This window comes from Dermochelys coriacea, chromosome 1, assembly GCF_009764565.3.
Source record: "Dermochelys coriacea isolate rDerCor1 chromosome 1, rDerCor1.pri.v4, whole genome shotgun sequence".
Classification (NCBI taxonomy): domain Eukaryota; kingdom Metazoa; phylum Chordata; order Testudines; family Dermochelyidae; genus Dermochelys; species Dermochelys coriacea.
This window is the reverse complement of record NC_050068.2, coordinates 290745299-290872200: the sequence shown is the minus strand read 5'-3', so window position 1 is coordinate 290872200 and position 126902 is coordinate 290745299. Positions and strand designations below refer to the sequence as shown.

The 126902-nt window shown below is 43.0% G+C and overlaps 1 protein-coding gene across 1 annotated transcript; it reads right to left on the bottom strand.

Annotated features, from left to right (window-relative positions):
* Positions 1-60001: 60001 nt before the first annotated feature.
* Positions 60002-115310, bottom strand: WIF1 (WNT inhibitory factor 1). The gene is made up of 10 exons (XM_038418171.2): positions 114938-115310; positions 114116-114255; positions 85014-85122; positions 77600-77740; positions 72898-72993; positions 71472-71567; positions 68679-68774; positions 64816-64911; positions 64113-64208; positions 60002-60803 (listed from the first exon to the last, which is right to left on the bottom strand). Exons 1-10 carry the CDS (start codon positions 115077-115079, stop codon positions 60682-60684), a joined length of 1134 nt encoding a protein of 377 aa, XP_038274099.1. The 5' UTR covers positions 115080-115310; the 3' UTR covers positions 60002-60681.
* Between the last annotated feature and the right edge of the window lie 11592 nt (positions 115311-126902).

Sequence of the window (126902 nt, the reverse complement as noted above, 5' to 3'; positions counted from 1 at the left end):
TTCGTGAGCTACAGCTCACTTCATTGGATGCATTTGATGGATAATACAGTGGGGAGATTTATATACACACACAGAGAACATGAAACAATGGGTTTTATCATACACACTGTAAGGAGAGTGATCACTTAAGATGAGCCATCACCAGCAGCGGGGGGGGGGGGGGAAAGGAGGAAAACCTTTCATGGTGACAAGCAAAGAAGTTTCTTTTGGTAACTTTCAGTGGGAAGAAGGATTCTGGGTGGACTCCTCCTGAAGGTCGAAACAGCAGACTGGACTTCTACATAGAGTGCTTCCGCCGACATGCACGGGCTGAAATTGTGGAAAAGCAGCATCACTTACCCCGTAACCTCACCCGTGCAGAACACAATGCCATCCACAGCCTCAGAAACAACTCTGACATCATAATCAAAAAGGCTGACAAAGGAGGTGCTGTCATCATCATGAATAGGTCGGAATATGAACAAGAGGCTACTAGGCAGCTCTCCAGCACCGCTTTCTACAAGCCATTACCTTCTGATCCCACTGAGAGTTACCAAAAGAAACTACAGCATTTGCTCAAGAAACTCCCTGAAAAAGCATAAGAACAAATCCGCACAGACACACCCCTAGAACCCCGACCTGGGGTATTTTATCTGCTACCCAAGATCCATAAACCTGGAAATCCTGGACGCCCCATCATCTCAGGCATTGGCAGCCTGACAGCAGGATTGTCTGGCTATGTAAACTCCCTCCTCAGGCCCTACGTTACCAGCATTCCCAGCTATCTTCGAGACACCACTGACTTCCTGAGGAAACTACAATCCATTGGTGATCTTCCTAAAAACACCATCCTAGCCACTATGGATGTAGAAGCCCTCTACACCAACATTCCACACAAAGATGGGCTACAAGCCGTCAGGAACAGTATCCCCGATAATGTCACGGCTAACCTGGTGGCTGAACTTTGTGACTTTGTCCTCACCCATAACTATTTCACATTTGGGGACAATGTATACCTTCAAATCAGCGGCACTGTGATGGGTACCCGCATGGCCCCACAGTATGCCAACATTTTTATGGCTGACTTAGAACAACGCTTCCTCAGCTCTCGTCCCCTAATGCCCCTACTCTACTTGCGCTACATTGATGACATCTTCATCATCTGGACCCATGGAAAAGAAGCCCTTGAAGAATTCCACCAGGATTTCAACAATTTCCATCCCACCATCAACCTCAGCCTGGACCAGTCCACACAAGAGATCCACTTCCTGGACGCTATGGTGCTAATACGCGATGGTCACATAAACACCCCCCTATATCAGAAACCTACTGACCGCTATTCCTACCTACATGCCTCTAGCTTTCATCCAGATCATACCACACGATCCATTGTCTACAGCCAAGCTCTACGATATAACCGCATTTGCTCCAACCCCTCAGACAGAGACAAACACCTACAAGATCTCTATCATTCATTCTTACAACTACAATACCCACCTGCTGAAGTGAAGAAACAGATTGACAGAGCCAGAAGAGTACCCAGAAGTCACCTACTACAGGACAGGCCCAACAAAGAAAATAACAGAACGCCACTAGCCATCACCTTCAGCCCCCAACTAAAACCTCTCCAACGCATCATCAAGGATCTACAACCTATCCTGAAGGACGACCCATCACTCTCTCACAGATCTTGGGAGACAGGCCAGTCCTTGCTTACAGACAGCTCCCCAACCTGAAGCAAATACTCACCAGCCACCACACATCGCACAACAGAACCACTAACCCAGGAACCTATCCTTGCAACAAAGCCCATTGCCAACTCTGTCCACATATCTATTCAGGGGACACCATCATAGGGCCTAATCACATCAGCCACACTATCAGAGGCTCGTTTACCTGCGCATCTACCAATGTGATATATGCCATCATGTGCCAGAAATGCCCCTCTGCCATGTACATTGGTCAAACTGGACAGTCTCTACGTAAAAGAATAAATGGACACAAATCAGACGTCAAGAATTATAACATTCAAAAACCAGTCGGAGAACACTTCAATCTCTCCGGTCACTCGATTACAGACCTGAGGGTGGCTATCCTTCAACAAAAAAACTTCAAAAACAGACTCCAAGGAGAGACTGCTGAATTGGAATTAATTTGCAAACTGGATACAATTAACTTAGGCTTGAATAGAGACTGGGAATGGATGAGTCATTACACAAACTAAAACTATTTCCCCATGTTATTTCTCCCCCCCCACCCCACCCCCCACTGTTCCTCAGATGTTTTTGTTAATTGCTGGAAATGGCCTACCTTGCTTGTCACCATGAAAGGTTTTCCTCCTTTCCCCCTCCTGCTGCTGGTGATGGCTCCTCTTAAGTGATCACTCTACTTACAGTGTGTATGATAAAACCCATTGTTTCATGTTCTCTGTGTGTGTATATAAATCTCCCCACTGTATTTTCCACCAAATGCATCCGATGAAGTGAGCTGTAGCTCACGAAAGCTTATGCTCAAATAAATTTGTTAGTCTCTAAGATGCCACAAGTACTCCTTTTCTTTTTGCGAATACAGACTAACACGGCTGCTACTCTGAAACCTGTAGAGGAATAAAGAATCAGCTCCAAAGTAATTGACCCAGGTGGCATCTGATCTAAAAATATAATGAAGAAACAGACAAAAGCTGGGGAAAAGGAACATACCATACAAAACTAGCTCATGCTCTTGTTGCTGTATATCAGTGGTTCTCAAACTTTTTTTTTTTTTTGCAGACCACTTGAAAATTGCTGAGGGTCTCGGTGAACCACTTAATGATCTTTCCAAATGTTGTTTGACAGTTAGCTAGCTATTGTAAGACGCTTTGGATAAAAGCGCTATGTAAAAAAACCTTAATAAAAGCTTTTTGTTCTACAATAAAAGCACACAACTCATATTTTAATATCAGTAGTCTCACCTTTCTAATGTGATGGATGTGCTCTCTCTCCCCTGTCATGGAAGCCCCCAAGCTGGGGCTGGGAAGCAGGCGGGTCTCTCCCTCACTGCAGCAGCCCCCAAGCTGGGGAAAGTCACCTCTTTCTCTGGCCGTCGCAGCCCTACACATCCCAAATTCCCCCACCCCCTCTGCTCTCTTCACTGCTCCCTCCAACCTACCCCCTATTCCGTCCAAAGCCACCACCTCGCCTTACATGTGCATCTTCTCCAGGGTCTAGGCACCTAATTAGGGGAGCCATGCCTGTGTGGCTCCACAAATTAGTTGGGTGGCCCTCCATTCTCTTGTGTGTGGCCGCCCAGGTGCACACCTTAGAGGGAACAATCCGCAGAGCACCTGAATGGAGCTCACGGACCACAGTTTGAGAACCTCTACTGTACATGAAAGAGCAGGCAACAAATTAATTGTATTTAAATTGTGTAATAGTTATATGCAATGTATGTGTTGGGAGGGAGGGGGAGTGGATCTTGTGTTTTTCCTAGCTTCACATACCTGAGATTTCCTATCACAAATATAGTACATTCTGTAGTAACTCATCATCAGTTTATTGCTTCTATAGTTAAGGGCTTAGGATCTGAGTGAAACTACTGCACAGAGCTCCGTTGACCTCAGTAGGCTTTGTGGACTCGAGGCTCTGTCTGCACTCACCTTATTGAAGGATCAGGGGCTTTTTCCACCTCAGTTTATTCTCTGCTAGCCCCAAACATTCTCCAGGTTTGCTTTAACTGTAGTTTTTTACTTATTTTTATGGTACTGTTTTTATATCACATCTTCTGGTAGTAGGGAATGGAGAATCTGGTAAAGAACCTATTCAGGGTAGACCTTTGTTTCTAATTAGTTTATCAGTTAATTAAAAGGAAATGCCTTGCATCATGCAGGGCTAATTTCTAATCTGCTGGGTGAATTCCATTGGTTAACAACATTTCTGTTAAAATTTGAAAATAATAATGTTGTAGGGCAGATGGGATTTTAAGGCTACAAGTCTTGCATGAGTGCGCTTCTTACTTTAAAGGAAGTAAACATATGTGTGTCTTCTAGTGAAAAGTCCATCTAGATTTACAGTATGTTCTTTAAAAGCATTTTAGGGACTTGTGTGGCCAGTACAGACTTTCAGGGTTTGCATACCTGAGATTGTTACTTCCTATGCTGAGAGAGATTGCCAAGATCATGTAGGCTATCATGGTTTTTATTATGATAGAAGTGTGTGTTGAAGTCTGTTTTAGAGAAATTAACATTTGCAGAGCTAATAAAATGAAGGGATTTTTTCCTTTTTAATTTTTTTCACCAGTTCCAAAGTTTGATCGCCATTCAAGACACACCATCACAGGGAAATATTTTCTAATGCCATGTGCAAACACCAGTCCTTAATTTTATTTATTTTTTTATTTCAGCATGTTGACATAAAGAGAACTGCTACCCCAGGTTCTGGGCACCTCACCAGATATCTAAAAATGCTATCAAAGGTAGACAATGATGAAACAGTGGCCTTTCTTAGCTAATCTTCAAAAACTACTTAAACTCCCCTACCTATCCCAAAAATCTGCAATTCTCTTCCCCCTTATAAAAACCTCACCCTTGTTGCATAGGTTATTCCAAGTACAGAGTATTAGCTGCTTTCATAAATATAGTCCTCTGGAAACAAATACATCTCAGAAATGAATGTTGGTGAACATCAATTGAACGTAAGGATAGAACAAAAACAATTGTCTGAACTTGTTAAGTATGTTTCCTACGCAAAAGGTCCTGTGGTTTTCTTGTCAGCCTTGTTTTAATATTATTGACCAGTGAGAAAAAGCAATGGTATTGGAGTTCAGCATTCCTTGTCAGTATGCAAATGTTGCTATGACTTTATTGAACTCCTCAGATCCTCTACTTGCAGTTTTGACTTTGACTGCCAAAGATGTGTGTGTATTTTCTTTACATTGCCAATCCTGTTCATTCTATCGGAGCTGCAGACATGATGTCAAGAGCTCAAATAGCAAACAAGTCAACAACTCCTTTACTTATTGTCAAAGAAAGTCTCTTTTTTAAAAAAAAACAAAGAAAAGCCAAACAAATCACCAATTTCAGATTCTCCTAAATTTGTTCTGCTTCTCTTAAAGCAAGATGTAGCACAAATTAAAGTATGTTAAGAAACAAGGGGAAAATAGGGAGTCATCTACTCAAGAGCTCCTTAAACAAAAGCTGCAACCTTTAGTGTTTGTATCTGGGCTTCCTTAAAATCTGTGTCTGACCTAGCCCCTCAGAAAAATAAACCTTCTCTCAGTGTCCATCTGAACTTCTTCCAACTTGAAAAGAGAGGGAAACAAGAAATTGCACATAAAATTAGAGTGCATCTTGTATTTGTGATTGACTGACAGCTCTGAGGAATTCCAGATGGTTTAATGCATCCTTTTGAACCTATCTTTTGATCTCCTTTACATTTCCTTCTTGTTTCACCTGTTGTATGTTTGTCTGGAGAATAAGTAGGTGGACATACTAACCCTGCCATGGGGCACAACTCGGCTACAGGAAATTTATGTTCAGGGAAAATCATGACAAACTATAATAGTTAAGATTTATGTACAAGGGAAGCAAAGTGGGATTTTATTCTGTGATTTATTATGCAAAAACCTCAGTATACTTAGCAACAGACAAAGCAAACAAACAGGCTCTGAGGCTCAGTGCCATGGATTTTTTATTCCTGTGAAGATGTGCCCACAGAGTCTAAATGACTTACTCACAGAGGAAGTCTGTGGTAGAATTGAACCCAAGTCTCACCAGTCCCAAGGGCGAGGGCTGAATGAGGACTAGCAGAGGAGCCAGCTGTAGTTGACACTGGGTATAGTCAAACCTCCTTGTGTTGCAGAGCAACTGCAGAAAAGATGGTGACTAATTCAGGTGAGCCTGCACAGTATGCACTTAGCAGTGGGAATGGGAACACAAGGTCCATGTGATGAAGAGCTAGTGACCTTGGGTTAGGGATTTCCTAGCACAAGCAGAGAGGCACAGACAGTTTGCTGAAAGCAAAGGGACAGAAACCAAAGATGAGAGCAAAAACTGTTTCTTGGCAACAGGGCTTGACTAACCATGTATTACAATAGTTGTAATTTCACAATCACGTACTGTTTTTTTCCCACAGGCTTCAGTGAATGAGACTGATATCCATAGAGCCTATGCCTCATTCACTGTAGAAGTTGGAAGATGTGTAGTGAGGGGAATACAAGTAGAAAAAAATGGGCATGTGGTTAAAGGAATGACAGCCAGGAAAATTGAATTCAATCCTGGCTGTGCCCCATACTTAGACCAAGATTTTCAGAAATAGCTACTAATTATGTGCTCCCCAAATTCTTTATGCCTAGCTTGATACTGATTTTTCAGAAGTCCTTAATTCCCCTGATCTTGAGCCAAGCCAGGAGCCAATGCAGTCCATCGCATGACTCTGAGAAGCCTGAAGGCTGCTCTAACTTATACTTTTAAGCAGGGTCTGCATGAGCTTTCCCCTGACATCTCATGATAAGATGGGGAAGAAGACTTCATGAACTGACCTTGTTTGCATAGACAGCTGCCCATCTAGCAATGGGCGTGATTAAGACTCAATTGAGTCTTTTGTTGCAGACCAATAGCACTGAAATCACCAATAATCATGTCTAAGCATTAGACCTGCTTTGGGACAGTGTCCCTGAAAGAAAGACTGCCCAGCCTGCACTAGCAGTGAGGCTCCCTACTAACAGCTGAAATCACTGAGAGCTGTGTTAAGTAGTGGGACCTCAAGACATCTTCAAGTGCAGAGTAGCAAGTGGCCAGCAGAGTGGCATGTGGCCAGCAAAGAAACTGACACCAGAGCAAATGCCCAGACAGTAGAGAGAGCAAGGGTGCCTTCCCCAGGGTGGGAGGTGAACTTATGCAGATGTACCTCTGAACTCTGTTGTTCTTGGTCAGTGAAGCCCCAGCTGAGTGGGGTGCACTGGAGGGAGAAGGAAGGGGCACGTTAAAAGAACTCCTGGTTACTGGACATAAGAACCTGAGGCAAAAAAAGACACTGCACAATGTACTCTGGGGTGCAGGTTTTGCTCAAGATTTTATGCTCATGAATCCTGCTTGTGGTGGTTTCCCAAGTTAATGCCGGGTTATTTTCCTCCTTTTTATTAAAAAAAATTCTTTTCTACACTCAGACTATGTGTTTGTGCGGGGAAGTGTTATCTCTTAGGCTATGTCTACATTACAAAATTAGAAATTTTTTTAGAAATCTATTTTATACAGTCGATTGTGTGTCTCCCCACTTAAGACCATTAAGTCAGCGGAGTGCGTCCACAGTACTGAGGCTAGCATTGACTTCTGGAGTGTTGCACTATGGGTAGCTATTCCACAGTTCCCGCAGTCTCTGCTGCCCATTGGAATTCTGGGTTGAGATCCAATGCCTGATGGGGCAAAAACATTGTCACAGGTGGTTCTGGGTACATGTCATCAGGCCCTCCATGAAAGCAACGGCAGATAATCATTTCACGCCTTTTTTCCTGGGTTACCCATGCACACGCCATATCATGGCAAGCATGGAGTCCGCTCAGATCACTGTGGCAGTTATGACCATTCTAAACACCATGCGCATTATCCAGCAGCATATGCAGAACCAGAACTTGCAAAATCAGGCCAGTAGGCAACAGCAGCATGGTGAGAAGAGTGAGGACATGGACACAGACTTCTCTCAAAGTACAGGCCCCGGCAATGTGGACATCATTATGGTAATGGGGCAGGTTCATGCCGTGGAATGCTGATTCTGGGCCCGGGAAACAAGCACAGACAGCTGGGACAACATGGTGTTACAGATCTGGGATGATTCCCAATTGCTGCAAAACTTTCTTATGCATAAGGGCACTTTCATGGAACTTTGACTTGCTTTCCCCTGCCCTAAAGCACTAGAATACCAATATGAAAGCAGCCCTCAGAGTTCACAAGTGAGTGGCGATAGCCCTGTGGAAGCTTGCAATGCCAGACAGCTACCGGTCAGTTGGGAATCAATTTGGAGTGGGAAAATCTACTCTGGGGGCTGCTGTGATCCAAGTAGCCAACGCAATCACTCAACTGCTGCTACCAAGTGTCGTGACTCTGGAAAATCTGCAGTCATAGTGGATGGCTTTGCTGCAATGGAATTCCCTAACTGTGGTGAGGCTATAGACAGAACCCATATCCTTATCTTGGCACCAGAGCACCCAGGCAGTGAGTACATAAACCGCAAGGGGTACTTTTCAATAGTGCTGCAAGCACTGGTGGACCACAAGGGACGTTTCACCAACATCAGTGTGGGATGGCCGGGAAAGGTACATGACGCTCGCATCTTCAGGAACTCTGGTCTGTTTCAACAGCTGCAGCAAGGGACTTTCTTCCCAGACCAGAAAATAACTATTGGGGATGTTGAAATGCCTATAGTTATCTTTGGGGACCCAGCCTACCCCTTAATGCCATGGCTTATACACAGGCAGCCTGGACAGTAGTCAGGAGCTGTTCAACTACAGGTTGAGCAAGTGCAGAATGGTTGTAGAATGTACATTTGGAGATTTAAAAGTGCACTTGTCTCAGAGAAACCAATATTCCCATTGTTATTACTGCTTGCTTCGTGATCCACAATATCTGTGAGAGTAAGTGGGAGACGTTTGTGGCGGGATGGGAGGTTGAGGCAAATTGCCTGGCCGCTGGTTACGCGCAGCCAGACACCAGGGTGGTTAGAAGAGCACAGGAGGGTGTGGTGTACATCAGAGAAGCCTTGAAAACCAGTTTCATGACAGGCCAGACTACGGTGTGAAAGTTCTGTTTGTTTCTCCTTGATGAAAACCTCCACCCCTTGGTTCACTCTACTTCCCTGTAAGCTATCCCCTGTCCCCTCCCCCCTTCGATCACCGCTTGCAGAGGCAATAAAGTCATTGTTGCTTCAAATTCATGCATTCTTTATTAATTCATCACACAACTATGGGGATAACTGCCAAGGTAGCCCAGGATGGGTGAGGGAGGAAGGAAGGACAAGGCCACACTGCACTTTAAAACTTATTGAATGCTAGCTTTCTGTTGCTTGGGCAGTCCTCTGGGATGGAGCGGTTGGGTGCCCGGAGGCCCCCCCACCTCATTCTTGGGCATCTGGGTGAGGAGGCTATGGAACTTGGGGAGGAGGGCGGTTGGTTACACGGGGGTTGTAGCGGGGGGCTGAGCTCATGCTGCCTTTCCTGCACCTCAACCATATGCCGGAGCATATCAGTTTCATCTTCCAGTAGCCTCAGCATTGACTCCTGCCTTCTGTCAGCAAGCTGATGCCACCTATCATCTTCAACTCACCACATATTATCTTCAACCCGCCACCTGTCTTCACGGTCATATTGTGCTTTCCTGGACGTTAACATTGTCTTCCTCCACGCATTCTGCTGGGCTCTTTCGGTGCGGGAGGACAGCATGAGCTCAGAACATTTCAGCGAGTACGTTTTTTTTCGCCTTCTAATCTTCACTAGCTTCTGGGATGCAGCTGTGGGAGGAAAAAAAAGGGAGAGTGGTAGTTAAAAAGACACATTTTAGAGAACAATGGGTAGACTCTTTCAGGGTGAACCTCGCTGTTAACATTACATAGCACATGTGCATTCGGTACAAAGTCTCATTTTGCCTCTTATATTGAGGGTCTGCTGGTTTGGTGTGAGAGATCATACACACAGGGCCGGCAGGCAGCAGAATTCGGCTTGCAGGCAGCCATGGTAAGCCTCAGCCTTTTGGCTTCTTTAACCTTCATAACATGTGGGAATGGCTTCAAACAGCAGTGCCCTCATTTCCCATCCCAAACAGCCATTGGGTTGGCCATTTAAAATGGGTTGGCCATTTAAAAGGAGGGGCTGCGGTTTTCGGGTTAATGTGCAGCACAAACCCAACTCACCACCCCCCCCCACACACACGCAATTCTCTGGGATGATCGCTTCACCCCTCCCTGCACCATGTGGCTAACAGCAGGGATGATTTCTGTTCAGCCACAGGCAAACAGCCCAGCAGGAAGGGCCACCTCTGAATGTCCCCTTAATAAAATTACCCTGTTTCAACCAGGTGACCATGAATGATATCACTCGCCTGAGGATAACAGATAAAGAATGGATGTTGCTTGAATGCCAGCAAACACCGGGACCATACGCTGCCATGCTTTGTTATGCAATGACTCCAGACTAAGTGCTACTGGCCTGAAATGGTAAAGTGTCCTACGGAATAAGGCTGCCCTCCCCAGAAACCTTTTGCAAAGGCTTTGGGAGTACATCCAGGAGAGCTTCATGGAGATGTCCCTGGAGGATTTCTGCTCCATCCCCAGACACGTTAACAGAGTTTTCCAGTAGCTGTACTGGCCACAAATTAATCATTGAACATGCTTGCTTTTAAACCATGTATTATATTTACAAAGGTACACTAACCAGAGGTCCCTTCTCTGCCTGGCGGGTCCGGGAGCCCGCCTTGGGTGGGTTCGGGGGGTACTGGCTCCAGGTCCAGGGTGAGAAACAGTTCCTGGCTCTTGGGGAAAATGGTTTCTCCGCTTGCTTGCTGCGCGCTATCTTCAATCTCCTCCTCCTCATCTTCCTCGTCCCCAAAATGTGTATCCCTGTTGCGTGATAATCCATTGATGGAGTCAAAGCACAGGGGTGTGGTAGTGGTGGCTGCACCCCCTAGAATGGCATGCAGCTCATCATAGAAGTGGCATGTCTGAGGCTCTGATCGAGAGCGGCTGTTTGCCTCTCTGGTTTTTTGGTAGGCTTGTCTGAGCTCTTTAAGTTACATGTGGCACTGCTGCGGGCCCTGTTATAGCCTCTGTCCTTCATGCCCTTGGAGATTTTTTCTAATGTTTGGGTATTTAGTTTTTTGGAACGGAGTTCTGATAGCATGGATTCGTCTCCCCATACAGTGATCAGATCCCATACCTCCCATTCGGTCCATGCTGGAGTTCTTTTGCGATTCTGGGACTCCATCCTGGTCACCTCTGCTGATGAGATCTGGGACTCACCTGCAGCTTGCCATGCTGGCCAAACAGGAAATGAGATTCAAAAGTTTGTGGGCCTTTTCCTGTCTACCTGGCCAGTGCATCTGAGTTGAGAGCACTGTCCAGAGCAGTCATAATGGAGCACTCTGGGATAGCTCCCAGAGGCCAATACTGTCGAATTGCGACCACGCTACCCCAAATTCGACCCAGCAAAGTTGATTTCAGCACTAATCCCCTCACCGGGGGAGAAGTACAGAAATCGATTTTAAGAGCCCTTTAAGTCGAAGTAAATGGCTTCATCGTGTGAACAGGTGCAGGGTTAAATCGATCTAACGCTGCTAAATTCGACCTAAACTCATGGTATAGACCAGGGCTTAGAGGTGCCCAGAGAGTAGTGTGTAATTTTCCCAGGTTACTGGGTGGGGTCTCAAGCCGGTTCTGTGTTTGTATTGAACCCAGCTCTGGTTGCTGCCAACTCCACCTGGCAAAAGGGTTACACACCCAACTGCCAATGGCCCTCAGGCCATTCCAGTGGCTAAGGATGCTGTAACCATACTCTGTTCCCCAGGAATGTCCTTTGCTTAAATCTATGGTACTAATACAAGATTGATACTGATTCCATTTAATTTGCATATTTTTGTTTTAGTTTCATAATGGTTTTTCCAATTTATTTTTGTTGGGTGTATGGCTGGGAAGGCATTTTTAGAAGGTTTGTTAGCCACATCTGGAAACTGTTAACATAGCTATAAAGAAAAAAGGGGGACAAACTGCCCCAGAAGGCATACTGTAAAAATTTGCCTTAGACTGTTTCTGAAGTCTATCTGATAAAATTTGAGACTTATTTCTCTACTGTATTCTATTGTTTCCCATATACGTCAGTGAAACCTGTGGCTAGGTTTTCAGAAGTGCTGGACACCCACAGCTGCTGTTGACGTTAGTGGGAATTGCAGATACTCAGTCCCTCATAAAATCAGACTGGTATTGTCTGGATGTTTATAAACAATGATAAGTATCAAGCACATTTGTTTTGCTGGATCAGTCACATTTTACCTTTGAGAAGAGCATGGCCTCAAAAATCTATCTGAACTGGCACTGAGTATCCGCTAGGGAGGAGAAATTAGCAGGAATGTCCAGGGGATAAGACCAATGTTTTCAAAGCTGCCTGTGTTTTTCTCTTGTTACTCTGAATCGGATACTCTTCTGATGTGGTGAGAAGCTAAAATGGAAGTTATTAATACATGCAAAAATGTTTTATGTGGGGGGGGATGTTCTGAAAATAAATTCAGATTTTTGTTTAGGAACAAATGCAAAACAAATCCTGATGAAAGGCTCTGCCTTTGTATGGACTAAATGCCACTTGAGGACCAAGGGGTTTATTTATTTAACACAAGGAAACTGGTATATCCTCCTTTTTCCAAAAGGATGTGTTGGTGGCAGTGATACTATTTAATTACTGTTATATAGTTTCTTTTTTTAAGGGAGTGGCGGATGGAATAGCACGTCCCCCTCATTTATTTTGTCCACCAATTAGGCCTAAGATCTGACAACAATTTTGGTTCATTCTTTTCAGGTTCCACATGTTCTGTTTTTTACCAACCATGATTTTAACATAGTCCTTGAATTATATCTGTGTGGCCTTTTTTGTTTGAATTAATTCAGTCAGTCTGCCTAGTTCTCTTGCACCTGTTTTACATTCATTACTGAAAACAACTTGACCTACTTTCCAGCAACATTTGTTACGATAGATTATTATAACATCTGAACTTCCATATATATATTTTTTTACAATTGAGCTTACAATTAGGGTAAATTTGTAGTCCCAAATATTATAACATCTCCCTCTCTTGCATCATACCCCATCTGCCCTCATGTCCTATCTCCTCATCCAATCAGCCCCAGGATTTGCTTCCTGTTTTCCTAGCCCCTCCTCTTTCCCCCATATCCTCATTCCCTCACCATATCCTGAACTCCACCCCACTTATCCCCTGTGTTCTGGTCTCTTCCCAGATCCTGGCCCCCCTCATCACCCAATGTCCAGTCTCCAGTTCTCCTGTATTGTTGTCCTCATTGTTCCACCCATATATTGCATGGAGCCACCTCCCCCTCCAGCCTCATGTCATGGACACCACACACACAACCTGGTGCAGCCAGGGTTGTAGCCAGGTTTGGCAACATAGTTTATTCCAGTCTGTGTGGACCAGACTTTCTCTGGTGCTCTTATTTTCAAAATTTTCTCCTACGTGGAGGGCTTCACACACAGACCCCCAGGCCTCAAAGTATAGGGGCTCTCCACCTTGCTGGGACCTTCACCCCCTGACTCCTGGTGCCTATGTTAATGCATGCAGGGTGCAGTGTTGTAGAAGGGGGTGGCATACTGCGTTCTGCCTAGGGTGGCAGATTGTTTTGAGCAACCTTTGAAAACTGGGCCTTGGGATCCTTCTGAGTGTCAGGGAAGCTGAGGAAAACTCATTGACACTCAGGCATAGGCACCCACTTCTGCTGGCATTAGTGGGTGCTCAACCCCCATCTGCCCCTGGCTCCGCCCTGATTCCGTCCCTGCCCTGCCCCTATTCCAACCTCTTCCCCAAGTCCCCACCTCTTCTCTGCCTTCTCTTCCCCGGTCCGTCCCAAGCTTGTTATGCCACGAAACAGCTGTTTTGTGGCGCAAGCGCTGGGAGGTAGGAGGAGAAGCGGGGACGTGGTACGCTCAGGGGAGGAGGCGGGGGTGAAGTGGGGCTGGGGGGAGCTTGGCACCCACCAATTTTTCCCCATGGGTGCTCCAGCCCCAGAGCACCCACAGAGTCTGCACTTATACACTCAGCACACCCCTGGGCGCTAGCACCCCCTTTGTGGAGGGAAGCAGAAGTTCTATTGCCCCCCTCATGGTGCCTTGCTTCTGCTCTGCTGAAGCTTCTCTCTCCTCTCCTCTACTCACCTGGCACAGCCCCACCTTTTTGTGCCCAGACTGCTCTGCTTCAGGGAAGGCAAGGAGGAGCCAGCTGCCTTGACTGCATGGCCCTCTCTCCCTGCTGTGTGAAAGCAGAACTTGGTGTAGGCAAGAAGCAGCAGCCCCTCCATTCTGAGCCCTTGCCCAGCTGTACCCTATGTCCTCAATTAGGCCCCCACCCCAGTCATCCCTTAGCTTGCACTGCCACAAATGCCACAGAGTTTGAGAACCTCTGCTGTTGAATAATGTCTTTTAGGGGTGGGGCCGGGGAAGAGAACCCACAGGCTCTCTGCCAGAAATCTTTGGGCCCCTACTTCTGGGAAAACACTCCCAATTTAGTTATCTGAACTCTGAGTTTTCACTCACTCCCCTCTCCCTTGACACTGTAATTATGAAGACTGCTCAGTGCTGGTGTTCACCAAACCCTTGAGGTGCCAGTAATGTGCCAGGTGTACCACGACAAGGGTTGCCAATTTTGGTTGGATGTATTCCTGGAGATTTAATCACATGACATAATCTTTAATTCCTGGAGACTCTAGGCCAGTCGGAGGGTTAGCAACCCTAACATGACTCAGACAAGCATGGTAGGTGCTTCAGCAGATAAGCCTTATAGGTGCTGCCCCTGGGGGTCCCAATAACCACTCGGACACAGGGCTGAGTGAAAAGGGATTTTACTACTGCTGGCAGGAAAGAGGAAGGCTGCAAATACCCGTGGTCCCTTAAATACCCTTAAACAGCTACAGTTCAAAGTAAGCCATAGTGGCTCCTGGCTGGTCTTCTCAGGGCAGTGCAATCAAGAGTCAGAGCTGTTGAGGGCCAGTGCTTGGGGTGCTCACTCCAGTCTTTATGCAAGCAAGAGCGTGCAGGTTTCCAGGCCAGGGACACTTAGTGGTGTGTCTCCTTGAGGCCCTGCTGCCTGGGCACCTTGCCCCATTACTGCTGCTCCGCCATATGTCCCACACAGGCCTGCACCTGGCTGCAGGGTTGCCAACTCTCCAGGATTGTCCTGGCGTCTCCAGGAATAAGATTAATCTTTAATTAAAGCTTATGTCATGTGATGGAACCTCCAGGAATACATCCAACCAAAATTGGTAACCCTACCTGGCTGTGATGTCTGGCAGTTGCAGCCTGTTCCACATGTGGCTCTGCCTACAGTTCCCGGGGGCTGCTCTCTGCATCTGGCTTCTAGGGGGCTCAGTGTTAGCCCTGCTGTGGTTGCTTCCCAAAAGTGCCTCATCTCTTCCTGAATCAGGTTCCTTCCTCCTAACTAGTCAAGGGAAAGGGAAGTGCAGTGGAAAGGAGGGCTGATGGGAAACGAGGGCCTGGTTATTTCCTGCATCAGGTCCTTTCTCCTTCCTGACCAGGAAGAAGTGGATGTGCAGTGGGGTGGGGTTTGACACTCGTAGTCTTTTGCTTAGCAGGTTCATCACAGCACATTTCCATATCTCTTCTCCCAGTGCATTCCTCCTCCTTGACAAACTGGCACATGCTCTGTGCTCTCTCTGTGGGGAACAAGCCAGAGCGGGCCTCACTTCCTCCTTATTCTGATTCAGAGCTGAGGTCAAGCTCCTTCTGACTCACAGCGTTCAGATTCCAAGGGATCTGCCCGCAACCATCCCTGTGGCTAAGGACTAGAAAGATCTCTCTCTTCAGCAGCTCTTTAATCAGCCACTGGAATCACTGGTAAGTAATGCGAGGCACTTCCTCTTCCCATGAGGACTGAACATGTTGCTTTTGAAACGGTCCCAGCTCTTGCTGATTCAGAGAATTGACAGACTGGTGTTGGGAATTGAGTGCAGGCTTCCTCCCTGACAGCACAGAGTGTTAGCACTACTCCACCAACAGACTGAATGTGGTTAGGAAATATTTCCGATGACTGATTTGCCAAAAATTCTGGTTTGTTTTAAAGCTGTGCTTATACCACACAACTTGCCCCAAACCAAAGAACTTGGGAGTCCCTCAGCCGAATAACACTTGCACCCAAAGTAAAGCCCTTTTATTTGGCTTTTGATTAATCTACCAAGATTCCGTGGGACTAATTACAGGACTACGAGCTGCATGTTGGGCTCATGTCCCTTACGGGGGAGACAAAGTACATTAGGAAATATGGACATTTATTCTTCCAATTATAAATGCCTTTCACCCATTACAAATCTCCTGCCACAACCTCTTCTGGCAATTTTTTGGGGAAGGGGGAGGGAAGGGAAAAAAGGGAGGGGAGGGTTGTATTGGCTGCAACCAATTTTTAAAAATCCTTGTTCAATCCAAAGTGGTTCATCAGGTTTGAAAGTGAATTTTCAACTTGCCAGGCGTGGGTTTGGAAAAAGTGAATGTCTGCTGAATGTCATTTTTCCACAGTAGACGGTAGTCCAAAAGTTACATGGAATTTGGTATGGTTTAAATAGGCTTTTGAAATGTGAACACGGAAATGAAGTTTTATTTATCTTTGCTGTGGGTGGCCTCTATGTTCTGGGGTACATTATTAGTAGTAAAACAATCTGAAGGTTGCTGTGCAACCCCCATAAAATATATACACATGGAATTTATGTAACCCTTCTGCCAAGCGATGTCAGCAGCAACAAGGGTTAGGTTCAATATCTGGGATCCTCTTAACGTTACAAAAGGGAACCAGATTGAGACACCACCCAGAAGTCCATGAAAACTAAATATCATCCAAGCACCTCTCAGAGGCAATGATTCCCCACTGGCAAGCACGGAGTCTGTTTATAACAACAAACATTTTATTAAAAGGGAGAGGGGAACTCAATATTAATTTGGGAAAACACTGCAATAGTGATTCAAAACTATGCAAACCATAAGTAAACTCCAGCCCCACAGTATCTTTGGCAGTGACCTGCGTCTCAGTTTCACACTTTGCAGAGTGAAAGTCCAATGGATGAATATCCCTTGAACACACTACTCCCCTTTCCCTTTACTGCACCCCAGGTTGTCTGAATTCAGCAAAGTCCCAGAATTCAGGGGTGCATTCACATGGGTTCAGCTCCCACTCCTGAAGGGGAGGAGGGGCACTGAAGAATGCTGCTAACCCCTTTGCTACCACTTCTGCTTCTAGCTGTGATTATGTATTGTGAGGTTCCACCCCATCCCCATTCTTAGTGATTTCACCAGAAAGCAGGTAACCTCATTGCTACATCCTCTGCACTGCTATCCCCACACTGCAGGTAAGGGTCAGCCCTCTAGACATACTGATCAATGATTTCAGCTCTTAAAATCACTGATTAGCAGAAACAAGGACACTAACTTGAATCTGGTTAGCTGTAGCTTTAAACACTTAAATAGAAGTATTAAATAGTATCTAGAACTTTTAAAATAGCCTCTAAACCAAAGTCTAGATCTTTACCTCTGAGTTCCAGTTGAAGTTGGCATCACTACCCCCTGCTTAGCAAATGAGGTGCGAGTTAGGGTGACCTCCCTTAATTAGGGCCTGCTAAGTACAGTCCTTTTGCACCCAAAATAATATTTCCTTGCCCCTGCATTCAAGAATAAAGTGAATTTTAACTCAAAACAGCCAAAATTGGTCACTTTGGCAAAACAGGTTTGTCTGCTGATCACCTACACAAAATAGGTGTGTCTATGCAAATATGGTCTGCTCTTGAGATCTTTCCCCAGTTCATCATAGGGGAGAGCTCATCTAGACCTTGGCTTTCAGTTTTACATTCATGGAAGTTCCACATGGAATAGGGGTTCTTTCATTAGTCAACTTTCAAAGGAACTTTTTAAAGAAAAGGAAAAATATATAGCTTAAGAATAAACAGATACTTGCTGTTAAACTTTAGGATGTTGTGCAATCAAGTTTACGTTAACTTCTTTTAGGTATAAACTAAGTTGTGACCAATGGTTTCCAAGGTACCATGAAGTCTTCATCTTCTTGTTTTTTACAAGTGAACACCCATATGGAGTATTTTACAGTTTTAAAGCATAAAAAATGGTCTCATTCATCAGAGGCTACTTTGGTTTTCATTTTACAGTAAATCAGTATGCACATAGCTTTTTGCTGCCCTCATTCACAACTGAGAAACCTTTCATCAGGTTGACTGCTCTGATCTCATTACACTAAATACACTCAGGAGTAGCTAACAATTGTGAGATATATAATTTTATTATTTTAACTATAGTTTTTTTCCCCTCTGGACTGAGCAGATTGGCTTCAGCAGCCAGAAAAGCCCCCTCTATCTCCTGAAAGTCCTACAGTACAAAAACCCACAAAAACAACTTGTAATGAGCAATCTTAACAAATAAAGCCAACAAAGTGGGTGCAAGTCATTTTCAGTGCCACTGTGCCAAATATGCTTGCTTACTGTGTGAAGCCAGCAACAGTGGCTATAAACCCCTTCTCCCCCACCCCCTCCCCCCAAAAAAGGTAGACAGTGGAAAGAAACAATGCTAACTGACAAAAAGAAGTAGCGCTCCCACCCTTCCAAAAAAGGAGAATTATTTTTGGTAGAAAGTAGTCACCTGCATTAACAGCATTTGTTTTTACATCATTGTTCAGCATCACTCTACACAAGGAAAACGGCTTCTGGATCTGTGACAGACAAACAGCAACAGAGAAAGACCTTCCTCTGCCCTTCAGCAATAAGAATGTCCTGATCACACAGAATCTGATCACAATAAAAAAAATCTGATCACCAAAAAGGATTTTTAAGGTAACGGGAATGATTTGATTTTGACATAGCTGTGCAAGTGTCAAAATGTGGGATGTGCATTTGCCTAGTTTGAAATAGAATTGAGCCTATTAAAGTTTGATTAATCTCTAGTTAGCTCATAATTCTCTCATATTCTGAATCCTCCTGATGTCTCTGTTGCTCTTATAAACCCCTATTCCCTAGCCCTGATTCTGCAAAGACTTAAGCATAAGACTAAACTGGGACACGTGTTTCATTAGCTACAAAGTGAAAAAAGTCTGCAGGATCTCTGTAGGATTGGAACCCACATATTTCCTCCCATTCCAAAAAGTACACACTCTCCCAAACCAAAAATTCAAGCAAAGGTTGAGGTTTATTACTCTACTCTTTTCACTGAAGAATGATGTTGGTTTCAGGATAACTCATTTTAACTAAGCAGGACAGAAACCCGGTTCATAAATCACTGCCTACAGTGCCAGCATTTGGCTAACTGCACAGTGGTTTGAGGAACACTCAGTGGCTTCTGTTGTCTCATTTTCAGGATGAGGCCACTTGAGCAATATTTTCACTTCCCACTAAACTTAATTTTTTTATGCTAAAGAGCACCTTTTGCTGGCTGCCAGACATGTTGTAAAGCGATGACTCAAAGTGAGAGCAAAGGAAAAAGGTACAAAATAGAGAAACAACAATGTGTAAGTACCAACATGTCAAGTACTTCCAGACTCAGGGGAACAATTTTTCTCCTTGCTTGAACCTGTGCAATCACCCAAGGGCAGAATTTGACCCACTTTAGCTCCTGGGATTTTTACGGTTGCATTATGCCAAAACTGCCTGCCTTATTGGAATAGGGTCTTGCTGGGTCTGCTGTTCAACAAAATACCCATGAACGAAGTACTGACACCTCTATCTTATTTCTGCTGATTGATTATTAGTCATTAGATCAGCCACCGTTGGACCTTATGGAAGATAAGTTGTTAGGAAGTAGCTGACAGTGCCTGTGTCAGGCTGGGAAGAGGAAACAACTGGTATTTACTATTAAGTAAGAGCTGGCTTTCACTCATTCCAAGTACTGATTATTATCCTGTAGTGAGAGAAAGAAAGGAAAAAGCCTGCTACACTCTGGACTTTCTCCTTCTAATAGGAAACACTAAAATCTGTTTTCCTAAACTTCAGCTATGCTGTAGCCATATGCCATTTAACTAGTCTGCTTGCTGTTGTAAATAGGAAATAAAAATAACCTCCTCTCTGTTTAGGGAAAAGTTGGCAAGACAGGGATTTGGGAAAAAGGAGAGCTAACTGCTTTCCTTCCCCATCCATATGTTGTTCACATGCACATGTGCACTATGAAAGAAACACTTCCCACTCCAGTGAAGGAGCTGAAGTTAATTAGAAATCACCATGGACTTCTTACTTGTAGAGGGGAAGAACTGGAGCTCAGAGTCCTAACTTTTCTCTACATCCTCAGGATTTCTAAACATCCAAGCAAAGGATGGCAAGAAACCCCATTCTCTGCTATTAATTCTCCACAGGTCCCAAATCACTTCAAAGAAAGCAAAAAATTACAGTTTCTGGATATCTCCTGGTCACAGATTGACTTTAGCATCTAACCTAACTGCATTATAACCTCAGGAACATTCAGTCCTGGGCCATAGACTGTGGCAACCTGTATTTATCATTGTCCTAAGCACTGTACGTGTGTTGCCCCCAAGTAACTTACAATCTAAAGCCCTGACTAGGGTTGCCAACTTTCTAATCACACAAAACCAAACACGCTTGCCCCGCCCCCCACTCCCTCTATCCTCCTTCCTCCCTCAGTCACTTGCTCTCTCCCACCCTCACTCACTTTCATCTGACTGGGGCAAAGAGATGGGATGCGAGAGGGTGTCAGGGCTCCAGCTAGGGGTATGGGTTCCAGGGTGGGCAAGAAATGAGGGGGGCTGGGGCAGGTGGTTGGGGTATGGGGGGGACTCTGGCTGGAGGTTTGGGCTCTGCGGTGGAGCTGGGGATGAGAGGTTTGGGGTGCAGGAGGTGGTGTGGGCTCTGGGAAGGAGTTGAGTGTGAGGGGACTTGGGGCTGGGGCAGGGCAATGGGATGTGGGAGGGCATGTGGAGTGCAGGCTCCAGGAGGGGGCTCAAGGCTGGGGTAGGGGTTTGAGGTAAGGGAGGGAGTGAGGAGTGTGGGCTCTGGGAGGGAGTTCTGACCTGGGACAGGGGGTTGGGGTGTGGGCTCCAGTCAGGCAGCATTTAACTCAAGCAGCTACCAGTCGGTGGCACAACAGGGCTAAGGCAGGCTCCCTGCCTGCCCTGGCTCCACATGGCTCCCGGAAGCGGCCGGCATGTCTGGCTCCTAGGTGAAGGAGCCCGGAGGCTCTGCGTGCTGCGGGCACCCACAGGCGCCATCTCCGCAGCTCTCATTGGTCACTGTTCTCAGCCAATGGGAGATGCGGAGCTAGCACTCAGGGTAGGGACAGCATCCAGAGCCCCTGTGGCCACCCCTGCCCTTAAGAGCCGGCCATGCCGGCACCTCTGGGAACCACAGGGAGCCTGCCTTAGCCCCGCTGTGTCACCAACTGGACTTTTAGTGGCCCAGTAAGCGCTGCTGACCGGAACTGCCAAGGTCTTTTTTTGCCACTGCCAAGGTCGAAAACCAGACGCCTGGCAATCCTAGCCCTGATCATGCAACCATTTGGTCACAAAGGGACTACTCACATGTGTAAAATTACATGTCTATCACTTTTTGCAGTGTCAGAGCCTAATAGAAAAGGAGTACTTGTGGCACCTTAGAGACTAACAAGTACTCCTTTTCTTTTTGCGAATACAGACTAACACGGCTGCTACTCTGAAACAGAGCCTAATAGGTAAGTCAGAGAATGTGAGAAAAGAAGTAATATTATCTCCTTATGCCTGGAGAACTACAGATTAAGTTCCTTGTCCAAAGTCACACGAGAAGGCTGTGACAGAGCCAGGAATCGCACTGAGCGTTTCTGAGTCCAGTGCCTTAACCACAAAGTCCGGTCTCCGTCTCCAGCAGGAATTGTGGCAGCATTTAATTTCCTGAAGAACTTAGTTCTTTTTAGCACACTTTCTCTTTTATAGCTTCTTCTCCATTCTCTGAGCAGATTAAATGTACTGTTCGGCCAACCTTTGGCAAGATTTTTGTGGTTCCTTCTTTTCATATTAATGTAAAATTTATGTTGCGTAGCAAAGTCATCTTGGATATTTTCTTGTTGTGCTGCAAGGAAACTCGCTCATTGTAACCTCTTAGCTCATATGATGATTTTTCTTTAGTTTTGGGGAAACGGCAAATCAGAAGTTTGTACCACTTTGTTATCAAGTATTTTAGAATACTAAGGTGTTTGGGATTTGGGACTTGCCATTGATAAGGAAAGAGTCACAAGGTTACAACCTAATATTCAAATTCTACAAGCTTAATTTTGTGATCTGTAAGTAGTCTCACTGAAGCCAATCAGACTACCTGCAGTATGTAAATTTAGGCATATACATAAGCCTTTGCAAGATTGGGGCCTAAAGCTGTAAAGGAGGCCTTAAATAGTATGATTTTAAAAAGTATACAACTTTTCTGCTCTTGCAAAATCTGCACAAAACCATAAAAGGAAACCTTTGACTTTACAAACACAAATTCATGTGTTTCAGCATTAAGGTAGTCGTGTTTTATGCTACACACAAACTCTAAGTTATTGTGTAGACAGGGTCCTTTCCTGGGGTTTGGATTTATCGATACATCTCAAACAATAACACAACATCGATGTCAGCCTAAGAAGCTTCCCGTAGGGTTTCTTTCAAAGACCTCTGGCTCAGAAAGCCACCACCTACTTTTCAAATGTGTTAGAACAAATTAGGCCCACATCCAACATGACTCCGCCATAAGTAATTGTCTTCAATTTTTTTTATGCAGAATTCTAGTAGATGAACTGAGGGTGACTCAGCAGACATTCAGGCATAATTTTAGGCATGTCTATGCTACAGCCACACAGTGATGGCGTAGCTGGTGCGCTGCCGTAGCATCATAGTGTAGATGCTTCTTACTTTGATGGAAGGGGTTTTTCTGTTGATGGAGTTAATCCACCTCTCAGAGGCAGTAGCTAGTTTGAAGAATTCTTCCATCAACCTAGCCGTGTCTACACCAGGGGTTAGGGCAACCTAACTACAGCTCTTGGGGCATGATATTTTTCATAGCCCTGAGTGGTATAGCTTGGTCGATCTAATTTTTAAGTGGAGATCAGGTCTGAATCAGCTACTCCTGTTAAAGGGATCACTTGGATACCACTGAAGACTGGCTTTTAAATTCTATTCTTCCTGTAATTCACTGGTTCTTTTATATCTGTATTATTACCCTTTATTGTTTTTAGGCATGTAAATGTTTGAATGATTTTTCTTAAAACTGAATTTTTAGTCCCCATCTATAGTGATTTGTGGACTGTATTTTGTGTTGGTATGTTTCACTATTAATGTAAAATTATGGAAAACCAGAAAAAAAAAGTTAACAAATTAATCTAACAAATAAGGTCTGCTTGGCAACACCTTCCATGTCATTATAGAATAAATATAGCTGTCTCTTAGGACCCTTATCGTCCTCATATACTGTCAAGAAAAATGTTGTTAGATCTATTCATGTCTTTTAGTAGACCGTTTGCGCTCTCTCTTAGTGAGTAAAGGGATCAGCCCATAAACTTTGTCAGTATTTTCTTTTACTTCATTATTAACTGCTGACACTGCTGTCTCCTCTGTGCTCTTGGGTATCTTGAGGAAATATTTGTGATTTCTTTAAAAAACTGTCTGCCTTCTTTGATCTGTTGCTGTCCTGTGTATTTCACAACTCACTAACATGGATTTCATGTGCCTGATCAGTTGAAGCTATGATAGTTTAAAGCTTCCTGAAAACTGGTTATAGTCCGTGGTGAGAGCAGGTGACCCTGTCTTCCCAAGGCTAATGAGTCAATTCTAAGCATATATGGAAATACAGGCTGTTTCCTTCTAATGCATATCTTGATCCTTCTTTTTCTCCATTTTCTTTGTCCATTTCCCTGAATCTTTCTTTCCCTGCATTGTGCTGTTCCAATCTCTGTCTTTCCTTCCTTGTCTTCCCAGATCACTCATCTCTTCCCACCATCTTATTCTTCTCTCTTGTAACCTAATCAGCACTCTCTCCCTTCTTTCTTTCTACTCATCTACCCTAAAACTTTCTTTTTCTCTTCTCCCACCTCTGTTCCCTTTTTCCTGGGTAATGAACCCAGCAGCAAATCCCCAATTGCCAGGCATCCCACTAGGGGCAGTAACATCAGTTAAAGATGAGGCTTGTTTTAAAACGGCTGGACTAATCATTGCAATGGGCCACACATTCTTAGCTGGAATCATTTGTGAGTAAATCTCAGTAACTCATAATCTGGCACTGAAATAAGCACTTTGTTTAGTCTAGAGCACTAAGCAAATTGGGCCCAACATCATTTGCTTTCAAGCAGCAGTTGAGCCTTGTTGTATAACTGCAGTTTGCATGCCAGAGGGATTGCATAGAGGTGCTACATAGATCAAAGTTGCATTCATTAGGGCTTGGCTGTATTAGCTTTAATTAGAAATGTAATTTTAGAAGACAATACCTCATTTGTAAAATGGAGTGAAACTAGAGCAGCACCGCAGCCAAAAGCAACGTAGCTGAAGTATATTTCCTCCCTTAATAGCAGTAACTAACCACACTTTTTACAAAGGAAGAAGAATGTAATTCTAAGTTAGCACAACATACTAAGTTATTTAGGCGAAGGTAAAGACAAAGAGAGACCATTCAAGGCTGATACTCTCTGTTTTTGTGTGCTCTGGGGGAGAAACGAGGCAACAATGGCCAGTAGTCTCAGTGAAAGATGGAATATTCACTTGTATTTTGAATTTCCTGGCTGTCCTCTGGCTCCTTTGCTTCCAAATACAATCAAGCTTGGGTTCCCACTCAAAAAATGTACCTTGACCCAACCTGCCTGCCTCATCTCACTCTAGCCTTCTGTCGTAAATACAAAGGGAAGGGTAACCACCTTTCTGTATACAGTGCTATAAAATCCCTCCTGGCAAGAGGCAAAACCCTTTCACCTGTAAAGGGTTAAGAAGCTAAGATAACCTCGCTGGCACCTGGCCCAAAATGACCAATGAGGGGAGAAGATACTTTCAAATCTGGAGTGGGGGGGGAGACAAAGGGTTCTGTCTGTCTATGTGATGCTTTTGCCGGGAACAGATCAGAAATGCAAGCCTTCCAACCCATTAAGTTAGTAAGTAATCTAGCTAGAAAATGCGTTAGATTTTCTTTTGTTTAATGGCTGGTAAAATAAGCTGTGCTGGAGGGAATGTATATTCCTGTTTTTGTGTCTTTTTATAACTTAAGGTTTTGTGTAGAGGGATTCTCTATGATTTGAATCTGATTACCCTGTAAGGTATTTACCATCCTATTTTTACACAGGTGATTCTTGTCCCTTTTCTTTAATTAAAATTCTTCTTTTAAGAACCTGATTGATTTTTCATTGTTCTTAAGATCCAAGGGTTTGGGTCTGTGTTCACCTGTACCAATTGGTGAGAATTATTATCAAGCCTTCCCCAGGAAAGGGGGTGTAGGGCTTGGGGGGATATTTTGGGGAAAGACGTCTCCAAGTGGTCTCTTTCCCTGTTCTTTGTTTAAAACACTTGGTGGTGGCAGCATACTGTTCAAGGACAAGGCAAAGTTTGTACCTTGGGGAAGTTTTTAACCTAAGTTGGTAAGAATAAGCTTAAGGGGTCTTTCATGCAGTTCCCCACATCTGAACCCTAGAGTTCAGAGTGGGGAAGGAACCTTGACACCTTCATCTCCAAACAAATTGAATGTGCCATCTACAATAGTTGTCTCGAGTTCCTGTTCTACCATTCCAGCCTGGCTGGATCCCCTCCCATCTGGCTTCCTCCCTCTCCACTTGGCTGCAACTGTTCTCATTAAGGTTTCCAGGAACCTGTTCCTGGGCATCCAGCTGAAGTCAGTGAGAGCTGTGGCTGTTCAGAACTTCTGAAAATCAGGCCCTACGTCTCCATGGGCTTGCCTACATCGCACAATGTTACTGTGTTTGGATGCATCTGTGAACCATAGAATTAGATGACATGATTCTGACAATGAACACTGTAAAACTTGACGGATCATGTTCAGCATTGTGGCAGCTGGTTGTGTGTTAATGCTAAAGTTGAGCACCAAAAAGGGAGGTACCCAGAACTAGAGGCTATTCTCTTCCATGAGAGATGAACCAATACAGTCCAAGAGCAAAACTTTAGCTCAAGTCTACAAAAAAGAGTGAGTCCTCTTAAATTCCAGACATTTTTTAGGTGCATGTACTGAGAAAGGTTGGATGATTTGGGTGGTAGAGATAGTAATTATGTATCCCAAGGTCTGAATCAACGCATGTTGTCATTTAAAAAAAAAATTGTACTTCACAGTAATGAGACCACAAGTCAAATTTTTACAGTATAGATACATATATTCTAGACTAAAATAGCAGTCACCACAAACCACATGTTGACATTTTGCATATAACAGTGTGGTGTACTGTAGCTTTTACATTTTACTCCTTTTTGTCATCTTAAAGATACAGGTTCTCCACAAGTTATTTAAAAGGGACCGAGGAATGAGAGATAAATACAGAGAGAAAAAGAGGAACAACCTTGCACAATGGCAACTAGCACACTAAATCATTTGGCAACAGTAACCTTGAAGGAAAGCTGTGTGCTGCATAAGGGTCAAGGAAATTCTAGACCTTCTCTGCTGTGGTTATAAAGGATCCACATTAGTCATTTTCATTTGGAGGAAGAAAAATGTCCAGTCTCAGGCCTGGTGTACATATAAACGTATACTGGTTTCATTAAGGTTGCATTTTTAAACTGATTTAGTTGAACCAGTGTAAAAAGTTGTGTGGACACATACATATTTGGTTTAAACTTGATATATATCCCTTTAGCTTACATTGGGAGATAAACTGGTTGATAAATTTATCAAAACAAGCTAAAGGGATATATATCAAGTTTAAATTGACAAGTGCAAATCAGAAAATTTGTCAACAGTTTTCAGTTGTAAAACACTGTTTGATTAAATTGATTTTTTTTCTCTAAGCATAAATCCTCATTCATTAATCTTTTCATACACATTGATGGATAATTTGCTGCACTAATGTGTGTCTAATTTGACCAAATTAAAAGGTGTTGTCATTTGCTTATATTTTGGAACATAAATTTTCAAATTTAAATTTCCAATCCAAGGCGTTTTGATATGATACTGCCTCATCTCTCTCTAGCCTTCTGTCGTAAATACAAAGGGAAGGGTAACCACCTTTCTGTATACAGTGCTATAAAATTTTCAGTATCATATCACATAGAGTCTCTTAGTGGGTTTACTGTTCAATTAAAAGTGTTTTCTTTTTGCAAATGGTTTATTTTGTGGGCTAGAGATATTTGTGTAACTCGGGCAATTCAGAACTGAATTTGGTCTGAAGTAAAACGCTCAGCCTAATAGTTTTGATAGTAAAATGAAACTTTCTAAAGGGTAGATCACAATGGGTGCTGGAAAAAGCTTTTTCTCCCCTCAGTAACACTCATATCCAGGCAGACTAAATCCTTTCACAGCATTCTTTACTCAGCTGTTTGATGTAGTTCCAGCAACTTCAAACACAGGAGCCATCCAAACTGCTTAAAGTCAAAATGGCTGAGATTCCACTTTCACGGGAACCCGGAATAGCAACAGTGCAGCCTGACGATCATTTTGTAGAACTGGGAGGAAACTGCTGGCTAACGAACTAGACAAGGACCTCCTTCACAAGGCCCCTCTCAGACAACAGTACTTGAAGCATCTTTCATAGATCTTTTGTAAATCTGCTTCAAACAAACAAGAGAACTCCTGACCAATGTATGCCACTGTTGTGCCAAAAGGAAAATAATGAAAACAGGAGCACGGTGGAAAAGATGCCCAGGAAAATTTGCAGATGATACAAAACTACTCAAGATAGTTAAGTTCCAGGCAGACTGCGAAGAGCTACAAAAGGATCTCACAAAACTGGGTGACTGGGCAACAAATGGCAGATGAAATTTAATGTTGATAAATGCGAAGTAATGCACATTAGAAAATATAATCCTAACTATACATATACAATGATGGGGTATAATTAGCTGTTTCCACTCAAGAAAGAGATCTTGGAGTCATTGTGGATAGTTCTCTGAAAGCATCCCCTCAATGTGCAGCAGCAGTCAAAAAAGCGAACAGAATGTTGGGAATCATCAAGAAAAGGATAGATAATAAGACAGAAAATATCACGTTGCCTCTATATAAATCCATGGTATGTCCACATCTTGAATACTGCGTGCAGATGTGGTCACCCCAACTCAAAAAAGATATATTGAAATTGGAAATGGTTCAGAAAAGGGCAACAAAAATTATTAGAGGTATAGAATGGCTTCTGTGAGAGATTAATAAGACTGGGACTTTTCAGCCTGGAAAAGAGGTGACTAAGGGGGGATATGATAGAGGTCTATAAAATCATGAGCAGTATAGAGAAAGTAAATAAGGAAGTGTTATCTACTCCTTCTCATAATACAAGATCAAGGGGCCACCAAATGAAATTAATAGGTAGCAGGTTTAAAACAAATAAAAGGAAGTATTTTTTCACACAACGCATTGTCAACCTCTGGAACTCCTTGTGAAGGCCAATATTATAACGGGGTTCAAAAGGGAGCTAGATAGATTCATGGAGGATAGGTCCATCAATGGATATTAGCCAGGATGGGCAGGAATGGTGTTCCTAGCCTCTGTTTGCCAAAAGCTGGGATTGGGTGACAGGGCATGGATCACTTGATGATAACCTGTCTGTTCATTCCCTTTGGTGCACCTGCCATTGGCCACTGTCAGAGGACAGGATACTGGGCTTGATGGACCTTTGGTCTGACCCAGTATGGCCATTCTTATGTAAAACTCCACAATTCAGACCTCCTTGTAAAGAACCAACATAGTTATGTCGGAATACTCAAGATTTTGCTAAGGCAGTATTTATTTTCCTAGCAGTCCTAACACTTGCTGGACTATGTGACTGTTCATAAGCCAGCAAGGATAGCTGAGCACTAGTATAACAGGGGTTGTGTACTATGGTCCCCTGACTGTGCACATATGACTACAGTACTAGCAGGACCAATAGAATCAGGCCCTCTGCCCATCCTTCCATGTTAATTAACTCAGCTGGATGAGCAGGATTAGTAATGGCTGCATGGCAGAGAGTTCCAGAGTCTAGGTTCTGTCTGTGGGTCAACAGTGTCTCCATGGAATGCAGTTACTGTGGGGAGGTTATGGTTTCAGCGAGAATGTTAGTTGCTCAGGTAGTGAGGTCCAGCCTATGGAAGGCTTTGAATATCAGAACTGAGGCCTTGAATTGCACTCTGTATTCAGTTGGGAGCCAGTGCTGAGAACTGAACAAAGAGATGGCGTGTGCCTGGCCACTGGGGTTGCTAAGGAGACAGGCTTTTCTGTTTCGTACCAGCTGGAGCTTTTACAGGGTGCATGGCTTCTTTCACCACAGCCAGGTCTGAGCACAAAAGATGGAGCATGGCCTCCAGGCCAATCATAGATAAAAGTAGGCTTTTTGTGTGTGTGTGTGTGTGTGTGTGTGTGTGTGTGTGTGTGTGTGTGTGCAGCTGTGGCTCTGAGTATCCAGTGACAGCGAGGAGGGCAAAAGGCTGGGGTCTGACTGAATGAGCTGAAAGCAGATGCCCTCAAAAGAGGGGGATGTTATGGAGAAGATGAGCTCTTCAAAGCACTCTCCTCTACCCATCTGCATTGCCTCCATTCTTCCTGGGTTCAGTTTCATCCAGGTGCTGATTGCAGCCAGGCATTGAGAAAGCTGAAAGATGGTGTTGTTCACCTTCTGTTGTCTGCCTGAGGAGGGGAGACATTCTGTAACTTTTTCATCACCCAAGAAGCTCTAGGTGTGGCATGAACACTGTCATCGGCTCGGCTGCAGGGTATCTTTGTGAGTCTCCTGTAGATAGCTGGCCATGTGCTCTGTGATCCACAGCTATAGGTGCTGGAACTAGGAGTGCTGGGAGTGCTGCAGCACCCCCTGGGTTGAAGTGGTTTCTATCATGTACAGGTTTTATGGTTTGGTTCAATGATTCTCAGCACCCTTATATACAAATTGTTCCAGCGCCGCTGCCCAAAGCCTCAGGAACAAGCCCTTAGGCGCCCAAAGCACTGAGCTCTATCCTATGGTATCTAATGCATAGTGTATTCCAATGAGCACTTGCCCACTATGAAGAATGGAGGATCCTTTACTAGGGCTGCCAGAAGTTCAGAGGTGTGATTACCCTCATACAGTGCCTTTCATAGTGACAACAAAAGATTAACCCAGGAGTTCCTCACTCTTCCCCCCCAGGTAGTCCAGTGCAAGGGTAAAATGCTAGCTCTTCATTGGGCCTCTCCCCACAGCACTCCTGATTCAAGCTGCAACTACAGCTGGCCCCTGCCGGCAATGCCATGTGTACTCAGCCTTCCAACTCCAGCTCCTTGGATGCCTCCTGCCCAACCTTCCTGTCCTAGCTAGCTACCAGGCTACTGCCTCCAGCCTTCTATGCTTGCTTTCCTGCAGCCTCTGGCCCTTTCCAGAGGCTGTTACTGGTCTTCTCTGACCTCAGGATATCCTTTCCTTTTCCTGTATGTTAATGATTCCTTAATTGTCCTTTAGTGGCTGGCTGTTGAACTAGGTAACTGCCCTCCACTGGCTAGATTGTTTGTTAATATCCAGCTCAGCTGGTGTGGAGGGAAAGCACCCAGTAATAAACCAGTAGTCCCCTTACAATACATTTTCACAAATCTGTTTAGCCACTAACTTTTCCCTATCATTTGTAATATTATTTTCTGCCAATTCTTATTCCATTTGCATTTATGTCATGACAGTATCTTTGTCAATACCTTCCCACTGCCTTCCAAAATCCCCTGCCTTTTTTTGGAGATGTAGTGCTCAGCTGCTGTTGGAGTTGGCAGTCTTTTCAATGGGATTAGCGTTTGAGGTAGCTTTGGACCAGTTTACATATGATTTTAGGACACTACAACTCATTTCAGTTCATACAGCCCAAGAACGAAGAATGATGGTCTTTCAGAAACACTTCATACTGTGTTGATTTGTCCTGTATTTTTTTTCTGAATAGTTTCATTTTATCCTCATTTAATGCATTTATCACTGATCGGTTTTGTGGTGTGCGCATATTCCAGGTCTACATCTGGGGCTTGTTGCTTTTTAGTACCATACATACTACTCTAATACCCTGGCATGACTCTCTCGAAGATGTAGTTAATGCTACGTAGCTATCTAGCAGGACAAGATATGTTCACTAAGATTGCTGGCTCTTTACACTGATACAAAGTCTTAGGGTTTAGTTGTGGCTTAAAGCAATGTCAGTGGGGTGCTGCCTAAGCTAGAGCTGCTGGAGCCATTTTGTGCCGCATGCATGCTACTTCCAGGAGAGGAAGGGGTGTGAAGTCATTGTGTTTTCTTGTGTGCTGCTTGCCTCTTACCCCCTCCACTTCTCAGCCCTTTGGTTAGGACAGCTATCATGGAACAGCCCTGGAGCTTGAGGGAGTGTCATTGTACCTTCTCCTGCCCCACTCCCCAGGGTTGCATCAGGTGTCCAGGGGTTAGGGTGGGATGCTTTCTGCACTCTTTCTCCTTGCATTATCAATCAGTATCTTAGGGCTAGACACATTCATCATAAACCTTGAGTGCATTGCTTCCAGGCTCACAATAGTCTAGCAATATTTTCAGTGTTATGACTTGAGTTAATAAATTATAATAAAATTGTGTTCTTTGCTTCTTTATGTGATGACATCTGCAATAAAGACTACTGTTAATAGGCAGTTTCCTGTTTTGAGTAGCTAATTTAAAGTCATTCCCTTGTGCTTTCCATTACAATTGTAATTGACCTTTAGGTAAATGTCCCCTTTACAAGGTGGCCAATTTTTCCTGGTCCCCTAGGTAGTCACCAGAAGCAGGCTTCACTACCGTGAGACACACATCCAATAACCATGGAAAATTTAGCTCATGGGAATGGTAATAGAACATCAAGCCTTTTAATGAGCTCTTGGTTGTTAATTACATTCAGGACTAATCCAATTTCTGGTGGACAGAAACAACCACCATAGCTGGCACCAGAGTTTGCAATCACAAGAGAATCCAAAACTTCATGGACACAAACAGAACTACCCCCTTAGTGCCTCTAGAGCAGGACTATGGTTGAGGGTAGGAGAAGATGAGGCAGCTTGCATTGCAACTGCTTGTGCTGAATGCTGTTGTGTGGAGAGAGGACTTCAGTCTCTGGAGCTAGCATTTGGCACCTTGCAAGAGAAAACAATTCCCTTTTAAAAGAAAAAGCCCAAATGCGAATTACACAAAACCACCACTGAGTTACACAATATCCAGTTTAAGATCTTGTACATTGCGTGTGGTTAAATTGGACTCATTAACGTTAAAATTGTTCAAAACAGTGCATTAATTTTGCTGCTCTTCTGTCAGAGTTTGTGGTTTAACACTCTCACTTTCCAGGCTCCAGTGAAATGATTTATGTATAATTTAATGCCTTTCCGCTGCCACGTGGATGAGAGACCCCTTGAACAATTTGCAAAAAAATAAAGGCAGCGCTTGTCTAGAGTAGAATTGAGCTAGGACTGAGATACCCAATTTGCCAAAATACACAGACACAATTATGTAGCCCACTCTGACTCAGTCTTGGTACCCAGAAGAATGGTTACATGTTTGTGATCTTCATACCCGCAAACATTTCACTTAGCACAAATTCAGCCACTCATTCTGAAATAAGCCCCTGAAAGGGTGCTCTGAATCAGAGCAATAAGGAGAGGCAGAGGCAATCTAGAGGCCAAATGATGTTTTATAGAGTAGAAATCAATTAAGTGGGGCATATTCACACACAAATCAGAATTAGTAGTTTTAGCACTGCTTAGACATACACTGTAAATTACTGTAGATTGCTACTGTTATTGACTGTATATTTACTACTATTATCTTAAACTCACTCTGTAGGTAACAATTTAGATTTATGAAATAACAGAATTTGGAATTAGATAATACAGTGCAGTAGAACATAAACCCGACCACTACATGTTCCCTTTTCAGTTTCTCAGTTTTCAACACCTGTAAGCCCAAAGTTTGAAGGAAAAGTTCTTGGGATGTTTAGTTATATCTTGAGCAATCCTCTTGTGCAATCTTTGTTTCCTGTTTTGAGTTCCAGATTAAATAAAGGCATGTATTCCTTGATATGTTGGTTTCTTGACTGAACAGTTATCCCTGCACTCCTTTCTGGCTTCCAGTCCCTTTGCTCTCTGACTGTTTCTCTATTGCTGTTACTTCACTTCAGATACTAGAAGATGCTGTCTCACTTTTGCTACAGCTCACTTCCTAGTTTCTTAAGTCTGTTCCTTTGTACGGTTTCTCTTTTTATTTCCTTCACTTTTCATTCTTGCTTTACTTTTCTCACAATTTTCTAACAATGTTTTTCTACCACTTTCTTAGACCACTTAGAGACTCTTTAGTTATTTAAACTTTTGTTTAACTGTTCTTCCTTTAACGTCTCCTCTCTTTACCTTATACAATGTCTTTCTTCTTTCTCGGTACTGTCCCTTTTGTGGCCATCCCTACTGTTCATACCACCAGTCTTTCCTGTCCTCCTTGAACTAGACTGTTACCAGGAACAGAGCTGAAAGCGTGTCTCTCTCATGATGCAGCTCAGCCACCAAGGTCCCTATCCACTGGCTCCCCACTTACTGTGTCTCTTCTTTTCTGGTGCTGATTGCTGCTCTGCTTGCTATTGGCCTCTCCATCTCTCCTCCAGTGCTAAGCAGCCTCCCTCCAGACTCCACCAGCCGTTTCTGCAGCTGCCTGTTTGGCCTGCTTGCAGCTGCGCTTTTGGGGGGAAAATTGCCATCAGCTCTCCCTGCCTGCTGGTTTGTTTTCTTTTTCCTCAAAAAAACAGCCTGGGCTCAAACTTACCCCACTTCAAATGCCCCAGAGCCCTTTGAGTTCTCCAGACCAATCCCCCAGAGCAGCTTTCGTGGGCTCCCCTTTTAAAATTAAAAATAAATATTCTCAACATCATGAGGCTTCTTCTAAGCAGCAACTTGTGCTGGTTCCATTGCTTCTCAGACCCAACAGTCTCCAATACAAGTGGGGCATTTCAGCTGGGAAGAATTTGTGAGTGAAAGTGAGTTATTGGCTTCTAAATGGCTCTCAGTTCACACCTCCTCTTCTTAACCCTTTTTTATATTTTTCTCCTATGCTGGTCTTTAAACTGAAACAGATGCTGATGTTACAAATATTGCAAACCCTTGTGATTTTATTGTGATTCTCTCAGTAGCTGACATTTCTCTTAAACCTCCAATTCCTAAAGTCAGATTATGTGAGAATCTCAGCTAAAAAGTACCTTTCTAGCACTTATTGTTGCAGAGAAACGCTTGAAAACTTAAGGGCTCAAAGAATGGAAGGGAGGGGCGGGGGAGAAAGGAAACCAAAGCTAATTTAAAAATCTTATGATTTTTTTGAGTGTTGTGACACTGGGTGTTTGATCCCAGGCCCACCAGTTCTCTAGGTGACATCCTTTGCTGCTGCATTGAACTGTTGTCCCTGACCAACAGCCTTAGTGCTAAAAGATTAGACTCATAGCAGCCACATCCAAGGCCCCTAATTGGAGGGACATACAGCACGCTCATTGGGTACTGGGACTATATAAAACCCCCAACAGGGAGAGGAAGCTGTCTGAGCAACACACCAGTGCCTGCTGATTGCTGCCTCCAGACTGCCCTGCTTTGTTGCCTCGCCCAATCTCACCTCCCTGAGCCGTCCCCTTGGATTGGATCTTTCAGCTACTGACCCCTCTGAGAACTCTGCCCATTGCCCAACACTGCCTCTGATACTGATTTACCTCCCAGCTACTTGATCAGCTGCATACACTTGACTACTGCTCTGGACTGCCCCCAGCCCACCTCGGCCACCAAGCATTACATTGGCACTGTCAGTATTGTTTGCCTTTTATCCCACAGCAGACTGGTTAACAAATGGACTGGTATATAAAAAACACACTAGGATAATGTCAGCCACTAATGAATTGCATCCACCTCTGCAGTGAACTATGACAGTGGTTTAACAATGCACAGCGCTACCACCCAACACTACATGAAAGCATAGAAGGGGAATAATACTGAAATCATACAGGTAATTTAGGTAATTTGAATGTAATTACCTTGGTTGGAATTTGGACAAAGATACTGGAGTTATTCATAGGGTGTTTTTTTTTTAAAGGCCAGGAGGGACCGTTCTGATCATCTAGTCTGACCTCCTTTGTACACAGGCCATAGAACCTCCCCAGTAACTTCTGCATCACACACAACCTCTGTTTGAGTTATAGCATATCTTCTAGAAAGATATCCAGTCTTGGTATAAAGACATAAGTGACAGAGAATCCATCACATCCCTGGGTATGTTGTTCTAACGGTTAATTACCCTCAACATGTGCCTTAATTCTAATCTGAATTTGTCTAGATTCAGTTTCCAACCATTGGATCTCATTATGCCTTTTTCTAATGAGCCATCTACTACCAGAAATCTCTTTTTGTAGGTACAGGAAAACCATGATCAAGTCACCTCTTAAATTTCTCTTGAACAAAGTAAATAGAGTGAGACCATTTCTCACTGTTGTTCAGATTTTTCCAAACCTCACTTTGTTCTTGCTTCTCTTCTCTGAACCCTTTCTGATTAATTTTTTTTGACCTCCAACATTGGATGCCAGAACTGGACCTCTTCCTGGAAATACTACACATCTTTAACTACTTGTGTTTGGGATCTTTATTCTGTAAGCCATCAAAAAACTATCTACATCATCACAATATCATCTTCAGCACCGTACTTGGGGGAAACGAGGAGGGATCAGTGCTAACTGAAAAGGAAGAGTGCCACCTATTGAATCATCACCACCACCACTTCTTCTTGCAGCCGCTTCAGGTATGTCTACACTCAGAGCTGGGATGTGAGTCCCAGCTTGAGGAGACATACCCATGCTAACTCTCATCGAGCTACATTCTAGAAATAGAATGGATCAACGGCAGTATCAGGGCTGGATGTATTAGCTGCCCTGAGTACATGCCCATCAGAGTCACTACATGAATACGCAGGGTGACTAGCCTCTCCTGTTGCTTATACTTCCACAGCTACACTCTATTTTTAGCACACTAGTTCAATGACAAGCTAGCACAGGTATGTCTCCTCAAGCTGGGAATCCTCAAAGTATTGACATACCCCAAGTGTACCAGCACGATTCCATTAACCTGGTGAGATGTGGCAGGATCACAGTTCAATTCTAAGGTGTGACTAACAGAAGTTGAAAAGTAGCATGAAGTTTGAATGAAGATGCGGGGGCTCAGCAGAGATCCCTCCCAGTCTGCAAAAAAGGTCTTGTAAAGGAGAATGTTTGGGACCCGAAAACATAAGTGTGTGGAGCAATAGTACGCTAGCGCTATAGCTGTAATTAATTCAAACTGCAATGCTCCACAGCATTTTTCAATACTGTGCACTTAAGTATTTGTTTATAATAACTTTATAGAAATGAAATAGCATTTACCTATTATTATCCTGCATAGGGAGAAGAAGCCTGAAGGGAAAATTTAATAAAGGATGAGGAGGTGGCATAACTAGGGTGCTTGAGGCAATACATATGGTAGACAGCTTGCAAGGCTTTTAGTAGTTAGTGGATCCCTCGTCACCTGCTACCTCCATTCATTTCAATGGGGTATTTGCTGGCTTTAGTTTCAGAACATATTCCAAGCTATCTGACTTGCCCAGAATCTTGCATTTAGTGTGTGAGGCAGAATAAACATATTTTCTGATTACAACCAGTCTCTCTGCTTTTAATTATTTACTTCTGCCTTCTCTAATTAAAGAACCCGAGAGGCCACATGAGGAAGAAATAACATTCATTATGAAAGCAAGCACATTTAAAAACAAATGTTGTGATGAAAGGTTATGGTTAAAGTTTCAGTGAAGCCAGTGTGTCTAGCATTATCTTTTTCCCCTATTTTTAAACTCTTCCATGAAACATTGGCAATGAATATGCAACTACTATTTATTATACACTTAGCCTCCACGTAATGTTAAATTCAGCTGTTGTAAATCCACTTACAAAGTGAATACGTGTCTAAACATTTAATCAACCATATGCTCTTTTCAGGTATTTTCTACGCCTAATGGAGAACTGCCTTTGAATTAGCTGTTTGCCTTGTTCATTTGCTACAAAGGAGATTGCTCCCTCTCAAGCAGAACAGACCCATGTGAGTGATCAAAAGCTATTTCAATCAAAATACAAACCAACAAATTGTTTTCGTATTGTTCCTAAAATCCCTAAGGAAACATCACATTCAAGACATTCTTCAGGCCACGGTTGCTGTTCCTGTTGTCTGTGTGTGGTCTCAAGGTATTCAAACCAGTTGTGGTGCAGTGCACCAGCAGAGAGAAACATAGAGCTGTGTACACTGTTACTCCAGTCTGCAAAGGTTTCCCATAATATACAATCAATGGGGAACTTGGATTGAAGTAGTTTTCATTCATGCACATAAGAGATTTTTTCATGTGATTTGTTTTTTAAATGAACTACAGAAAAGGCGCAAATGGGCTCTTTACCATTCACCTTCAGCAGTGTGCCCTTGTTGCCAAGAAGGCCAATGGCATTTTGGGATGTATAAGTAGGGGCATAGCGAGCAGATCGAGGGACGTGATCGTTCCCCTCTATTCGACACTGGTGAGGCCTCATCTGGAGTACTGTGTCCAGTTTTGGGCCCCACACTACAAGAAGGATGTGGATAAATTGGAAAGAGTACAGCGAAGGGCAACAAAAATGATTAGGGGTCTAGAGCACATGACTTATGAGGAGAGGCTGAGGGAGCTGGGATTGTTTAGTCTGCAGAAGAGAAGAATGAGGGGGGATTTGATAGCTGCTTTCAACTACCTGAAAGGGGGTTTCAAAGAGGATGGCTCTAGACTGTTCTCAATGGTAGCAGATGACAGAACGAGGAGTAATGGTCTCAAGTTGCAATGGGGGAGGTTTAGATTGGATATTAGGAAAAACTTTTTCACTAAGAGGGTGGTGAAACACTGGAATGCGTTACCTAGGGAGGTGGTAGAATCTCCTTCCTTAGAGGTTTTTAAGGTCAGGCTTGACAAAGCCCTGGCTAGGATGATTTAACTGGGACTTGGTCCTGCTTTGAGCAGGGGGTTGGACTAGATGACCTTCTGGGGTCCCTTCCAACCCTGATATTCTATGATTCTATGATTCTATGATTCTACCTTAAAGGTATCATTTTAATTTCAAAGCAAGAGAAATCAGGATTAAGGTTGAAATGCAGTTTGAACTCTATATCCTTGATACATTAAGCCCTGATTCTGCAAACACTTATTCACATGATAGAACGCAATGGGACTGTTCCATGCAAAAGTGTTTGCAGGACCAAGGCCTTAGTGGCAATGACTGGGGGAAAGAGGGTGCTTACAGGAAAATCGTATCGAATTTTAATAAGGATAATAAAACCAAGAGGAGTCTCTATAAATTTAATAGTTTTTCTATAGAAATTACTCATAAAGACCATAGAATTTAATAGGTGATATTCTTTCTATAATGGTTTTATTTTCTTAAACCATTCTCTATCGGGGATTTAAATCAATCACACTTTATATAAGATTCCATTGATAAAGGATACATAAATTTATTATATTTTTATAATAAATGTTTAATCAATTATTTAAAAAATCCAACAGGTCTACAGATTGCTTTGTAATCAGGACTGTGCATACTCTGAGGTACAAGGGACTAAATTCTGCCACAAACATTCCTAAATTCCAGGGCAATGTTAACTTATTGTATCTCCATGATATACCCTTCATTTCCACCCCCAAATACCCAAACAGGGCTATGGCTCCTAGTTGCAAATACTCGCTGATGAACGATTGGTCCATGATTATTATCAACGGTGATTATTTTCGATGGTGGATGCTTTTGCTGTGTTCACCAAACAGCCCAGCAATATGGGCTTCAGCAGTTATGACAATGTGTGGGGGTCCAGCTCAAAATCTCTTTCCCTTGCCATGTGTGCCAGGGAAGAACGACACATGTAGTCAGCTTCAGGGGTTCATTTTCTCAACTCAGCAGGCTTTGGCTGCTACTCTATTCTCTAGCCAGCCTGCGTGCCCAGCCTACAGTTCTGGCTCCCCTCTATCCCTGACTCCAGCTTTATCATCATCCCTTTCCCCCTGCTTGCTCAGTTCTATAGAAAATGGAGGGAGCATGGACTTGTACTCTAATTCACTCACTCCTGTGGGGAAAGGTGCAGAGCAAGAGTTAGCTGCAGCTTGCAGCAAAATAATACATTCTGCAGCAAAAAAGCTGAATTCTGCCACAGCACCCCACAGTCCATGGGGCCGAATGAGTTGAACTGGGCAGGTCACACCTCTCCAGCCATTGCTTCAGGGGCTGTGCAGATGCAGATGGGCATCACTCACTCAGTATATATTTTCAAGATGATTTTTGCAACCATAAGTGCTAATTTTTTTTAAAAGAAAATCTGAGATTCTGTAGCACAGTTCTGCAGCTGGGGTGAATTTTGTGGGAAATTTCACAGCTGCAGAATACATGTGGCCCTGTTTACAACCATCTGTAGCACACACTACTGCAATCTCTTTACAACATCTATTAATCATTTATTAACCCTTATAGTAATCATCGCTAAATGGTTTATAAAGTGTGACCTGTAAATCTTGATTTTGGAGGATCAATAGTGACTCCATAGTTATCAGGTCCATTGGAAATTTAGTCAGAAGCATTACTTTGACCCTGCGTCTATCTTAGGCCCACCCACAGGCTCCAGTCTCTAAGGTGTCACAAGTACTCCTTTTCTATTTGTGGATACAGACTAGCACAGCTGCTACTCTGAAACCTGTCAGAGCAAACAGTTTCTCTATATGCACAACTAAAATTGAATGTAAGTTAGTCAGTTAAGTTTGGTGGATACTCTGAAGAGTCATCATACCATCCCTTCCCAGAATCCATCATTATCATACCACCGTCCACGGAGATGGCCTATGTATTTTTGTGACTGGGTTAGTGAGCTTGATCCAGCTCCTCCTGATGGCAAAGGCAAAAAAGACCAAACTGAAAAGAGAATCAGCCCAAAGTGATTAGTACTGAAGTAGCAGCCTGTGAATGTTGAAACATAGCAGAGGTCTGATAATTTTTAGGTCTAACTAGGTCAACATTTCAGCTGTATTTCAAACCCAATTAATTCCTTTTGAATTGATCAGCCATGGGGCACCTTAGCAAACATGTCAAATAAAAACCAAAACAATAGACTGACCTGGTAGCAAAATCCTGGTCCAGAAAATTCTCATCTTAAATATGTAAATAAAAAGAGAGAGAGAACATTGCTCCTTTGCATCATAGGCTGGTGCAAAGGCAAATCGCAATCAGGCTGAATCATGAGGAGCTTTAATATAACCTGTCTTAAAATTGGCATCTTTGTGGGGAGGAAATGGTTGGGGCCCCATTCTCAAGGTGGTCTAGGAGTACCAGAAAGGAATAACTCTCTCTGAAGTAATGGTGGAGACTAACTCCTTGCAATACAACAGCTGCTGGATTTTGCAGTCTTGAATGGAATTGAGAAATGGAGGATCAGTACATCCATAGCCATAAATATATTTCATAACTTTAATGTTTGAAGCCATAGCGATGGAATATTTGCCTTTTGTTATCTGTTAATTCACGTGGCTGAAGACTAAACTTGGCAGATCATCAGTTACAAAAGGGAATAAGACATTAAGATAAACAGAAAAGGAGCAGCTGGAGAAGCCTGACAGAGAACAATCCAGAGCATAGGATACAAGGTGCTCATGCAGTAGCCAAGTTTGTCCTGTAATATCTGGTAATCAGTTGTATGAGAACTGTAGGAAATGCCAGTCCAGTGCTTTGTCAGTGCCATGTGTTAAGTTGCCATGTGGGAGAGTTCATTTTGGAAACAAGACTTGGGCAAATTTTCTGACTTATGTGGATGATAAAGAACACTGAGCGCACTGGATGTGATGGTGCACTAGGTGTAAGCAGCATGGGGCTGCCTCTCAGAATGCCCCTTGCTGGTGGATTAATGGAACCACAGTGGCAACGGCTGTGTGTGGTGATTGTTTGGTTCACTGCACAGGCATTCAGTAATACAAATGGAATGTAAAAGCTAAATAGGGTACATCAACACATGATGGGCCTAGCAATAATGGACAAAATATTTAATGTGTAATGAACACTTTTTGGACTTATTGCAATTGCTGGTGGGAAGACTTGGCAAGAATATAAATGAAATGGAAACTTCAGAGTTTAGAGTGACAGAAATACATTCAATGGTGTATTGTGGACAGGAACAAAAAGTGTAATGAAACCATCAACTTCTTTGTTAGACCTGATTTGTTATCTTAATGAGGCCCCTTGACACCTTTCACGTCTCACTGAAAAAGCTTTGGGGTTTAACTTAAACATTTGGTGAATTTGATCTGACAATGTTTACTTCATAGTGTAAACATCCCTGTGTTGTGATGCTAGCCCATTAGTGCCTTGGGTCTGGAGAAGGAGTTCTACCACCAGAGTGCAGGTGGTAAGAGAGAGTCCAGTGTCATGATGGAATGTCATGTCTTCTGTCCATATTCCAGAGATAAATTTCAGGACTCTAGGGTGATGCAATAAAGCAAACCTCAGCACACCATGATGCTTACGTTTGGTAAACTTATAGAACCATAGAAGTGTAGGACCAGAAGGGACCTCAATAGGTCACCTAGTCCTGTCCCCCATAATCAAGGCAGGACTAAGTAATAACTAGACCATTCCTGACAGGTGTTTGTCTAACCTGTTCTTATACGTTTCTGATGACGGAGATTCCACAGCCTCCCTAGGCAATTTGTTCCAGTGCTTAATTACCCTGACAGTTAGGAAGTTTTTCCCAGTGTCCAACCTAAACTGCCCTTACTGCAATTTAAGCCCATTGCTTCTTGTCCTATCCTCAGAGGTTAAGGAGAACAAATCCCGCCCCCTTCCTTGTAACAACCTTTTCTGTACTTGAAAAATGTTATAATGTCCCCCCCCCGCTTCTCTTCTCCAGACTAAACAAACCCAATTTTTTCAATCTTTCCTTTTAGGCCATGTTTTCTGGACCTTTAATCATTTCTCTTGTTCTCTTCTGGACTTTCTCCAATTTGTCCCCATCTTTCCTGAAATGTAGTACCCAGAACTGGACAGAGTATTCCAGTTGAGGCCTTATCAGCGCGGAATAGAGTGGAAGAATTACTACTGTCTTGCTTACAACACTCCTGCTGATATATCCTGGAATAATGTTTGCTTTTTTTGCAACAGTATTACACTTTTGACTCATATTTAGCTTGTGATCCATTATAATCCCCAGATCCCTTTCCTCCGTACTCCTTCCTAGACTACCTGGAAAATTCAACTGGTACACAATCTTTGTCACCACTTATCTTATGGTGCTTTCTGCAGACAATACATTGAATCCTGTGCTCCAGAAGCTTCACTGGCTTTCAGTGTGAGTTCAGTTAATCAAGAAAGCCCTTCATGGTTTGGCTTTCATGAATCTAGAAACTGTTTCTCCTTGTGTTTTACCTATGTAGTTGAGATCAGCTGGGAGGCTTATGGTTACCATACCTCAGTGTTTCCTTCTGGGAGTTGGGAAAAGGCATTTTCAGGGGAGAATTTTTGATTCTGCAATTTGTTCCTCCACTCTTGCTTTAATAACAACATCTATCTCTTCCATAGCCTTTTTCATCAGTAGATCTCAAAGCACTTTACCAAGGAGGGAAGCACTAATTGGGAAACTGAGGCACAGAGTGGGGCAGTTACTTGGCCAAAATCACTCAACAGGCCAGTGGCTTTGACAGAACTGGGGTCTGTTGATCTTCAAGATACTCTGCAGAGCCTGTGTTTTTCAGGCTTCTTTGAGGGGGAAGGGAGAACTAGTTTTAGAGTGTTTTAAAAGTTGACCTTGGGTCACACTGAACTTTTCTATGTGTATTTTTAAATGATGTAAATGACTCCATCCAGAGGAGTAGGATAGGTGCATACTATAAATGGAGCAGAGTAATATATTCATAACAAGTCACTTTTAACCAAAACGTCATCTTTTAGTGATTGGGCACAAATTGTTTACAAGTTAGAAATTTCATTCCAAAATAATTGTGTGAAAAAATTCTTGCACTTTTCTTAGTATTTTGAACCAGGTTGACTGGTTGAGATTGGTCACATGGTATGAAGTATGGTTTCCAGGTTGTTTTAGTCAGCCCCCTGTGGCCAGGTGAGATAGTGGGAGCCATTTTTTATTCCATTAACTGGAGGAAGAGGCAGCAGTGGAAGATGTGGAGAGCTGTTTTTTGTCCCTTAAAAGACCTTTCAACATCAGCCCTACTTTTGGGTCATCCTGAAGACACCATTTAGGAGGGTGATCTGTGGGAGGACTGAAGGAAGGTTGTTTGGGGACAGAGGGCACATGGCCCGGTAGGCTCCTGCATAGTTTCATTTTAGAGCTAGTTAAATAATTTTCAAATTTTGAAATGCGAAAGAAGCATCCACATTCTGAACTTTATAAGAACAAGTAAAGTACACTGATGAAGTTGTAGCTGACAAATATTGCTGACCTACGGACCATATTGTACCATTCTATGACTATTATTTTTTTAAAAAAAGCATAAGAAACAACAGCCATGTATTTTTGCTGACTTCTGCAGTCACATATCCTGAGATGTTAGGGAAGCAGAAGCTGTGTGATTCTATTCACATATTATTTTAAGGCTTCCCTCTATAAGTTCCTCTTTTCAGTTGCTTACAACTTTGCCAAACTTTAACCATTTGGGCTGAAATTCTCCATGCTGGATGTGTACCTCAGGCTGAAAATTTCAGTCAAAATGATTCAGCCATTTCTAAGAATAAGGCAAGGAAAAAAATGTTGTTTTGTTCAAGTTAAAAAATTCTGGTGACCTTTTCTTTGAGAAGTTCTAGCATCCCCTTGGAGCAGGGACATGAAATTTGGCAGGAAACGGCCTTTGTGTCAGTGATGTGCCTTTTGCTGTCCCCGTGAAGATCTGCCCAAATTTGGCCAAGGTCTAAGCCTTTGAAAAAAATGCAGTTTGTACATATTCAGTAGAGACTTAGATTTTAACAGTTAAATTTCCCAAAAATTTGGTCTGCACTGAGCGGGACTTTCCCTGCAATTGCATCTCTGAGCTGCTGTGGGCTGTCCCAGGTCTGGGTCTGGGCACCTAAACTGAGGGCAGGGAGTCTGTGCCTCCTGTCCTCTCACTGATCACCTGCTGGACGCAGGTACCATGGAGGAGAAAGCTGCCAGATTGTAATACAGAGGGAACTGGAGGGCAATGGAAGGGGAAGGGACTGACAACTAGTGGGAGCAGGAGAGGCTGTAGGAGGAGACATATCTGATGAGGAGCTGGAGTGCAGACTCTTTATTGACTGAGGGAGGGGTCATGTGGAAAAAATAGTGTGTGATCATGTAATACTGTATCATAATGAATATGAACAAGGGAAGCGAATTAAGGTTGCACTTTGGTCTGCAATTCTGTTATTTCCTAACTTGTGAGTACTTGACTTTGCAACATTAATAATCTTTTAATGTAGCTTTTTAGTGTGTATGTAATCCTTCTGCTAGGTGGAGTAAGCAGTGACAAGAGCCGGGTTCAAAACTAGGGGTTCATTTTCAACAATACAACACAGAAACAGCTTGAGCCCCCACCCAGTAACCAGGGATAATTGCACACCACCCCCTGGATGCCTGTAAGAAGCAATACTTCCTTTTTCTGAGTGTAGAAAAGAAACTTTTAATAAAAAGGTGGAAAGTAACCCAGCATTAACTTGGGAAAGCACCACAAGCAGGATTCATGAGCATAAAACAATGAGCAAAACCCACACCCCAAAATACGTTGGGCAGTGTCTTTTGCACCAGATTCTTAAGTCCAGCAACCAAAAGTTCCTCCAGTGTGCTCCTCCCATCACTACGCCTTACTCACAGTGATTGTCCTTGCTCAGTGAAGACCCAGAGTTCAGAGGTGCATCTGCGTGAATTCACCTGCCACCCTGGGCTAGGGGAAAAGCCCCTTGCTTGCTCTGGCATCGCCTGCTCTGCCGAGCGCTCCACACCCTCTGGGATGTCTTGAGGTCCCACCATTTAACACAGCTCTCAGTGATTTTGTTGGTGGGGAAGCCTCACTGCTAATGCAGACTGGACCGTCTCTTTAATCAGAAATACTGTCGCACAGCAAGTCTGATGCTTACTCCTGGTTATGAGTGAATTGCAGCTTGATTGGTGTGAAACAAACAATTCTCAATTGAGCCTTAATCACTCTGTAATTACATAGTGGAGAAGTCAAGTGGTGTCTGGGGCCCTTAGGCAGGGCCCATCCTCAACTCCACTGAGTGTTGGCTACCTATCCCCTCCCTAGCAACTGCAGTTCAGTTGAGAGTGAGTCTCTCAATCAGGTCATGCCAAGTACAGTTCTGCTGCCCTTGAGTCACACAACAAGGATAACAACCCTTTATTCCTCCTGCCCCAATAACTAAGTGATTTGTGATCCAACACCAGCAAAAAGTGAGCTTTTGGGCAAAACAGTCCCATGATGCTGCGCACATAGGCAGAGTCAACAGAACCGTATCTGGTGGGAGACGGGGCCATGTCCCCAACTTTTTAACATGAATGTACTCTGGGGAGCAGAGGTGGTGTTGTCCCCCCCTCCCCCTGCAAACTGCAAGCCCCAGGCAGGCATGGAATAACGCCGACAGGGACTGTGCTTTGTAGCGAGGGATCTGATCACCTTCCCCACTGCAAATGCAGCCTTGCCAGCGCTGCTTCAGTGTTTCTCAAGAGGGGGTCACAACAGGAGGTCACAGGATGGGTTTTGGGGGGTCACAAGTGCAGGGCTGGCATTAGGGGGTGGCAAGCAGGGCAACTGTCTGACGCACACACCCATAAGCACTGACTTTTATTTTTCGTCAGGGGTACTCGACCCTGGCTCCACCTGAGGTCCTGACCCCACTCTGCTCCTTCCCCTGAGCTCCCTCTCTTTCTTAACCTCTTCCCACACCCACTCTGCCCCCTCCCCTGAGGTCCCCATCGCTCGCTGCTCTCTACCCTCCCGCAAGCATCTCCCCCAGCCTCTGAACAGCTGATTGGTACTGCCGCAGATCAGCTGTAGCTGGTGGGTGTTGAATTTCTGTGGGTGCTTCAGCCCCAGAGCACCCATGGAATTGGTGCCTCTGCCCACTCTACAGGGGGTCCCATGAAGCTAAGTTACATGCTTCATCCCCAAGCAGCAGGGTTCAGACTTCAGACCCTTGAAAGGTACAGTAGTGGGGAAAAGGTTGAGAACCACTGCTCTAGTGCAAGTAAACTTTATGCTGCAGTCCCTTTCTGTCTCCATGAGCTGTGGGATTAAGGGCAGCAGAGACGGTGAGGCTTTTAGAGCTGAAAGAACAATTACAGCTAGCGAAAAATCTGTTTCTTTGCTGAATCGCTGTAAGCTGATGTGAACTCAATCAGCATTGTTGAGCCTGTGATATGGCATTTTGTACCTTACTTTCCTATAGTACTATGCTCTCTTGTGTGCATTCTCTCTCGTGCTCATGGGCTGAACTGAATCCAAATGCCTCATTGTGAAATACAGAGTCAAATCCGATTCCAGCTCCAAATTTCATGACTCTGCTCCATCTCTAGGCTGTACATATGGGTGTCTTATTACAATTCAAGTGCCCGTTTGTGTTCATTGCTGCCCAGACACCCAAGACACAGTGTCTGCCCCATGGAACTAACAATCTAGTGCAGACATAAACACAGCATCTAAGGCACTGTATAGGAATGTGCGTACCTTGGTATGTATGCTAGAAATCACTGAAAAATCAAATCCCAAGAGATGGATTTGTGTGACTCCACCATGATCCTGGCCTCTGAAGACATATCTGGAGAAGGATTAAAGCACACTCTTTTATATCTATTATTTATATACACAGTAAATGTTGATCCAAGCCAAAAATGTACAATACTCTTTTTAAACTGAAGATTGTGATGTTTTATTTAAAAAAAATATAGCCTGGGCTTTCTGAACTTTGGAAAGTCACAGAGGTAAGTAATAAATCTGCTCAAAACTGCACTCAAGTGCCTTTTGAAAACACACAGTACTCTTAAACAACCCATTTGTTTTATGCATAATTTAGCTTTGCATAAGAAAATAGTTCTAAGGCACTGCAGGCATTTCACTTCTGACTGCACACGTTTAAACTCTGCGCACAAATTCAGCAGCACGTGGCTTGTTAAAAGCCTCTTGTATCCGATGATACAGTTAATTGGGATGGTCATAGCATTGCATACATTTTCAATTAGCATTCCATTTTCGTTTCTGTCTGAATATTTTGGTTGTGTTCTAAAGTTTGCATAAAGGTGTCTGGCACCCATGCCTATCCCCAGACAATAAGGAATGTATGATTAGCAGAGCTTGAACAAAATCTTACTGCTGAAAGCCACACGCAAATCTCTGGGCCGATAGATTAGCAGCCACTCTGACAGCAAAGGCTGCAATTAAAAAAAAAAAAAAAAAAAAGACCTGTGACTCATTTCATTTTAAAACTTGTTCTTTTAACTCGTTGCCTTTTCATAATGGCAATAAAACTTTTTTTAAAAAATATCTTGCTGGGACAATTCCATTGCTTAAGAGGTTGTTGATGTTCTAACAATGTTCTTGAGGTTTGGCATTAGCCCAGCACAGCATGGCACATACCCTTTGGTGTCTCTTTGCCTAGCCAAATATGAAATTATACTAGCAGCATAACACCTTGGGGGTTTAACTCACAGCGCAGATCAAAGTTCTTCTAGCTGATGGAGCTGGGTTGAAATTTTTGCAAGAGTTGTGAAGAATAAAATCTGAGACAACACAGTCAATTCAAGCAGAGCCTTGGAAATAAATGATACATTGACCCGGGGGTGAAATTTCTCTCTGCTATAGCTCCATTAAAATTAAAGGAGTTACACTGGGAATGGATGTGATCCTAGCTTTATAAATAGAGCCTGTACGTAAGAATTTCTTCAGTACTGGACAAACACTACAGACTAGGGTAGCTAGAGAGGTGAAAGAGATGGGAGAAAACAAATCTATGCAGGAGAGACAAAGTAGCAGCAAATGACTAAATAAGAATAGCCGGAGTTACATTTCAGCTTGAATCCTGCAAGCACAGGATCAGCTGGAACAGTTTTGGAGGTTTTATTACCTTCTTCATAGCTCAGAATCCTTTATTCCTTGAAATGCAGCCGAAGCTTGAAAGAAAACAATGGGAAAACACACACACAATATGAACAAAATATACCAGGTTCTGGCAGACGGTCTCCTAATACCAGAAACAGCCTGAGCAACACCTGTTGTAGATTGAGGTGCAGTCCCATTCTTTGCTATGATTGAAAGCTTAAGAAGGTTGCTTTGTGAGAGGAAATCAAATTATAGTGATAATTCACTTTTCTGACATAAACATTCTGCTCTGAGAGTGAGAGAAGGCCCAGTTTATCCTTGGTTTAACCGCATTGGCTTCAAAGGAGTCACACCCGGATGAATTCAACCCAATAAATTTAAAATAGACCAGAGGGAACAGAAAAAGATGAGACCATTAATAGAGGTTTAAAATTGCTAAACAAAATAACTACAATAGAGCCTCAGAGTTGCGAACATTTTGGGATTGGAGGTTGGGCATACCTCTGAAATGTTTGTAACTCTGAATATGTTATGGTTGTTCTTTCAAAAGTTTACAACTAAACATTGACTTAATGCAGCTTCGAAACTTTACTATGCAGAAGAAAAATGCTACTTTTAACCACCTTAATTTAAATGAAATAAGCACAGAAACTGTTTCCTTACCTTATCAAATCTTTTCCTTTATTTTTTAGTTGTTTATGTTTAACACAGTACTGCACTGTATCTGCTTGCTTTTTTGTCTCTGCTGCTGCCTGATTGGTACTTCTAGTTAAAAATGAGGAGCGTGATTGACTGGTCAATTCATAACTCTGGTGTTTGTAACTCTGAGGTTCTACTGTAATCACAAACTTTATTTAAAGTACAAATAAGCACATAGTCTTTGTTGTGAGTGGAATTCACCTTGTGCAAAGGGCCAGCACATGCCCTGTGCACCTCTTAATCCCTATTTTAAGGGTTTAAGTGAATCTTAAGAGGTGCTATCTATCGACAATTGAGTTAGGACAGGAAAAGCAATTTTCGGAAAGTTGGGGGGGGGGGATTCTGTATCTTATTGAAAAAGACAGTCAATCAAAACTCACAAGTTTTGTTGAGATCACTTTGTATAGAATGTAGACCATGTTAGGGCAACAGTATTAAATTTGTCACTTAGCTAACACCATAACATAGAAACAGGCAAGTGAGAATATTTTTTTAAAAAGGTACTAAAACAAAAGTTACAATATTAGTTCATCCCAGACTAAAGCATCAGTATTTTGGTTCCCCAGGGACGGTGATGCTAGCCTGTTATCTCATCTTTGCTTTGGGACTCCACAGAATGCTAATGCCAATGATCTATTTTTCTGCTTTGTCTCCTACTATAGGAGTTGAATGTTTTCACTGCTCTGATTTTATCTTCCCTGATGCTACCAAGGAGATATTAGGTTGCCCACTGTGAATAGGATAGTCTTTTTCAAAAGCGGGTATCTCAACCACCATTCCCGAGTTATAAACTACACAGTACTGGAGAGAGCATCAAATAATCATTCATGCAACTCATACCACAAAGACAGAGAGCTGTGGGTGTCTGAGAGCCATTCAAACTCCTCCCAAATATCTTGTTTCTATTTTGTTTCAAACTCTGAACAGCCAATATGAGTGTAATAAGAGGAAGGGTGGCCCTGTGGGCAGGGGCGGCGAGTTGTATGGGCCCACGGTACCCGGGCTTCAGCAATATTCAGGGCCCGGGGGCCCGGCTCCACCAATGTTTGGGGCCGGGTATCTCCCCCCCGCCCTGCCTGTCGCCTCCCCCCACACCTCCCCCGAGTGTCCCCCAGCCCCACTTGCTGCCCCCGCGCGCCTCCCCCGGGTCCTGGAGCGTCCCTGCCTCTCCCCTGCAGCTCCACGCTGGCTCTGCTCTGCTGGCTCCCGGCATGAACTGCCGCCGCAGGGTCCTAGTGCCCACACAGCCAGCCAGCCTGCCCTGCCCTGCCCCTGCCCCTGCCCTTCTGCCTCTGACCGTTCCTTTTTCCAGCGGGACCCTCCACCGGCACAGCTCCCCCCCACAGTCACTACTCCTGCCCCACACTGCGCAAGGGGCAGCCCCATCTCCAACCCCCAGTGAGGCTACAGTGAGGGGCAGCAGCAGGGGAGGAGGCGCACATGTGGTGGCAGCCCCACCCCAGCACCCACCATGGGGGGGCAAGGAGGCTTCCTGGGCCTGAGAGGGGCCCTAGGAGCACGTGCAGTGACAATGGTGTGGGTGAGTGTGCTGCCGGGGATAGGGGGGCCCCTCCCCCAGAGCTCACTGCTGCCGGCGGGGAGAGGTCAGAGGGGAGTCCTCCTCTCTAGCCCCAGCCCCCTGGGGCAGCCTGCCTGCACCCCAAACTCATCCCCAGCCCTGCCCCACCCCAGAGCCCGCACCCTCAGCCAGAGCTCTCATCCCCCCCGCACCCCAACCCTCTGCTCCAGCCCTGAGCCTCTCCAACACCCCAAACCCCTCATCCCCAGCTGCAGACAGAGCCCTCACCCCCCTGCACCCCTACCCTCTGCCCCAGCCCTGAGCCCCCTCCTGCATCATGAACCCCTAATCCTCAGCCTCACTCCACAGCCCTCACCCCAAACCCCGCATCCCCAGCCCCACTGCACAACCCTCACCCCTGCACTCCCCTCCCTCCCAATCCCAAACTCCATCCCAGAGCCTGCACCCCTCACCCCCTCCTGTACACCCACCCCTTGCCCCAGCCCAGAGCCTACACCTAAACTCCATCCCAGAGCCTGTACCCCTCACCCCCATCCGCTGCCCCAGCCCGGAGCCTGCACCTAGTAACCAAACTCCATCCCAGAACCTGCACCCCAGACCCCCTCACCCACCCAAACTCCCTCCCAGAGCCTGCACCCTGCACCCCTCCTGCACCCCAATCCCCTGCCCCAGTCCAGAGCCTGCAGCCCAGACCTCTTCCCCCAACCCAAACTCCGTCCCAGAGCCTTAGGCAGGGGGGCGGAGTTTGCAGGGGGTGGTGGGTTCTGGGCACCACCAAAATTTCTACAAACCTGCCACCCCTGCCTGTGGGTAGGGTGTTGACTGGAGACTTGGGTTTGAATCTCTACTTTGCCACAGACTTTGTGTTACCTTAGTTTGTCTGGGCCTTAATTCCCCATCTCTAAAATAGGGATAGAAGTACTTCCTCCTGTGACATACCCTAGCACCCCCATATTTACCATGGTGATATGATTATGATATGGTTTGTGCACAGTATGCCTTGTAAGGTATCATTCTAAAAGTCTTCATCTGTTAAACATTAATATCCTGTTGGATTGTATGTGCTGCTGTTGTATCTGAAGTTATGAATATTGACTATGTACCATGATATAAATGTGTTTGCTCCTGGAGTGACACCCACACGGCAGTTTACATTCAGTCTAGCCAGCACATTGTGGATGAACCATTCAAAGTAATGGCCCATTAAGAAACACAATAGGCCATAGAAGAAGCTTATCCTCGCCAGATGGGCTTTCCTGTGGACACTTTAGCCAGTATGTGAATAATGGCTGCTAAGACTTCTTGAAGCATGCAAGGATATGTGACTAGATCATGTGATATTGGACACTATCTTGTGCCTGTATTTTTCCACAAACTCTGCTGGGGACTTTGCTTGGAACAATGAAGTTTTCTCCACATAGAAGAAGCTATAAAAGCAACATCATCACAGGGCTTCACTCTCCCTACAACACAACATCTGGAAACACCTTAGGAACAAAGACTTTACTGGAGAAGGGGGTCTGAGGCAGGAAAGAAGGAATTCCAGCCTGTGTTTGGAAGAGTAGTGGACTGTTTCTACCATCAGCGTGAGATGCTCCTTGATTCAAATCCTGTCTAGTTCATAGAATTTACATGGCAGTTTTGTTTTGTTTTTTAGGTAATCTACTTTCATCTGTACATTTATTACTTATAATCTCTTAAAATCTATCTTTCTGTAGTTAATACATCTGTTTTATATTTTTTACCTAAAAAAGTGTGTTGTTTGAAGTACAAAAAGGAAATCTGTTCAGGAACAGGGGCTGGTGCATTGTCCTCTCCACATCGGGGAAGGGATGGACTGGTTGATAAACGTATACTTGTCAGGCTGTTGACCAGGACAAAATGGTATAGTTCTGGGGTCCTAGGCTGGGGCACTGTGTGGGACTGGCTGGAGCCTCTCTATTGTTGGTTCATGAATAGCTAGTGAAAGCATTCATGTAACTGCAGCTGGGTGTGTCCCTGTTTGTGTAGGGCTGTGTAAGTGCAAGTCCTGGAGAGGACTGCAGCTTGTCACAGTCTCACAGTGTGAGGGGGACCCAGACTGGTATGCCAGAGGGCTCAGCGGTACCCCAATTCCAGGTTGCACCCCAGGGAAGTCCGTCACACCTCCCTGCTCATAGGGGTGTTGTGAAGGTGGATATATTAAAGATATATATGACAGTACTGGGGATCTATTAGTCCCTTAGATAGATGTGCTTTGCATTGTTCATTTTTTGCCAGAAATCTAATCTTACTATCGCTAATTTCTTTATCATTATGAGCTCCCCAATCTCTACCCTTACCAAGGCTGCTGGAATACAAATAAGGGAGGGCCAGCAACATCCTCAAGAAAAGATTCTGAACCATCAAAAACTGGTGTCTGTACTTTGGATTGGAAAACTCTAATTGCTGGGAAGAGGTCAACACTCACAGCTTCTGGGAAACCTAAGGGCTCCCTGCACTAAGATTTTGGATTCAAATGGGCCTGCCTCTTGTCCCAGACTAATAGTTAATCAGACACATTTGGCTATGAGATGACTTGTTTTAAATCATGACTGTTAATTTTCCATATTCTCTCTTGAGGGTGATATCACTTTCGTTTTCATTCCCGTTATTATTAATTAGGGATTCTTTCTGGCAATGGAGTGGCCTAGGAAACACATAGGTTTATCTGAGTTTGAAAAAAATAATGTACAGGATGTGATCATTAGTGTATAGTAGAACAGCAATAGGACATCCCTTCATCCTAGGTAGAAAGAGTTCACTTTCATCGTTTCTACTGCATTGGTGTTATAACAGGTACATTGAAAGGAGATGAGCAAACATCCCCTGTCTCACTTTTCTGAAAAGTGTGAAGACTCTGGTGTAGTCTCATTTCTCCCAAGCCATACTCTAGGTTTTGTTATACAGATGTCCAGAGGTACAGTGTCTCAGAACCAGCCTCTGTCTGTTACCTCTTATCCCAGAATTTTTGCATTTAAAAGATTCAAGATCCATGAAAGCTGCTTAAAGCTTCCTAGTGTGGAGCTGTTGATTTGAAAATGATATGGTTGAAAGTGTTCAGTTCTCTACAGTAGCTCAGCCCTCTCTAAACTTTCCCTGTTCCTCAAGAAATAAGATTTCTTGGTCTGCCCAGAAGGCTGGCTAAGATTTGTAAAGCTACCTGTGCCTTTTGGACACCTCATTGTTATTCATTTTAATGGCAGTTGTGTCTGAATATCTTAGGAAAATGCAGCCATCTCTTGTAATTTTTTTGAATGCTAAATCAATCCAGATTAGGTATCTATAGAACTTGGATCATTTCTCTTCCACACTTTAAAGGTGGGGGCTATGGCAGCTAGAACACAAATACCTGGGTTAACTAGCTGTGTCTATGACAGAGGAAAATAATTATTCATGGTCAGGCATGCACCAGTCTGGTTAAAAATGGAAATAATTGTACAGGAGTAAGAGCCTCATCTGCTGCTTTGCAGTTAATTTACAATCAGTTTGTGTAGGGTTTCCTTGAAGGCAACAGTGCAAAAAGGCACTGTACTTATAAGGATGAAAATGTTTTTACAACCCAGTGGCCATCTCTGGCCAAATGGACACATCTGTCTCTTAGCTCAGTATATTCTTGGATAGAGAAGATCAGACTCTTGATGAACAGCAGGGCATAACGGGATGATAATGCAGATGTCTTAAATATGAAGCAATTTACTGGAAACACTTTTTAGTGAATATCTCCCATTTTTCAATTTCCTAAACTGTATTGCAGGCCGAGATTTTGGAGTGGAGACATAAAGGTATAAAGTTCTAAGAAAGTAGTAGCTTGAATCCCACATCGCTGTTGTAAATGCACTAGCTTACATTTTTTGGCAATGCTACCCAACTACAAATCTTTCCCAAATGTTATTACAACATTGGTCCCTTTTTGTGAATTTATGTCTTAATTCAGTTCTTTGGGGTTTTTTAATTGATTTTCTCATACATGCACTTTCTACCCCCCAAAGATAATAGAAGAGATTTTTAATAATTTCTTGTCTACTGACAAAATTGTTTCCATTGCCCCAATAGAATCTTCTATAGGCGTTCCAGGTGGTTTAGTGGAACTACTGGTGACAGACAAGCTGATAAGCTGCAGACTGCCTGTTGCTAAATTCAGCCAACAAATGTCAGATATCTTTAAAAAAAAACATTACTTGTGGCACCTTAGAGACTAACAAATTTATTTGAGCATAAGTTTTCGTGGGCTACAGCCCACTTCATCAGATGCATAGAATGGAACCTATAGTAAGAAGATATATATACATACAGAGAACATGAAAAGGTGGAAGTTGCCATACCAACTCTAAGAGGCTAATTAATTAAGATGAGCTATTATCAGCAAGAGATAAACCGGACAGTCTCTACGCAAAAGAATAAATGGACACAAATCTGACATCAGGAATCATAACATTCAAAAACCAGTAGGAGAACACTTCAACCTCTCTGGTCACTTAGTAACAGACTTAAAGGTGGCAATTTTGCAACAGAAAAGCTTCAAGAACAGACTCCAACAAAAACTGCTGAACTAGAATTAATTTGCAAACTAGATACCATTAACTTGGGCTTGAATAGAGACTGGGAGTGGCTGAAATGGGCTGTAGCCCATGAAAGCTTATGCTCTAATAAATTTGTTAGTCTCTAAGGTGCCACAAGTACTCCTGTTCTTTTTGCGGATACAGACTAACACGGCTGCTACTCTGAAAGATACCTTTAATTTTGCTTTGGGTTCCCAAAATCTCATAATTTTGATACACGGAAATGTTTTTGGATATGCACCATAGAAATCCTTCTAAAAAAACATTGTAGCCTCAGGTCTTAACTTTAAGAGGAAGTTTGTTATGGGCTGTATGAAATAGAATATGTCAGAGGCTGGCTTTGTGTTAATGTTGTTGTCAAAGGTTGTGCTTACATATTTGCATGTGGGTGATTTCTTTTAGTTAGGAGCTATATTGTGTTAATGTACACGCACTAGACGACGTTGAGAACGTTTCTTGGGTAACAATCATGCTCCATTTATGGTGAATGACTTTTCCACTACCACAAGGCTCCAAAGGCACTGGTGAAATTCAAAAAAGGAGCACTTAATGCTTTGGGAGCAACAGCAAAAGTGTTTCAGTCTGAAATAATAAATGTTCATCATTTTTATGAACATAATTTATAGGAGCTCTTTAGCAATTGCACTGAAAATGCCCATGGCTGAAATGCCAGGAGGGTTCTTTTGGTTAGTAGTAATTCAACACTTTTAAAATTCTCCTTTTCAAAAGCTGCACATCTGGAGTGGGGGGGTGGGGAGGAGGGGCATGGCCATGGCCATGTAATGAACAGCAGACTCACGTGTTCTTTGCATTTACAGTTTCTTGCCCATTTCACCTGGGAATGCGTTTATCATTCCAACCCTCTGGGCAGTTTTCAGATCACCACTTCTATATGAAAAATGGGCCTGTCACTAAAATGTTCCCTTCATTCTCACAGACCTCACATTCCTACCACCCCCTTGCCCATAGATACATACATACCCCTAGCATCCGCCACCCACCCTCAGCTAAAGAGCAGGACAGTCAATATTCAGTTTTAGACCTCTGAACATTTTAGGAGCCAGTGTCTTACAAACCAGCTGGGCTGGAACTGATTGCATTAGTATCAATCTTTTAACTTTATTTTTAGGGTTCTTACTTAAGTGGCACCCGTGCTTTGTACTGTGCAAGATGCAGATAAAGACACGGGGCCACATTTGTAAAGGTGTTTCAGGTACCTAAAGATGCAGTAGCTGCCCAGTTGATTTTTTCCAAAAGCGCCCAGTTGGAATCAATAGGAGTTTGCCCTGGCCTCTTTTTAAATGCCTACCAGGCACCAATCTGCATCTTTAGGCAGCTAAGTAAATACCTTTGCAAATCTGGCCCATAATCCTTGCCTCAATGAGATTACAACCTAAAACAGAGAAAAATACCCTGGGAGACTCAACTGGCTTAGCATGCATGTCTGTATGAGGAGGTGATGGGGGTGACGTTGACGTGAGGTTACAGTTGTGATCCCCACAGGACAAATGGATTTCTGCAGGGATCTGAGTCAAGCGTCGGAGGCAGCTAGACACACTGGGTGATAGGTTATTCCACGCATAAAAGGTGGCATGGACTAAAGTACTAGGACATGAGTGGGAGACTGGCATCACAGAAGTTAGGATGTGATGAGAGAAGCAGAGACGTAGGCAGGGGTTTGACTGGGCTGAGCCTTCAAGACATGGATGACATACTCAGCTGTGATTTGGTAGGCAAGGGGGGGAGCTAGGGGAGGGGGCTGAGGAGGGGGAGTAGTGTGTTTGCTACCACTCATTTCTAATGCTGTGGTGCTTATTTGGGTTAGCCCTGGTACGTCACAAGATACTGGACTTTGAAACTGCATTAGCATTATCTATAGAAAGCAATTTTACATACTTTTTAGCTGTTTCTTTTATTTAGTAGTTTCTCTTCCTCTCAGGGCTGTGCAGCTGGACTTGTGGTGCAATGAAATCTGAATGTATAGGTAGCAGGCTATGACAGATAGAATCACTGGTTTGTTTTTTATTAAGTCTCTCTCAACTATTTCTAAAATAGGTTTTCTGTCAAATGTATGGCGTATACCACATGCACAATGGTGTGATGTGGAATGAAGGGTCTTATTTGTAATTGCTGGGGATGACCTGGTGAAATGTAGGAGTTGGAACTCGTTCCATCAATAGCTTTTTACCGTGTTATACCCTAACACAGTCTATGTACCTTAGACGCTGTGTAGACACGTGCAAAACCTCATAAAACCTTAAATCTGGATTTAAATTTTTAATTAAACCTGCACAGAATAATTTTTTCACTATAGACTACTTAAATGAAGAGGAAAAAACATTTTAATTGTCTAGGTACTTTTCATGTTCCTTTAATCTGTACTTTACAATTTCCATGGCAAGTTCATGAGTCAGGTATGATACTAAACTGTCTCCTCTAAAACCTTATTTTTAGGCCCTGATGACCTTGCAGCAGCAACATCTATGATATGCCCTTGGGTTACGAGGCTGTCAGCCATCTGTTGCAGCTTGTTCAGAATACAGCAGCAGGGTTTAACCAATCGTGGTGTCCTCTCCCTCTGCCTTCCCACAAGTTGTCTAGTACGTGAGAGACTAGCTTTAAACTGGTAGTGCTGATTGTTAAAGCGCTGCTTATAAGTCCAGCTATAGGACCTCCTCCTTGAGCTTTGATCTGGTAGGAATTCGTGTTTGGACACCACTTGCCACTCAGTCTTTCTTCACTTTGTTAAAAAAAGCCTCAACTCATTTCCCCAAAACATTCCCTCCCCCCGGGCAATGACCATTGTTGTGCCTGACATTATCACTTTTCTCTCCCATTCTACTTCCCATCTTTTGGTCTGTTTTGAATTTTAAGAGGGTGGCTTATAAAAAGCCCAGGACTGAATGGCAGCAGAGCCTGCACTCTCCTCTCACCCCCACAGCTGGGCTCTCTAGCTCTGGCTGAGGCTAACACAGACTGGCAGGGCAATAGGGGAATTTTGTAGTGTCTGTACCTCTTTCGTACAGTGGCCAGCTTTTTAAAAAGAACATTTATGTCACCACAATCAGTAGCCTCCGGGAAGCGGGGAGGTCTTCCAGCTGCTCCGGAGCCCAGGCTGTAGGCCATGGGGAGAGTTTGCCTTGCAGAGGAGTTTACAGATACATCCCTGTTCATAGCAGGATTACAGTCTAAGGGACTAGCCAGCAAGGGATTCTGTCTGTGTTGCTGCAGCTAGAGGGTGGGTTGAGGTGTGCACACATGGCCATGGGCCTTGAGAGGCTCGCTGCTGCTGTTGAGAGCTCTGGCATCACATCAGCATGGTGAGGAAGTTCTTCTGCAGTGGGAAATGGAGTACTGCATCTTTTCCTATGCCCAGCTGCTCTGCTCTTTACCTTTAAGCACATGAGGACAGCCATACTGGGTCAGACCAAAGGTCCATCTAGCCCAGTATCCTGTCTTCCAACAGTGGCCAGCGCCAGAGGCTTCAGAGGGAATGAACAGAACAGGGCAGTTAGTGAGTCATCCATCCCCTGTTGTCCAGTCCCAGCTTCTACTAATCAGAAGTTTAGGGACACCCAGAGCATGGGGTTGCTTTGTTGACCATGGGGGCTAGTAGCCATTGATGGATCTGTTCTCCATGAACTTATCTAATTCTTTTTTTTAACACAGTTATACTTTTGGCCTTCACAACATCCCCTGGCAATGAGTTTCACAGGTTGACTGTGTGTTGTGTGAAGCAGTACTTCCTTATGTTTGTGTGAAACCTGCTGCCTGGTTATTTCTTTGGGTGACCCCTGGTTCTTGTGTTATGTGAAGAGTAAATCACACTTCCTTATTCACTTTCTCAACACTGTTCATGATTTTATACACCACCGTCATAGCCCCCCCCCCTTAGTTGTCTCTTTTCTAATGTGAACAGTCCCAGTCTCGGTTCATAGGGAAGCTGTTTTATACCCCTAATTATTTTTGTTGCCCTTTCTGCACTGGTACTGTTGTACATGTTTTTTCTGTTCTCCATCTCCAGCTGGCTACACTGTGTCAAGAAGTGTGAAACTGATTTTTGGAGCCCTATATATTACTGGGCAGGAGGAGTTAACTCATGAAGACGGACAATAAATGGGCCTGATCCTACAGTCCTTACTCATCTGTCTACAGGAGTGTTGCCTAAGTAAGAGCTGCTATAGTTCTTCCATCATGAATCAATCCCTCCTGTCCGTTAATCTTAGCCTCTAATGTACCGACATTTTTTGCAGATGTTCAGGTGCGCAGAACAAAGGCAGTACAGAGAGGTACTGTGTCTATGTTTCATACGATTCTGTACATACACAGCCCAAATGGCATCATTTTGTAACTATCTCACATTGCAAGCTCTCTGATGAGCAAGGGGCATATAACGAGGCACCCATGTCTTGCTCACTTTTTGAGCACAACAGAATATGTGGGCCTAGTCTCTCAACAAAGAGGTGTCATCAGGGACGAACCATTTACTTATAGTCACCCTTCCTAAAGGAAACTGAAGCGCAAATTAAAGCTGCCCAAGTGTTTATATCCAGACTCTGTGCTTGCAAGGTAGAGCACTAATTATGATCCCAACAAGCTAAATCTGTACTGGTATTTCTATTCTACTGGGCCAGATCCCCATTCACACTAAGGCCCCTTTACACTGCGTGTAACAAAGGGACCTTAATGTTAATGAGATTCAGGCCCTATTGTTTTTATTAACGCATGGATCTTTGGGACATGATCTCGGCCTATGCGGTTAAGCTCTGTATACCATGCATGTGTGTGATGTAGAAAGGAAGGGAGAGAATAGGTATCTGTTCATTTGTTTCCAATTTAAAACAAAAACACTGTCCCGTAACCATAAACAAGGAGAGAAGCATATGGCAAACATAGTGATCTTAAACCCACTTCCGTGAGCAGTGTTTATACTTAGTTCCTGAAAATCCATGTTGTGTAGTAATAGCATTGACCAGTGTGCATAGTTTGCAGTGCAGGGGGATAACATGAACATTCTCTTGAGAGATCCTGTGAAATTATTGTGGAATCTGCCATTTGTTGCCATCTCCTTCTTTCCAAATGCAAAAATGTGCTCTTTTGAAGTATTTTTTATAAGCCCCAGGGTAAAATACTATCTGTCAGGGATGATGTACCAATATCTGGGGAGGGGGAAATCAGAGAAAAAAGAAGAGTTGGAGTGATTTACCTATTTTTTAGAAGTGGCATTCAACAGCCCTAGAGCCCACATCCCTTCAACATATTACTAGTGAAATTATAAGAGACCACACCCTCAAAAAACTAAAGCAGCATCTTTATTTTGTACATAACAATCAGTATAAAAAGTTTATTACATAAGAGCTGTTTTGTTTACAATATATTATATTGCTTCAAGCCAATGCAAAAAGTTCATACATTATAGTTCTACTTTGTGTACAATATATTATATTGTTCAAATGCCATAGTGTATATTTAATACAGAGCACTGCAAAATTGTTATGACCTATGATATTGTTGTATTGAGTTTTTTTTTTAAATTAGGAAACTTTTTTGTAATTGTTCTAAGTACATGATAGTAGCAATGCAAAAACAACCCTGACTGTTGCTTAGGCAAACTCTCTAATCATCAGACCAACCCAGGGCAGCTTCTACAAAATGCTTCACTTGGATAGTGTTTCATTTTTGGAAAATATTTGCAACTACATAATCAAAAAGGAAAGTTTAAACATTACTGAAATATAGTACAAAACACTGTCCAAAGCACTGAAACAAGAAGCCTATATAATCGTGCTAAAGAAGGATTTATAAAACTTAAAAGGAATAGTAAATATCAGCTCAGTGGTTTATAATGAAGCTAATAAAATTCAGGCCAGTAATCTTAACTGTAATGAACAGCATTTTAACATTCAACACATGAAAGGTTAATGAAGGCTATGAACTTTGTGTAACATAAAACGTTTCAGATGTTTGAGTTCACCAGATATAATTGGATTCGGGTGGAACATGCCTCTCTTCAGCCTTTTTAGGTGAAGGCGTGTGCTGTCTGTGCTTGGGGTCTGTTGGCCTCAGGGCACTCATAATGCTGGCTCCATACCCTGAAAAATTGAGAAAGAAACTACAAAAGCAGACTCTTGGTTCATTGTTAACATTTCAAACTAAAAAAGGTTTTCCCATGGGAATGTAGGGAATTTTAATACACATCACACAGGTCCCCATAGGAAAAAATGGGTGCCATAAGACAAAAAGTTAATCACGACAGGATGCCGGCTCTCTGGCTTTTACCGTAAGGCTTTCTTATCACAGAATCACTGCACTACAAGTATACTTAGGGCTATGATACTGCACTGGATTCACACATGAACAACTCATGTTTGATGGACAGAGAGTCAAAGACTGTCATTAGAGGTGAGCTTTAAAATGGTATTATTGGTTTGCTGGGCATAAAAATCTTGGTGAAGAATGTGTTAATTATGTGCACTTTACTTTGTTTTAAAGCCAAATACGAAGAAAATGAGAATGGCAGCAACAAACACCCAGAAAAATAAATTAAGGATTTGAGATTCTTTGTTACTTTTTATCCCATTTTCAGTTTCAATATCAGTGTTGTAACTGCAAAAAGAAAAGGAGTACTTGTGGCACCTTATAGATTATCACATTTATTAGAGTTGTAACTATTTGTTTACAGTTTCATTTACAAATCTAATTACAAAACCTCAAGAGGACATGACTTAAAAACTGAATTTCAGGTTTGCTTTATTTTTTTACCACTTCTCTTTAAGAATACTGTTGTACTGAGAAGCCATTTGTTCCAGCTGCGCATGTAACTTTTAAATCAGTGGTGCAAAAACTTTACTTGTTGTGACCCGCCCCCCCTTACCAGTAATGGAATCTGTCCATGCCCCCTCCTCCATTACAGCACAGTTGGCTCAGCAGAGGAGCTTGGGCTGAAGGCATAGCTTGGGGCTGAACTGGGGCTGAACTGTGAAACTACAGGAGGAGCTGGCCTGGGGGCAGAACAGGGCTGGGTGGTGCTCCCTCCCCGCCCTCTGTGGAGGCTGGCCCAGGCCCTGCTGTGAACCCCTCTGAACCTTCCTCAGCACTCCCTAGGGGGTGTGCCCCACAGTTTGGGGACCACAGGTTTAAATTGTGGGGGTTATTTTAATCTTTGTTTTATAGCCATTGACCTTCATTGCCAATGAAGTCACTCCTGAAGTAGCTACATTTTTTTTTCTTTCTTTGAAATTAAACGCGAGTCTGACTGAGAGATAATTGGTTTTATTTGCAGAGTAAAATGAACTCAGGCACAAAGGGCCCTATGCACAGGGCCACCCAGAGGATTCAGGGGGCCTGGGGTCCTTGGTGGCGGGGGTCCTTCCGCTCCAGGACTTCGGGGCAATTTGGCAGCCCCCCGCCGCCAAATTGCCGTTGAAGACCCGGAGCGGAAGAAGCGGCGGCGGGTCCTTCACTCCGGGTGTGTTCGGCAGCACTGAAGGACCTGCCGCCAAAAACTCTCATGGGGGCCCCTGCGGGGCCTGGGGCAAATTGCCCCACTTGTCCCCCCCCCGGTGGCCCTGCCTATGCATAGCTTCAGTAAGTTCTACTTAGGCTCTTAATACAGAGGTGAATTCTACCCAGCTTTTGATGACTGCAAAAGGTGTTTTGCCTAACTAAGAACTGCAGGACTACAGCCAGTCTTTAAACCAACATATTTATTAATGAGGGCTTCAAAGCCCTTGGAGCAGACACTAATATGCGAATACAGAATCCTTGTACCATGCATGCACGGTACACATTTTGTGCTTCTCTGAGAGCAGTAAAATGTATGTGTATTGACAATGAAAAAATGCTCACTTGCTAGCATTGTAGGTTAACTTTACAGATGTGTTACAAAAAGATGGCATTAAAATTTATATTGATTTCCAGATACTTGATTTTTAGCTATACTGGGTCTGTTGTATGTGTTAAAGAATTTATTATTTTGTCGGTGAATGGCATAGTTAGGCAAACAAATATACAATCCAACATCTTCTAAACTGATTCCCAAAGCCTTAATTTTAAACAATAACTCATTTCTGTCAGAGTATGTTTTTGCTTTATAAAAACACTCATAGTATTCTCTGATACATTTTAACATGCACACTTTTCTCTACCCAATGGATCACAGATATCAACATCATTTACAATTATTTTAGTTCAATTTGTACTATCATGTACAATGTCTGATGGATTTATTAAGCATATGGCATTAAAAATAAATTGTTCTGAAATTTTCATTTTTACTATATAATAATAAGGAGCAGCTTAGATCTGTAACAAATATGCTAATTTTTTCACTGCCAGTAGTTTTCAAATTAACTACTAATAGCAAACTAATAATGTTTACAGCAAACATATATCTTATGAATGGTTGTATCAAAAAGCTTTCACTACTTCAATTTGTTACTGTTATAGTACTGTGTTTTATGACATGTAAGGCTGAATTGGAATTTGTCACCTGGATCTAAATTGCTATTTCAAGTCATTTTATAACTTCTTGTTATTGGGAATAGAGCGTATATTAAATATGGAGATCTTGAGGATAAATTCATTCCTGGTTTAACTCCACTCAAATCATCAGTTGCCTACACGTTGCACTAGGTGTCAAATGGATCAGCAAGTGGAAAACAATTAAATTATCATTTTCAACAAATGTAACATTGAGATCAACACATTTTGGAACCGTTAAGTCTGGTGTAAAAAAAAAAAAGTCAATTACACACCTAAAACACTTAACACACACCTAAATTTCAACCTGCTTTAAAGTTGCTGAAAATTGGATGGAAGATTTTGCCAAAACTTTGTCTATTTCTCTGAAATTTTGAAAAAATCCAATCAGCTCTAAACCCCTATGTAATATATATATATTTTTATAGAAATGTCTATCCAATGTTCTGAAAGCCTGATCCAAAGCCCCACTGATGTCAATGGGAATCATGTTGTTAGAGTATAGTGTGTGCACAGCAGATACAGTAGGGCGCACTTTCCAAGATTCTCATTGACTTCAGTGGGGTTCGCATCAGTCTCACCACATGGGCAGAACATAAATTAGGTCACCTAGAAATTTTCTCTGTACCAAATTTTAGAATTCCCAATAGGCAAAAAAAGTGAGGTTAATCACTGTAGAGTAGTTTTGAATTGTTTTATTCCTTTTTGTAATTAATATACAGTTCAACAAAAAGTAAGTATTGAAAATGTTTGGGATAATTATTTTTATGCATACATTTAAAAAAAATTAAAGGATTATTAACTAAGGAGAGTGTTTTGTTTCTAGTGATTGTATAGTAGCTTTGAGCCAGCCATTTATAGATGGAAGATGATCTGTGAAAAGCTCCGGTATGGATTCTCAGAGCTTTGTTCTCACTTACTTTTGTTGCAATGTCTTCCATGCCAGCCTTCTTTGCATTGACATTTGTTAGGTTCCACACAGGTTCCATATGATCCACAACTAGGTTCACAGACAGCTGTAATCAAGTGAGAACATGAATTCAACGTCCTTACATTTCAATCTGAGATAAAGTTACATAGTTGCTTTCCCTGCTATTCGTTAGAATGTTAGTTTTGGCATGGCCAAGGGCGCTAGCAGTAAATCTATAATTTTAAATTGACTGTGCAGAATTCTGAAAATAACTTGCCCCACTACTGAAATAAGGCATTATTTAACTCCCTTATGTTCGTGCAAATCAGGAGTAACTCTATTGAAGTCAATGAAGACAGTAAGGGAGAGAAGAATCAGGCCCATAATATTTACATTCATAAAAAGGTAGATTTCCAGTGGTATTTTGAAATACCATAGTATTGAAATATTATTATCCAGAAACACTTGCTTATTATACTGATGTGTTACTGCTTTAAAGAAACTCATACTATTGAAAATTTTGGTGGTTGTTTTTTACAAGTTTTGTTTTACAACCTCCCCCATAACTTCAATAAATGAAGCATGTCCACAAAGTAAATTAACCTGAGCTACCCTGGCAACACATAGTTAGTGCTGATGTTGAGTAATAAGATACATTATTGCTATCACAGTGATCTTATAACAAGGATTGATTGAGTAGAGTTAGTACTTACGCTTTGAACACAGATCTCCTTGGTAACCTTTGGAGCACTTACATTTATTTTTACCAGTACATTTACCTCCATTTCTACATGGCTGTTGGCATTTGCCTAGAAATAGGAAACATGAAAACAATGGCCTTAGTACTTCACTTATACAAAAATAATTACAGGGAGAGGGAGGAAGATAACTGTTTTAAAAACACACTTTGTGTTTGAAATATTCATTGGATCATATTGTTAAAAAGTCTTGTGTGTATGCAGTAGATCCTGTAGGGGGGCACTCTCTTATAGGCATGGAAAGTCTAGTTTTCCAAAGATTTATATGCTTGCTTAAGCAGCTTGAAAATTGGACGAGAACTGGGCATGGCCTCTGAGTGTCTATACGGACTTTGGCTACACTCATAGCACTGGGATTTTGAAGAGGGAATTCAGTGTGCCCTCTATGAGTACTGCCCACTTCTCCGTACATCCTAGGGCAGCTTCAGCACAGTGTTACTGTCATCATTTTTCAGCTAGCTCAAGGAACATGAGCTCAGGGCCCAGGTGGCTGAGCACAAATGGAAGAAAGAGGGGAGGGATATTAGGGCTTTTCTTAACAACAAGATACTCAAGAACTGAACAAATGTTGCAAGTATTTGCAGGAAATAAATTGGTTGGCTGGGCCTGTCACCTTACAGTCAGAACCCTGTGTGCTCTGTAGATGCTGTAGAATTTGCTGCAGGATTCATTCCATGCTGCAATTTACTGCTCCAGAAACCAAGCTTTCATTTAAAAAAATGTTTCTAGCTTTCATGGTTGTGAAGAAAAGCTTGAAAATGTGAACTGAATGTAACCAAGGTAGTGATGTCTACCTGAGTCTGCAGACAGCCTGAAACTTGAGTTAAAATAGCCGTGAAGACATGGCACCCTGACTTTTAACTTAGGCTTTAACACAAGCTGCTAACCCGGGCAGCCTGGGTTGCACTTGAGTTGTTAACCTAAGTTAAAAGCTGAGTTGCCATGTTGTCATTGCTATTTTAACCTAAATTAGCCAGCACGGGTTAGCTAATCCAAGTTAAGAACACACCCTTTTTTGCAGTGTAGACATACCCGCAGATTAACTGTGGGCTAAAATGTCTTCTTGGAATGGAACAAAAGCTGAATGCTATGTGCTGTGCTATGCACATATCTGTAAGTGGAACAGAAAGTAAGATTGGGAAATGGAAAAAGAACAGCTCAGCTGGTGCAAGGAGGGAAGAAATAAAAAAGAAAATTACTACTCACAGTCTCAAAGTGAAACAGTAATTAGAGACAATGTATAACTACAGTAAGAAGAAACCCGAAGGACTTGGAGAATGCTTGTTAGTATTGCAAATTACGGTTAGTACATTTCCCACAAGTTTTAGAGAGGGACTCAGCTATTAAAGGCTCTCTCAAAATGTTTAAACAACATAAAGGGGGGGAACGCTCTTTGCAATCCTCTGAAGATGGCTTTCTGCCTAATGCAAAGGTTTTCTTCCCCTGTTTATTCTGAAACCTCCATGACTGAATGTAGCTGGCTCTGGATCTAAGGAAATGGAATGAGATTTGTTTCTCCTCTGATGTTATAAGCCTGGTCTAGCATTTTTTTTTGTCTCCCACTGTTGCGCTAGTACTGGTGCAGTGCAGCCAGCCTGGCAGCAGCCATCGGCATTAAAAGGACTGTGGCCCTGATCCCAGAAAGACCTAGGCATGTCTTGCTCCTAACTGAAGTGAATGAATTTTCAAGTTAGTTCTTAACATGTTTTGATCCTTTTTTCTTTATATAGGAATTGATTTACTACCTGGATTTCCATCTAAGTCAATGGGACTACTCATGTGAGTAAACCTGCATGTGTACTAAGTCTCTGCAGGATTAGGGCCCATCTCACTTACACCTGCCCTGGGTAAGTTTAAATGACACTATGGTTAAAAATTCCAGAGGCTGGTCTACACTAGAGTTGCTGTTGCTGCTACCAGTGGTCCAGATGCACTAGTGATAGTGCACCAGAAGGAGATTAAGAGAAGTGCTAGTTTTGTCACAACGTTAAAGGAGCAAGCAAGATACACTTTTAAAAGAAAAAAGGGAATAAAGACTGAGGAGAGTCCTACTTGTGATTCGTCTTTCAGGTAGATCCGGATCTGGCAGGCGCCTTGCTATATAACTTGAATATTGTGCTTTTAGAAAGACCTATTTTTTTAAGATGTTGCTACAGCAATGACAGATTACATGAGATCTGATTTCCAGCCTACAAGCAGGAGTGTATTTTAGAATACAGAGGAATTTAGTTTCTTATACCCATGTTAGTGTTGGTTTAAATGGAATGGCCTTATTTACACGTTCTATACTACGGCTCAGTATATGAATTACAAAATAAAACATAAGCCACTGACAAAAAGTATGAACTGCTCACACTTTGGGTCAAGCTTGGATCATATTCATGTGATAAATTCCATCAAGGTCAATCTTTTCTCAAATGAGGGAAGGAAGGAGAGTGCGCCAAGGTGTCACATTCAGACTTGATGTAAGCAGACACAAATGCAGTGGAAATCAATGGAGTTGTACCTGCTTACACAGCTCTGAGTTTGGCCCATAGAATTAGAATGAGAGGAAATTATACCATAACACTTATACCATAACAATGTTGAAAGACCACTTGTTCATTTGGGTCACAGTAATAAAACCTTGATGCTTCCCACTGACTTTGATTTTAATGAGATAAAAAGCTGCTAGAAAACAATCTGTACAGCATATAAAGATAGAAGAATGTTTTGTAGATTACCCCTGCCTATCTACATGCGAATATTGTGCCAAATTTAAGTTTTAACACATTCTGATTCTTTTTTCATTGTATAGTAATTGGCTTATTACCATCTTCTGTTACTGCACTGTTTGGGGACCTTATTTCCATCTGTATATTGAGATGGTGAGTTAAGTTTCATGTCTGATATACTAATTTGCTTGTCTGTTTATACTGATGTTAAGCATTCAAAGAAAAAAAAATCTTACAAATATAAGGCCAAACTCTGTTCGCCTAACTCATGTGCATAGTTCCAATGAAGTCATTGAATTACCTGCGTGAGTAAGGCAAGAAAGATGCAGCACTGAATGTTGTTAAAGGGATACAACGCAAACAGTATAAGCTGTGCGTATGTTTTCAAAACCAAAACACTGGCACTCCATCCCAGCATGGGTCGCTACTAAATTAATCTAATTTAACAGAACTGTGAGAAAACTCTTATCTTAGGCTAAGCTAATGTTTGACAGCTGGTATCCCAGTTTTGTCCCAGGCTAGCTGCTCTCCACCTGCACCTTTACATAGAACGGTTAAATTGACTATAGACTGAAATATTTTAAATGTCTTTGATGCTAAACATCTGAAAACAGCAAGTCTATTGATGTTTGTGACAAGAAGTTTTCAAGCTGCCATGTGAATGTAACTTAATACTTTCAACTGAAGCTGTCACCCCGTACAGTCCTATGTCCCTTTCCCCCAATACCAATTAATATTTCAAGCTCCATACTCTGCTTTTAGAATCTAGAGACTCAGTTCTAATCTCACATGCAAGAGTGTAAATTGCTGCAGACCTGGCACATGCATATGGTGTTGACTGAGCGCTCATGTAGCAAGGGTTGCTTCTAAACCCATGGATTTGTTTAAAAAAACAAAAACAGAAAACGAGATGATCAAACAATGAATTGATACTCATCAGCTGTGAAGATCACAAACACAGGCCTGGCTCACTTTCAGAGGGTCCCAACCTGCCATTTGAGAACCCCAACTGCCAGTCAGCACAGAAATGTGTCACTTGATCTTCCAGCTACCGTAACTGGAATAACCCTGGTTTAAGGGAAACAATGTAAAGCTGAGACTCACTAATTTCACAATGGTTTCCCTCGAGTCCTGAAGGACAAATGCATTTTCCTAGATAGAAGCAGGTTCCTCCATTAAAACAGGTTGTTGTGCAGTTAGCTGAAGGACATAAAACAAAAATTAAATTATATGTCTAATGTAAAATTATTTCTACTCTAACCACTTTTTACTGATTAAGCACTCACCTGAGAGGTTGGAGACCCCTGTTCAAATCCCTTATCATCATCAGGCAGAGTGGGAATTGAACCAGGGTGTCTCACATCAGAAGTGAGTATCCTAAACACAAGGCTAAGAATTATAACTGAGGTCATCTCTGTTTTGTGTAGAGGTAGATGTGCTCAGATCATGCCTGCCTGACAGGGTCCTGCAGGTGAGATAGGTGGGGAATGCTTAGGTAGTGCTTGGCATGAGAGAGGCATTTGGATGCCTGCCCAAGGCAGCAGTGTGTGCACTCAGTCACAGATACCTAGACCCCTAGGGAATGTTTACAGCAAATGTTTAGATGTCTGATGAGTTGGGGTGTCTACAGGGCTAAGAGGCAGATGAGTAGCAGTTTGTGGATCACAGTGGTACCTAAATCTAGGGTTTAGGCGGCTAAGAACCTTTGGGGATCTAGGCCAAACTCCTTTACTAAGGACTAAATACATACCAAGCCAAATGGATTCTGTAAGCACAAGGGACTGTATAATGGCATATCTATCTGCAGAATGTGGGTCTAAAACACTTCCTTTAAAACATGACTTTGTTACAAAGCTCATTGAAGACTAATGAATTTACTAACTGAACATTTTGTATAGTTTTGTGTTCTTACACCTTCTGTGTAATGGACTATTCAGATATATTTCAGTAGGAAACTTTGTATTTTTTAAATATCCAGCATTTCTGGGACTGTGAACGTCATACTTCCTTTACTGTTTTTTATTGATACACTAACGTCATTATAACAAAAAATATTAAATGGAGTAAGTTACTTATTTTTTAATCTGTCCGGATGCAACAAGTTAATGCATCAACCTTTCATCTAAGGAAACCAAGATCCAAATCCTTACTCCCCTTTCCCCAAGTCACAAATGGAAATGAATTTGCTGGCCACTCCCACCGTCCCTCAGTGAGCCAACTAAGGAGGTAATGGTTGTGTACATTATATATTATTCATTTTGTGTACATGAGTGTTCAAAAGTCAATGTAAATTGCAGCTACCATATGCTGGCTTATACATGTGTAATTTGTCCAACAATGAAAGTCACCTCTGAGTTTTGGCCATGTTTGTTTGTATCTTAACATTAGCACGATCATGTGAAGAGGACCAGGAATGAAGTAGCAGAGATGTACTAGGCTGGATATAAAATGCTGTAGTCATAAAATTCTGTTAATATTGTGATGTGGAGGATGTAGATAGACACAGAAAATATCATAGGTGTACATATAAGGTCAGACAACATAAACAAATGTCTGAGGGGACACTATCATACATAGTTCTCTTGTCAGGATCTCTGCAGCACTGTACCATACAGCCAAGAATACCTTATGACTAGGGCCCTACCAAATTTGCGGCCATGAAAAATTCATCACAGACCATGAAATCTGGTCTCCCCCCATGAAAATTGGTCTTCTGTGTGCTTTTACCTATGGGGGGTGGGTATAATAGACCAGGGGAGGCTCTGCCTCTCCTGGCATTGCCGTGGCTGCCGGACCACTGGTTGCAGGGTTTTGGGGGGAAGTTTTTTAATTTATTATGCCCCAAGCAAGTTCCGGGTGGCTAAAGAGGTGGTATGTGCTATTCAGCTTCTCAGTTTCATCAGTAATCTCCCTGGACTCCAGAGAGATTACTGATGAACCCAGCAAGCTGAGTAGCAACTACTGCCTCCTTAGCCACCCCAGAACCTGCACGGGGCATATCAAAAGCTTCTTCTGGACCAGAGATGCCTTTCCTCAGGTGGCTTGGAGCCTGGGAGAGGAGCCTGCAGCTGGCCCAAGACTCCTCTGGGCAGATGGAAGGGGGGCTCGGGGCTTTGGGTGGTTCAGGGCTCTGGCTGTGTGGGGTGTCTCAGGGCTCCAGCCGCAGGAGGGAGGTGTTTGTGGGTGGAAGGGGCCGAGCCGGGATTAGGCTCCTCAAAGGAGGTCTCCACATGCCACCCATGCTTTTACCCTATACTATACAGATTTTATGGGGCAGACCACTGTTTCTCAAATTGGGGGTCCTGACCCAAAAGGGAGTTGTGAGGGGGCAGTCACAAGGTTATTTTACGGGGGTTGTGGTATTGCTACCCTTATCTGCGCTGCCTTCAGAGCTGGGCGGCTGGAGAGCAGCAGCTGATGGCCGGGCACCCAACTCTGAAGGCAGTGCCCTGCCAGCAGCAGCACAGAAGTAAAGATAGCAATACCATACCATGTCACCCTTACTTCTGCACTGCTGCCTTCTGAGCTGGGTGGCCAGAGAGTGGCAGCTGCTGACTTAGGGCCCAGCTCTGCAGTCAGCAGCACAGAAGTAAGGGTAACAATACCATACCATGCCATCCTTACTTCTGCACTGCTGCTGGAAGTAGCTCTGTAGCAGCACCACAACCCTGCTACAAATAACCTTGTGACACCACCGCCCCCAACTCCTTTTGGGTCAGGATCCCTAGAATTACAATACCATGACATTTCAGATTTAAATAGCTGAAATCTTGACATTTATGATTTTTAAAATCCTATGGCCGTGAAACTGACCAAAATGGACCATGGGATAGGGAGCATAAAGGTAGCAGCAGCTGGTGGATTACAATTCAACTGCTTTTTATTCTATACTGTTACCTTTATCACAGTTGACACCAGAGAATCCAGGAGGGCAGATGCACAAATCAGGTGTGACACAGAGACCACCATTCATGCAGCGGGATGCACACAGAGCTAATTTGACGAGAGTGAAAGAACAAAATGTTGGCATGAAGGAGAGATGACCACGCCAAAATTTGTGACAGGATTTTATATAACAAACATTCAAAAAAATCAGTAATAAGCATGAATAGTAGTTTTCAGACACTTCTCCTCCTTCTGCTGAGTATAACAAGTCAGCTTTGCAACATAAACTAGCTACTGCGGAAAGATGTTTCATAATTATGCTTATAGATTATAGTGGTTGAAATAACACTATAAGAAATTGAAGATTGACTTTAGTGATTGTCCTACTTAATCTGAACACTGAGAGCAAAAATTGTCCCTTACCCAGATTATTCCCAAACTGAGGACTGAAAATAGCCAATTTGGACTCATTGAAATATTTCAGTTGTGTGGGTATGGAATTGGTCAGGGGTTCAGTCCTTTGTACCTATGGATCTTGGGACATCTGTCAAGGCCAGGGCCATCGGTACAGCAGTCCTGTGCCTCCACATTGCCTTGAAGCTCCCACAGCAGCATGGCTTTTTCAGGTGGTGTGCTCTCGTCCAGCCTCCCCAGCTACTGTTGCTACCCCACCCAGCCCTTGAGGAGGAATGTCAGGGAGCAGAGTTTTACTTCATGGTTGGCCAGTATTAACTTACCCAGGGAATGCCTGCAAGGCTGAGTGAGAGATGTCTTGTGACTGGCTTCTGCCCTCTACTGAGACTCTACAAAGCACCCATGCAAGGGCCTTCCCCAGGTTGGGAAGAAGGAGGAAGCATGTACAAGAGCTAGTGTACTCATCATCTAATCCACAATCCCATCCCTCTCACCGCCCAAATGCGCTATTATTGGCTCCCCTTCACTTATGGAAAGAGAAGGGAGAATCTACCCAAAACATTTTCCCTCTCCATTGTCAGTCTGCTTGAGACACAGCTGTGGCATCCTAATTAGATACTAACTTCAGATAACAAATGCAAAACAACAAGAACACTATACTTGATTTTCCAGTTAGTCTTCATTAGCAGAAGAATTCCATTTAATCTCTTGCCAGATGGATTGTTTCTGTTTAAGAGTCTCTTAATTGTTGGTCAATTTCACGTTTAATATATCCTTTAGAGAGCAGATATTTTTCTTTAGAAGTTGGCATTTTCATTAAGCACTTCATGTTTTCATTAGCTCTGGGGTCATAAATGATAATTTTCTTGTGTTTGGATTTAATATTTACAAATATCTAGCAACATGAGAGAGCCTCCAGGAAAGGCCATTTACTCTATTGAGAGAGAGAGATTTCAGTGCAGTGACTGCTCTTTTTCAGAATGACTATAGTAAAGAAAACAACTGAAGGTATTTTTAAAGTTACCTTTCTCACAATGAGGCCCATAAAATCCATCTGGACATTCACAGACATGCCTTTCATTGCAAAAACCTCCATTTCTGCACCCTCCTGGACATTCAGCTTCATGAAAAACAAGAACATTGTTAATCAGATATTACATACTTCAGTTAGCACTCCACTTTCAACAGCATCTATACAGTCTATTGACAGAAGAGCAAAAATAACTGGATAGCAACTTTTGTTGAGGTGAGTATCAAGTTTAACAACCAGAGCCGTAAATGCTGACTGAGATGGAAGCTCAGCTAAAAATCAATCTCTTTGTTAATCTACAAATACAGGTTGCATCATATGATCGATTGCATTCTTGAAAGAACCTGTGATAGCGTTCTGCCACTCTGTGCTAGTCAATAGACTAATGAATAATGTGGCCTGTCTGCAAAACCCACCATCTTAAACTGCCTGGAAATGAATAGGTAGCCAATACATATCTTGGAGCACTGGTGTCGTGCTCCTAGTTAGATATACTGTTTACCTAGCAGGCTCGTCTTCAGTTTTTTGGCTTGATTTAAGGTGTGACCTGAGGCAGAGTGCATTACATTACTCTACTATTGGATGTGTACGAAATGAAAGACTCAATCTCCACACTGCGCGAAGATGAAGGGGAGGGCGCATTCCTGCCCACTGATCCCATATCATCATTCAACCGTTAGTCACATCCCAAATCTCTACCCAACAGTGACTAAGGCATTTGACAACAGTGGAAGAGAAACATATCTGGGCATCATCAGCATTCTAAAAAACATGACAGCCCATGCCTCTTCACTATCAACTGCCCCATATCCACACTGAACAAGAGGTGGGAGAAACTGGAACCCTATGGAACCCCTCCCCCGAAATGAACCCTCAGGGCAAAAGAGCAATTGGTCCAAAATACCTGCTGAGATCTCTCAGACAAAACAAAAGGTACTGAGTGGCAGCCATGTCTACTTCCACTGGAGCAAGCCAATAGCACCTCATGAGCAGTGGTACCAAAATCAGCATCTAGCTCTAACAGTATCCGTCTGGTCATCTGCTATTTATCCATCACCAGGAGGGAATCATCTACCAAACTCTTTGCCAAACCTTGTTCTGTAACCAAAATGGCAAAGTTCAAAGAGCTCTGAGGTAGACAGATAATCTGAGAATCGCCTCGCCACAATATTTTAAATCAAAATTAGAAGATGAACTTCTTGATGGTAATTGGCTAGATTGTTCATATCAAGTGAATTGTTTGTGTGTAATGATCATAAAACAGCTTCTTTAATTGACAATATCTGTCAACAATGGCCCCAATTCTTCTCTATTTTTGTCTTTACCAGAAAGTGGTACAATGCATCAGGCTGATGCTGGAAAGATGTACCACCAACCACTGACGCAATCCAATTCCTGCATGGAATTAAGTTGAGTCCAAAGTTTAAATATTTGCAGTGTTTACAGATGATATTTTTCTTTTGATGCAAACTGTAGAATGTTTGTAAATTTAGATGCGCCAGCTTGCATGGGGCACTTCTGCAGGCCACAGATATTACAAACTGTAATTCACACTAATTCTCCCACCCACAATTTTAGTCAGTTGGTATGTGTAATCATCTGAAAGTATACAGATTAACTCTTAAACAAATTTCTCTACAGAAATCATAAGAGATGGCTAAACAGAACTTCAAGCAAATATGGCAAGCTGTCATGATTATTAATCATTTTCTGCCTTGGGTTACATCTCTACAATCCCTTTGAAGTCAATAGGGTACCATGGGTAAACCTGAGAATAGAGACAATGGAACAAATTCTGCTTTAAAAGGCTCTGTATGTTGTGCAGAAGTGAAGCTCTGGACCACCAGACAAAAGCGAGTGAACTGGAACTGGAGAAGAAGAAAACGTAAAGACTGAGAGTCACTTATATAAGCTGCAAATATAGGAAGCAAAATGTATTGCTATAAACGTAAAGCTATCTGAAATAGTAGTAATAAACATAAAGACATTCTGTTTTATTTTGTTCCAGTGCTGTACTCTAGGATCCTTTCTGGAAATCAGAGTAGCAGCCGTGTTAGTCTGTATTCGCAAAAAGAAAAGGAGTACTTGTGGCATCTTAGAGACTAACAAATTTATTTGAGCATAAGCTTTTGTGAGCTACAGCTCACTTCATCAGATGCATTCAGTGGAAAATATAGTGGGGAGATTCCGATGAAGTGAGCTGTAGCTCACGAAAGCTTATGCTCAAATAAATTTGTTAGTCTCTAAGGTGCCACAAGTACTCCTTTTCTTTCTGGAAATGTGCTTCCCTTTGTGCCCAAATGCAGAGCTGCTATTCATTACAGAAAATGCATGCTTAAATAAATGCCATTTCAAATAGAAAAATGGAAAAATATTATTTTTTGTGTGACCATCTCTTAGCCACTACAAAGCCTCCCCTTACCACAAAATTGCTCCCTGGCTTTCCCTACTTCCTCTAGCACGGGCACCTTCCTGGCTGGCCAAGAATAGCTGAAAACCATGATCGAGGGCTAGGCAACAGGGAATATGAGCCTCATGGCTGTATGACAAGATTCATTGTTTCCTCTTTTCTTTCCATGGAGGACTTTAAAAACACAACCAAACCAAAAAACTTTTCTGAACCAACCTACCAGGGAGAACATCCCCATCTCTCCCTACAGCCATCACAAAATGCTGCTATGTCTATGTCCCTAAATTAAGCACAAAAATGAGAGGCTCACCCTCAGATCTCTGCATATGGGCTGAAAGACGCTGGCATGATAGAACTCCTCTCTTGCATGCCCCTGGAGTTCGGAGACTTGCCCCTGCAATGTGCCCTTCTCTCATAGGCTCAGTGAGTGAACGACCAAAATGACCATTCAACCTCAGTCCACTGGGCCAACCTAAAGCGAAAACTGCATCTCTGCAAATTGATGGTGATAATAGTAAATGATAGCACATAAAATATGGCTTGGATAAAATCTGGATGGGCTAGAGAGAGTTCCAAACTCATAGAAAGAAGTATTTCCCCAAAATACATATAGGTTGGAGCCTTACAGTCTCTATCAGGCAGGTCACCACTACACTTCATCCAAACTTTATTAAAAACTTAATAGCTTTAAGTAGAAATAAAAATTAAAAGTTCTAAAATGCTTTTGAACACTGCTGTATTTGCATCAAACACAGACACTGCTGTTTGTGTGTGTGTGTGTGTGTGTGTGTGTATATAAGATTTGCATTTTAAATCCCATTAAGCTTCCCATCTTCCTCTCTGCCTATTTCTTGCCCATCCCTACCCCCATTTTCTCTCTGCTAATTGGCAGAAGTGAGGCTTCAAAGGAGAAGGCCACCTCTTCTCTGCTGTTAAGCAATTGTGGGGTTTCAAAGAATAAACAGCTTTTGCTCCTGCTGCTTGTTCTTTGAAGCCCTGCCATTGCCAATTAGTTCGGAGAAAAGGGGGTGGGGAAGTAAATGGGAGACAAGGAAAGAAGACTTAAGGGAATTAATAACAATCTCACTCGCTGTATATAAACTGTGTCATGTTAATTTGATACAACTTCAGACAATATCTGATAACTGCACAATCTTGGAAGCTAATCTTTTAAACATTTTCTGTAGCCTCAAAATTTGTGTCAAAAACACTCTCCAAAAAAACTATTAACTTTGGATTAATGTTTCATGAGTGTATTTACATTGTTTCCCCCCCCAATAAATGATTTCTAAGGGTGATACACTCATGGGTGCCCTGTTGTCAGCCAATATAACTTTTGGTTACATTTTCATCAGTACACCCCAGGCATGTGTATATTGGCTGATAAGCAAAAACCTTGAACTCAGAAAAGGCTCAATTCTGCCTCCCTTAGTCACAAAGTAGTATTTTACTATGCAAATGACCCTACTGAAATGAAATGTATGACCTACATAGTAAGGTACTTACTCAATATGAGTAAGAGTGGGAGAATTTGCACAGCAGCGATGTCCATTCAAATATCTCTGTGTACTTTACAAATATTAACTAAGCCTCATGGCACCACAGTGATGTAGGTGAGTTGTGTTATATCCACTTTATAGACAGCTGTACTGAGAAAAAGAGAGGTGACAGACAACATTTTCCAAAGTGGTCACTGACTTTGGCGATATCAACTTTTGGATGCCCAGTTTGGGATTTCTGAGGTTCTGAGCAACTGCAGCTCTCACCGACTTCAAATGGAGTTGAAGGTACTCAGCACTTCTGAAAATGAGGCCCAAGTTGGAGACCCAAAAATTGGGGTATCCCAACTTAGCAGCCACTTTTGAAAACATTAGCCTATCTATATCAGTGGTCTGTGGAGAGCAGGTTGGTGACATGATGCTAATTTTCCTTGTTTCTCCACCTGGTGAATCACATTAATAAGAAACTTAAAACTTTACTAATATTTGTTTCCCCTGGGAGCCATTTCTATAGTCACAAAGAGATGCTGTGTGATTATGAATGGGAAGAGATGTGTCATCAAGATGATCTTTCTCGTGAGATGTAGTTCAAACTATGCAAAAGTTTAAGAACTCTTGGCCTAAACTGCCAGCAAATCCAAGGCAGAGCCAGATCAACAATCTATGAATGATGACTCTCGCTTCAATCTGTGTAACCCCAATATTGCTGTTATGTCTGTCTGTATTGGGAATGAACTTGAGCAATTTAACCAACACAGACTAATGCTATCAGATCACCCCGGCTTACCTTGCTGACATGTTTTAAAGAAGATGGCATTTTGGGGTGTTTGGAGAATTACATTGCCTTCTGAATTCATTATGATCACAGTAACTTCAAACGCCGCTACTCCATCTTGTTTTCCAAGGCATGGAAATCCAACCTGAACAACTAAAAAGAAAATTATATATATATATATATATATATATATATATATATATATATATATATATATATATATATAAATAAATATTTAAACCTTAATATATTGTAACCCCACGATAGTCTTCAAACCATGATTTGAGGACTCCAGTAACTCAGCCAGAGGTTAGGGGTTTATTACAGGAGTGGGTGGGCGAGATTCTGTGGCCTGCAGTGTGCAGAAAGGCAGAGTAGATGATCCCAATGGTCCCCTGTGGCCTTAAAGTCTATGAGTCTAAAACGTTACATCTCTCGGATATCTGTTATTTGTGAAAACTAGCAGGTACAGACTATGTTGTTAACACTCAGACAAAACCACTTCTACTTGCACTCCAAAGTAGTTAGTCTTGTAAAGCAGACTAGGGGTAACATTTTCAACAGTACCTAACTGACTTCTGTGCCTAACTTACTCTCATTTTTCAGAAGTGACGTAGGCACAGATTCTCAGAAGTATTTAGGTTCCTAATTCTCATTGATTTAAATGGAAGTTAAGTGCCTAAATACCTAGGGCCATGTCTACACTGAAGCTGGGATCAAGTCTCCCAGCCCAGGTAGACAGACTCGCACTAGCAGGGCTTGAACTAGTGCACTAAAAATAGCCATGTGAACATTACAACTCTAGGCACCTGAGCTCAGAACCAGGGGCTTAGGTGAGTTTGAGAATCTGAACTGCTCCCCAAGCTGCAACTTCCACAGTACTATTTTTAGTGGGCTAGCTCTAGTCCCCCTGGTGCGAGTCTGTCTCTGTGAGCTGGGAGACTCACTCTCAGCTGCAGTGTAGATGTGCCCTAAGACTTATTGAGACTCAGGCTCCTAAGTAACTTTTTAAAATGGGATTTACTCCCTTTTGAAAATTTTATCCTAGATATAGTCTGTTCTTATGGACACTGCCATTGATATTTAAATAAATAATATTTAAATAACTGTCTTTAATAAAAGCTTGTTATATGAAGTGATGGAAGGATAGCACACTTAATAAATAAGAAAAGGAGTACTTGTGGCACCTTAGAGACTAACAAATTTATTAGAGCATAAGCTTTTGTGAGCTACAGCTCACTTCATCTGATGCCGTAGCTCACGAAAGCTTATGCTCTAATAAATGTGTTAGTCTCTAAGGTGCCACAAGTACTCCTTTTCTTTTTGCGAATACAGACTAACACGGCTGCTACTCTGAAACCTGTCATTAGTAAATAAGATAATTGATTAAATATTTTAAAGAATAGAGAGACACCACTTTGACAGAACTCCTTGAGTGTCCTAAATGTGATGGATAGCTGGAGATTTTCACACTCTTCTTGGAGAGCCAACGTTTTTGAACTACAAAAAGAGTCTAAGTAAGTAATTAAAGGCAGTAAATCTGGAGTATTTTAATGAGGAGGAAGGCCTGGTATCCCAGAGCCTTGGAATGAAGTTATGTGATTGTCACAATTGATCTTAAATAATCTTCAGATGAACCGATTATCTCCTCTCTTCATGACTGGCTCCTCCTTGCTCCTTTATAAATTGTATCCAGCTATCTGTGATTATTCACTCATTTCCCCTAAATTTGGTCTGAGACTTCAGAGCAAAATACTGAGCTAATAGCTTTGTATTTTGTTTGTTTTAAATTGGTTGCCATAAACATTTTTGTAAGTAATAGGTAGGCAATTTTTGTTGTTTGTTGTGTTACTTCTATAGACCATAAAGAGTCTCAAATGCAAGTTGTGTATATAATATAAAAATACAACACAGTTTATTGCTAAAACTTATTCTGCATCTGATAGCTACCATAGCTAAGGGACTGTTAACATTTTCATTATAAAATCTGTTTTTACTTTTATATTGAGCTCTTTAAAAGACTATTTAAAAAAACAGATAGCCTGTAGTAAGTGGAAAAGTCATGCTGTGGATTAAAAATAGTTTAACTGCAGTGAATAATTTAAATATTAGTGAACATTTGCTTCTCTCAGTGCAAAGTATAGTAAATAACGCAGTGCTCAAGAGAATGGTATTAGGAAAAATGTAATTTAATGTTTTATCTTAAGTAATAGCTTAGAGAAAAGTAGAGGTGAAATTTGGTGATGTCACTATGGGCCAAAGCTTGGATCCATTATTAATGGCAAAACTCCTGTTGAGTTTAATGGGATCAAGATTTGATCCTAAATTACTTCAGCCTATGGATTTAAATAAATAGATTCATAGAGTTTAACGCCAGAAGGTAGCATTGGACTATCTAGCTTGACCTGTTTATCACAGAACATTAAATTTGACTCAGTTACTGCCTGTTAAGTGGTTTGATTAAGGCATAACTTGTGTTTGGCTAAAGCATATCTTCCAGAAAGGCTCCAGTTTTACTTGAAGGTATCAAGAGATGGAAAATCCACCTCTTCCCTTGGTAGTTTTTTCCTATAGCTAACTACCCTCACTGTAAAAAATGTTTCCCTAGTTCCTAATATGAATGTCTGGCTTCAGCTTGAAGCCATTAGTTCTTGTTATGACTTTCTCTGCTAGTTTAAAGAGCCCTTTAGTACCAGGTATTAGCCCACTGTGACGATACTTATGCAATGTAATCATGTCACCTCTCAATCTTCTTGTTGATAAACTAAAGAAATGGAGCTCTTTAAGTCTCTCACTGTGAGGCATTTTCTCCAACCCTTGATTCATTTTATTTCGTGAGAGACTGTGTGTAATGATGCCAACATCCTAGGAGCTGAATGCGTAGTAGCCATGAGATTTTGGGCTGGGATTTTCAAAACAGCCTAAGGGAGTTAGGCCTCAACTTCTTTGAATTTCAATGAGATTTGGGCAGCTAATTCCCTTACACTCCTTTGGAAATCTTGGCCTCAATTGATTTCAACAAGAATCATCTTGCTAAACCCTCAGTCTGTTTGGCTTAAGTACCAGCTAATCTTCACCTACCCTACTTCCTTCTCACCTGCCTCCCTCTGCTCTCCTATTTCTCTCTGCTCTTCCCCCCTCTCTTGTGCCTACTAAGATTGAGAGGCACCAGAGAGAAGTCAGCCTATCTTTAGTGCCCTTTTCTGCTTCTCCTTCTTAACATAATCTACTACAATCCTTGTTGGCTGAACTGCTGTAAAAATTTTACTTTAAAAATATTATTAAAATTTGGCTTTCAATAATAATTTCATTGTTTGTTGACAGGTTTCAGAGTAGCAGCCGTGTTAGTCTGTATTCGCAAAAAGAAAAGCAGTACTTGTGGCACCTTAGAGACTAACAAATTTATTAGAGCATAAGCTTTCGTGAGCTACAGCTCACTTCATCGGATGCATTTGGTGCAGAAAACTGATTCAGTGACACCTAATTTGCCCACATTAGATCAGATTTGTAGAAGTAATTCACAATACACACAACAGACATATAAATTAGCAAATTAAGTGCAGACAACTGAACATTACTTTATAGGATGCATTTATTTAGCCAGGCTTAGCTAATTTAGATCTGCTTGCAGACTTCATTTAAAAACACTTCATACTAGCAGCTCACTGTTAACTACCATGCATGCTGCTAAACTGATTACTAATCACTGTTAAATATCACATGCATGGTAATACCAAGCATGACTTAACTATGGCTTACTATACAGTGCATAACTAAGTACAATTATGTGTGTGCACATGCTCACCATATATAAACACGGTTTACAGGTCCATATTAGTCTTGGAACTCACTTATCCAAACGACAAATAAGTTAAAACCATGTTCATGTTAGTAAGACCTCCCATCGTGATAGTTACTAGTGCTCTTTATTGAACTATGAAAGCTCATCCCTGGTAACCTTACAACAGTGCAGCATAGCTCTTCATGAAGATAGTCAGAGCTGATCATTTGATTCAGCTTTTCAAAATGTTTAAGAATCAGTGTGGCAACCCAGTTTATGTATCAATGATGCACACTGGCAGAACCTTCTGCATATCTCACCTCATTTTAATGTAAAACTGTTTATTACACAAAGTAATTTTACAGAAACAGCCCTGCAGTTTGTACTTTATTTGTTCTTTTGAGATGACAGAAGGTAAACACTTTAATAATCATTAAAGATCAGGAGCTTGTGTTATCAGACAATTTGATAACCTGATACAAAGGGAGCTCAGTATAAGACAGCACAAAAATGCATGTCACAGATACATACAAATCAAAAATTACCTTTATGTTTAATAAGAACATGGCAGCACTTATGCTTATTTTGCAACTTTTTATATCAGTTTCTTTACTTACGTGTGTGTTAAACTTGGGTGTAATCTCTTTGTTTTACAAGTGATTATACTGCAGTAATTATGGTACAGTAGGTTACAACACTGCTGTTCATCAAAATATAGTTTTCAATGTAGCTCACTCAATACATAGCACATGCTAATATGAGTTATTTATGTTAAATTCCAGATGCCATGGAAAGTCCATATTGCTGTCAACATGACATCACTTCAACACCACCATCATTTTCAGAATACTGTAAACTGAAGATTAACTACAAATATTCTAAACGTGTACTACAAAAAATAGCCAGAACCAGTCAAAGGCATTTCATAATATGTAAACTTCAATGTGTGCCTTACGTCCTGCCACAAACCCTCAGGCCATTCTCTCTCACTCTCTCTCTCTCAGTTCCATTTCTTACTATGCCCCAGGTTTCAGAGTAGCAGCCGTGTTAGTCTGTATTCGCAAAAAGAAAAGGAGTACTTGTGGCACCTTAGAGACTAACAAATTTATTAGAGCATAAGCTTTCGTGAGCTACAGCTCACTGCCCCTGCCATGATGAGGCCCTCCCTCTCCCCATTTCTTTCCCTCCTTTTTCTGAGATCTGTCTCCCTCTCACCCATTCCCTTCTCCCTTTCTCTGCTCCACTTGACTCTCCGCTGTTGGGAGATGTCAAAGTTCTGCTCCTTTAAACAAGCAGCTACTTAGTCCCAGATCCTCAAAGATATTTTGGCACCTAACTCCCACTGAAATCAAAGTACCCCTAGTCATAATAATGTTGTTTTAACCAAGAAAAAGCTGTGTTTTATCCAGAAGTAAAATCTTAAATTACCCATGAGTGTTATCAGTTTTAAAAATATTTTTTTAAATGTGCATTAATGATTTTGCTTAGTTTCTCTTCTTTCCCAGGAAAGGAATTGGTTTATCCCAAAGTTCTGCTTTATATGTTTCCCGTATTTGTTTCTTCAGGCTCTGCCTTTTCCATGCATTGAAAAATAGACTTTGGGCTAATCTTTCAGAGCATTCAGAGGTCCTTGAACAGTTTTTGGACCATCACTGATGTGTGGTCCAATTATGTTAATTGCCTAATAGTAGCTTCAATGAATAGGGCCGTAAAGGAGATCATTGTGGGCAAGATTGTGGCATGGTCTAGCCACAGTTTTTGTACTACTATAGCTATGTTGGTGAGGGTTGTGATTTTTTTTAACTGAATAGTTGTATCAGTGCAACCCATAGTGTGACTGCAGTTATACCAGTATGAAGCTTACATCAGTTTAGCCTGAATTAACTATACTGGCAAAACTATGTCCACACTAAGAGGACTGTAAAGCTTTAACTATACCAGGATAGTTAAACAGCATAATTTTTTTGTGTAGATAATCCACTGTGGGTGGATGGAACTTGCTACATCAAAGTAAAAACTTTCAGTGCCAGCCTCCACTAGGATTTTACGTTGAGATTGCTATCTTGACGTTAGCTATCTCAATTTAAAAACACAATTATTTTTTGCAGTGAAGACATAGTATGAGTAGTACCTTATTCCAAAAGTATTCCTATTGATTTCAACGATACTATCATTGGGTGAGGTATTACTCAGCATGAGTAAGGATATCAGAATCTGACTCTAGGTGGTCAAGTGGGCATATACTTGCTGAGGATAGGGAAAAAAAGGTGTAATCTCTTTGGTCTGTAGATTAGAAAAAGAGATGAAGTTAGATTGGGGTTAGCGAAGAAATATTAACTTAATATAATTTAACAGCACTGCAGTACGCAAGTGAAGTAAGTCAACTATAGGATGATAGGCTGACTTATCTCAATAACACTGCCCACTTACTGGAAGGCTCTTTCTTTTTCTGGTGTTTTAAGATGCACCTCATCCTACAAGAACTTTGGAATACCATATTTGTTTCATGTACCTCTGCACAGACTAGGTTGACCAGACAGCAAATTTGAAAAATCGAGATGGGGTGGGGGGGGTAATAGGAGCCTATATAAGAAAAAGACCCAAAAATCAGGCCTGTCCCTATAAAATTGGGACATCTGGTCACCCTAGCACAGACACAAGGAGTCTAAGTTACCACTAGAGCTGGTAATTATTTTCAATCTAAAAGAATTGATCAAAGAATGCACTTTTCCAATCTTAAAATTTAATTGAATTTCTTTTATTTTTATCTTTTATTAATATTGAATTGACAATGCAATGTGTCCTTTATTGCCTTTCACTTTCACAGTAGGCAAATTAAAACTTTTTTTTTTAAATTTTAACTTTTTTTTTCTTTTTACAAAAATTCCACAAGGTGACTAAGTTGAAAAAAGGGAAAAATCCCTGTTTTCTCCTCCATTTTCCCATTTGCCTGACTTTTTTTGTATTTTGCTACTGTATAACTTTTAAATTGGTCATCTTAGTCCTTTAGTGGGTTAAACAAAACCAAAATTAAAAATAATTTTTGAAAATTAAAAAGCAAAAATTCTGCTCAATTTTGATAATCATGAAAATTTTTGAAAAACAAAGTCAGTCTGTTTTAATGTTTTTGCCTATTTTACACTCACTTTGCACAGATCTAAATGACCATATTAAGTAAAATGCAGTAAAATTAGTTCTGATATGCATTTATAATGTCCACATACTTTAACCATTAACTATTATTTAACTACTATTACTACTATTACCCAGATGTTATCAACTAAAAGAAAATAATAATGCCTTTGTAAAAATTTTGAAATGCAGTAATGCTTCATATAAATGAATTTTATGTATCAAACTTTAAACCAACTCCTGCTGGCCTACTTCCATGAATAGGAGTAACAAGATTTGGCTCAAAGAAGAAAAATAACTAAAAGGGGCTGTTCATTAGCTTTTTAGTAATGTAGTAAGGTAAAGTGATTTCATGTTATTTACATGGAACAAGTGTTCAGCATTATAACAAACATTTCCTTGATGCTAAAATTTACAGTGCAATTTATAATATGGTATTTACCCTTTTAACTACTTGCTTTAGAATGTATTGTTTTCCAGAAACATTATATTTATGATATGAACAACACAAACCTGATGCTTTGTGAGGAACTGTTCCAAGTAGGGGGATATTTATGGTTGGATCAGCCATTATGTCTTTATCCAATGAGCGCAAGGACAGGAACTCATAAAAGTACTCAGCCTACAACAAAATGCATTGAAAGTAAATGTTTGTTAATTGCAGTCACTGGAGCAACTATTCAGCATATAGTCCAAAGTGGAACAATAGTACACTTTCAACTTTCACACCATATATTTTTTTTTAAATGTGTCTTTGTTTAAAATGTTCAACAGGACAAATGTTCATCTGAAAATTGGCATAGGACAAACCTTTAAGCTTGAGGCAGCCCAATCGCAAGGAAAGTTGCATACTTCCTTTTGCTGCACTTTGAAAGAAAGTGAATATCCTAGTGGGACTAATCTACATTATGCAGGCAAAGCCGATATAGCTATAGCGGTATATCTGTATTGGCAGAGCCCCCTACTTCAGACGCAGCATATGCTGACAGAAGTTCTTACTGCATCTATACTGGCGCTTTGGCTGGCACAGCTATGTCTGCTAAGGGGTGTGGCTTTTTCACACGCATTTCATAGTTATGCTGAAAAAATTGTACAGGGTAGACCTGGCCATGGTAATCACATTTTACATAACTAGAACCTTTCATTCCAAGGAATCACAAAGTGCTGTACAAACGATGGGCTAATTCTTGAAGTCCTTTCTCAAGAAAAACTCTCACTGAACTCCTGATATAGCCACTTAGCTCCACTACGGCAGCACAAAGAGGCCATAAAGCTGCCGTAACTGGGCAGCTGGGGATTCCCCCACAAAGCTGGATTTACACCATATTCTACTGGCCTCCACAGTAGAGAGGGTGTGTTGTGGGTATGCCCAGCAGGAGCTGGCCTGGATGGAGCACTGCTCTGCACTATTGTCCATGCCAAATTCACTCCCTTGTGCATATGCATTATGATGGTGTTTTTAATTATATGATCACATACTATTATCTCTGTAGGTGCCTATACTTCCTTGGCACCCAAGTTTTCTAGGAAGGGCTCCCTAGGCACCTACATTTCTGCCTCTGGGCACACACACTATTGTCTCTCTTCAGGTGTCTGGACACCTGTCTCCCACATAAGCCACAGTGCAATTCATGAACTGGAGGAAGATAGGCATTCTTCTGCCTAACTCGCCTGCAGGACCCAATCAGATAGGCATGCTTAGAGGTCACCTAACTCTACACAAAATGAGAGTTGGGGGGAAAGGAAGAACTCCCTGATAACCATTGGGCAGAAGGTTAGGCTACTCACAAGGGATGTGGGAGCTCATTGCTTCCAGTCCCCCCTCTCCCTATTGATGAGAAGGGATTTGAGTAGGGATCTGCCATCTCTCAAGTGAATTTCCTAACCACTGTGCTATACAATCACTCACTCTTTCTCTGGTCCAATTAATATTTAATTATTCAATTATTACTTAAAAGGGAAAAATTTCAGTAGGAGAGATTGAAGGAGACACACATGAGAATATCCCAGAGTCCAGTGGTTAACGCACTAAGCTGAGAGGCTGAGTGTGACAATGTAGTTACTTCCTTTTTGGATCCAGGTCCTACATACCTTAGAAAAATCTGACCCACTGTGGCAGAGGGAGAGACATAATCCAGTTCTTAAGGGCATCATTCAATTGCCTTAACCATGAGACTGTCCTTTCTCTCCCTGGAGTCCCCTCCCTCATTCACTAAATCCCTCCAACTTCTGAAACAAATGCACAGGTGTCATAAAAATAAAGGGAAGAGTAACCACCTTTCTGTATACAGTGCTATAAAATCCCTCCTGGCCAGAGGCAGAACCCTTTCACCTGTAAAGGGTTAAGAAGCTAAGATAACCTCGCTGGCACTTGGCCAAAATGACCAATGAAGAGACAACATACTTTCAAAGCTGGAGGTGGGGGGGAAACAAAGGGTCTGTCTGTCTTTGTGATGCTTTTGCCAGGAACAGATCAGGAATGCAGACTCAGAATTTCTGTAAAGCTAGTAAGTAATCTAGCTAGAAATGCGTTAGATTTCCTTTTGTTTAATGGCTGGTAAAATTCGCTGTGCTGAATGGAATGTATATTCCTGTTTTTGTGTCTTTTTGTAACTTAAGGTTTTGCCTAGAGGGATTCTCTATGTTTTGAATCTGATTACCCTGTAAGGTATTTACCAACCAGATTTTACAGAGGTGATTCTTTTACCTTTTCTTTAATTAAAATTCTTCTTTTAAGAACCTGATTGATTTTTCATTGTTCTTAAGATCCAAGGGTTTGGGTCTGTGTTCACCTGTACCAATTGGTGAGGATTATTATCAAGCCTTCCCCAGGTAGGGCTTGGGGGGATATTTTGGGAAAAGACGTCTCCAAGTGGGTTCTTTCCCTGTTCTTCGTTTAACATGCTTGGTGGTGGCAGCGTAGGGTTCAAGGACAAGGCAAAGTTTGTACCTTGTGGAAGTTTTTAAGCTAAGCTGGTAACAAAAATCTTAGGGGGTCTTTCATGCAGGTCCCCACATCTGAACCCTAGAGTTCAGAGTGAGGAAGGAATCTTGACATGGTGGCAGAGAGGTGGGATCATTCTGAGATTTTTTTGGGGATCATTTTGAGATTTTTTTGAGATCATTTTGAACCAGAAGCACAGCAGGATTTTAAAAGGTTTTGTAAAAGAGGATTGCAGCTGTAAATTCTGTGTCTCTGCCTGGGGGACAGAGGAGCAGGCATAACAAAGGGAGTCTTCTTTTTTGAGCTGGAGATTTCTCTACCTAAAGGCAGGGTAGTTAACCTCCTGCAGGGAAATTCACAAGTTTTTCACAGACCTGAAGAGGTTGTTTTTTTAAGCTAAGAGCGGCTAGAGGGTTTTCTGTCTATCTGCCTGGAGACAGAGGTGTTAGTTGTTTTTTGTTGGTTTTTTTTTTTAAAGGATTTTTCTGTAGGCTGAGAATAGCTATCAGAGAACATAGGTATCACATTACAGCACAGCAAAATTTTACAAGCCAGGTTTTTTGGTTTTATTTTGTGGTTTTCTTTCTAACTCTCGGGTGTAAAGTTAGTTAAAAACAGAGAGGCTAGGATGACAGAAACCAAGGCACAACACAAACTGGAGTTAACCAGACGGAAGGCAGCGGAAGAGGCAGAAAAAGCCCAACAGGCTGCCCACAGGAGAGCTATGGAGGCAAAGGAAAAAGAAATGGAGGCAAGGGAAAAAGAACTGGAGGAGAAGGAAAAAGAGAGGAAGCATGCACTGGAGATGGAGAAGGCAAAGGCTCAGCAGAATATACCGGATAACCCTAACAATCCTTACCCAACAATCCACAAATAGGAGTGACTATATCCACAGTATAATGAATCCAGTGATATTGCTGAATATTTTCGCACCTTTGAGAGACTGTGCACACTCCATAAAATTTCTGAAGCTCAAAAGATGACCACATTGGTCGCAAAATTGACTGGAAGGGCTCTGGACATATTCAAAAAGATTCCTATTGATGAGGCTTCTAACTATAATAAATTCAAGGATTTGGTTTTAAAGCGATTTCAAGTTACACCTGAAACTTACAGAGTAAAATTTAAAGCCCTTAAGAGAGGACCTGGACTAAGCAATGTGGCTTATATAAACCAGATGAAAGAACTGTTAGATAAATGGGTCAAAGGAAGGGGTGTAACTAGCTTTGAAGGAATGTGTGATTTGATGACTCAGGAGCAATTCCTGAATATGTCCAAGGAGGATATAAAACAGTGTTTGTGGGATAAGAAAATGGACTCAGCAGAAAGTCTTGCTTTTTATGCTGATCAATACAAGCAGTCCCAGACTGCCAGAGAGGCAGGGCAAACCGGAACAAAACGGGTGGAGGGAGGATAGAGAAACAACCCTGGTCGCAGTTGGAGCGGATACCAGAAGGGACAACCTCAGACCACACCCTACTACCGGGGACAGCCCAATGCCCCAACTACACCCAAGGAACACTCTAGACACCTTATCGTCCCGCCACACTGTTCTCCAGCAATCCACCTTGCCCCAGTGATCCATCAGCTGGACAATGTTTTAAATGTAACGAGTCGGGCATGTAAAGGCCAACTGCCCCAAGAACCCCAAAAGATTACAGTTCCTTGTACCAGAATCACACCAGAGGTCCTCAGGCCCAGATACTTCCCAGATACCCTCAGAGCGGAGGGAAACTGTGAATGTGGGTGGGAAGAAGGTCACCGCGTGGAGAGACACCGGAGCACAAGTGTTGGCTATCCATGCTTCCTTAGTGGACCCCAATTTAATTGACCCAGAGGTCCAAGTGACGATTCAACCCTTCAAGTCAAACTCTTTTGATTTGCCTACAGCCAAGTTGCCGGTCCAGTACAAGGGCTGGTTTAGAACGTGGACTTTTGCAGTCTATTATGATTATCCCATCCCCATGCTGTTGGAGGAAGACTTGGCCAATCATGTGAAGCTAGCCAAGAGTGTGGGAATGGTCACCTGCAGCCAGGCTAAACAAGCTGTCACACCTAGCTCTATTCCGGAAACTTCTACCAGGACCCGGTCAGAGGTGATGGAACCGGACCCCATGCCAACCTCAGCAACAGCAATAGTGGATCCAGTCCCAGAGACCCAGACAGAGCCAGCCCCAGAACTGAAACTGGTGAAGCAACCAGAACCAGAACCATTGCCAGCACTGAGTCCAGTGCTTAAAACCCCAACACCAGAGGGCTCCACCGAACCTGCACCAGCAGCAGCCGATAACCCTACACAAGAGGCTCACCCGGATCCTGAACCCCAACATAGCGCACCAGCGGAGAGCGGTTCACAGTCAACAGAACCAGCCCCATCACCTGCATTGCTTCAAGAGGGACCAAGCCTAGGTCCACAATCCAATGAGGAACTGATGTCTCCAGCATCAAGAGAACACTTCCAGACCGTATAGGAAGCAGATGAAAGCCTCCAGAGAGCTTGGACGGCGGCACAGAGCAACCCACCGCCTCTCAGCTCTTCTAATTGATCCAGGTTTGTTGTAGAAAGAGGACTTTTATACAAGGAAACCCTTTCTGGTGAAACCAGGAAGACTGGCATCCTCAGAGACAGTTGGTAGTTCCAACTAAATACCGGGTAAAGCTATTAAGCTTAGTTCACGATCATCCTTGTGGCCATGCTGGGGTGAACAGAACCAAAGACCATTTGGGAAAGTCATTCCACTGGGAGGGAATGGGCAAGGATGTTTCTACCTATGTCCGGTCTTGTGAGGTGTGCCAGAGAGTGGGAAAACCTCAAGACCAGGTCAAAACCCCTCTCCAGCCATTCCTCATCATTGAAGTTCCATTTCAGCGAGTAGCTTTGGATATTCTGGGTCCTTTTCCGAAAAAGACACCCAGAGGAAAGCAATACATACTGACTTTCATGGATTTTGCCACCTGATGGCCGGAAGCAGTAGCTCTAAGCAACACCAGGGCTAAACGTGTGTGTCAGGCACTAGCAGACATTTTTGCCAGGGTAGGTTGGCCCTCCGACATCTTCACAGATGCAGAAACTAATTTCCTGGCAGAAACTATGGAAAGCCTTTGGGAAGCTCATAGGGTGAATCACTTGATTGCCACTCCTTACCACCATCAAACGAATGGCCTGGTGGAGAAGTTTAATGGAACTTTGGGGGCCATGATATGTAAATTCGTAAATGAGCATTCCAATGATTGGGACCTAGTGTTGCAGCAGTTGCTCTTTGCCTACAGAGCTGTACCACATCCCAGTTTAGGGTTTTCACTATTTGAACTTGTATATGGCTGCGAGGTTAAGGGGCCATTACAGTTGCTGAAGCAACAATGGGAGGGGTTTACACCTTCTCCAGGAACTAACATTCTGGACTTTGTAACCAACCTACAAAACACCCTCCGAACCCCTTTAGCCCTTGCTAAAGAAAACCTACAGAAAGCTCAAAAAGAGCAAAAAGCCTGGTATGATAAACATGCCAGAGAGTGGTCCTTCAAAGTAGGGGACCAGGTCATGGTCTTAAAGGCGCTCCAGGCCCATAAAAAGGAAGCATCGTGGGAAGGGCATTCATGGTCCAAAAGCGCCTGGGAGCTGTTAATTATCTCATAGCATTCCCCACCTCCAACCGAAAGCCTAAAGTGTACCATATTAATTTTCTAAAGCCCTTTTATTCCAGAGCATTAAAGGTTTGTCAGTTTACAGCCCAGGGAGGAGATGATGCTGAGTGGCCTGAAAGTGTCTACTATGAAGGGAAAAGTGCCGGTGGCGTGGAAGAGGTGAACCTCTCCATGACCCTTGGGCATATGCAGCGACAGCAGATCAAGGAACTGTGAACTAGCTATGGGCCGATGTTCTCAGCCACCCCAGAACTGACTGAACGAGCATACCACTCCATTGACACAGGTAATGCTCACCCAATTAAAGCCCAACCTTACCGGGTGTCTCCTGAAGCTAAAACTGCTATAGAACGGGAGATCCAGGGTATGTTACAGATGGGTGTAATCCACCCCTCTGGCAGTGCATGGGCCTCCCCAGTGGTTCTAGTTCCCAAACCAGATGGGGAAATATGTTTTTGCGTGGACTACCGTAAGCTAAATTCTGTAACTCGCCCAGACAACAATCCAATGCCACGCACAGATGAACTATTGGAGAAACTGGGACGGGCTGAGTTCATCTCTACCTTGGATTTAACCAAGGGGTACTGGCAGGTACCGCTAGATGAATCCGCCAAGGAAAGGTCAGCCTTCACCACACATGTCGGGCTGTATGAATTTAATGTGCTCCCTTTCAGGCTGCGGAATGCACCCGCCACCTTCCAAAGACTTGTAGATGGTCTCCTACTGGGATTAGGAGAATATGCAGTTGCCTACCTTGACTGTGGCCAAATATGTGGCCATATTTTCGGATTCCTGGGCAGAACACCTGGAACATCTACAAAAAGTCTTCGAGCACATAAGGGAGGCAAGACTAACTGTTAAGGCTAAGAAGTATCAAATAGCCCTAAACAGAGTGACTTACCTTGGACACCAGGTGGGTCAAGGAACTATCAACCCCATACAGGCCAAAGTGGATGTTATCCAAAAGTGGCCTGTCCCAAAGTCAAAGAAACAGATTCAATTCTTCTTAGGCTTGGCCGGATATTACAGGTGATTTGTACTGCAATACAGCCAAATCGCCACCCCACTGACAGACCTAACCAAAAAGAAACAGTTAAATGCCGTTCAGTGGACCGAAGAGTGTCAGAAGGCCTTTAACCAGCTTAAAGCGACACTCATGTCTGACCCTGTGCTAAGGGTCCCAGACTTTGACAAACCGTTCCTAGTAACCACAGATGCGTCCGAGCGTGGTGTGGGAGCAGTTTTAATGCAGGAAGGACCGGATCAAGAATTCCAACCTGTAGTGTTTCTCAGCAAGAAGCTGTCTGAGAAGGAAAGCAACTGGTCAGTCAGTGAAAAAGAATGTTATGCCATTGTCTACGCTCTGGAAAAGCTATGCCCATATATTTGGGGATGGTGTTTCCACCTGCCAACTGACCATGCTGCGCTACAGTGGCTTCATACCACCATGGGAAATAACAAAAAACGTATGTGGTGGAGTTTAGCTCTCCAAGATTTTGATTTCGACATCCAACACATCTCAGGAGCTTCTAACAAAGTGGCTGATGCACTCTTCTGTGAAAGTTTCCCAGAATCAACTGGTTAAAATAGTCCTCGAGATGTGAAAAATATTGTTAGTCTTTATATAATTGGTAGTATATTTAGAGACGCATGTGTCTTATTAACTCCGTTTTCTCCTAGAGCTCTAGGAAGAAATCACAGCCAGTGTTTCACCCAATCTGTGATTTGGGGGTGTGTGTCATAAATATAAAGGGAAGAGTAAACACCTTTAAATCCCTCCTGGACAGAGGAAAAACCCTTTCACCTGTAAAGGGTTAAGAAGCTAAGGTAACCTTGCTGGCACCTGGCCAAAATGACCAATGAAGAGACAAGATACTTTCAAACCTGGAATGGGGGGAAACAAAGGCTTCTCTCTGTCTGTGTGATGCTGTTGCTGGGACCAGAGTAGGAATGCAGGTCAGAACGCCTGTAAAGAGTTAGTAAGCAATCTAGTTAGATATGCGTTAGATTCTGTTTTGTTTAAATGGCTGAAAAAATAAGTTGTGCTGAATGGAATGTATATTCCTGTTTTTGTGTCTTTTTGTAACTTAAGGTTTTGCCTAGAGGGATTCTCTATGTTTTGAATCTGATTACCCTATAAGGTATTTACCATCCTGATTTTACAGAGGTGATTCTTTTACTTTTTCTTTAATTACAATTCTTCTTTTAAGAACCTGATTGCTTTTCATTGTTCTTAAGATCCAAGAGTTTGGGTCTGTGTTCACCTATGCAAATTGGGAGGATTTTTATCAAGCCTTCCCCAGGAAAGGGGGTGAAGTGCTTGGGGGGGATTTTGGAGGGGGAGACGTTTCCAAGTGGGCACTTACCCTGTTGTTATTGTTAGACACTTTGGTGGTGGCAGCGTTTAACCTAAGCTGGTAACAATAAGCTTAGGGGGTCTTTCATGTAGGTCTGTACCCTAGAGTTCAGAGTGGGGAAGGAACCTTGACATTATGTCACTCACAACAGAGAGCTGGTGCAAGAGAACCGTTCTGATCTGAGATATCAGAGCCCTGATGGATATGACTGGGAAATGAATGACACTGTGTCTTATGGACAAAGACTTCTGAACCCTGTGCTCTGATGGAGACAGGCTTCTGTGGAGGTTGATATCTAAGGCCTTGTCTACACTGGCAAGTTTCTGCGCAGTAAAGCAGTTTTCTGCATTGTAACTCTTGAGGTGTACACACTGCCAAGCCACTTAGTGCGCAGAAACTGCACAGCTGCAGCACTGTAAAAAAAAATATATCATGCCAACAAAAGGCATACAGCTTTCTCCACCGGGGCTACAGCACCACAGTGCCAGTGTAGACACCGTGGTTGATTACAGCGCTACGATTGGCCTCCGGGAGGTGTCCCACAATTCCTGTTCTTGCCTCTCTGGTCATTGGTTTGAACTCTATAGCCCTGCCCTTGGGTGACCAACTGTGAGCGCCACCCCTTAAATTCCTTGGGAACTTTCAAAGTCCCCTTCCTGTTTGCTTGGTAATGCATGCAGTGGTCTCAACGTATCTTTCCAGGTGGCCAGGCCTGCTCCACGCACCAGGTGAACCCTGCTTGGAGCAATGCTGAGCTACTGGTCCTCATTGGCATTTGGGGAGAGGAGGCTGTCCAGTCCCAGCTGTGCTCCAGCGTAGGAATTATGATACCTATAGACAGATTTCACATTGCATGACAGAAAGGGGCCATGACCAGGACACACTGCAGTGCAGGGTCAACATGAAGGAGCTGCAGAACACCAACCATGAGGTGTGGGAAGCAAACTGCCACTCTGGTGCTGCGCCCACGAGTTGCCACTTCTACAAAGAGCTGGACATGATACTCAGTGGCGACCGCACCTCCACTGCGAAGGCCACTGTGGATACTTCGGTGGCTTGCATGCCAGTTGAGAGTGGACGGAGCCAGGAGGAGGAAATCTTGGATGAGGATGTGGAAGGGGAGGGGGACCCAGAGGCAAAAGATGACTTGGAGGTCAGAGATGAATGTAACCAGGAGCTCTCCTCTATCCCGGAAGAGGCTAGCCAGTCACAGCTGTTGGAGCTTAGCGAAGTGCAAACAGGAGGAGTCCCCTGGTAAGTGGCTTTGATTTTGGGAATCATTTTAGGAATCACTGAAGCGAGTTGTTGGGGGCAGGAAGGTTGCAGAAAGCAGGCTTGTGTCTGTATGATGCGCATACCACCACATGCCTAGTCTGAGCAGCGGAATGGGGTGTTGATTGACTCCCTCACTTCATGGGAATCTGCCTCAGAGATCTCCACGAAACTCTCATGGAGATACTGGGCAATCCACTGCCACAGGTTCTTTGTCAGAGCTGCTTTGTTTCTTGTCCCATTAAGGGTAACTTTCCTGTGCCGCTCTGCTGTCATGAGGGGAGAGACCATTGCTGTACACAGGCGAGCTGCATAAGGACCATGGCGAAAGCCTCAGTCTTAGAGAAGACCCTCCCTTGATTCCTTGCTCACCCTCAGCAACAAGATATCTTCCATAATGAACACAGCTTGTGGAAAATGTGGGGACAGTAATGATTATAAGGCCCCCCCTACAGTGCTGGCTCTCCAGAAGAGTCATGTGCCCAGTGTACGGAAAAGTCTTGGAACACTGATTTCCCCTGCCCCTGCAGTTACTCACCATTTGGGGGGTTTCGTGGCTTGTGTGTGCTTGCCTGGGGTCAGCCTGTTAGTGATAGGTATATGAATAGTGGCTGGGTTTTAAATCACTGAATCAGCAGTCTATGTGTTGTAAACAATACTGCTTCTGTAAAATGTTGCATTTTGGCTTCACAGTGACCTTGGGAACCCAGCATCCCTCTTTGTTATCGCCAACTGAACAGCTGCACAGAATTAGAAGGCACCCAGGAAGAACTAAAGAGGACTTTCTGCGTGATGTCATGATGCACTCTGCAGCCGAAAAACAAGAACTGAAGGAGTGGCGGGACAGCGAGAAGAGGAACCAAAAAGAGAATGCGGCGCACCAGAACAAAGCCACGGAGTGGTTCTTAAAAGTTATGGAGTGCCAAGCGGACATACTGTAGGCACTACTAGCACTGCAAACCGAACAGCTTCGCTCCCGCTCTCCCCTGCAGCTGCTGTTGCAAAACTCTTTCCCGTTCACCCCACACACATTGCCAACACACTCTTATCAACCTCTTGGCTCCAGTCTGTACTCGCTGCATTCCACTCCTGCCCCATCACAGTCCAGCCCTGTGGACTCCCAGTACCCATTGCACTCGACACCCATCCCTCTGCAGTTTAGCCCTGCTGAAGTACAGCACCCGCTACACTGTACTCCACACGAGAAGGTTGGATATGATACCTGGACATACACAAATCTTTAACCGTCCTGGGACCCCACCTCCTCCTGGGACTCTCCCTTCCCCCATCCCCCTCAGTGGTGATGTGTTATTTTGTTTGTCTCTCTCCTCCGGTTGTTGTTTTTTAATAAAATTGTTTTGGTTTGAAAGCAATCTTTATTCCATTAATTGAAAGCAAACAGAGCCCTACAAAGCAACAGGCAATTTTCTTAGACCTTCATAATGCATCATCTGCAATCACAATCTCCTCCTAGCATTACAAGCACTGCATTCCTGAGCATAGCAACAGATATTAGTGGCTTTCAGCTTCACAAGCTTTCCCTCTTTCCCTTCACAAATGTTATGGAGAGTACAGCACGTGGCTATAACCATAGGAATATTGTCATCGGCCAGGTCCAGCCTCCCATATAGACAGTGCCAGCAGGCCTTTAAACGTCCAAAAGCACACTCAACAGTGATTCTGCACTTGCTCAGCCTGTTGTTGAGCTGCTCCTTGCTGCTGTCAAGGTGCCCCATGTATGGCTTCATAAGCCACGGCATTAAGGGGTAGACAGCATCTCCCAGGATCAGAATGGGCATTTCGCCTTCCCTTACGGTGACATTCTGGTCCGGGAAGGAAGTCCCTGCCTGCAGCTTCCTGCACAGGCCAGTGTTCCAACAGATGTGTGCGTCATGCACCTTTCTGGACCAGCCTGCGTTAATGTCTGTGAAACACCCACAATGATCCACAAGCGCCTGGAGAACCATTGAGAAATACCCCTTGCAATTAATGTACTCAGTGGCTAGGTGATCTGGTGCCAGAATTGGAATATGCATGCCATCTATTGACCCTCTGCAGTTAGGGGAGCCCATTTGTGCAAAGCCATCCACAATGTCACGCACATTGCCCAGAGTCACAGTCTTTCAGAGCAGGATGTGATTAATGGCCCTGCACACTTCTGTCAACGTGAATCCAACGGTCAACTTTCCCACGCCGAACTGGTTAGCGACCAATCGGTAGCAGTCTGGAGTAGCCAGCTTCCACAGTGCGATCACCACGCACTTCTCCAGTGACAGGGAAGCTCTCATTCTCGTGTCCTTGTACCGCATGGCTGGGGTGAGCTCATCACACAGTCCCATGAATGTGAATTTCGTCTTCTGAAAGTTCTGCAGCCACTGCTCGTCATCCCAGACGTGCATGATGATGTGATCCCACCACTCAGTGCTTGTTTCCCGAGCCCAAGAGCAGCATTCCACTGTGGTCAGCATCTCCATGAATGCCACAAGCAATCTTGTGTTGTAGCTCCTACACGTGGAGAGATCAATGTCGAACTGCTCTTGCCCTTGTAGTTTAAGGAATAACTCCACTGCCACTCGCGACATGTTAAAGAAAGTGAGCATCATATTGGTCAACAGTGCAGGATCCATCTTCCATGAAGCACAGCTCTTTAGAACCACGTTTGTGATGTAGGATCTCCAAAGAGAGTCTTGTGGCATAGGTAAAAATAAGTGACCTGATTTTCTTGCCCTTTGCGCCTAGGTAACTTCATTGATTTACCCTGGTGTGTGAGGGAGGAATCAGGCTCAGAATTATATGCAAAATGCTGGCTCCTCAGATGGCATTGCCTGAAGCAGGCAGAACTTGAGCCTGTTTAGGAAATGTACATTCCATATTCCAGGCAGCATAAGAATAACTCCTATCCTTGAGCTTCCTCAGCTATGTAACCACATGGCTACCATATATTAGGCTTATTTTTCAGCTAAATGAAAATCCAAATCCACAATCTAGCACCCAGACATATGGGATCTGATTCTTCACTTGTTTAGAGCATTATGCGATTGAGAATTACTTCAATGAAGTCAATAGGGTTCCACTTGTGTATAGAAGGTATAAGTGAGAGTAGAACCAGGCCTACTGTAACGAACGTTTAGCGGTCAGAAATGACTGAAGGGATTACACTGATTCATAAATGCCATTTTTTAAAACTCCCAGAAATATTATTCCTCAAAAAGTGCTTCAGAACATCAAAGGATCCCAATTACTTACACACAATGTGTGTGTGTGTGTGGGGGGGCTTGCATAATTTAAAGGAGTGTGACATCTCTCTCAAAAAAAATGAGAAACCTTTCAAGCACCTACTTTTTTCCTGTGGCATGCCACCTGTGCTATGAATTGTATGTGCATGACACTGAACTGAAAGGTATGTTGCATGTTGGTGGTCTAGCTGACAATCATGCCATGTGCTGCATAATCCTTTGTTGCAAAGCGCTGCAGTACAGATTGGACAGGTATACTATATTACTGGGTTACATGCATTTGAAGACTGTAAAAGTTATGGCAGGAGCCATGTAGTGAGGAAATTCACCAGTCAGGCTATGGCTCTTCTGAGCTGTGAAGCTGCTATGGTTCATAGGAGAGGACCTCTCTCTTGTGCATTTGATCCAAGGAACGTGTGCACTAGTAAGTCCAATGTGCCTTAAGCATCATTTAAAATGGTGCATGCAGTAAAGTGGCTCCCTCATGTGGATTCTATAAAATGTACCAGAGAATGGATCATTCGAGTACACGTTAGGAGCTCTACAGTTGAGTAGGGTACTATATACCTTACTCTATTTGAGTTTATTGTAAAGTTGTGCAGGACTCTCCTGAAGGCCTTCCAAAGCGTGCAAGAAATGGGCTCCTTCCTGTGGACTTCCTACTGTGGGTGGAAGAAGAGCATTCTTTAACCCAAACCCTAGTACACAGATGATCTGTGGTGCTGCCTTTTTGCAGTCACTCCTGCTGCTTCGGGGCTGCCAAAATCCACACACATGCTGCACCCCCAAATACACACACACATCCTTGACCTCCTTAGCCTATGCATTGTCTATTGTGTATTCCTCCCACTCAACGTAGAAAGTCTGAAATACGATTGTAAGCTGTGCATTCCAGGGGCCTGGCTTTTCTGCTTGTTCTGCCAAGTGTCTAGCACACTTTTGACACTATAAAAGTCATTAGTTAATTATCTCTATTCTGGTAGTGCCCAGATGTCCCAATCAGGAAGCAGGGCACCATTGTGCTAGACTCAGATCTTGGGAGACAGACCAGTCCTTGCTTACAGACAGCCCCCCAATCTGAAGCAAATACTCACCAGCAACCACACACCACACAACAGAACCACTAACCCAGGAACCTATCCTTGCAACAAAGCCCGTTGCCAACTCTGTCCACATATCTATTCAGGGGATACCATCATAGGGCCTAATCACATCAGCCACACTATCAGAGGCTCGTTCACCTGCGCATCTACCAATGTGATATATGCCATCATGTGCCAGCAATGCCCCTCTGCCATGTACATTGGCCAAACTGGACAGTCTCTACGTAAAAGAATGAATGGACACAAATCAGACGTCAAGAATTATAACATTCAAAAACCAGTTGGAGAACACTTCAATCTCTCTGGTCACTCGATCACAGACCTAAGAGTGGCTATACTTCAACAAAAAAGCTTCAAAAACAGACTCCAACGAGAGACTGCTGAATTGGAATTAATTTGCAAACTGGATACAATTAACTTAGGCTTGAATAGAGACTGGGAATGGATGAGTCATTACACAAAGTAAAACTATTTCCCCATGGTCTTTCTCCCTCCCACCCCACCCCCCACTGTTCCTCTGATATTCTTGTTAACTGCTGGAATTAGCCTACCTGCTTGTCACCATGAAAGGTTTTCCTCCTTCCCCCCCCTGCTGTTGGTGATGGCTTATCTTAAGTGATCACTCTCCTTACAGTGTGTATGATAAACCCATTGTTTCATGTTCTCTGTGTGTGTGTATATAAATCTCTCCTCTGTTTTTTCCACCAAATGCATCCGATGAAGTGAGCTGTAGCTCACGAAAGCTTATGCTCTAATAAATTTGTTAGTCTCTAAGGTGCCACAAGTACTCCTTTTCTTTTTGCGAATACAGACTAACACGGCTGCTACTCTGAAACCTGTGATTAACAATAACAGTTACTTAAGTATTATGCCTTCCCCCCCAGGGAAAGGTGGGACACATCTTTGCATGTTTCAGTCTGCTATTTCAGGTTGGAGGGTGTTTTCTTGATTGAAAGTCTGCAATCTAATAAACCAGAGATTTATAAGGCTCATGTAGAGGATGGTACATCTACTGATACAGGACACATTTTTTGTGTTGAAAATACTCCTGCCACTACCAGTTTCCACATTTCAAAATATGGAGTTAATCACACAACATGGATAACTAGCACATCTACAATAACACCAGACTGTAGTTATGGGAACGTGGACCTTTTTAGCTTAAGATACTTTGTAAGATTATATGAAACTAACTTCTAGAGCAGATGTGAAGAGATAATTATATTTCATTTTGTTATTCGGCTTTCAGATGTAGAGATCAAATTCTGCTCTGGGGTAAGTAGGTACAACTCCCATTGTAACCAGCTGAATCTGGTCCCCAAACGCTCTCTTCAAAAAGAAAGATGAATGGGAACAAACTGTTCTTTGACTCATGTAAAATACCTCCTCAGTATTTCATTATTTCACTTTATTTCCAAGCTGTTAAATAACTGCTCATGTTGTCAGAAGATTCTCACAGTACATTTAATTAATTTCATTAATTTAATAAATTTACAGAATTTGGTTACATGTTACCGGAGAAACTATTTCGCTGTCCAGAAAAAGAGCTGTCAGCATTTCCTTTCAAAGGTCTCTCTTCAAAGCTCAACATTTTAAATGCTTTAAAAATTGGAGTTTTAGAAATGAATAAAAATGTAATTTTATCTGTGTAGGCATACTGAAATATGAGTGCCTGAGTTGACATCAGGTCTATGAATTATAAGGCATACATGATTGCAAATGATTGGCAGGGCAAGTAAAAATGGTCAGTTAACTAAACAAGATGTTCATGTAGATACAACACAATTGTGAGTTACATCAAGCGGTAGTATAATGCTCAAAGGGGTTCTGCTGGCATGGTAACCAATGGGTGAAGCTTGAGTGGTTTGTGATGTCATGATGTCCTATAATTTATATCCACAAGACAGGTGGTGCAGTGTAAGCTTCTGCATTCTGTCACAACCCTGACCAGAAAGGGAGGACTCTAGCAATGAAAGGGTACATGAAGGAAGGATCACAGACTGCAGTCACAGAAATTTGATCATGCTCACCTAATCCTAACAGATATGCTCTAGGCAAATCTAGAAGAAGGCCAAAAAACAAAAAAATAAAACACAGCCCTACACAAACCAAAACCCTGGATGGAAAATTCTTTCCCCATTCCAGATTTGGCTATCTGGTTCTTGTGAGCACAGAGCATCCATAGGTAAACAACCTGCAGGCATAAGTGAATTATTTCCATCCTCAGAGAGATCCCAGAGTGTGATGCTGGGCAACTGTTCATCCTCCTTGAGGGCCCTCATGTGGGATCTTGCATATCTTGTCACTCACTTCTATTCAATGTCAGACCATATGGGGAAACCGACTTTAGGAGGAAGTGACATCAGCGTACCAATCTCTTTTTTTCACCAAACTTAATTTTATTTCCCAGTGCCTGCCTTCGCAAGAGACCTGAATGAATATGAACTAGCCGAGAATCAAACTTGAAAAGATCAGACCAACATTTACTGAACCTTTAAAAGGAATTGGCTCAGATGGTGTCTGTACCAGTTTTTGAAAGTGTCCAGCATGCTTGAATTTTGCCTAAATGGTTTGCAATCTAAGATTCCTATTGGATACGTCACTACTCCTAGATTTTCAGGTAGTGATGGTAGTCCATGGTGCATTTCATCTTCTGCAACTGACCAAAAGTTTGTGTGATCTCTCCAGTTATCTATGCCTTTGTCACCTTTAGACAGACCACTGTTGTGCACTCTAGTTAGAGCTACTTTTGATGTTCATTCAAAATTGTCATCTGGTCCAGAATATACCTGCCCACTTCCAGAGATGAGTGGGTCATTATAAGCACATAATATCAGCACTCAAATCTCTGAATTGGCTCCCTGTTCTCTTTAAAAGCCCTTAATAGTCTCCAAACTAATAGACTGAAGTGAGACTGCTTCTCACCTCATAGTCAATGGTAGTACTTGAGGGTGGTTGGAATTCTCTAGCTAATGGTTTCTGTGGTTGAACTCTCAGGCCTGGTTGCAGGTCTTCTCATTAGAGAGCCCCCATATGGGGAATGTGTTGCCTTTGGCCAGAATTTGAACTTCTCAGGCTTGATGTCAGGCTTATTTATTTCCTTTAGCATTCGGGTTTTTTTTTTTAAATTTTAGTTAGTTGTTTATCTCAGTGAATGGTTATTCTGTGAATGTTTGCTAGAAACAGTCAGGAAAGTGGTATTTTTAGTTTTAATGTTATAATTTATTATGGGTAGCATATATACATTTTATCTTTTTTAATATGTTTTTTCTAATTAGAGTGCTCAGCAGCTATGGTAGTAAGTACTAGAGAAATCAATAAATAATTATCCGTTTCCCCCTCTCCCCCACATATCCTAGTAAGTTGGATTCTACCAGTACCGCCAGAGACAAAAGTCCAAATGGTGAGTATCATATGGCTTTAAAAACGAGCAAACAAAACAAAGTAAACTTTCACATTTAACCTATACTTGGGATGGGGTGAGGGGAGATATCAGAAGTGTCCACATGTTTTCTTGTTGCTTAGTTGAAACAGGTCTTTACCCAAGTCTTTGTGATTCCATTTTTCGTGTTTAAACACTTCAATAAGATTCACTACAACAGCCTCTTCTCCAAGCTAAACAGACTGTGGAAATTTAACTCCCACAACAATCTTTTGATGAGCTTAGTAGCTCTTCTCTGAAACCTCTCCAGAAAGTATATATTATGGAATTAAATATATACCCAAAATTGAGTGCAGCAGTTTTAGGCTTAAATTGCAGCAAGGGAGATTTAGGTTAGATATTAGGAAAAACCTCCTAATTGTAAGATTAGTGGGACCCCCTCACCATGGAATTATACAATGGCATAACTTTGCTTGTTTTGTTTATGATACTCCTTCAGATGCACCCTTCAATTAGCTTCTTTGCTGCAAATGAATGAGGCATTTCCATATTCATACTACCGATAACTTAAATCCTTACATTTTTCACTGATATAATGTGGGTGCAAACTTGGCTCGAAAACCATACTCAGAAAGCAATTATCAACAGTTCACAATCTAACTGGAAGAGCATATCGAGTGGTTCTATTCAATATCTTCATCAATGATTTGGGTAATGGCCTTGAGAATACACTTGTAAAGTTTGTAGATGATACCAAGCTGGAAGTTGCAATCACTTTGGAGGACAGGATTAGAATTCAAAATGATCCTGACAATCTGGAGAAATGGTCTAAATTAAACAGAATCAAATTCAATACGGACAAATGCAAAGTATTGCACTTAGGAAGGACTACTCAATTGCATAAATACAAAATGCCTAGAAAGGAGCACTGTAGAAAAGGATCTGGGGGTTATAATGGATCAGAAACTAAATATGAGTCAACAATGTAATACTGTTGCAACAACAACAACAAAAAGCAAACATCATTCTGGGATGTACTAGCAGGAATGTTATAAGCAAAACATGGGAAGTAACGCTTCCACTCCTCTCAGCACTGATGAGGCCTCAACTGGAGTACTGTGTTGAGTTCTGGGCAACAGAAAGATGTGGATAAATTGGAGAAAGTTCAGAGGAGAGCAACAAAAATCATTAAAGGTCTAGAAAACATGACCTATGAGGAAAGATTGAAAAAATTGAGTTTGTTTAGTCTGGAGAAGAGAAGACTGAGGGGGGACATGATAACAGTCTTCAAGTATGTAAAAGGTTGTTATAAAGAGGAGGGTGATAAATTATTCTTAACTACTGAAGATAGGACAAGAAGCAATGAGCTTAAATTGCAGCAAGGGAGATTTAGGTTAGACATTAGGAAAAACTTCCAACTGTAATGGTAGTTAAGCACTAGAACAAATTACATAGGGAGATTGTAGAATCTCTGTCATTGGAGGTTTTTAAGGACAGGTGCTTCAAACACCTGTCAGGGATGGTCTAGTTATCTACTTTCATACTTAGAGTTGCCTCAGTGCCAGGAGCTAGACTAAATGATCTATTGAAATCCCTTCCAGTCCTACATTACTATGATTCTATGATCACAGTTCAATGTACAGACTGGCTGGCAGGTAAATTTCCTGCGTGCTTTAAGATACAGTCCACGTGCCTCTTTTTCCTTGGAGTGTGACTCGTTAACAAACAAAACTGTAAGATAACAAAAGTCCAGTCCAAGTCTTCTCTTCAGGTTTCTCTGCTTGCAGGGGCCTACTTCAGTGTTATTCAGTCCACACCTCTGATCCTCTCTGTCTCGACCCAACTCTTCCTTATCAGTTCGGCCCACTTCCTTACCAGTTCCTCTTTTTATATTCTTTTCATATTCCTTTCACTGTCTATAAAACTATATATAATAGTGTGACTTCCATTTTGAAGGATCTAAAAGCACTTTACAAAATGAAATATAAATTATGTACTTGTCACAAGGTGATACTAGCCCTTTCAGAAGCTGACCCCAGTTAGATTTATGAGAGGGCATCTGGGTCCTAGAGGAATGAGACTGGGAGAAGAGAGACCAGGAGACTGAGAGGAGCCAGAAACAGGAAGCAGCAGGTGAGAGCTGGCAAGAGTGGCTTGGGAGAGAGCTACAGGAGACCTAGCAGAAAGAGCTGAGTCCTGAGGAGAGCTGGAACAGAACTGCTGGTGAGAACTGACCAAAGCTGGGACCCCTGATTGTGAGGAGGTCTTTGGAGTGGAATACCACAGGGAGACGTGGGGTGAAGACCTGAGAGGAGGCCCATAACAAGGGGTTAGTCCTAGTGAGGGGTTCCTTGAACAGTGGTAGGACTCAGAGGAAGAGAAGCCTCAGCTGTGGAACACTGTGGGAAGATGTATTGCAGGAGACGCGACTTGATCTTGCTATGTGCTCTGAAAACTCAGATTCAGGCTCTGTCTGATCAATTGCAAGACCCAGTTTGAGTGTCAGAGGCCCTTCAGAGAGAACATCCTGCCAGTAGCATCTTCCTCTTTAAACCAGGGGACTGTCAGTTCAAGCACCTCAGCTAGCAAGGTACTGTATGAAGAGAGAAGGATCTCAAACCACAAGGATTTATAGAGTCAGCCTTCTACTGCTTTATGAAATTAGCTGAACCCGGCTCACCATGCCAGTCCCTCTCTCCAGCACTCCCATCCAGTCACCAGCCGTGGGTCCTCGGCCCTCATATTTATGTACACTAAATTACAAAAAGGAAATTCAGACACACAAAACCGTTAGCTCAGTTGGCTCAAGTGCAATTTCCCACAAAAACACAAACACTAAAAGGAAGGAAGTTGTAAGTTAAGGTAACAACTGCATCCAATACTGAAACCAGTCTTCAATTATTAGCCCATCACTATCATGATGGTGCTGGTACCCAGCAACAAAACAAAGTAATACCCACTCTAACATACTCACTTTCTGTACAACAGTACTTTTACTTTGGTGCACACATCAAGGAACTGAACTTCACCCACACTGTAATGCACCACTTTCTAGTACTACATCATTAAGTAATGTAATCACCATGCCAGTTCCCAGGACAAATTATTATCTCAGAATGACAAACTTGGCATCTGCACAAACCAAATGGAGAAAAAATACAAAGCTGCCTATCACATACTCAGAGTAACTTATCAAAAACATAATAAACTTCTATTTACCCTATGACTTTTGAAAAAATCAGATCAACTGTGTAGTATGCAGCACGAAGGCAAACCATCCCCTAATACTGGTGAAATGTACACATACACATTGTTTCAGATGTCTATTAATAATGTCATACAACAAAACACATTTAGAGGTCTGAGGTAAGGTTGGGCAATGCAATGTGATTTTTCAGTACTTTGAGAGCATTGTTGGCGATAGTATGGTTGAATTTAACGGTTCTAATTCTCCACTATGTCTAGGCTGTACTCAGATGTAATGGTGAGCAGTTGCTGCAGCAAGCCATTTGTGGTTCCCTGGACCTTAGTGAGCCAGTATCAGCAGAAGCTAGTGTAGCAAGGGCCCTACAGTGATTTCTGTGACTAGCAGCCCTTATACCAGCAGAGGATCAGGCATAGAAGAGTTTGGCTCCACTACGCCCCAACTCCATACCCAACTTGTCCTCTCCTCCCCAGATTTAAGTTCATTTTGTGTTGCTTTCTTGGTGGACCAAAGAATCTGCCCAAATTGTGTTAGAGGGCATATGTGTTTTGAAACCAGTGGAGTTACATTGCTGTTAAGGTGGTATAACGCAACAGAGAATCAGGCCCCCAATGTTGGTGTCTTCATTAACTTAGATGTTCCAGAGCCAGTAGATCTTCAAACCATGGGCTTAATTCTCCTCTTTCCTGTACTGTTTTTACATCAGTATAACTGCATTTCTTTCAACAGAGTTATTCCTGATTGTCACAAGTGTAGGTGTAACACCGACAGACCCCAGTTGTCAGCGGGTGGGATTGAACCTGGGGCCTCTGGAGCTTAGTGTATGAGCCTCTACTGCATGAGCTAAAGCCAACTGGCTGTTAGTTAAGGCTGTAGAGCAAACTCATTTTATCAGTGCCACTAGATGGGACAGAACACCACACTCAGGAGGTGTGCAGGTTACATAGGCAAGATCAGAATCAGGCCCCAGGTCGTCTTCCAGCTGTTTTCACTTCAGTGTAGGGCCCCACAAAAGTTTGGCACCACTTCGGTATAGCCCTTCTTTCAAAGCTTGGCTCACCCTCTGAGCTGGAACTGAAACCCAACTTCCTGTGTCTCAGATCCATTTCCAGTTGCCCCACAAACCATTTGTCCTGTCTTCAGCCAGCTACTGATTCCAGAACTTCCACTCCTCAAAGTCTAGCTATACAGGAATGCTCTGCAGGGAGTAACCAGCAACTCCTGAGGTCATCTCCAGAATATCCCAGTGGTTTACAGACCAGCTCTAGCATATGCACATCACAAAAACCACCATTGTACTGGCATTAATTTCCCCACACCTTGTTGGCAGTCTTAGAAACAAAAACAAGGATTGAAGGGGCATAAAGAATGAATTGCAAGAGGTACTCCCTCTAGGATACAGCTGAACCAGGTGAGCAGGGGAAAGTGAGGAAGCTCACACTATTATATTGTGTACACTGTACTGTACTATTATGTGGCTAAACACAAGATTAATGCTCCAGGCTGTCAATCTAAAAGGATAAACTTAAAAAAAAGAACATCAGTATGGTTATGGTTTCCCTGAAGAGAATCAGGAAATACGAGTTTGATCCTATAAGGAGCTGGGTGCCCTTAACTCCCATTGATGCCAGCAGTGTACATTCTGTGGGGGAGGAGATTATTCAACATTTCGTAGAAGACACTCTGCACATTGCAGAATTGGGCCCTATAAAAGCATCACCCCAAAAATTAACATCAATAGATCTTCCTCAGACTAACTACAGAAATAAAATAAGGCGTCCTTCACTAACCCAATGGGATTTTCTACCTCCAAAAAAGAATGTCTATATGAAATTTGTATCCTCACCCTGACTGGTATAATAGGCAGAAAATGAAACAGACTTTATGTGATCTTTCAAATCCACTTAAAGCATCTATTTTGAGTATTCTATGCAACTATTATCTATCGCTTCCATATGGTGAAAACATTTTTCAAACTACTGTAAAAAGAAAACTCTGGTGGCTTTGAAAACTCATTACTCCTAACTAAGGTAGGCACAACATTAGAAATAAAACTGACCAAATGTAATGTAAACATTGTTAATATGATCTAATATTTTATCATTTCAAAAAATGTAAGTCAAATAACAGATCTATGCATAGCCTATATGAGAATGGGGCCACAGGTATGTGTTTTAAATGTACATAAGATGCTTTGATAGGAATACTGTCAATACAAATTTGATCCGAAATTTAGATATTACAAAAATAAGATTTCTGCAATGCCTAGGGCCAAAACAAGGCATTAATGCATTAATTGCTTTTATTGGAAACAGTTCTTATTATACATATCATTCCATTGCACTGTTTGCAACCCTAACTTTACAGCATTCAGAACCTAAAAGGGAAACTGATTATAAACCAATGTGAAATTGATGTAATTCATTTTCCAAGTTGAGAGCACTGTAAAAATAAATAAACACAATAAGTAGTGAAAAATAAATTGGGGTCTAAAATTCAAAGGCGTAGTTAGTAACATAGGGAGAGATCTGTTTTTTCCAGTATATCGTTTTAAAGTTTGGTGTCCCTTTAATTCCAGTGTTTGTCAACAGCTAGTTGTGTAAAAACATTGAAAGTTTTATTACTTCCGCTTTTTTATTCAAAGCACCTCTCTGTTTTGCTTTTAGAAATGTTTTTAAAGAAAAGAATAAGCACTGAAAATTCCATTGAAGGGTTTATTTTCCACAACTTTACACTGCTGTGTAAAAAGTATAATTGTGTAGTTTACATATATGCCATGTAAATTACTATGGAAACCAGATGTAGCTTATAAGGTGCCTTGTAAGTCATTTCTACTGAGCAATAAAGCCTTTTTTTTTTTTAGCAAAACTTTGAGATACTTACTGCTGTTTTCTATCAGCAGATAGAACAGATGGCTGGCACATGCATGCTTTACTAAATGAAGTGGGATCTCTATAGTATTACTCTTTGATCCCTGGTGGCATGTCTACAACACCAAGATGCAAAATACCACAGCAGAATAGAATCTAAATATTAAAGGTTTGGAGCTGTGTTTTTGATACAAAACCCCCCTTTTTAAAAATCATGCCCACAGTATGTAAACATATTCACATTTCACATTGAAATTGTGGTACAGAGGTCAGAAAACAAGGTATTTCCTCTGTTTGCTGACATAAAACCACAGTGAAGGTACTACTGTAAATCCCAAGAGTCCAAAATTTTGCAACCGCATTTATCATAACTTCCAAAACAGTCATAATTCCATTAGAAAAAAGTGTGATCTGTACCCTTAGGTAATTTTAGAAATAATAAAAAATGCTGCTGTAATTGCTATGTACAAAGGAGGTGTTTATGTATGCTCAGTGATTCCTCTGAAATATTATTTGAACTGAAATCCACCATCTTTTGTTTTTCCTTTATTTTATCAGTGGTTTTGTAATATTTAAATGTGTTTCTCCCATTATGCCAATAATAGTATATAAAAAGTAGTCTATTTACCTTCCTGAGGGAAGGAGGAAGCACCTAAATCTTTTAACATAGTCAGATGTTTTCTTATTCCTTCATTCTGAGCCAGATTCTGATCTCAGTCATACAAATATAAATATAAAGTAATTCCAATGAAGTGGGTTGAGTTATTTTGGATTTACCCCCATGTCGATGAGATCAGAATCAGCCTCTCTGAGTTGTAATTTTATCTCCTTTCCTAACCCTCCTTTTGCAAAACAGAAGGTATGCTGAAAAACATCATAGAGTGACACATGCTCCCCAACTCACCATACAGATTGGACACCGCTGCTGCAACATTCAGTTACCAGTAACTGTTGGAGCAAAAAAAACCAACTTGTTTTTGATCTTGACTCTTCTTCTGCTAACTGAATTAATCAGACACTTATTTTGTTTTTATGCTCCAGTATTTACCTCCCATTCACTGACAAAGCCTTTGCTTTATGTTGATTCTGATCCTGCAAACATTTATATCTATGCTTAATTTTACTACCAAAGCAGTCCCACTGAAATCAGGGGGACTACACCCATTAGTAAAGTTAAGCATATGCATACATGTTTGAAGGTTTGGAGCCTATATCCCACTCAAATACTGCTGAAGTGCTATTACCAACTGGGACTTTCCTCAAGTGGGCAAAGTAAAACATGTTGCAGCATAAGTTAGGACACTCGGGACTATTTTTCTCCAAATTAGGAAGGCTCAGCACACTCATCTTATACCTTCAACTTATACCTTCTTTTGCAAAAATCTGCAGGATATAAAAATGAAGCAACACCAGTGACTTCTAGTGGTTACACAGAGGTATGCAATGTATAATATTATCCAGTGAGAACTTTTTTTTTAAACCCAAAACATCTGTAAAACATTCTGAAGTACAATTTTTCTACACATAAAACTATATCTGTTATGAAGTTTACACAGCATAGGTAATACTGGGTGGAATTTTAATAAATAAGGTCCCTATCCTTCAATGGACTGAGCAGCTTAGTACCTGTGGCTCCTCTTGACCTCACTGGGTATTGAGGGTACTCACAACCTTCAAGCATCAGACTCTTAATTTAGTTCTTCCTCCCACAAAATTTGCCATAATTTTTGAAGTTCCTTATTTCCAGTGAGTTGCTCAAGAATTAAAAGAAACAAACTTTTTTCATTTATTAATGAAAATGGCTTTAACAGTTCCTACATCAAAGAGATTTTTTTCCCCATATAGATATAACAGAAATGTCCAACTACAAAGATCACAATATTATAACTAGGGCATTTACATTTAGTATCGTTGTTCTTCACTTCTAAACCAATTTACACAAAATACAAGAATAATCCAGTTCTTAAAATGTTAATTGTTCATTTCAATAGGCGTTTAAGGTCTGACGGGAAGCTGACCTTCCCAGCCATGCAGGATTATGAGGGGTTTCCAGATTCCAGAGCAGATTCTCCACTGCCGCGCACATTGTGTTATCATTACAGATGTGCAAAGTAGACATAAAACACTTCCATTCTAATTTGTTAGTGTTTTGCACCCACATTGCATAGGTGTAAATTGGAATGCAAGCTGCATGGAGAGAATTGGCTCAAACAGTTGGAGCTCCTGGGACATAGGAGCTGCACAATAGTGTATGTATGGTTTCTAAGATCTGCTAGATCTGCAGGGGGACTAGCACATATTAGAAACCATGCATATGGTACTGTGTAGTTCATATGTCCCAGGAACTCTGGAACTCCCCAAGACCTCCTGCACAGCTCTGAGGCAAAACCATCTGGGTATAAGAACCACGAGAAGTCCAAAGACACATCATGGAATACATGTAGCTGCAGTTCTGGCAAGTAGAGAACCATGATGTGCTAATTAACAGCTATTAGGCAGTCTACTATTTATGGTTAATATATTTTTCTGTATAGCAAGAGTACTGGTATTTTTTTTCTTGTCAGTGTTATCAAAAAGCTAAGGAAATTCTCAGACAAAAACTAAGGCTGAGTAAAGGTTTCAAACACAAAGTACTTACTTGGAGTGTGCAAGGGACATTTGTAAAAGCACTTACATTTAAAATAAAAAGAAAACATTTGAAAATGTGAATTTAAAGTAAAAACTTTTTTCAAATGTTGGAAAAATGGAGTTCTGTTACCACAAACAACCTTAATTTTGTCCTTTTAGCACTGCCAATAAGTTAAATTAGGTGCATGTACATGTTATTTCAAAATTATTATTCTTATTTATTTGTTTTACCATAGCGCCTAAGAACCCTAATCATGGACCAGGACCCCAGTGTGCTAGATGCAGTACAGTGCTAATTAATATTGTTGCTTTGACTATGGACCGTCAAGATCTAAGGCAATCTTATTCTGGCTCCAACCCCTTTACACCAGGTAAAAACAGTATATAGAGACTGTCAAAAAGCCCTGGTTCCCACCAGGGGAAGATATCTTTAGCACAGAAACTGTGGAAGACAGATGCAACGCTGGCCTCAGAGAACCTACTGGGACAGGAAGGGCATGTTGGGGATGGGCCACAGCACACACTACTGTGGAGATTACAGGGAGCGCTGCAGCCCAGAAGGCAACCCAGAGAGGCTGCCAGAACTTAGACAGGCTCCCCAGGCAGTTATACCGGGGGCCTCGCCAGCCCCTGGAACAGCCCAGGATTGGGAAGACATGAAGCTGACTTAAAGTCATTATAGTCACCTCTGTCTGGACTATGAGTTAGAACTCCTCACCTAATCTGCACTGATACATAATGTTTAAATATCCACAGCAATTGAAACAAACAGCTCAGATATACATACTCTGTATGCACAGGATGGAGGTAGAAGGGGCAGTTAGTTGTAAGTGTAACTAAACAGGATTATATGTTTTCCACCAAATGAATAGCCTATGTTATTTTTAGCATTTATTTGACTTATGACTGAAAGCTAACACTACTTTAGAAACAGGAGGAGTGAGGCAGAGTTAAGGTTTTTTATAGTACTTTAGCTCCATATATTGTTTCCAATCATTTTTGTTTTACCTTACCTTAAAAATTCCAGAATTAAGGTTTGTGTTTTTAAAACATCAACATTTTTCTCCTTAAATAATTGCTATGTCTTATGCTTAACTAAATCCTTCCCTTAATCTTAATTTTTGTACCTGAGGTATATAAGAATCAATTATGCCAATCGGTTTCTGTAGAAATTAAACTCCTTCTATAGTTCTGATCTGATTTTGACATGGGAGATATTCAAATAGCATTTCTGTGTAGATGTACAGCCATTGAAAGTGTAGATTAATTATTTTTTTAAATTTTAAAATATTTAAGCATGTCAAGGCAGTTTTAACTAATATGATTTCAGTAATAAATTAAAGAGGAAGAGGAATGATTTGTTGAGCAGCTTTGTCACAGTTCAAATGGGATTTGATCCTGCAAGGTGCTGAATACTCTGACCCCAATCCAGTAGAGATGTTAAACACATGCAGTGCCATACATTTCAAATGTTACAATCACAGCTTCCCAACAAACTGTTAACTGGGTTGCAGAAGAGGGGACTTAGAGCAGAAAAGAAAAAAAAGAGGACAGGGAAAAGGATTTGGGTTCTCTTTAATGTCTCAGTCCCACTAACCAGTAAGACTTTTTTCCCCCATGTACAATCATGTGTGTCCTAGGATGTTAACTACAGCTAGTTACTTAAATAGCACTCTGTGGTATAACTTTTGTTTTCTATATAACTATAGATACAAATAGAATTCCTGTGACCTCAGTCCCCATACAAGTGACTTTTCTGCTCTGTGCCTCAGTCCTCATCTGTAAAATGGGGATGAAAGCACTTCCCTCCTCAGAGGGGTGTTGTGACGATGAATATATTAAAGAGCACAAAGCATTCAGATACTATGGTAATGGGACGATACAAGTCCCTAACACAGATAGAAGGGTATGACAGTTGCTGTAAGAGATTTCTTGAATCATAAATGATCATTTTGCAAAAAAATGTTTCTAACCAATTGAAAATTTGCATAGTTGACCAAATTATAACCAAAATATTCACTGAATATTTTGAAAAGTACATGATTTTTTACTGAGCATTCTCTTGTATAAAATGCAGAGACTGCTTTTTTAAAAAAAAAAGTTGTTTTATTTAGAATTCTTTTCTATTAAGCTGAATATGTCTCCATATCCATGATAACCTTAGACCAACATGATGCAGTGTTATGCAAATTTAACATATTTATCAGTCTTTCAAATTGTGCATGGAAGTATGTCATACCTTCTTATCTTTTCAGTAAAAATATTGAATAGAGAATTGTGGGCTCAATAGATTACAACGTTGCATAGTTTTGCCATTATACTTTGTAGAAATAGATCTAGGCAACACAGCTCCCATTTTACACAACTATGCATATTGAAACAGCGTGTGTGAGTTTAATAAATGAGTCATAGTAGAGCTCCATATGCTAAAACCTTATGCTTTTTAAAAAAATAACAAAATTGTATCCACATTATGGACTGTTGGCCTGTAAAATTTCATTTAAGGCTAGCTAATGTCTTCCTCATGAGCTTGTGTTGTCTAACCATGCTCATGTTGTTGGTTCTTTTATCCTTAGTTTATCAGCAAAGGAAGTATAAATTCCTTCTTAAAATGCCATTTTAAAATTTACTTTTTCTAAGAATTTTCCTTATGATAATTTCCACATCAATAATGTGTCCACAGCCCTTCCATGTTACTCCATGTTTTATGTTGTCTGCATTAAATTATAAACTTTTTGGGTTAGGGACAGTGTTTCAGTCTGACTTTTTTTTTTTTAAGCACTATACATTTTCTATGCTAGATAAATAATTCCTATAACAGGTGATTCTAAATCAAAAACTCATTCTTTACTGTCTTTTTATCACATATCAGAAATAGTTTCCTAAAATATTCTAAAAACTAAATATTTGCCTCTGCTGAACATATTTCAAGAGGGTTTTTTTTTTCTTCTTCCAAGCTCAGTCTGTACCTACCCTTCCTGTTGCTTGCCAGGTAAAATTCATAGAGTGGATATTGATTGGAATAGCTGGCATCCTCTGCTGGGCTTTTCTGAAATCATGAGTGAATGGGGCCATTTTCCCCTCTGAAACAATCAGAATATCCTCTTCAAAGCCTGTAAAACAAAATATACAGACTAGAAAGAGAGGGAAATGAAGCAGGATTCTAATGTCTGATGAAAAACATTTACTGTAGAGAATGTTTATTCTCGCTACCACCTACTTCTTGGGAAGACTAACCACTGGGATAAATTTCAGAGTAGCAGCCGTGTTAGTCTGTATTCGCAAAAAGAAAAGGAGGACTTGTGGCACCTTAGAGACTAACACATTTATTTGAGCATAAGCTTTCGTGAGCTACTTTTCACTTTTCGTGAGCTTTCTTTTCACTGGGATGAACTTTCCCTTTCCTATGCTACAAACAACAATACTGTTTGAACCACCTAAAGTTTCCACCGGCACTTCGGTGTTCACGGATAAACCACAGAGCTCAAGTGCATCGGAGGGCGACGCCTTCCAGCAGGAGCCCCACTAGTGCAGGTTAACAGACTGCTTGGAGAAGTAAAAAGAAAAGGAGGACTTGGGGCGCCTTAGAGACTAACAAATGTATTTGAGCAGAAGCTTTCGTGGGCTAGAGCTCGCTGCATCGGATGCCTTCAGCCTTGGAGAAGTGAGCCACTGAAGCCTCTAAGCAGGGCGATTTCACGGGGCTGGGAAACACGTTGCTGAAGCACCTCCAGGGAGCCACTGCCTGGAGCAAAGAGCCGGTGCTCATGCGAGGGGCGTAGAGCCCCAACTTACCTATCAGGACTCTGGCTTGATGAGCATCAATCCACATGTAGAGAGTGTCCTCTTGCCGCTGCGCTGCCCGCGCCGGCAGAGCCCAGAGGCTCAGGATGCTGCAGAGCCCGAGCGCCGAGCAGAGGGCGCTCGGACCGGCCATGCTGCTGCTGCGGCGGCGGCTGCTGCTGCTGCTGCTCCGAAAGGCGCCGGGCGCTCCCTCGCGCTGCCGTGCCCTGGCCCTGGCCCTGGCCCGCGCGCGCACGCCGCGTGTCTCCGCGCCGACTGGCTCCGGCAGCGCCGGGCGGGCGGGCTGGCCGCGGGGGGTGGGTTCGCCCGCTGGCAGCCGCGAGCGGGGCCGGGAGTCGGACGTGCCCGGGAAAGGCACCGGCACCCAGCGCTGCCGCGGAGCCCCGCTAGGAGGCGCCTGGAGCAGGGAAGCGAGGCCGGGCTGGCCGCGCGGCTCCGCCAGAGGGGGCCGGAGGAGCCCGCCGACTCCCTCCCTGGCTCGCCCGCGCTTCCCGGTGCTCGGCAGGGAGGCGCGCGGAGACGTGGGGAAGGAGCTGGGTGTGGGAGGCGCAGGTGGGGGAGGATCTGGGGATGGAGGCGCGGGAGGGGGGGTCCAGGGAGGCGTTAGGTGGGGGATCAGTGGCAGGTAGACACCTGGGTGCGGTGAGTACAGGGGCTCCTGGAGGGGTGTGTATTGAGGACACAGGCTGGGGGTGAGCACAGGGGGGGATAATGGAGCAGGAGGGGTGTGTGAGACACGGGGCAGGGTGAGACACGGAAGAGGGTGGGATGTACTGAGGACACGGGGCAAGGGTGAGTCCAGGGAGTAATGGAGTGGGTGGGGTGTGGAGGGGACACAAGGTGGGGTGAGTCCAGGGAGTAATGGAGTGGGTGGGGTGTGGAGGGGACACGGGGTGGGGTGAGTCCAGGGAGTAATGGAGTGGGTGGGGTGTGGAGGGGACACGGGGTGGGGTGAGTCCAGGGAGTAATGGAGTGGGTGGGGTGTGGAGGGGACACAAGGTGGGGTGAGTCCAGGGAGTAATGGAGCGGGGTGGAGGGTGCGGGGGACATGGTGGGTGAGTACCGGGAGTAATAGAGTGAGTGGGCTGTGGAGGGGACACGGGGTGGGGTGAGTCCAGGGAGTAATGGAGCGGGGTGGAGGGTGCGGGGGACATGGTGGGTGAGTACCGGGAGTAATAGAGTGAGTGGGCTGTGGAGGGGACACGGGGTGGGGTGAGTCCAGGGAGTAATGGAGTGGGTGGGGTGTGGAGGGGACACGGGGTGGGATGAGTCCAGGGAGTAATGGAGCAGGCGCACAGGGGCTGGAACACCTACACAAGGTTTAGAGTTTGGTTGAATGGCTCTCAGCACCCATCCTATACAAATTGTTCCAGCACCCCTGAGCAGGTGTGTCAGAAACCCAGCTTAATGATCTCTGTACAGGGAGGTGTGTGGTGGAGGGAGTTGCCCTTTTTTCGCACATGGGGGTACGCTGCTGGGGTCAGTGTTGAGGTACACGCTGCCCAGTGTTCATTCAGTGTGTGTTCTAGGACACACCATCTAACCCGGTGTCTTTCTCACGTGTCTTTTGTGCAAGGCTCCCAGTCCCTCTGGCTCCCGGGGCTTGCAGTGAGTGAGTGGACACTGGGCGAGGTGACTGGGGTTAGTGAAAGGTCCTGTACGCATAGAAGCTGCTGCAGCCCAGCCTGCCTCCTGGCTTGTGGCTCAGCCTTACCCAAATCGTATTTACCAACAGTGCACCATGTAGTTTCATCTGACATTGAAGTTTCCCCACCACTTTGTTTCCGTAACCCCTTTTTTAGCAAAGTAGAGTAGCACGTGCCCTACCTAGCCCTTCCTTCAAGAGGACTTTGCTCTGCGGGCTAAGGACAAAGAATGATGCAGTTTACAAATATTTTAAATAATCAGTCCTCTGATACCAGCAGCCCTTTGCTTTACCAACTGACACCTACTCTGCATACATTTGATCGTGGCTTTACTCAACCTGTACCCTGCAAGCCGATTTGCACTGCTACCTCCTACAGTGCCTACCCCCTTTAAAGTCAGTGGGGTTCTGCACATGCCCATTCTTAGTGCCTTAGGTCATAAGGAATTTAGGGCCGGCATTTTATCTCATGCACCTGGAAAGTGTGGTGTGCATTTATGATGCTATATATTATCAAATTATTATAATTTGCATTGCAGTAGTACTTAAAAGTCCCTTGTTAATAAGATAAATATAATTAAAATAGGCAATTCTGAAAAATCGTGACTCCTTGCAATAAGGAAGTTTCTAAATGCACATTGACAATACACTAAATTTAGGTTTAGTATTGGAGAAATGTGAACCAAACAGCATGTGTGTGCAATTGGGCAGTGCCAGTGGCACATGGGCCTTCAGCAGAGCCGTGTGCTCCAGTGAACCTTTCCCTGAACCCAACAAAGGCAAAGTGCCAGCTTGCTATAGCAGCCTTCCAACTACACAAGCTAGTGACTTGTGCTGTGAGTACAAGCATTACAGGGTTTTCTTTGCTTTGGCATACAGATGCATTGGTGAATCTGGGACAAATACCACTAAGGAGCAATCAAGCTCTATCTTGCACTTGGACAAATGATATAGTGTAATGGATGCTTTTTGAAAATATCAAAGTAATGTTGCAATTTACATAGAAATCAAAGCTTAACTAACAGACAAACTAAATACAGCAGGTCAAAATTTTCTATTAAAAATGTTTTTAAATGAAAAACAGACTTTTTAAACCAATTTTTCACAGAATACTTTTTTCCCTAATTTTTTTGTTTTGTTGTGGGTTTTTTTATGAAAAGCTGAAAGCCAAACATTTTGGTTTTCAAGAGCTAGAAACTGACCTTTGGGGGAAAGGGAAGGGTTGTTTGTTGTAAAAAAAAAATGGTTTCCAGATATAATTTTTAAAAAATATTATCAAAAATATTCTTGGAAAATACTATTTTCCAGCCAGGTTTATAATTATGATTAAACATACTTTCAAAACTCAGTTCTTAATGTCATGGAAAGCAATGACAAATCAGATGTGCGTCAAGACAGAGCTTTACAAGAATGGCATATTGTGTATCAGCTGGTGCAAATACTTTGTGCAAAAAAAAAAAGATGTATTCATTTGTCTTTATGTGGGGAATATGTATATTGATATCTGGATTAATAATAATAATTTTTTTAACAGTTTTGCTTTAGAATGGCAACCAACCTGTAATTTATAGGTGACTAGGAGGAAACTTTCTCTGGGGGAAGATTATCCCATAAGTGCCTACTGTGGTATTTCTTTCATCATTTTTGACACATTTGATCCTGGAATAGAAAGACCACTACTCTAATCCAGTATGGTAGTTCCAATGTTTATTTCCTACCTTATTTCTGTAATTTTGACTGAATGTCTTTTAAATTTGTCAGAATATATTCAGTATACTATCTATTACATCTCAGAATTACCCATACAAGTATATCTCGTTTTCAAAAACAGAAACTAATAGATGTATTCTTACTCTGAATTTTCCAAAAAGAAAAGGAGTACTTGTGGCACCTTAGAGACTAACAAATTTGGTGCCACAAGTACTCCTTTTCTTTTTGCGAATACAGACTAACACGGCTGCTACTCTGAAATCTGAATTTTCCATGGTTTTACATTTTTGCTTGAAGATGCTTTCAGAATAAAGGTGAATAAACTAAATGCAGCATTATAGTTCATAATTTTAATGTTGGCCTGCTTTAAAACTACTCTATATGTTTTTAAAGTACTTAATCTTAATTTTATCAAATTATGACCATTGACATCCAAGGATTTTGTAAAATAACCAAAGCATGGATAGTATTCCTCTCCCCTTCTTTTGCACCTATCATTTTAACAGGATTTTGTAATAACAAAAACTCTCAGTGCAAGGAGGCCCTCTACAGGCTGATTTGATCAATAGCAAATTGCTGAAGGACTGAATCTTCTTCCAAAAGTTTAGTGAAGGATAACAAATACATCAAATCATGACAAAACAAAACAAAAATCATTTTTATTGACGGTTTCTGGAGGACAGTTATATTCTCTTCAGCAGCAGAAACTTTTCATACTGTTTTTTTTTTTTAACAGTGGTGACAGTAGCCCATTGGCATCCGAGCATGGCTTCTCCTTTTTGTGTCTGACCCCTGCTAGACATCAGCCCCAGAAGTTCCTATTCAATTTTTTTCTGTTTATTTTCCTTGTACACAGCTATGTTACCATCCTACTCCTTTGGCCTGGAAAGCCGGAAATCTGTCTTCCCTAAACCCAGTGCCAATAGCATTCTTTGAAGAAGGTGTTCATGCAAAAAACAGCCTTTGTTTTTCTTTAAACACCAAATCAGACAGCTGAAGAAATAACCCTTCCATGGCTGTGGTTATTCAGGAATCTTTTCCGCAATTAGCATGGTGATACGTACACAGCCATTATTTGACTATATTGGGGGACCAGAAGGAGGGGCCAGCTGGCACAAGTTAGAGCAGCACCCCTTCATAATCCCCCACATAACCAGATCACACAGATCCTTTGAGTCTTCTATAGCTTATCAACATTGTGAATTGCACCAAGAAACTTACTGAAAGCCATTGCAGATCCTAAAACAGTGGTATAATGTGCTCCCAACATGAAAGTCCAATTAGTGAGCAGACAGCTGCATACTGCACTAGTTTAAGTTTCTCAGTAGTCTCAAGGTATTGAGTCCCTTACAGTAATCTGCAGCAGAGGCTCTCAACCTTTCCAGACTACTGTACCCCTTTCAGGAGGCTGATTTGTCTTGCGTACCCCAAGATTTACATCACTTAAAAACTACTTGCTTACAAAATCAGACATAAAAATACAAAAGTGTCACAGCACACTATTACTGAAAAATTGTTCACTTTCTCATTTTTACCATATATTATAAAATCAGTCAATTAGAATATAAATATTGTACTTACATTTCAGTGTATAGTATATTGAGCAGTATAAACAAGTCATTGTCTGTATGAAATTTTAGTTTGTACTGACTTTGCTAGTGCTTTTTACGTAGCCTGTTGTAAAACAAGGCAAATATCTAGATGAGTTGATGTACCCCTTGAAAGACCTCTGCATATCCCTGGTTGAGAACCACTGACCTACAGTCTTGAGATGACAAAGGTGTAGAAAACTGTGGTAAAGTACACATAAAAAGCAAAACAAAAAACAAAAAAACCAACCCAATTCTCACCACATGCAGGTGAAAAATGTGCCCTTAGCTACAGCACCCAAGAGCAGCCCAGGATGTAACAGCACAACTAAACTGCTTACCAGTGTTACAAATTGTGGGTACATTCATTTGGTGAGAGTGCTAATGTAAGTTTTGCCAGTTCTTCCATCTGTTGATATATGTGACATGACACTGTCCAAAAAGACAGTGAATAGATGTCAATTCAGTGTTTCTGTCCTGGCATAGTTCTAAGCACTATACTAGTTACGCTTCTCCAGCAAGAATCTAATTATCCCCCTTAAAACTTGTTAAAACATGAGACCTGGTACTTTGTGGATCACTCCTTCAGCGATTAAATAGGACTTAATTCCAACAGATAACCCTGTAAATATCTTTCAACAAGTGTGGAGCAAGAACTGTTGGATTTAGGGAGACAAGCTTTCTATAGAATATTGTAGATGTCATATGAATTTGCCAAAGTAAGCAATTATACTTCAGGAGGCACCACAGCACTCGCAAAGCCTACATCTATGATGAGTTCTATTAACAAATCTGTTAAGGATATAGGCAGATTGAAGATAAACTTAGATGCTGTACTCTCTCAAATAGCAATACAATGTGTGGTATCCTCTCTCCCTGAGCCTGTGGGGAAGAGTTAACTCAATACAAATCAATATTCTGCATAGGCTCCTCTACATTCCAAGCAGTCTAGCTGTGTAATCCCTCCATTTTAGAAAATATAATAATATCATTTAAAAGACTCTAAATCCCCAAGGGGATCCCAGACCTACACAATTGTTATTATGGTCTCATCATGTCAGAGATATCAAACCATTTCCAGCATTCTAATACCTTTATACACACATGGGTGGAAATTGAATGTGTATTAATGTAGCCAATTTTCCCTGCGGGTCCACTCAGTTTCTCTTTTTCTCCAGTGGAGAAAAACAAGTCGGCTGCATGAAGGGTCTGGGCTAGCCTAGCAAAGGTATCAATTTCATCCTTGCCATCATGCAAGAGCATCTATTTGGGGCAATCCAGACTTGCAGATTGAGAACAAACCTATAATTTGGAGGACTGGCTGAGCAGGGGGATCATATGGATTTCCTAATTAGTCAGTGATGAGAACTTTGGCCCTTTTCTAACACTAAAGTAATGTTCTGACCTGCAGCTGTCAGTGAAGTGGCAGTACATAAAACTGAAGGCATGTCTATGCAGCCCCGCAGTTTAGGTCATTAGTGTGAACTCAGAACCTTTATGTTGATACCACAGTGCCCACATGGGGGAGTTACAGCTCAGCTCTTTGGTGCACACTGCTATTCACACCCAGAAGGTCTGAACTACAGGGCAATGTAGATAGACATGCCTAGGGCTTAAATTCTCATAGAGAATTTCCCAGAGCCCCTCTATTATCCCCCTCCCCCCCAACATCATGAAAACTGAAGGGCAGGTGAAAATATTTACCAGAGTTCTGCTCCAGACAGCTCCAGCTGAATTTAAGCACTAAACATACCCTTAGACCAGGGGTCGGCAACCTTTCAGAAGTGGTGTGCCAAGTCTTCATTTATTCACTTTAATTTAAGGTTTCGCATGCCAGTAATACATTTTAACGTTTTTAGAAGGTCTCTCTCTATAAGTCTGTATTTTATATAACTAAACTATTGTCTTATGTAATGTAAACAAGGTTTTCAAAATGTTTAAGAAGCTTCATTTAAAATTAAATTAAAATGCTGATCTGATGCCGCTGGCCTGCTCAGCCCGCTGCCGGCCTGGGGTTCCATTCACTTAGGCTGGCAGCGGGCTGAGTGAGGCCTGCGGCCGGGACCCCGGCTGGCAAGGGGCTGGCAGCCAGAACCCCGGGCTGGCAGCCAGAACCCAAGACTGGCAGCGGGCTGAGCAGGGCCGCGGCCGGGATCCCAGACCAGCAGTGGGCTGAGCGGCTCAGTCAGCTGCCACTCAGCCCACTGCCAGTTTGGGGTTCTGTCCGCCGGCTCCTGCCAGCCAGGGTCCCGGCTGCCAGCCCCGCTCAGCCCTCTGTCAGTCTGGGATCCCGGCCCTGCCCACATGGAGTGGGTACCTACCTTCTCCCTGGTTCTAGCCCATTCTCTTCCTCTCTCTCTGTACTGAGCTGTGGGTGGGAGTGCACTGAGCACAGGGCTGGGGGTGAAGGAGCAGGCTGACGGTTGGGGTGTAGGGTCTGGCCAGGAGCTAGAATGAGGGAGGGGGCTTAGGGTTGGGGCAGGAGGTTTGGGTATGGAGCACTTACCTGGGAAGCTCCCATTTGGTGCGAGGGGTGCAGGTGGGAATGTGGGGGGGGTGCAGAAGCTCCCGTTTGGTGCTCAGGATGGGGGTGGGAATGTGGGCAGTGCAAGAGTCAGGGCAGGGGGTGTGGGGGGGTGCTGAAGTCAGGGCTGGGGTCGTGGGGGTGCAGGGATCAGGGCAGGAGGCTGGGATGTGTGGAGGGTGCAGAGGTCCGGGCAGAGGGCTGTGTGTGTGTGAGGGGGGTTCAGGGGTCCGGGCAGAGGGCTGGGTGTGTGTGAGGGGGGTGCAGGGGTCCGGGCAGAGGGCTGGGAGTGTGTGTGGGGGGTGCAGAGGTCAGGTCAGGGCAGAGGGCTGGGGGCATGTGAGGAAGGTGCAGGGGTCAGGGCAGAGGGCTGGGGGTGTGGGCTAGGGTCCTGGGGTTGTTCCCAGCCCCCTGCCCAGAGCGGCTCATGGAAGGGGGCTGGAGGGGATATGCCCTGATTCCACCCCCCTTCCCCAAGGCCCCGTCCCCACCTCTTCTCCGCCTCCTCCCCAGAGCAGCGAGCACGCTCCCTCGCAAGCAGGAACCCAGCATGCTGGGGGAAGAGGTGGGAGAGGGGAGAGCTTGCCTGCCCTGCAGCAGCAGCTGGCAGGACCAAACTTCTTCACCCTGCCCCCGTGGGGGGGGAGGCAGAGAAGAGCAGGCCGGGGCGGGCAGGATTTTTAATGGCACACTGCTGCCTGCCGGGGTCCCATCCTGGGTTTGGCAGCAGGCTGAGTGGGGCCGGCGGCTGGGACCCAGCAGGCAGCCATTAAAGGCGTGCCGTCTTTGGCCCTCGTGCCGTAGGTTGCCGATCCCTGCCTTAGACTCTTGCTAAAATAGTGATTTGGTCTGGATTCCCCAGATTCCCTGTTAGATGCCCCAGAACTACTGGGACCTTAGAAATATTTCATAAACTCTTCAGGCCCATGTCCACGATGTCTACTTTGTTAAGGAAGAGGAACTCCATTTGTCTGGCGTTCTCTGTGAAAGCATGGGATGGGATTTATCAAAGCCCTTTAAAGCATCCCAGTGGCAGAGCATATTATGTAATATTAACAACACTTCTGTGCATCTGAGGTTACGCTTGATACAGCAAGAGATTTTGTTCAAAATGCATTGGACACCACAGAGGTTGCACAAAATAAAAGGCCTTTATCCTCTGATGTTTGTTGGCCCTGTACCAAGGAAAAAGGAACTCTAATGCATATGCCGTGGGACTGTCCAACCGGCAGGCATCTGTGGAAAAAGGTGGACATAAGAATTAAAATAGTGCTCAGCTTTAGCAGCCAAACCCCGATCCAGAATTCTTTCCTATTTACCTACTAAGCTGGGTTTAACACCCTATGAAGGAGCAGAGAAACTGCTGCCTCGCACAGCAGAGGTTAAAGAAAACCTGTAGATTCAGCCAGCCCCGCCCTGCTAGCCGTGCAGCCAATACCATGCCTGGATGGGGGAAAAAGAAGGGAGCCTGGCTCAGTCAGGCACTGACTCCTGAGGAGGCAGGGGGTCCCTGTTTGCCTGCCTGAAGGGGTAGAGCATCAACCTGCCAGCCAATGCAGGCACTGGAGACAAGTAAGCCTTCCTCTTGCCCAGGGGAGCCTGCAGATAAGCCTCAACTGTGGGGTAACTAGACTAGAGGGGCCATGCCCCAAACTAATGAGATTTTAATAGGAAGTAGCCCAGGGAAAGAGCCCACTGAAGACTCTATCACAAGTGGTGGAGAATGTGGACAATGCCCTAGTCCCCGCTGAAGGGGATTTTTTTAAAAAAGAGAGGGAGAACCCAAAATAACAAAAGGGAAAAAAAACATGAATGGAGATGGAACAGCTGCTGAGATGGATGACCAAACAAAATGCCCACCATAAACAGCAACAGCAGCAACTTCTGCAGCAGATGGTGACGCAGCAGCAACAGCTAGTTCGTGAATTGGCAGCCCGGCAGCAGCTGTTGGTTCAGCAAGTGGCCTCCATTTTGCAACCCAGTGCTCCAGCAGAGTTGACTAACTCTGCCCCTATCAGACTTGCCAAGATGGGGCCTGATGATGATCCTGAGGCTTTTTTAGAAACTTTTGAGCAGGTGGCCATGGTAGCCCGGTGGCCCCAAGACCAGTGGGCTGCATTGTTGGCCCTGTATTTAATTGGGGTACCACAGACCACATATCGTGCGTTAGACCCCATCACCGCCCAGGAATGTGCCCGAGTTAAGGCAGTGATCCTTGACACCCTAGAGATCTCTGAGGAGACGTTTCATCGATGCTTCTGGGGGGAGCAGTACCCACCGGCTAGGTTCCCTGTAAGCAGCGCAGCCACGCAACAGGCTATTTAGGGCTACACAGGTCCCCTGGCCTGGCCCCTCTGGAGCTGCTGGAGAGAAGAGACCTTCCTCTGGACCAGTCAGGCCCAGCCCTGCCGGAGCTGCCACAGCCGGGGAGAGGTGCCCCTCCACACCAGCCCAGGTGCTACTGTGGGGAGAGAGTACTGTGGGGAGTCCTCTCTCCCTGCTGTAGCCCTGGGGAAGCCAGCACCCCAAACCCCTCATCCCCAGCCACACCCCGGAGCGTGCACCCCTAGCCAGAGCCCTCACCACCCTCCACACCCAAACCCTCTGTCCTAGCCCTGAGCCCCTTCCCACACCCGAGAACCCACACCCCCTGCCCTACCCCAAAACCTGCACCCCCACACCCCAACCTCTGCTCCAGCCCTGAGCCCCCACCCACACCCCTCATCCCTGACCCCACCCCAGAGCCCACACCCCCAGCCAGAGCCCTCACCCCCACAACCCAACCCTCCGCCCTAGCCCAGAGCCCCCTCCCACACCCCAGAGCCCACACCCCCCACACCCAAACCCTCTGCTCCAGCCCTGAGCCCCCTCTCTAACTCCAATCCCCTCATCCCCGACCCCACCCCAGAGCCTGTACCCCCATCCAGAGCCCTCATCCCCCACATCCTGCCCCAACCCCGAGTCCCCTCCCACACTCCAAACCCCTCAGCCCCACCCCACCACATGAATTTTGTTATGTGCACCAATATGGAGAAGATTCTGCAGATGGGTGGAAAAAAATTAGAGGGAACACTGCCCACCGGGAGCCCGACCACATGTGGTTGCCCAGAAGCTGCAGGACTCATGCTGGAGATGGCTCAAACTGAAGAGAAGATCGGAGTGGTCCTGCTAGAGCAGTTTGTCCAGATCCTGCTCCCTGGGGGAAAAGAATATGTGTTGCGGCACCATCCTGAAACCATGATGGATGCCATCCAGCTCACTGAGAATTACCTACCTGCCAAGTCTCTTGTGATGTCACCCTCCCCCAGGGATTGTCTGGGACCAAGAGCCCTGTGCTGTCAAAGGATGGAACCACCTGTGGACCCCAGATCCTTAAGGAATATAGACATGCCCCCCCACCCCATACCAGAGGGCTCGAGGGCAAAGAGGCACCAGGGTCCCCCACCCCAGAGACCTAGTACCATTTACTTGTACTCCAGTTCGAGATACCACAGGCCCACCAGAGGCACACCAAGGAACCTTTCCTGGCCGGAACTTGGGGAGGCCTGTGAGGACCAGAACAACCGAGTACCTAGACAGGAAACTCCACACACCACCCAAGATCAGGGTCAGTGTTTCATGTGTGGCCATTCTGGGCACTGGTCCAGAGACTGTCCTTATATGGAATGTAGCTTTTGGAAGATCTGCACTCCGTGGACATGAGCATGCCAAGGGGACCCAGCCAAACTGACCATCCTGCTACAGGTAAATGGGAGAGAAGTGACGGGGCTGGTAGATTTGGGGAGTGCCCAGACCCTTGTACAAAGTGCAGTTGTTTCTAATACAGGCCCAATTCAGGGCACTGTCATGTTACAGTGTGTGCATGGAGACGTGAGGGCCTACCCCAGCACAGAAGTGATTTTAACGGTGGGGAGACGGGAAGATCCCCTGATGGTCGGTCTTGCCCCAGCGCTTGCCTGCCCAATTATTTTAGGCAGGGACTGGAGCTACTTTGGAGAATTGTTAACCAAGCTGGTGGGAATCCCTTCCGATGGCCAGGGGGCCCTATCTCCAGCCACAGGGCAACCTGAAGTGGCCAGCCTTGCAAGTGTGCAGGAGGTTGCAGACCCTGGTGAAGGGACATCCTAGTCTTCAGGCCCCCTCCCAGCTGGAAGGGAAGCCTGCCCTCGGACCTGAATTGGAGATTCTGACTCTCCTGTTGGACTTTGTGGGAGAGCAACAGGCTGACGACACACTGAGTTGAGCATATGCCCAGCTGGCGGTGGTAAATGAGGTGACCGTTGAACCCCATCAAGTGGGACAGTTCCCACATTTTGAGATTCATGGTGATCATCTATACCGCTTAGAGAAAGACCTGCAGACCAAAGAGATTCAACATCAGCTCTTGGAGCACCGCCTCTACCGGAAGGAGTTTATGCAACCCGCCGCTGGGCACCTTGAGAGGGAAAAGACATTAGCTCGGATTCTAGCCTGGTTCTTTTGGCCGGG

Coding starts and splice junctions, on each gene's coding strand:
- WIF1 (XM_038418171.2), bottom strand. CDS start 115,079: ATGGCCGGTCCGAGCGCCCTCTGCTCGGCGCTCGGGCTCTGCAGCATC. Junction 114,256..114,937: donor TCAAGCCAGAGTCCTGATAG/GTAAGTTGGGGC, acceptor TTTGTTTTACAG/GCTTTGAAGAGGATATTCTG. Junction 68,775..71,471: donor TGGTGTCAACTGTGATAAAG/GTAACAGTATAG, acceptor TATGTCCTTCAG/CTAACTGCACAACAACCTGT.